Source organism: Hyalella azteca, unplaced genomic scaffold (genome assembly GCF_000764305.2).
Source record: "Hyalella azteca isolate HAZT.00-mixed unplaced genomic scaffold, Hazt_2.0.2 contig6587, whole genome shotgun sequence".
Lineage (NCBI taxonomy): Eukaryota > Metazoa > Arthropoda > Malacostraca > Amphipoda > Hyalellidae > Hyalella > Hyalella azteca.
In genome coordinates, this window is record NW_025936745.1 from 61,587 (window position 1) to 179,345 (window position 117,759).

The 117,759-nt window shown below is 37.9% G+C and overlaps 4 protein-coding genes across 6 annotated transcripts; 2 read left to right on the top strand and 2 right to left on the bottom strand.

Annotated features, from left to right (window-relative positions):
• Window positions 1–11,613: 11,613 nt before the first annotated feature.
• LOC108677183 (ligand of Numb protein X 2) lies at window positions 11,614–50,818 on the bottom strand. Its single transcript, XM_018165354.2, has 7 exons — window positions 50,136–50,818; window positions 24,797–24,936; window positions 17,388–17,497; window positions 16,301–16,544; window positions 14,930–15,753; window positions 14,023–14,145; window positions 11,614–13,846 (listed from the first exon to the last, which is right to left on the bottom strand). The coding sequence occupies exons 2-7, from the start codon at window positions 24,921–24,923 to the stop codon at window positions 13,358–13,360; spliced, it is 1,917 nt and encodes a 638-aa protein (XP_018020843.1). The 5' UTR covers window positions 24,924–24,936; window positions 50,136–50,818; the 3' UTR covers window positions 11,614–13,357.
• Window positions 50,819–60,666: 9,848 nt separating this feature from the next.
• On the bottom strand, window positions 60,667–115,213 carry LOC108677182 (ligand of Numb protein X 2). 3 transcript variants are annotated; one of them, XM_018165348.2, is made up of 11 exons: window positions 115,095–115,213; window positions 103,581–103,629; window positions 71,496–72,197; window positions 67,612–67,760; window positions 66,785–66,877; window positions 66,271–66,380; window positions 65,484–65,590; window positions 64,685–64,958; window positions 63,372–64,336; window positions 63,022–63,144; window positions 60,667–62,593 (listed from the first exon to the last, which is right to left on the bottom strand). In XM_018165348.2, exons 3-11 carry the CDS (start codon window positions 71,706–71,708, stop codon window positions 62,108–62,110), a joined length of 2,520 nt encoding a protein of 839 aa, XP_018020837.1. In that variant the 5' UTR covers window positions 71,709–72,197; window positions 103,581–103,629; window positions 115,095–115,213; the 3' UTR covers window positions 60,667–62,107. The 3 variants fall into 3 exon arrangements, with proteins under 3 accessions (XP_018020837.1, XP_018020840.1, XP_018020839.1); XM_018165351.2 differs by lacking the exon at window positions 103,581–103,629; XM_018165350.2 differs by lacking the exons at window positions 103,581–103,629; window positions 115,095–115,213 and adding an exon at window positions 81,293–81,486.
• On the top strand, window positions 74,510–80,912 carry LOC108677184. Its single transcript, XM_018165355.2, has 7 exons — window positions 74,510–74,551; window positions 75,012–77,708; window positions 77,848–77,901; window positions 78,447–78,611; window positions 79,082–79,174; window positions 79,818–79,952; window positions 80,431–80,912. The coding sequence occupies exons 2-7, from the start codon at window positions 76,974–76,976 to the stop codon at window positions 80,524–80,526; spliced, it is 1,278 nt and encodes a 425-aa protein (XP_018020844.1). The 5' UTR covers window positions 74,510–74,551; window positions 75,012–76,973; the 3' UTR covers window positions 80,527–80,912.
• Window positions 75,023–76,207, top strand: LOC108677173 (stress protein DDR48-like). The gene has a single exon (XM_018165340.1). The coding sequence runs from the start codon at window positions 75,023–75,025 to the stop codon at window positions 76,205–76,207; it is 1,185 nt and encodes a 394-aa protein (XP_018020829.1).
• Window positions 115,214–117,759: the final 2,546 nt, after the last annotated feature.

The following is a 117,759-nucleotide window of genomic DNA, read 5'->3' on the forward strand; positions in this document are numbered from 1 at the left end:
AAATTTAAATTTCAGATCAATTCAGAAATGTACGCATCAGGATCATTGAGGCGGCTCCGTTTGCGGCGATGTTTCTGATCAACTTACATCAGAAACTCAATTAAATTGATGAACGAACGTAATATTACTTGCTGGCCTATTTGGTACACTTATTTTTCTGCGGTAAATCGATTGCGTTCCAAAATTTGTTGATGAACATCTGTAACGTGAAACCAACAAGAAGTTTACGTGACCCATGATAACAGTGATACTATCATTGAACAGATTAAGTTTTAAGTTTGAAGTCGCATTGGTCGGAATTTCATGAAACAAGTCATTAAACAAAAATAAATGAGGTTCTTAATCGTTTATTTTATTCAAGACAAAATGAGAGAAAATATTCAAGTAACATTTCTGTTTCCAAATTTATTTTAATCTAATTAATAGGAAAGAGATACGATTCTCTGAAGCAGATTGTCAACTGCTGCAAATTAACGCAGTTGATCTCAGAATCAAGAAATTCAGATTTTTGTGCATAAAAATTTTTGCCTTTAACTTATACTTATTGGTGTGATCAGTGTTAAATATTTGCAGTTGAAATGAACATTTTACCGTTGATTTCATCATGAATTTCGTACTCGCTTTACTGCCTCTGCAGTAGAAAACCAGCGAAGCCTCCAACTTATCTGACTATTTCTTGTCAAATCGATGCAACTCCGAAAGGGATCAGGCGAAGAGTTCGGCGATTTTTGCCAAGACTTGAAAGGCTTTAGGGTTTCAAAATATTTTTAGAACAAGCTATAGAGTCTGAGCAAAGATATCCACTCATGTTATTTTGGACGCAGTGTGAGGCCCGTAGAGCTTCTTAGCTGAAATACACATCGCTGAATTATAGTTATTGAAATTTGATATAATTTATAAATTTCGTTGCAAGATTTGCATCAAGATCTGCTGGGGTTGTAAGAAACATCGATATATATATTCTATAATATATCGGTATATATTCATCGATATATATTCAATATGTCGATATATTGAATTTGTCTTTGATTGACATATTCCAAGCCACGCAGCAACTTGCTGCAACTTAAAAGCAGATATACACACTGCAAGTAGATCAGTTCAACATTTCCTACATTTTTACCAATTATATAACAGGAGAATCATCTTCGGTAAATTTTCATTCATTGTTTTAATTGTCACTGTCATACTGCGGTATGAAGAATAATTTTCTAAACTGTAATTAATTGTTCATGCATGCCCGTACTTTATCGATCTTTTACAGTGGATTTCAATGTACATATACTATTTTACATGATTATTCACAGTAAAGATAAATAACTGAGCGAAAATTTAGTCATTGTGAAAAAAACATCCGAGACCTTTGAGAATCCGATAATAATCGAAACATTTTAACATATCGCTTTAGAATTTAATTTCAATTCCAGGGATGATTTTAATGAGCCCCATAGCGGCAATAAAAATGCGATGCGTAGTTTTCACGGCAAATTCCATTGTACCGCCACACTTGCGACATACAAGGCCTCTCTTTGCAAGACATAGAACAACAAAGAGCCGTTCTGTTCTGTCTCTAAGTTGCCGGAGCTCTCGCGTCTCTGGTGAGAACTGCGCCAAACAAATCGGGGAATTTTATGAGCCTTTCGTCTCGTAGTATTGGATTCTGAGCTCCTCGTAGACAGCTTTGGCCCTCAAACCACACCCGCGCGATGTGCTCCATACAATGACAAATACCAAGTTCTCTCATCATTATAATATTTTATAATTTCTCCCAACATTCCGAATTCAATACTTAATACAATTAATAATTTCAATTCATACATAATTTTCCTATCAGAGACTATTCTTATTCTGTCAATGCCCACATTCTCTTTCACTGCCCAGCATGCAGTTGAAAGTCAATTTATGTAATTCTATTTGTTCCACCCTTCTTTCTCCCTCCGACTATGTGCATCCATTGATCACTTCTCTATCACCATGCAATTCTACCATTTTCTCGCTCATAGTTCGCATAGTTTTTTTTTTCATCTTTCTTCGTTGCTAAAGATAGCAAATTTACTGCGGGGTCGGACGCGCCGCTGCTTATCTGCTCGCAGCCGGCCGGGGGGCCACGGCCCCTGCACTGAATGCCAGACATGTTCTGGAGTGCAGCTTGTCCGCAAAATATTGCTATAATCCAATACAGAAAGAGGGAAAAACTCTGGAAAATAAATAGCATATTTTTCTGTTTTTAATGCCGCAGTTTGATTGAGTTTTCCAGAAGCAGGAAAATGTTTTGAAGTAAAAACAGGAAACAGGAAGTAAAAACAGGAAATCCATGTGTAATATAGGTTTCTCTAATACAACATGTGGTAGCATCACTCAATTTACATATATTATGAATCTTTTTTAAATATTATTGCTTAAGTATTTGCAAGTGAAAAGAAAATGATTGAGTACATTTCTGAGGCATTACTACAGTTATAGATATTTTGCAACGGGAACAGCTTGCAAAAACACGCACTGTTGAGAATTATCGTTATAAGAGAAATTAATGCGTATTGGATGACCTTGTACTGGTGGGAAAACACGGCAATAAATGCAATAGAGGACTCGTTACATCCATCCTTCCTCCATCGGCAATATGAGAGGCAATTTAGCTGCTGTGTTTGTCCGCTAAATGTATTTTTTAATATTATAGTCGTTATCTTCTAGTAACTGCAGATATTAGAATACCATTTTATAGTTGGGTATCGTTTAGCATTTACATTGAAAGCTTGTCATAATCGAAAGTTAACCAGGAATATAAAGCGAATAATTTGCCATATTCATCAAATTTTTGTCGAAGACGTTTCTGAGACCAGCTCCATCATCCGTTCAAGAAGACAAAAAAATTAAAGTGAAATCAAAACAGGAAAGCCGAGGTTATTTTTTGCCGCACCGAAATTTTGTTTGGTTTTGTTCGTTTTTTTCTTGTAATTTTGTGTCTGTCATTTTTTATTGCATCGCAATTCAGCAATGTTGATCGAATTCATTGCCAATTTTCTGTCTGAATTTAGTGAAGTTTAGGTTAGAAATTTGATCGTGATGGTCACTACTTACAAGGAATTGCCTATAATAAACTATTTCCCATTCATGGCTAAGTTCTTAATTTCAAACCATTTTGTCTTGTACACTTCTAATTTCTTCTTAAATTTTTTAATCTTGAAATATTTTTTTTCGTGTTTATTCGATTAACTTCAAATAAAATGTAGCAGTCAGATCTTCAATGACGTTTGGATCGCCATATTTTAAATACAACTTGTGGATTTCTTCTTATCAGACGAAAAAAATTATCATCATTAGGACATCTAACCAAGCGTATGTTTAAGCATCGGTAGTCGGGAACTTTTGCGCGCAGTTAAATCCCGCTCACTACATGAGCTGCATAAACTCGAGCTACGGCAGTCCTATCTCGCAAGCACAGTTTTGTTTTCCTCCTCAAGTTCCAACTGAAATTCGAGCCGACTTTGTGTGTCCTAAAACAATCCGCGGCTCGTGTCTTTTCAAGTAAAGGGGCTAAGCATCACTTCCTGCTTAAACGTTATCAGCTAGGAGAGCAACGAGCTCCTCAACACAAGTTAATTAAATTAATCAAATCGAACCATTCTTCAGCACCAGTGACAAAACTAAGTAATAAACCAAATATCCTCCTAGATCGAGCATATCAAAAAAATTAGTCCTCGCTACAGCCCTCGTTTAAGTTTCTTTAACTTAACAAATCCCAACACCGTTCCCAAGTTGCTCATCCCCAACTAAAGGAGTCGCAACAATTAGTCTCTCGGACAGCCAGGGATTCTTCAAGACAAAACTCACGCCGGTGAATGTCAGACGAGCTGGCAAGATGAAGAGGTTGTTCGATGACCCTTCGGTTCTCCGCAGCCTCGACGGCTCCCGACTTCAAAGAAGTTCGATTTAATGAGCAAAAAAAAACATTTTATCATCGGAATCAACAGCCAACCACAAATGACCTGCAGTGAAAATTAATCTTTAGGTAATATCTTTCAATCAAGGTCCATAACTTTGACTCTTTGACTTCTTGATTAAATTCCAATATGAAACTCCCGATGTCCCTTTTGGTCGTTAGCATATGCTTAATTGAGACTTATGCTTAAATTAAAATAGGCAATGTCTGTTAAAATCTTAGTAAAATAAGTAGATAATAATTGCTGAGCCGCTGCTGGAAACATTCCTAACGGCACACGATGACATTTTCTCTTCATATATCCACCAGCAATATGTGCAGCCGTAGAGGTGCAAGGACAGTTGTTCATTTATGCATTTTTAAATTGATTGCTAAAATGTTGAAGGATAATATCTGTAAATTTATTTGTTATGAAATATTTTTCCTCTAGCTCTTTTTTTATTTACATTTTTACTGCCAGGGTTTCAATTTAAAGAATCCATTTATTTGTATTGCCTCATGCTTCCTATTTTTCACCATTTGACAAGATCCTCCTTTTATTCCTGCTATATTTCGTCTTGTGCTTGATAACAATTGATAACAATAGACGAACGAACACGTGCGCATTGTTCATTACTGCGCTATTTTATTCAGCGCATGCAGTCTCAGTCCCGGCGGTCTCAGGGACCAACTAAAGCCTCATCCGCCGAACAAAGTCAAAAGCCGCATTTCCTAGCCCAATATCTTCCCCGGAAACTTCAATTTCCTCCATAATCTTTTTTTCGTCTTGCGCCTTAACTTCTGAGAAAACTCAGTCATAATTTACATTTGGCGGATCAGTGGCGACCAACTGCAGTGGAACTGTAACAAGAAATTGGAGCTGAGTTCGTTCCATCAGAGATAACCTTGCGATCACCTCGACCAATGGTTTGTCGGTCATGGAACTCATTGAAACTTCTGCTAATTAACAGACTTAAGGAAATTGCAGAACTTACACTAAGTATTGATAGCAAGTAGCAACGCTCTGAGAGTGGGCTGCTGGTAATTTAATCCTAAACTAAAAATTTAATCCCAGACATTAAACTCGCCATTAAATGAAGTAATTAGATTAGTGAATTACCGGTAATTGAAGTAGTGAGATTTTATTGCGCTAAAGAGCGAAACTGTGCTGACTGTTACACGGATTTCTAACTCGACCACAAAAAACCGTTATCGAAGACTTCATGCGGGATTATTTTTATTCTCTAACGTCAAATACCCGTCGAATTGAGGCAGGAACTTCACTTATATGAACGTGTGCGCATTAACTTGGGATGAACGAGCATTGAATATTCTTGTTCAAGGTTAATTAAAAATGTTTTGCTGCTGCACGACATGGATGACTGTCGGCATGACATGGCTGACAGTCTGAATTATGAAACCGTTGCTGCTCTGCACTCCAGAATCATTTCTGCCGTGTACAACAGAGGAGCAACTCTACGGGCTTTATTCCCAGTATTTAAATTACTTGAATTGGCACAAATATTTTCAGTAAATTAATAATTTAGTTTATTTGAAACAGAGCTAAACCTTCAATGATCTAACACATTTTTAAACTAGATTAAAATGGGTCTAATTCGATCTTTTGTGCAAAATTAAATTTAATTCTGGTAACTTGGCATGATTACATTCAATATTAATTTTTTGTTTTGCAAAAATTTGACCTTGTTTGAACATAAACTTGTTTCAACAACAATTTTAGGTTGTTTAGTTCATTATTAACATATAGTAAAAAATATAACTCAGTACTCACTGCAGTGAGTGACAGAGAGCGCATTTTCTCGTCGACGAAAACTTGAGGTCACGGACGGACGGACAGACAGACAGACGGACATGGCGAGCCCAATAGTGCATTTTTCCATAAATGAGAAAATGCGCTAAAAAAAATGATTGAATGTGTGTATATATGGAAAACAATTCTCCAAGCGGAGAAATTTTATAATTCATAGTAGAGTAAGATCACTTTAAGATTGATGGTTCTCTAGTTAATTATTATTGAACCTGAAAAGCTCATATATATGTGAATTCAAAGCAAATTTATTCAGGGCTCAGACAAACCCCGACTGTTTGTGGGACTCAGCTGCAGTACGGAAGGGATGCAAAGCAAGATTGGGGCCGTATCGTGAGCAAGCGTCGCATGTTGACTGAATTCCGCGGTCTGAAGTGACACTTTGAATCGGTGTTTACCAGCCATCGCTGACATGTGAAGGAGGAATAGAAATCCTAGTTTGGTATAAGCGATTTCTGACTAGCATTGACATGTAGTGTGGGACGAACATACGTTTACCGCTGTATCATTGCTCGTTAAGGCTGAATGATAAGGCCTTGCTTTCGTGTGTCGTTATATATGTATATGCAAGTGTCAACACTAATCATATGTTATATTTTCTGTCTCATAATCATATGTTATGTCCGTTGCTGGGGACTTTGTATCACTGATACAACTGAACTCTGTTTCTGGAGAAGCGACTCCTTTACTCCTTTTTTACCATTCTCCTTAATTAGGGGTTAAGCTCATACAGAACAGAGTTTTCACAATTTTATTCAGTACAATGGTTGGGTACAATTACATTTTGCCCTATCATAGTCTTTATCAACTCGCATCTAAAACATGAATGACTAAAAACTGAAAAATTTTAAACCTAAAGCACGGAAATCTCTAAACGGAAGTAGAATAGTTGCTATTACTAAGATAGGATTATCAAAGATGGATTTAAAATGCACTATTCCCTAACATCGTGATAGTCAAAAAGCCAAAGTAAATGTCAAAAAGTGGATCCTCCACCATTCAGATAATGCCACAAGTGAACGTTCTTTCCGACACAGACATTCATCGAAACTGGGGTTCAATTTTCGTCAGTGCTCCTTTTGTCAGGTTGCACCTGGGGGCGACTCTTCCATTTGGTACATTGCGTCGAGTTGCTAGCATTCAAATGCTGACATTTTTGCCAGGTAAATACTTAAGCGACGAAGCCATTCGCCCCCAAATCCATTCACGGAAGCGCTGTTGATATTTAACAGCGCACCGCTGCATATCCACATTCTGGTCTAAAACGAAATCGATACATGACAATGTATGACGAGAGTGAAGCTCAGTATGGTTAATTTAATCATTTTATAAGCGATCAATATCTTGTTCGCATAAAACATTTAATGTACTTATACTAATAGTTTATACCTACTAATATTGAACGCTGAAAAGGGAGCGCAAATGCTAGAATATTTTATATACTCTTTCAATCACTAGCCTTTGAGTACGTGTCTGCGAACGCTCGTAGCCTTTAGCTTCAACAAGATGTTCTAAAATATATCGATGCAGACTAAAATAGCCAGAAAGAAAAAGATAAACAATCAGCTTTTCTCCACACTGACTGAGAGATATTGATTCCTTCTGCGCCACACCTCACATCGTGTACGGCATCTGTGTAATTTGAAGCTAGATTCCAGATTGATATTATGCCAGCGATTTTCTTTCATGATATCTGAATAATTATTTGAAATAATTTCCGAGAATAATTCTCGAATTTCCAGGTCAGTCTACACGTTCATAAATATCCTGCTGCTCTACAGAAATATTTGCTCTAAGAACTGGACCAACTTTACTGTTTATTCCAATCATTTTGTCTATAATCTAGCCGGCAAATATTTCTTCACTGTGCGTGTCTTGAGTGCCGCAGCTCTGCTCCTCAGAAACAAAATTCGCTCGCAAGTGTTACCCCAACAAACTCTCTAATTCTTGGAGGTTTCTTTTTATTTCCCTGACAGTAAACCCCCATGATGCATTTAAATTACCGTAGAGGAAAATTAAAACGATGACTGCCTTAATTTATTGTTTTCTCTCAACCCTCAAAATTCAAGTTGCTCTGGAAAAAAAAGAGTCCAGTAAAAACGCTCAGTAACCCTTGAATGCGAAGACAGCCACTTTTATATTGAAACTCTTTAAGCAGTTTAAGGATTATGATGGATGTGTTCCGGGTAAATAATATTATCTATTTAGTTGCTATACAGCTAAAAAAATTCCGTTTGGCCGGCCCAAGATTGAACAAGTTCACTTTTTACTATTTAGGTAAGTACTAATATTTTAGAAAATAAATTAGACTGAGAATTCGACTTTGTTGTTGATAAATGTGACTTAATTACAATTTCATTCATCTAATCTGAAGCACAATACGTCATTAACATGTTTGCAAAATGCCAAATTTTCATTTCAGCACTGGTACCTCGCTCAGGATACCATCCGTTCAACAATACCTGCTCATCAGGACGTTTGGTATGTAAATGAAGTTTTTTATCATTCCATTCTATTGGTATCGTATTTATCCTTCTGCCACGTTGGGAACACAGCTCACCCCAAAAATTAGATTCTAAGCGTAATGATTTAGTTTAAATTAGCTTTCTTTCGAGAGGTTATATGAATCAAACTTTTAATTTAATTCACTTCTAGAGTGAATTAAAACTTGATAATATAATCAATTGAAGGGCTCGGAATCAGCCACTAATTTCAAAAGTTTTTAATCATTATGCATTATTTTTTCAGCAATGTTGATATAATAATTGTTTATTTATGGCGTTTGTTTCGATAATTTAGCCTGTGCACATGTTTTTTCTTCCATTTTGCTTCAGATTTTTTCTTCACTGCTTACGTCGTCGGCATTCGCGTTAACAAGACGATGTAGAGACACTTGCAGGCCTCCATTTCCTAGATCTACGATGAAATTATTTTCGGGCAAATTTTTTTACTCAATTATTTTTACTCATCATTGTTTCTCATTGTTTTTTCTTCGCAGAATATCTTACGCTTAATTCTATATTTTCAGATATGTTGCCTGTACATGTCATTTTAGTTTTTTTATCAAAGTCCTGTTTTTTCCTTCCTGTTAAATTCTTTTATCAAAGTTTTGCTAGCGAGCTCCACACTTCTTCCATCAGGAAAAAGTTACCTATACCACGGCATCGATAATTCGGATTTCATTTCTCCCAGAAATGCTGTAATGGATTAATTATCTTTATTCCATTGCTAAGAGGCATTAGCTTTTGAATTTGATTGCAAATTCAATTTTCTCGCCTAGCGGCTGCGTGGCCTTTGATTCAATACTGAAAGTCATACGCCTCATTGCGCGGAACTTTAATTAAAAATATTTCCCGAATGCTCGTGTCAACGACCCTGTGTGTGCTCGCAATGGCTGCTATTAGTGTTACCTGTTTTTTGTTTGTGAGCAGCAACTTTACAATTTGCATATTCAACAAAGAGGAAACCTTTTTTAACTATTGTTCTGCGTTTAGATGGGGTTAGATTAGATAACAGAAATAGCTTACAATTTTGTAAGGGAACAAAAGAAATGATGCTTAGAATCGGGTGTAGGGCATCAGAAATCATCGCCAAGCAAAGCATTAAAAAAATGTAGCCTGCAATCCTACTGCTCTTCTAATCGAGTGACAAGATGTCATTTATTATTCCACCGAGTCTTGAAATTGATAGAATTAACCAGGATACAAAGTTGAGGTAACTAAAAAGGTTTAAATTTGATTTAATGACATTCGTCCTGTACTGGCAGTGTCATCAAAACGCTGAACATCCGCACGAATATCGTTCTACTAAAGGCTGCTCCCGCGAACATTGCGATATGAACAGACAGAGCGTCGCACTGACAGCCCTCGCAGTGGACACCGAATAGTTAAATACGATGAGTTAAGAGTCTATAGAATTTTGGTGCGAATTGCATGTGCATATACAAAGAGCTTTCTTCCTCGACATGGATGCTTGAATTAATAACGCATGACATGATTAAATTGCATAAATTTGAATATCAATAGAGCCGATAGCTTATTGAGTGATTTACTTCATTATTTACAGAGTGAACCTCCATCACGATTTTAACAGCACCCTGATACTTTCTTATAATGATCTCAAAAGTTTATAAAAAGTTTACTGAATTGTTCTCCAGCTGTTCTCGCTAAGGACTGAGGTATTTACTGTGTGGCTTTTAATTAGCAAATGCGAGTCGCCCGCCAACACAAGTTACCGGAAAAACGAAGCCTTTTACGAACTTTTCAGGATGAGCGCCGCGGCATCGAAGTTAGTGTTGACTTGTGGTTTTGTTTTGCGCTCAGAACTCAAATGCTGCTTTTTTGTTTGTGACTCTTGATTTAGATTTTTCAATTAAACTTTTAATCCAATTAAGCAATTTTTGGCTCAGTTTTTTGCACAAACCATTCACAACTTCTAAAGTTCCTTTCCATTATATGTATTTAGATATAATGTATGGAGTAAATTTGTTGGTATAGTAAGCTGATAATAGTTATTGCCATTTATTGTAATTTTTTCCCTTTCGTTTTCTCCAAAGTTTGCGATCTGGTATCTCGCATCCCGATACGGATAAGGAGATGTCCGAAATATATGTTGAACGCTTGTCCCCAAACCCAAGGCGGAGTGTTGACATTTGATAAATAATTTTGAAGACGTTGAAAGAAAGAAAGAAAATTGCTTTAGGGTAATGTTTTACAATTTTTTGTCTGTGTAAAGTATATGTAAGAAATTATTCATCACCACATGCAATTATTATTTTGGCACAATTATTTAGGCAAAGTTATTAATTCATTGGACTTCAATTTTGTCACAAATTTTTCATGAAATTGTGTGGCCTTGATATCATTTACTGCACGATAGTTGCTACTTTTTTATTGCTGGCTGTAATTGATAAAAAATTAGACCTACACAAATGGTCTTTCCATGGGGACTGTTAAGCAAATCTAACTATGATTTATCTAATGTCAAAAACTGAAACGACACGACGGCTCCCAAAGAATCCTGTTTCGCCTATTAAACGCATTTTACTGGACTTCCAACTACGTATAAAAGAATATGCCAGACTGCGGAGTTTTCCTCACTTTAAAATGATGTATTCGCTACAAAAAATATAATCACGTTAACTTTTCTGGATCACTCAACTGTGTTGTGTCTAGTAAGATTAGAGGCCAATAAATATGTAATCGATTGCCGCATCAAGTAATAACAGTTCGTAAACATTCTATGTATTGAGTGAATGTAAGTTATGAAAGCATTGAGTTCATGGACAGAATAATTCCTTAGTGTGGAATAGGTAATCTTCAGCTCTCAACAAAATTTCATTTCTCGTCGATGAAATATGAATATATGATTCATGTGCTCAAGCGAGCGACGCGAACTTCAGCTCAGTTCGCGTTCGCAATTGAATTAGAAATAAGTTTTATCGTAATGCTCTAATATTGAAACTCGCAACAGAACCGATGTATGCGCGGCGAAAATGACCTTAGTTAAGGAAATTACACAACGCAGTGAACAGGAGGAAAGCGCTCAACATGAGGGATATCATTTGACGGAGGATGTGAGAGACGCGGAAACTTATTTGATTTCAGAAAATTTTCGAATAATGAGACATCACATCTAGCGTTTATATTCAACAAAGAAAATTATTTAATAAATAATCATAAAGATAACCATCTTGGCGTTAATATTAGTAAAATAAAATGTTCTTATTGAGCCGAAACATGACAATTAAATAAGCCGAAATAATTAGTGTATTCGTTCAAAATTAAGTTAAAAATTAACTTTTCCGTGGAATTTTAAGACAGATCATTCAATATTTTAGAGAAAAGGGTAATAGAACAAGGCATTATATGTACTAATATCTAATTTTACAACTTGTTTCTGCGTGATGCATGGAAGTCATATATAATAATATGTTCTAGATCTCGCCACAATTATCTACAGTACTCGCGAACACTCTCACAGCTTAAAATTATAAGACAACTTTAACGAAGAAAAAATATGCAAAGACGAGCTCTATTTTCGTTCTGCGTGTCTTCAAGGACAACTGAAGCAATAAATATGGTAATAAAGTATTTTGTCCGAAGTTTCTCTGATATTTGAAACGGCAGTCGCGCAATATATTTCAAGAGATTTTTTTCGATTAAAATAATTGGGCGAAATTGCGCTCAAATGAGCTGAGATGTAATTTTCAAAGACCGATCCTTGATATAAGGAACTATACAAGGCTTATATTACATAGGATATAAGAACGATGTTTTTACTTTTACATTTTGGTAGAGATTCTGAATAAGATGATACGAGATTTACATCCTACGACAAATTACGGAAGCTGTCGTAAGGCCACCATGTAAAAATGTAATAATAAAAGAATAAGAAGAATTAATGATAATAAAATAACAATAAATATACATGATTTATGAGCACATTTTCTTCCTCGTTAATTGTTTAAATCTGTGCATTAACTGGCATTATATAGCAGTTAAAATATTTGCCGAAACACATTTGAAGAAAAAAATCGAAATATTGTTGAAAACTATTTAAATAAAATCGTGCAGAAAAAATTATTAACTAACCTGCCGTATCAAACTTTCAATACTTCCTACGGAGTGTAATTCTACAATGGAATTTACGTAGATCCCGCTATTCTCAGGACCATGATTGCAAAGGTTCTAAATGCCTGCCGTATAATTAGAACTCAATCCGGGAGACATGGTTGTACGGTGCAAATAGCGAAAAGGGCGTTGCTCAGAAAAGCGATTTAATTAGTGAAGAACTCAAGTTCTTTCCTCTCCAATCAAGACACTTGACGGATTAAGTTCCAGCTGCAGATTTGCTGAATTTGGCAAACCATAAATTACTTTGTCCGATTTCTGGTCGGCCGATCGAGAAGAACTTCGCACCTGGTGGGAGTATTGCCCGCTTAACGTGTTTTGAAAGTTGAAATTTCAATCAATTCTTGAATCAGTGATTTAACAGTGATTGGCGCACACTTTTAATACAAATGATTAATTGGTACAGAAAGTACGTTGCTGTAACAACCCGTAGATTGTGAGAAGGAATGCTCGCTTTGATCGTACATAATAAATAATTCATTTCGCACATTACAGAAAATTTATTATATGTATATTTAACCAAATAAACCGTCATGGAAGGCGATGGAAGGAATGCTGCGCACCAACAAATTTGAAATCCTATTATTATACACATGCGACTTAAGATGAAAGGTTTATGACACGGGTGAGTTTCTATCGGCAAGCTTACTGCTACTGGCCTTTTAAGCAAGGAGAAATTAAGTCAGTTTTCCTTGCTTTGATGTAGGCGTTTATTGCAATATGGTTGGATTAGGAACAGAATTCATGTTAGCAAAAATTCTACGACGATTTTTGAACTTCAAAATAAATTTTTACTTCGTCTGAATGGCGCGAAATCCCACAATTTTTTGGCACTCACAGGTACTAATCATAATTCATTCCTGTGTTGACACGGTGCATGCATTGCTGCTGAGTGCTTCAAGTAAAGCCGTTATCATAATACCAGTTAACTGCCCGCGTCTAGGCCACGGAGCGTCCATCAGAGTGAGGGTTTCATCGTCAGAGTTCAGTGCCGAGCCACGAGACGACCTCGAGGTGCACCCTCTGGCCCGCCTGCTTCAGCAGCCCTACGGCCGTCGCGTGCGAGACGTTCTCCAGCGAGTAATTGTCAACGGCCAAAATACGGTCACCGCAGCGCAGCTTGCCGTCCACGGCCGCTGGCGACGATGCTACCACCAGTAACACGTGGATCGGTTCTGATCCTCTGTTTGGATCTGATCCTCCTACGATGCTGAAACCCAGTGACGATCCCGGCGATCTTTGGAGGACGACACTGCGCGAGATCTGCAAGGGACGAGGCAGCTTCTGCCAGTACAGCCACGACGGCACGAAATTCGCTGTGTTACCGGCGCTGCAAGTTTCAGGGCCTTCAAGTAGGAGTAAAGTCACGGAGTTCAAGGAGGCCGTGGCTTTGAGCTGAGCTACCGCTTGACTGTGTGTTAAGCCCAGTAGACTCAGACCGTTCACCGCCAGCAATACGTCGCCTTTCTGAAATTAAATAAATAGGAAATTCACAGCGTAAATACGACAAATAAAAACAATAACTCTTAGACATTGAATTTGGTGATCAGTGAAATTAATCAAATTAATGACTAGCATCGGTGTTAAATTATGTTTTGTGGAATACGTGAAGAAGCTGGATAAAACGCGTGTGAAAATGTTACCTTCACTTTATTAGAGCGTCCGGCAGATCCATTGTTATTAATATTCGCAATATAAATAGGTGTGTCTCCTTCATTGCTTGAAACTCCGCCACCAATCCGCATGCCGAGACTTTCGTTGCACGCCTGCAGGCACCACAAGACATGTCATTACATTGGTGACTCGGGTCAACTTTATTTAGCCACGACATACCGGAGCTTAAAAATGCAGCACAGCTTTTTCGGAGTTAGGAATTTGTTTATACAATTATATCAATCTTTATCAACTATTATAATCATCTATTAGGCATAAAAAGAAGTAATTTTTAAAACTTTTTGCAAAGCTTGAGCAGTGTGTTCTAAAATGTTTATTCACCTCAAAAACGATCAACTCTTTCTAAATAATTATCTTAATAGGAAGCCGTTTAAAAACATTCGAAAATATCTGAGACAATGCTTACATTAAATTTTTAATTAACGTGACTAAATGTTTTTAATAACCACAATTTTAAAGTCATTTTGTACGCACTTCAATATTTTGTGGTACGACAGTAAATTATTAGAATCGACGCTGATATGGCTCATGAGACATATTTATAATGTCTGTAAACTCAGAAACGTTTCAAACGATTAATAACGATGGTCTAAAGCAACAATAGAAACTTTTTATCCCAGTATCAATATTTCAAGCCACGCCCAAGATTATTACTTCGAGGTTTAAAAGGCTTTCTGTGAACAATCCTATGAGTACATTAGCCCTCATCTGATGCTGGAACAACGCACTCGTCTGAGCTTCAGTAGCCAAATTGCATCCAAGGATCATTAGAAACCGAAAGCCTTAATTTAAAAATCCCCAAGAAAACAGTTTTTGAGAAAGTTCTAATAGAAATCTAAATTACAACTATCCAATTTCTAATAAAGACTTCGATACCTTTTTAATGACGGCCGTTTTTTGCGTGAGCGTGGGTTTTTGCGGCAGCGGCGGCCATCTGTGGTCGAGCCCATTATCGCAGATCCCTCTATCGCTATTCTCTAGAGCAGCCTGCCAAGTGTTATTTGGATCCTCAGGATGACTTGGACACGTTACAGCATCTTCCATAGACTGAGGAGCAGAAACAAAATGGTGGTGGCTGTCAGAATCATCGGTGTCTGTTGTGGCTGAGGATGACACGTCGCTCTGGGGGTACGCCGTTAACGGGGGCGAAGGGTGCGCTGGGGCACGACTAGAATTAAAAGAATTGGAATCACCGACCGGAGAACTGGATGAGAACTGGTCAGATAGCGGCGATGCTGGTGGCATTGCAGAAGATGATACGGAAGAGACGGAGGAAGAAGGCATGAAGATCCTAGGAGACGAAGCGCTGGACGACTGATCACTGAAAGACTCGCTGGTATTCGAACATAAACTTGCTCTGTCACCCGCAGGCGTTGTTTTGTCATTACTTAAGGTTTTATCGTTGTTGTTGTCACTAAGCTTATCATTAATATGATTGTGATTACTGCTGGTGACGCTTAGAGTGACTGAAGATCTGCATCGCTCTATCAACCTCGACGCCATGTCTATCCTAGTGAAGCGGACATCATGGCCATTGATGGCTATAATTCTATCGTGGATGTGCAGCCTTCCGTCCAAAGCAGCAACAGACCCTGGCATTATTTTGTACACGAATATGCCAGGCTTGGTTCTGTGGCCGCCCAGTTGTATGCCAAGGGAACGGCCTTCTTCCCGCCACAGCGTCACGCTGGTGTAGTCATCTGCGCCATACAAATTCCTGTACATTATTTAACGGCCAAAGAGAAGCATTTAATTGCACACAAGAATACACTAATAATTAAAGATTGCAAAGAAACAAAGTTTAATCGACGAGTTAACAATCAATATCAGAAAATAAAATCGACGAAGAATTTAAGGATCTATCTTGATCGAGATATATGTCTTTATACCATATTCGATTCGACGAATCTCAATAATTTCAGCCCCGCAAAGTCATAGAAAAATTAGTTGAATACGGGCACCATAATTCACAGAAAATCACAAGTCATTGAGAGCAGAGAATGTACCGATTACCAGCGCTTAAACATACCGTAATCCAGTTGAATTACCGAGCAATATCAGTTAAACAGAATTTTATCCAGAGAATTTATCGAGCAACAGCAATCAAATATAACGTTATCCCGTTATCCAGAGAATACATCAAGTAACATCACTTCAACAGACCGTTATCCAGAAGATGCTCCCAATAGCAGCACTTCAACTAACCGTTATTCAGAAAATGTCCCCAATAACAGCACTCGCACACACCGTTCTCCAGAGAATGCAGAGGCTGATGCGCCGAGGGAGGAGACCGGTACGCCTGTATCCTCTCCCTGTATACGCCGAGCCTGAGCGTGGGCTGCGTGAACTTCTTGAGCTCCTGACAGACGAGCGCGTGCGTAGCCGACGTCATATCCACGCCGTCAACTTCGATGATCTGATCGCCTGACTGCAGGCGACCGTCTTGTGCGATCAGCCCGTCAGGGAAGACTTCTTGCACCACCACGCACCGCTGGTAGCAATAGCATTAGGGTGGTGGTGAATGATTGCAAAAATATCCCGAGTATGATTAATGAAATACGATAATAACAAAAATAGCGACCTTCTTAGAAGACTTCTTGCACTACCACGCACCGCTGGTAGCAATAGCATTAGGGTGGTGGTTATTGATTGCAAAGAAATACTGCGCGTGATTATTAATATACGATATTAATAAAGATCCTAGATGCAAAGACTTCTTGCATCACAACGCACCGCTGGTAGCAAAAGCATGGGGCTGAAGCGAACATCTATTGAATATTGGTAACTCAACGTTGTTTAAAGTCGTTTCGGCTTAAATAAAAATTATTAAAAATGTATTCCAGAATTTTCTTGCAAATAATACTGAATAACTAAAACCACATCCTTGTTTATATATATTAAAAGGCTTAAAAATATTATAATAACTTATAACTTTTGGTAGCATTCATTGAAAATTCTACATAAAAACCAAAACACAAGCCAACACTGATTTAATTATTCTACAGCCTAAGGGTACGCACACAGTGAACGCAGGTTTGCCCGCGCGGGCAACCTGCTCCAACCTGCCATAAGAATGAACATAGGATAATAATGTAAGTGTTCACAGTGAAAACCTGTACGAATAGGCTTCTGTATTCTATGGTTTCAGGCGCCAGCCTGAGCAGGTAACCAGCACGTTGGCAACCTGCTTTCACTGTGTGCGTACCCATAGTCATTTTAGATGGTAAGTTCAAAATAAAAGAAGAGTCAATATATACTTGAACTTTACTGAAACTGAAGGAATGTGAACGTTTCTATCCCTAAAAAAGAACATCATTCGTAGTCATACACTGACCAGAGGGGTGTCAGCGCCCCCCACGATAGTGATGCCCAGGGGTGCCCCTTTAGGTCTGGGTATCTCCACATGCGAGATCTCGCCCTCGAGGATGGGAAGTCGAGTGATGCCTGCAGAGGGAAAATAAGCTCAAAGTTGATACCCTTTCACAGCTTATATTATAAAGGAGCTAATATAATTATTACAGTTACGTGAATTGTTCAGTGTTAACCCTCTTGAGCAATTAAGCTCACTTCTCAAAAATTATGGTAAATCAGGTAAATCGTTAGAAAAGAACTGAAAATTCGTCTTGAAAATTAATTAGTTTAAAAATATCGAAATAAAAAATTCTAGGATGCCTTTCGTTTCTCAGCTTTTTGGTAACACGATTTCTTTTTGGCATAAGGAATTCATGGCTTCAAAACGTAATAATGGTGAAAATCCATATCACACAACCGAAAAAAACTCTATCCCTCGCAGGAATAAAAGAAGTTTTTCATGCGAGGAACATAAGTTAGGAGAGATAAGAAAAATAATTTTATCAACTCAGGATTAAATTGCCAACGCTTCCGAGAAAAAAAAACCCTTAGAACATTCGCAAGCAGTCATCGAAACTGATAAATACTCTTGCAGTTACTAAAACTGCGCAAGGAAAAGGTGGAAAATACGTCAGAGGTAGTTTAAAAGTTCAACATTATGTATTGATATGTATTATATGAATACTAAATCTTCTCGAAATACTACATTATCTCGAAATTATTCTAAAATAATTTCGAGCTAATGTAAATCTAAACCGTTCCAAATGCCCTGCGAAGTTCTAAACCCGCCCCAACTGATGGGATTCCTCTCAAATTCTTAACGTATCACTGACGCTCAAACGCGACCTGAAGTCCACGCGGTTAGACAGCTTCATCAGGCCACCCAACGAAGGACGAACTCGAGATTGACGTTATTTTCCAGGGCAAATATTGACCACAATTTGATCTGAGGTCATCCTTAGACCGCTCAAATTTCGATGTTTACCGAACCAACATTTACTGCTGGATTAAGTTTATGGCGATGGACATTGAAGCGAGTACTTGATGTTCCACGCGATGAATGCAATCAAAATATAACGAAAGCAAGGCAATATTTGCTAGCGAGACTGACGTAAACCGAAACCACTCGCAGTCATCGGTAGGCAGATTAAGTAAACTTGAATAAAGAACTAAGTATAATTATTTTGATCAATCTTTTATTGCTGTTAAGAATTTATTGCTGTCTTCGGATTCGCGGTTAAAATCGCTGAAAATTCGCTGAAATCGCTGAAAAATTATTCTCAAAGTTAGCAAAAACACTATTATAATAAATATTATATATAACACTATAAACAATGTATAAAATAACACTACACATTTTCTTGGATATAATTCATCTAACTAGTGACTTTTCATCATAGGAGAAATCTCAAGTAATTCAACGAAAACATCAGGCTGTTTTGCAGCGTTAATGACAATTTTCCAGGCGAGGAACTTCTCTCGGGAACTCAAGACTTTGCTCGGCATTATCAGCGATTTCCCTGGAGCGGCGCTTAATGCCTCGCTAGTGGAGCTGTTGCAGAATTCATCGCCCTTCTTCTTAGGCGGTGACGCGAACGTCTGGATGCGCACGCTTGCTTCTTTAGTCGAGAACTTACACGGAGAAAATAACGAATATCTTGTGAATAGTGAATAAAGTGGATTAATTATGGATGGCCTGATCAGGACACGTGAATAATTTGACTTCTGCGATTAGAATATTTTATGTGACATAAGCTCATAAATGAATGTCGTGAGTGTTTCTGGAGATAAAAGTACCCAACGAAATCTTATATGGAGATACCTAACGAATTCTTATATAATAACATGTCTTCAATGTTGGATTGTTCAAGGAGCAACACGAAGGATCCAAGCCCCTGAAGTCTTCAATAAACTATTTAGACCATTTGATGGATTAACGTCAGCCTTTCATTCCCATTTAGATGCGGAAAACCATATGTAAATACATTCTACCAGGCATCAAAATTTCAACAATGCGCTCTAGGCCATCAGTCAACCCAATTCTCTTTTTTATTTGCGCAGCGAGACACTTCAGGCAGCCCTCCTCATAATATAAACTCTTTGCTATGTTAGATAATATTACTCCTTACTTAAAGTTCGCATAATTTAATTTTGCAATATCTTGAAGCGAGACACTCGTGACGGCCTCATTCAATGATCGCAAGTGCCATCCCTCTCACTCCGTCCACTTCACGCGAGCCGCTAACATGTGGCGCCAGACAATTTTTCAGACGTTGGTACCTCCATAACGTCAACGCTGTTAAAATGCTGAGCTCCAACGACAGTAACGCTGCCGCTGCACTCAAATTATCCTAACTCCACCGCTGCAATCGCTGTACTGTAACGGCCGCCACGTTACCATGGTAAGCGATGCAATGTAACGGCCGTAACACTGCTACCGCATTTTATGTTTGCTCGATCCATTAATTATTAACAATAATAACTCTTGCTATGCCTCCCAGTCAGTTTTGCCGGCCGTTCTACGGATCAACATCTGAATTGCAAGTCAAATTAAAAAGATATAACTTCCTCTTTGTTCAATGTTCATAGCTGGCACTGATGGATGTTATTTGAATTAATGATGGTGATACTCACTTTTAAACTCACGAGCTGGTATTGCACGAAGGGTTTGAATCATTGAGCAGGATGAGCACTCACTGCAAATTATTTTTTACATTTTTTATTATGTGGCGTTGTCTTGCATTCTTAAGAGGCATGCTTGATTAGATCTTTGTATCCTTTAGACATTTATTTTGTATTAAATGTTCTTTTTTCGCACAATGGATCAAGTAGAATTGAGGTAGTGTAAAGTCATTAATCACGGTCATTCTGAGACTCAGTACAATAGACATCAAAACTAACTACATTATTTTGAGTGCTACTTGTACTTCAATGGCCTTTGTGTAGACTGTAGAACAATCTTCAAATGAATATAACTTCTGCTGGAAAATACTCTTCTAACGAAACAATATTGGCCATTGCTCCTTTACAATCTGGGGCGGGCTGATCAGGGCTTGAGGTTACTGAATATAAAGTTACAAAGTGCTACTCAAAATATTTTAAGTAATTACCTTGGTTTATGTCGGTATGTAATTATCCGACTTGGTTTATGTCGGAATTAAATATCAGTTTCGCAAATTCTCGCTTGTTATTGTTACGCCTGTTTCTTCTTCGCATAACAGAAGTGATTAAATAAACTAATATGTAACAAATACTAACAATAGGCCAAACATAATCGCGTCCTGAGAACAGACACCCCCATTGCCGATGCTACATGGGGTGTTGATTAAAAACTATAATCAACACCCCATATAAAATATAATCAAAACTTGAGTTTTGGATTAGCCACAAAGGATTAGCCACTCTTTCCCAACAAAAATTCGACGTTGAAATAACGTTGATTAAACATTGTTTCAACGAAATCAACTTTTTTTCAAACTCGTTTCGACGTAGTTCGCCTGGAGGTTTGATATGTTTGTGTTGACAGCGCCATGACAACACCGACGCTCGAACCTCTGTCAGTTTCCTGGAAGAACGGGGCGGTGCCCCCTATGTAACGCTGGACACTGCGATGAAATGAACGGGCATGCTGTCCAAATAGTGACATATACTTTCTGTACGTACAACATATACGACCTTTAGCCTGGGAGAAACAGGGTTAGGGTGACCCACACAAGGTTAAATGTGCGTCGTGATGGGGACTAGGACTCGCAAATTTCTTTGAATGAAGGTTTGATTGAGTATCTTCTGTTGCCTCCGGGCTCTGCGATGTTGACTGGTAGGGCTTGAGTAAAATCATCATCTTATTGAATTTAAGTAAATAAGAGTAGTGTTTAGTGCCTAGAATAAAGAAACAGACATTCTAAATAAAAAATTTAATTGCAAATGAAAGCAGGAAAATGTTAGTTGATCATATCTTTAAAGAAAACATTCCAGATACCAGCTCCATCATCAGTTAGAAATAAGCTCGAGAGAAATTCATACCATTATATTAAGGCATCAAGCATCGACCAGCCAAGCAATATACTAGCTTAGATATCCCTGTCAATATTGTACGTAAAACAATAATTCGTTGAGCTCACGGCTGCGGCGTTACTGAGAAGGCGGCCTTTGGTCCAGGCTTCTGTGAAGCGTGAGTGTGCCGACCAGACCAGCTGGATCGATGGCTATTAGGCCGTCCACACGTTATTCTTACCAGCTAGTGTCAACGATTTAAAAATAATTATTCTGTCCATGATTGAACGTAAATACTCTTTCGACTTAACAGAATGAACAGATATCATTGAATGATTTTATGTTCGAGATAGAGGCAAATGTTTTCTGCCAATTACCCGTTTGAAATTATGTGATTTTTAATTGTGAGATTGAACAATTTAATATCTACGTGTTTCTGACGGTCGATAATTTTTTAACCTATATTTATCTATCGACCAAAATAATTTAATATAAAATGTTACCTGAATTCAGTAACTTAAATTAACGGGCATTCATTATTCCCGTTGATTAATTTTCTGCAGAATTTGCACTTATTGGGCGTTGTGCATGAAATTTCAAAATAATCCGTGTAATAATATTCCAGGATGTCCTACAAATATCGTCCTTATGATTGATATAACAGATTTTTTCGAATATTTCGTAAGAGCATTTCAATCACACTTCAATCCTATGTTTACATGAACCTGATTTCTCGTGTCAAGTTAATCGTAATAATTTTAATCCTAATCAGCTAATCATTTTTTTCATAAGATTATAAATGCTACATTTTCCCCTTGTTCTATGAGAGACCATGCTGCTCGTTACGTGTACAATAACTCGCTGCCGAATGGTGTAGGCAATGGTCCGCGCTTTTCTTAATGAGACGCGTTTTTTTAATGAGACTAAGAGATCTGGAGGGGACAAACGGTTGAGTCCGTCACGCAATGCATTGGTGAATTCAGCCTTTGTTACAATATTATGCGTGTACATGTAAAGCGTTTATGTTTGAGCAACACTTTACCAAATTGAATGGCGTGGAGGGAGTGGAGCATTTGTGCGTCCACGCCCTCCATTACAGCTCACGGAAGAGGCACACATTTGCACGCAGCTCTGCACACGCAAAACATTTGTGCACGAAAACTCTATCAAGGGAATTTTCTTAACTCTATCAATGATGAATCAGCTCTGCACACGCAAAACATTTGTGCACAAAAACTCTATCAAGGGAGTTTTCTGAACTCTATCAATGATCTTTTTCCATGCGGGTTTACAACGTTATAAAATTTTCAAATAATTACGTTCCTGGCAATATCGGTTATTCGGCGAGAAAGTTGCACATTGAATTACTTGCACTTAACCCTCTACCGCCTGACATGAATAACCGGAGCAATATTGTCACAAGCCCACTTCCCAGAAAGGACACGTTCTAGTGGGCGCAAAATGACTTGCACTGATGGTTGCTGCCACGTACGACAACTTTAAAATGTTCTCTGTTGCTTACAAACGTCCTCAGGCTACACTCAATAGTTTACGTATAATTTAATTTGGAAGTTATGTTCCCGGAGAGTGACATACGGCGGTAGAGGGTTGAGAGGCATGAATTAATTTGGAAGTTTCAATTCAACAATTCGTGTGATGATACCGCTAGGAACAAAATCAATGGACATCAAGCTCTTGAGTTAACTTAACACAAAGAGCATTAATTTAATTATTTTAGTTAGCGGCAAGTCATTGCTAAATAACTGGGATTATACAATAGATTCGCGAAGACATAATCCCTATAGTATGTCATGAGGGATCGTCTCGAATATGTTAAAGCTTTGCATAAGTTATTTGCGGGGAAAGGCATTGGTCGTATGAACAGGTAAAGATAAGAAGCGGTAGCGAAAGTTTATGCCACGGATTGCGATGTCAATCATACAGTGTACTAAAATAAACTTATCCCCTGTATTGTGAGGTCGGAGAAGCCCGCCTCCGTTATTAACATCCGAGGAAAAATATAGGTCGCCATCAATACCAAGACGCTTTCATCAATTCATTTATTTCATTGCCTCAACACCATTTTAGTTGAGCATGCAAAATTTGGTTTCATACGATTCACTGATTCATTTTGAAATGCTATAGCAAATTAAAAAAAAATTTTTACATCACATATTTTATGGTCTCACGTTTAGTTTAGACAAAGCAAATAATAGTGACCGATCACTCAAGATGTGTCATGACTCAATCCATCAAGCCACCATTGAACAGCTGAGGCCGTACTATCAAAGGTCCATAAGTACACGTTGCGGCCTAAATAGACGAAAACTCCAGAAAAGCCGTCAATGATTGGCTGGCGGACAACTGCACCCACCAGCCTGGGGCCATACTTTCAAAACTCGCTGAGTGAACGTAAATACTTACGACCTATTTTCTTGTCAATGATTGGTGGATTTTGCTTGAAAGGCCGTCAATTATTGGCTGATAAACTTACGATCTCCTAAATTTTTTGAAAGTATGGCCCCTGATCTCTGCCAGAACTAATTTTTATAGCACGGCACCAGGAAGGTTAACACTTGCCAGCAGTTCAGCAGTCGTAGTGGCTTAAAGATCAAAAAGAGCTTCATCGACCGCATGCACAGAAGCGGTATGTGTGATCTCCCTCTGAGTGATCAACGAAATGCACGCGTGTCACGCTACACCTTTGCCGCCTAGCAGCGATCTCTGGTTGCATTGCATGCTCGCCGTGAATAATTCACACGATTTCTAGACGCCATATTGCGTGACCACTGTGACCATCTTGAAACGAACTATGGATCGCCTTGAAAACTGGCTTTCCATTCCTAAACGATCCCGGGGTTGTTGTTACTGACGATTTGGCAATTTTGATGATAAGATTATTTAAATCGTACCATGGTCCGGGGACAGCATAGACGATCTAAATCGTAGAAGGGCCTCTGGGTCGTAGTGCGCGGGTGCAATGACTGTCGCTGACTAATCTCAGTCACTGCACTCAATCTGTCGCGTTTGATATATTTTCCGAATTACTGCAAGCTTATGTAGCTTAAGCAATGATGCAACCAAAAAGTGCCAAAAGTGCCAAACTATTTATTAGTCAGAATCTGATATTCTTTTACAGTCATTATTGTTAATATTTGCATGATTACTTAACACCTTATGTACGGATACATTTAGCGTCGTCAGTTCCATTCGTCGTAAAGGACTGGGATCGAAAAGTCACGTCAGTACATAAATTTTAAATGAACTTGAAGGAAATTTGCAAGGATATAAACACTCAGTCTTAATGTTATTCATGCCGACATTGATGGGAGCAAGTGGCTAATCAAGGTGACCTGTGGGGACAAGAAATGAACTAAACGCGTCCACGCTGAGCCTCACCGTCGGAGATGACATTGATGCTTATCTTCCCTTTATTCTTGTGAGGTTTGTGAGGTGTGGTGCGCCGGGGGAGGGTCTTGGGGGGCCGGCTCTCCCCCCAGCCTCCTCTGGGGCCGTCTCCAATCATCCAATCTACAGCCCTGCAACAAATTACAACAGGAAAAATTACCTTGAATTTTCCGGCTTTGGCACGATAATAAAATACGGGAATATACATTAGAGATTTACACAATTTTTGGAAAAACGTTTTATTAGTTAATTATCGTATAATTTTATCCAAGAATACTATATTCTCTAAAGAAAAAACACTCATCTAATAGATTCGTGCTGAAATTTTCAGAAGGAAACGCGCAGAATATATGATGAAGCCATTTGCATGCAAAGCTCCTACATTAAAAAATTTAAAACCATCACTAATTTCTCACATTTAATTCTAAATCTCGCATTTAGTAAGTTCCGGTCAGAAACTAGGAGCGAATAAAAAATGCCATGGCGCGAACACACGTCAAATCCAAGTGGTCCACAAAGGCAGGCGTTAACTTCAGAAGAAATTGCTTAATTACAGGGCAGAACAATTCATCACGAACGTGGCCAACACAAATTCCTGTCTCATCAGATGAGAAGAGTTTTTGCCGCCTAGTGTCGCTCGGGCAACGGACCCAAATCGTTATGCTATTCCTACGAAAGCGGTCATCATAGGACAGCGGGATCCTGTTAGATGAAGTCATTTGGATATAATTTGTCCGGTCATTTAGTCTTGTTTACAATAACATTCCTGCGGGGCCTGGCCAAAAGGCCTTTTATAATGAGTCTCTTTGAGTTTCCTGGTCTGGCTAATGCGTTTTGGCCGAGCGGCACGAGTTAGTCCAATTATATTGGACGATTTAGACCGACGATTTTTATGTCCATAAAGAATAAGTGGAGTATCAAGCTTCCTAATAAAGTTAAACTTTATATCAACATTCTATAAATCTACTCAGACTGTGTTAGTGGAATTACCATTCGGAATGAAATAAATGAATTCATGGACCACTTGTCTATAATCCTACCTGCTCACTTGCTGTCGAATCACATCTTCCTACCTGTTCGGGAACTACCGTCACCGATAACATGTGGGCGGTGAACGAAACTTTAATTGAATTTCTCCGAAACTATGATCAAAATTAAGAGCCAGCGGCTATACCCTTACCAGTTTCTCACTGTTTACAGACTAATAAATTTCATTTCATTATCTGGGATACAATGCGTTAAAAAATTGGGTTAATTTGTCTGGATGTCCAGTTGAAGGTTAACGAAAATTTTAAATTTACTGAGGTGTAATTTTCTCGACTTTATTGGCTTATCAATGGAATGTAACTAACAAGATCCGAAGCAATATTGTAAAACAATTTACTATCACCGGATAGGAAGGATCCTATGAAGAATAATTGAATTTCACCATAACAAATATCTACGCTTTAGTGATACGTTTACAAAATTAGGAATAAAAGAAGAAATTTTTTTCGTATTCCAAATAACATTTATAGCTGAATTGTGAAACAAATCAGGCATTAGGGTCTTGAGCCATTCTTCGGTATATTGCCAGCCATTTTCATAATCGAAGACTATGATCTCATGGTCGGCCAGGAGCCCCGAAATGTCCATCTTACGATATCGGGTCCTGCATAATAGCTTTATGAGCAAATTTACATAAGACCCGATACTGCGGCTGCGAGGGTCGGCTGGTGCGGGCTCCTGGGCTGGCTGGTCTGTCGCTTAGCACCACCGCCAGTTTTGTATTGGCTAGGCCGTAGCACGTCGGAAATTTATTATTCATTGTTATCGATTCATTTTTTATCATTATTGTTATAATATCACAACGGAATATTATTGTTCATTGCTATCGATTCCCTGTTTATCATATTGTTATAATATCAAGGCGGAAATTTATTGTTTATTACTATCGATTCATTGTTTATCATATTGTTACAATATCAAGGCTGAATATTATTATTCATTGCTATGGTATCATTGTTTATCGTTATTATTATAAAATTACAGCGAAATATTATTGTTCATTGCTATCGATTCAAAGTAACGTGGGTAATATTGATCGTATTAGTTGTATGGCTTGGCAACGTAATTGATAAATTAATAATTTGTTTCTGAACAATTGACCTTGCCAGTGCTAATGCAACTGCCTAAAATTTATTGTTTGGCATGACTATCCTTACAGCTCATGTGAGGCAGCCCTCACTGCTCATGTGAGGCAGCCCTCACTGCTCATGTGAGGCAGCCCTCACTGCTCATGTGAGGCAGAATATAATATAATATAATATAATGATTTTCGTCGACGTGGAAAACGAGGTGGGATGCAAGGCATAGGCTGAACATAGCATTAAATTTCATTCTCAAACTTATAAAGATAGAAAAGGTGTCGAGATTACAAAAATTCCTTTAAATTTTGAATAGCGCAAAAAATAATGTTGTTAAATAAAATTAGTTTATGAGAGGGCGAAAATTTCGTTGATTTTAATGAATAATCTTTTGACCCGTTGTTTCAAGTGCTTAATCTCTAACCGGTAAGGAAGTTGCAATTTTGTCCTGTTCATAACCGACAAACCTAAAGCGTAGCTATATAGGCCACATTTACTATATTTCTATATATTACTAATATTATATATTATAATATATATAAAATATATTCATTATATATATTAAATTACTATATATATACCTATTATAGATATTACTATAGGCCACACTAATAATATATCCTAATAATATTCTCTTTGTACATCGCTCTGACTATACGTCCTGAGATAGACCAAACAGCCTCGCGAATCTCACCAGTTTTGAGGATTCTTTCGCCACATATCACATTTCTTTCATTGTGTTAGGAAGCAATCAGTTCACTGGGATCAATCTCTGGCAATCACGATAAAGCAGCACTCGTGATCGTCAGGGCAATCTTCGAGCTGCCGGCCTGATTGCCTAAAAGTTCTTTTCTCAGTCAGTGACATGGAAACCCAATGAGCCAACGAAATAGATTTCAATTCTTCCGACGCTTTCACGAGGCTCTGCACTGGACTCCGTGCGATAGCCTCTTCCATTGCTTCGTCATCAAAATCGCTTAAAATAAAAGCTAGGGGCAGCATTCTTGCCCACCAGAGATTTGGGGTTAAAATAATGTTTATTAAACTATGTTAACGACGCTTGAAGTTTAAAATTAATACTTGATACTTGAAATTAATAGCGGTGGTCGATTGTTATACGCATTTCAAAATCATTACATTTGTTTTAATGCTTGGTAATTAGCCTGTAAGAACGACGTCCGTAGGAGCATCATAGTGCTTCAATGAAGATCGAGAATCTATTCACTATTGACAAAGCAATTAACTTTTAACTATTAAAAATTGGCTTTAGCTTATTGAGGTTGCTACCATAGCGGAGCTTTCGATTCCATAAAGTCAAAACCAGAGCACTACAGGCAAAAAGACAAAAGTAATAACCTCTTCATGCAGGCAAAGTCAATATGCAGTGACCATTGGCAGCAGTTATCGCTGGCTTCATCTATTGTCCACGGTATAATATTTGCTTTGAAAAGCATTCTATGACCTGGTAAATGCTTCATTAACGTCAGCAGACGTAGGGTTTGAGTCTAATTGTTGTGGTGCTTGTCCGTTGGAACTTTCTGCTTCGCATGTTGTTTAAAACTTCAACATGTACACAGTGGTGGGTATCAAAGTCGAGTCCGCTTGAACTTTATACAACTGAAACGCTCGCAAGTTAAATTCAAAATAATACCTATATTCTCTCAGAAGACGGACTGGCTCAATACTCTCATTTTCAGGGTAACGTGTCAACACTTGTTACTTGCATATGATTTCTCTGAAAAAAAAACAATAATGATTCGTCTTCAGATTTGAATCATCTCTTAACATTATTTCAAGACACATTTAATTCCAAGATGGATTGCAAATTTTTCTAACTAAATTCGAATCCAGTTCTAAATAAGTCGCAATTTGAATATTTCTCTGTCAACAATTTCACGTTCTTTATTCGTTGAAGTTTTACATCTTTCACGCGCTGCAATATTACTGTATTTACTCACTGTAATTCAATAGACTTTTCTACTGTAGTTTCCAGTCTACACTTGCAGCAATTTCAATATTTTTACTCACCAATCCCCAGTATCGGTTCAAAAATCCTCGCGAATTATTATCACGAAGCTCAAATTCACGAATTCTGTCTCACGAGCAGTGAGGCAGTGCAGTGAGGCAGAGCAGTGAGGCAGAGCAGTGATGCAGAGCAGTGAGGCAGAGCAGTGAGGCAGAGCAGTGATGCAGAGCAGTGAGGCAGAGCAGTGAGGCAAAGCAGTGAGGCAGAGCAGTGAGGCAGAGCAGTGAGGCAGAGCAGTGAGAGCAATGAGGCAGAGCAGTGAGGCAGAGCAGTGATGCTACAGCCCCATTACTGAGCTAATGGTGGGGATTAGCTAACCTTACCTCCCCTCCCTCGGTGGGATTTATTGGGGAGCGAATTTATCTCTCTGAGGATTTACAAGAGTGAAGATTTATCCCAGAAAAGATTAACTTAAATGAAGATTTATTACGCAAACATTTAAGAGAGTGGATAGTTATTTAATTTGATATTGAACCTTGAAAGTGTAATGCTGAGGAATTTAGGAATTTAATTCGGGAGGAAGTTTACTTTTGGGAAATATAAGTACCATTTATCCCTAGCTTGACTAACTAATAAAAGGAATTGCTATTCATGGAATTCACACTATAAGAGTTTACATTAAACGGAGAATTATTGTTATTATTATTTATTATTAATGATTAATGAATCAGTTTATCTTCAATCTCGATCTCCTTGCTCGTTTGTTGATTGAATTGGCAATTTAACACATGAACACATGAAGTTAAATTGCAACATCTTATCAGTTTAACTCATAGGTTAAGATTTTGGGAGTCGATTAATAGCTCAGTCACTCACGTGCAAATTTCTGCAATATTTCATGCCGGTGTCACTAGTGGCAATTAACACGGAGAGCGCGAGACATCCACTTGTGAGAATTAATTAAGACTCGCTTGAGAGACGCTACCGAGGCCGGCCACTCACACTGTATGGTCCCGGCCGACCCGGCCACTCACACCGTATGGTCCCAGCCACTCACGCCGTATGGTCCCGGCCACTCACGCCGTATGGTCCCAGCCACTCACGCCGTATGGTCCCAGCCACTCACGCCGTATGGTCCCTGCCACTCACGCCGTATGGACCCAGCCACTCAAGCCGTATGGTCCCAGGCACGCTAAATGCAGCCAGCGGCAGACAATGTGGCACACAACACTCCTCCAAATGTCATTAGGTTATCAGCGGCCAGCCGATGGTCTTGGTGTGGCCACCCATAACTCGAGCATAAAAGTTAATGAGGTATATCTCGAGTTAATTGGAGAGCGGCGATGCCAAAATGAGTCTGACAGAGGTGAGTAATGATTGAAGATGGCGTCATCAGTGAGAGAATAGTTAATCTAGTATTATTTACAAAGCTATGGTAAAAGTATAAATATTGTCTTGCCATGAAGGTTATGTGATTCAACATCAGAGGTAAGGTTTTAAAATGTATAGATGATGAAACTTGAATTGCTAATTTAGCAAAGGACGACAGCAGATCTAAACGAGGCAACAGCAAAGCACCGTATTTTTATATGAGGAAGGCTATCAAGCGTATAAAATATTTACAAGCATCAAATAATGCAGAAACTCTTCTAACCATGTCGAAAATAAAGCCTAATTAAAGCTCCGATAAATGGGATACTGTCACTACCCTTTGTATTGTTGCGCTGACGCTTGAAATGAGCCTTTATGACGTAAAAAACATTGATGACGGTTAATATATTCTTAGACAAGAGGTTATATCTTTGTTTTATTAGCTCTCTCTTTTGTTGCCGTGTAAAGCGTAGGGATAAAAACAAGGATATTGCGCGCCATATATGACACGGAATAAAGGCCTAGCAGCTGTTACTCCTAGGACTGATATAGACAATATCGCTCGTATGCTTCGTATCTCATTCTTCAATATGAACGGTTGACAGGCCGACAATTCTATTGGCTTTGTAATGATCCTTTCACGACGGATTGAATGAACATTTCATACGCTGTTAAATGTTGTACAGGCAGTTAAATAGCACTTGCTGTCAAAATAATTGAAATTTATACAGTTCATTGTTAAATATCAATACGTTTCATGTAAAATTTTCGAATTTTTTGCATATTTAGTTGGGTCGTAATGCGTGTAAAATGACTGCGAGAAAATTTTTCATAAGCCCTTATAACAAGCGCAGATTTCTTCTTAAAGCCGTTATATATTACATTATATGAAGAGTGAATTAATGTAAGATCATGGAGTACCGAGACTAAGTCTTGTTTCACGATATTATAATGAAACTTAGAACGAGGAATTTAGGACAGCGTTCCCCAACGGGGAGACGGTACGCGGAGGCTTTAGATCAAAGCAAATTTAGCTGCTTTATATCATGAACGCATGAGCGGATAAATCTTCAGATAACAATAATTGTATGTTATAAAGGTTGCTTACTACTTACTTAGTTACTTATGCAAGATTATTCAGTTAAGAAACAGAGATGTTTGCGCTTGTGCAATGAGATTAAAAAAATTACATAAAACAGTTTATCAAGATCCATGAAAACTCAGGATAATATTATAATAATGCCATAATAAATCCTAATACATAAAGCACAACTCATTTCGGATTTAACCTTTTTAAGTGTCAACTGCCAGGAATTTTAAAATTAAGTTTTAATGCAACGAGTAGAGTTTAGTGGAAATTCATTTTAAAAATTTTTAGTGTAGGTACAATGAAAACGCAATATATGCATTAATTTACAGTTTCTTCAAGGTAGTTCAGTGCGCTCAGAGCCTTTAATACTTTACTCGCAACAATCAGACAAATGAAAGGGTAATATATTCCAAATACTGACACACTCTCATACCCAAAGCACGAACAAAATGCGGACGTAGCATTAAAAAAAAACTTTTACTGGTCCAAATTGGGTCTCGAGACGCATCGTTGTCCGGACTAAATCTCATTCATTTATTTAAGTGTATGGTGAGACTACGTAAGCTCTGATGTTATTGTTTTGTTTCCTTGTCGCAACTCGAAGCATTCCTTGCTTCGTCTTGCTTCACCCGAGCAGTGCAAGTGTCTGCTATTTGCTGCACGCTTCATCAAACATTGGACATCCTCTTCATGCCGACAATAAAGACTTGGCCAAACAACCATCAGATGTTGTGTGGGTCGTCGTGGGGGGCGACATCAGCATTGTCCACTCGCAGAATTGAGTGGGAACTTTGTCAAAGCAGCAACGCACTATTTGCCCGGAAAATTCAGATGGCATTTAAGTTTCTTTTTCATCTTTATCAATGATTCTTTCTGTGTCAGAAGGCCTAGTAAATACAATTCATTTCGTTGTTCTATGGATAATTATCTCAAGAGCCTCATGAACTTTCTCGGGCTCCATTAACCCAAAAGTGCTATTGGATTACATCCAACACACATGCGAGTGACATCATGGATCCCAATCTATTGCATTCTACTGGTACTCCCTTCATATCCATTGAGTGGCGATTATCCTGACGTTGTTCGTCTCTAAAAGGTACCGTGACACGGCAATAATTTCTAACTAGCAGCATCGTACGCAGTTAGTTTTGAAGTTCTTTGATAGTCATTTTTTTCATTTATTAAAATTCGGCATCGGAGTTAAGACAACACTCAATTTATTTGCCCACATGGCGGGGCTCAACAGTAAAATATTTGTTTTTAAATAATAAAGTTTTTTGCGTAGCTTGTGTGCACACACTTAAAAGCTATTCCGTACTCCACGTCAACACCGGCAAACGTAATAAAAACCACACCGGAACACCAGGCTGCTCAGGCTCCAAGTGCATTCATGAAGCAGGCTGATGCAACAGCACGGATGAGGAACTTCGTGCGGAAATTGCAGGGAACGTTTCAGTGTAAATAGAGAAAAATTTTCAAATATTAATTTAATACTTCTAATATTATTGGCTAATATTTATGATTCTCAAATTAATGTTTTATTTTATTGTTTTATATTTTTTCTTCTAATATTAATGCTTAATATTGATGCATATAAACTTGCGCTTTCAATTGAAATTTATGATGAATTGGCGTTCGAAGATGACTCATGAATGACTCAACCTAATAAAAAATTAACTGCAATCATCGGCATATAATTTTTTCCTCTTCTTCCAATATGTGCCACATAATATTTAAGCTAAATCAAAGTCTCTCTAATGCGCACCACCAAAAATTGCGCTTAAAATACAAATTATAATACAAACTTCTCAACCAAAATTCCTTCTCGCACTGCAAAGGTTAATAGCAGACGTCCATCACAACTCATTTTTAGCGCATTTTCTCATTTATTGAAAAAATGCACTATTGTGCTCGCCATGTCCGTCTGTCTGTCTGTCTGTCCGTCCGTCCGTGACCTCAAGTTTTCGTCGACGAGAAAATACGCTCTCTGTCACTCAATACTCCTTCCAGTTGCCGTATTGCGCCTAGTGTGAACGGAGTCCAGAGCTGGCAGCAGTATTCAAGGATAGGTATTGTACTGAGTACTGAGTTACATTTTTTCTATTTATAAACTGCAGAGCTAGCCTCTCAGGTGTTGCTGCTTTCGACGTGTATATATATATATATGGTATTCATAACTTTTGTATTTTCGTCACGTACTCTGTCAGGGATTTCAACAAACCTGCGACATCTTCTCTTACAAACACGGGGTGCAATGAAAGCGACAGAGTTCGTAAGAACAAGTAACATCTTAGAAATTCTATATCGTCTTACGGAAACCTGAGTGGTTGCCATAAGAAAATGGAATACATCTGGAATAATCATCTATTCAATTAACACTTATAGTTAAAAAATAGGGTTTGAAAATTTTTCATACAGAAATTTTAGAGTACGCACGCTGAAAATGAATAGTTAAAAAAACTGTAATGTAAACGGTATCAAGTTTGCGATGAAAACTCCTCCAAAATAACTACTTGCCTCAGCTGAAAAAACCGTTGCTTTGTCGAAATATAATTATTCAAATTCAGGTTATTGCGATTGACTTCATTAAGTCAGAAAAATATACTCAGAATTTATTCTGCATGTAACGCTGATAATAACTATAAGCATCGTCCAATTATTCGTGATTTTTAAGCAATAATTTTGCAATTATATAGTATTTCCTTCAGAACTATAGAGCTTTTATCGTGAATTTACGTTACTATGCATTATATTTGTACCCAGGCGTATTCGTGCGCGAGTTCCAAACATGAACCTACTTCCCTTCAATGAAATTTACAACGAATTATCAACGTCCCATTCAGCACAAATTTTGTAAAGTAAGCGAAAAGGATGTTATTTCTGCGATTATGAATGGGTAACTACTCTATCTTATAAAATAAAGCTATTTAAACGTTATTTGTTCCGTAGTGATATATTTAGAAGCGTTAATTTTGCATGGCTACGATTGGAAGGAAACAATTGATCACTAAAGAAGCCCGCAAACAATTTTTTCAGCCATATTATACCAGCCCAAGTAGCCAAACTAAGCGATGTTTTTATTCTACCCTAAGGCGTTGGCGCCAAAGGTGCGAGCCTAGAGAGATATTTTGGACGAGTTTTCCAAGAAAGGTCTCGCCTCAACACAGAGCTCAGGTGAATGATGCCCAGGGGGGAAAATCGTTCAGAGCCTAACTTGCAAAGAAGATACATGGGCGCTGGATTTTTCAACGTACCCCGGTCTAAGGGTTGTTTTATTTAACTAGTCCCTGTATTTTTTCACATTAAAAAAATGTTGAATGTACTTTTTTTAATGTGCGTGAAAAATGACGTTTTGTTAAAGTATCCATACAGAATCTAAAATAAAGAGATAGTAAATTAATGTAAATAATATAAATAATAACCCACGGTTCATATACTCAACTTAAGCATTACTTTTGTACCTTTGATTTTTCATGTATCAGAGTAAAGATTTAAATCCTGTTATAGAGTGGTTTTGATAGTAATCATTTGTTACTTACACGTTAACAGTAAAGCAGTTTCGATTTTCCTCTGTACTCTAGCAGTGCACACGCTCATTAAAATAGCGCCATATTTGTTATTTAATAACGACATACGGAGTTTAGCCTTAAGATTTTTAATGACTTTCAATTCTTCCTGCCCGTTTCCACACTTTTAAATGGCGACAATTTTAGCTGCGAGATTATCAAGTTTTAAATGAAGTCCAAATCCCTACCGTGACTGCAGTCGACTTCAAGATGGAGCCGAAAAACTTGAAATTCGAACTCATTCGAAATTTGTTCGCAGTCGAATTTTGGGATCACGAAGAACGTAAGTCCCAGCAGGACTAGCCGTCATTAGAAGTGAGCAGAAATTTAACTTTGGGACTAAGCCTTCGTAAAGACTTGCAGCAAATCTAACTTTTGTCCAGATCCTCATTAAGAGCAAGAACGCTGTTCTTCGGAACTTTTTGCTCTCCCTTCAATGCGAGCAAATGAACTTTCGGCTTTTCTGGTCACTGAGTTACGGTTCTACCGTCAATCTTATTTCTTCGGTTCAACTCAATTGCAAACAGTAACATGTGTCAAATACAGGAACAAATCTACTTTCTATCCTATTCAGGCTACAATTTTTGACATATTCATCACCTCTGAGGAGAACCCGCCATCAGATGAAAAGTTTAACCTCAGATGTTAATGCTATCGAGAATTTCAGTTGATGGTTAAACCGCATTGTTGACATGGAGGTAATTGTGACATTATGCACATATGCAAATTTAGGGACAGCCTTTCCTGACTCGGTTCAACAATCTATTTAAAATCCTTAAATTTCAAACCTTGATGCAAATGAAATTTCAATGGTGAACTGCACCAGTTTGTGTTCAGGATATTCGATTTGTGTAGTAGGCAGTACTCACCAATTTAACAGCGCAGTAAATTCATGCTTCCGCGAGCAAAGCAGCAAACTTACCAAAAGGCTCTTATTTGCCGGACCAACTCAATAGTCAATCAGCCAGCAATAAGCTTCTTTACGGCTCACTGCTTTCATTGCGTTGCCAAAGAAACGAAATACACTGGCAGGGCAAAAGAGGAGCTGGAGCTCCCAGCCTATAGCTAAGCAGATCAGTGTTCCTGTATGGACCGGGTGCTCTAGTGTCTGTACAGCGATTGGGAACAAAAAGCCTGCTTTCTCGAGTTCACGAAAGGACGAACCCGGTAAACAAACCGGTACCGTCTAGCAAAGGCCCTAATGGACTTTCCTCTTGAAAGAAGCAATTCTCTGTGATACGTGAAATATACTGCAAGAACGCTGCTGTTTGCTCACAGCCGCTTATAACAACAACATTGCGAGTTCCAAACACAGTTAGTTTTGCAGTGCGAATTCACTGAGAGTACGAGCAGCGAGAATCCGCTTATACGCCGCGAATTTGAGAATTTAATAAACATGAATGTGTTTTCCATGAAAGTACTCAATGAATTACGTCTTCTTCAAACTAATTCTTTCATAACAATACTTTTTAAAGATGCAAATACTCCCAGACACTCTTCATATCAAAGCTATCGGTATATGTAAAAATGAAAAAAGTGTTTTGGTCACAATTCACGAAGGTAACTAATGAATGCAGCCATCTATATATCCTCTCTACGTTCACGTTTTCTATAGAACCGCAGCTCAAGACCCTTATTTCTTCATATCTTTATCGATCATATTTTCCAGGCATATTTTTCGCAGAAGAATTAATACGCAAGTGTATTACAATACGCTTCTTGGTGCGCGGACTTCTTCCGTTATTTTGATTAACTTAGTTGAATCCTGGAACCAAAATTAACGAGTAAGTGTACTTATTAAGTGAGATCAAAGTGATAACTGTGAGAGTGAGACAGTGTGATAATTGTGAGATAGAGAAGACCTAATATAATTTGCGTTCTTTCATCTTACAGACAGATTGCAATATGTTGGTGCATGTTTCTCGATTATTGACACTCGCCATTATCCAACATTTAAACTTAATGTACACAGCTAATTAATTCAGGCAGCACACACACAAGTCTGGGTTGCAGCGCCCATGCCTCTCATGAGGCCACAACAAGCCCTGCGTCGCCGGCCTAAGCTGCCAGTGCCATAATTAAAGTCGATCGAGATGGCCATAAAAGGCCCCCACGAGACAAACAAACACGTAAGTCTGCGCTCCGCTCCGTGTTCCGTGACAAATATGTGCGTGTGTTTACATCTTTCGTGCATTTATAAGCAGCCACTAGATGCTTTATTGAGATAATAGTTACGCCAATTTATTTGTACAGTAAAAACACAGTTCCTAAACGAGTAAAACATCAAAGCTTTGATAATCCCCGAGAAATCTGCCCAGCACTACTGAAAAAAAGCGGTGATCGCATAAATGCTGGGCAGCTATTGTGGTTATTTTGGAGGCGTTTTCTGTCTGCGTATTCGCTGTTTATGCCATTGCTGTCACGGAGTTCAATTCTCGTGCTGCGGAGAGGCTGATGTAAGAAATATGTTTTCTTTTCAATTTTGCTATAGCTCGATGCTGACATTAAGCGCCCACAAGGGCTCCCACGCTCCTGTTATTTCTTATATGAAAAATATCTAAGAATGAATTAATTTCATTGTAACTTATACAAATAATGTCCATAAACGAATAAATATTCAGGTTGCTTTTATAGGAAATATCAATAAATGAATAAATATACTTGTTATATATACTCCGGAGACTTGTTTGCTACACACGAAGGCACCTCAGACTGCTCGTGTAGGCGTAGCAAATATTACTCTATAGGATCTTAATTATTTTGCCTCAGTTCCTTTGAACTAGGAGAGCTTTGAAGGAAGTTGTATTTCGATTCTTTGAAATAGAGATAATAATTGGATGAAAATGTTCTCTGAAGCATCTTTTCCCATTATTTTTTTATTCATCATTCTAGAGCTTCTCACGAACAAGTTCTTTTTACAACGTACTTCGTTTTAACGTTGGTTAGAAAAAATTTGCCATAGTTACTTTCAAAAACATTTCTTATTATATTTAGCAACAGAAATACCAGGTACAAAAATATCTCAATTGAAAGGTGATAGTGAAAAATTTGCAGAACTTCAGTGATGATATTCTCTTCGAATTTAGATTTCTTTGTATTCCTTTCTGTGGGACGATGTTGAAGGTGCTGTCCTAATCGAACGCGTTTATTGAAATCATTTCAGTGAAAAAATGAAGGCTTTTGATGATGAACTTCCCATTAATTCACAAGTATTATTATATTCAATTTTCCAGATATTTACTATACCTCCTGAAAATTCTGCAAAACAAAGAATATCCTTTCGTAGAAACTGGAAAATCCACTTCAAGCTCGGCTAAGATTAAAAACAAAACAATTTTTCTACAAAAAAATTCTTTGCTGATAATTCATCACCAATTTACTGTAGTAGCCTTCCATCGTTCCTGGTTGCGATCAATAACGCGGAAAATTTAATCGCAAATTTCTCTTTTTCACCGGCATATTGTAAATTCGTTTCATAAGAATCGCGAATTTCGATTGGTAATCGATGCGTAGTTTTAAGGCCCAGAAATAGGCGCTGCGCTCACTTCACTCCCTAAGCCAGGGGCTCGGGAGGCAGGCGCTGCGCTCACTTCACTCCCTAAGCCAGGGGCTCGGGAGGCAGGCGCTGCGCTCACTTCACTCCCTAAGCCAGGGGCTCGGGCGGATTGCTAGCGAATGGTTTTTATGAAGCGCCTAACGTCCCTTGTAATGTCCCAGCCTCGGCGCTCACCCAAAGCGAGACGCGGCTACAAATTAATCTAAATAAGGAACAATAAAATCAAGTCTATTATACAGTTTTGCAAATTTATAAAGGAGGAAATTTGATTACTTTATGGGACAATGTTCAACGTCCCAATAAAATGGAAAATATTGTTCAAATTGTAAATAAAATAATCATCAAATTGTATTAAATGTATTGCCAAGCTTCAATATTAGTGCAGATTAAAAATCTTCAGACTACAGGGCGTAAACAAAGATCCGTAGAATATTATCATAGTAATAGAGCAAATTGAGAATCTCGATTAAATAGTATAAATATAAATAATAACTAAATTGTACAATATTAATTTATCTCTCGGAAACCCTTTATAGCATTTTTTAGCAGAAAGCTTTGCAATAAAGTCCAATGTATAACTCGTCGTTGCAGTCGGGCAACACTCTTTAAAAGCTCTCTTTGCTCTTGCATATAATGGCAACACAGCAATTGCCTTCATATGTCGTAATAAAACTCACACGCCCTCAGGAGCACGCGCTGTGTCGTTCAATAACGCGCTTCCTAAAGCTTCATAAAGTTCTCTATATTACTGCAGTAACGACGAAATGGTCCTCTCAATACTTGGCATCTACGAAGAAATTGTTAATATGAACTCTAAGCGCAGTAAAAATGCTACTTATGAAATACAAACAGCCGGGCACTGCATTGTATTGCCCGAGGAATTAAAACATTTCTGTGGCATCGTGCATTCATGGTCATTTCAAAATGCTGGCAACAGGAGCAGAGGTGGTGCAGCAAAATTTATCGCCTCACGAGCTTTTCGAATTCATTCTGTCGAATTTTTTTTATTGTATTGTTATATTTATTATCATTGTAGATATAAATTTGATTTTCGTAGTATTTACACGCCTTTAAATAGGCTATTAGTCTCGTGTACGAATATTAACTTAGTTATCCACAGTTTATTGGCTGAACGATAATCTAACTATACTTAAGATCCAATCCAACCCCACAAATCGATTCAACGCAACACTATTCAAACGCCACGAAATAATCAGTTCTATTTAATTCCTTTGACAATCGTGTGTGATTTTTAGTTCCTCGTAAAAGCCGAGTCACGTGTTTCGATGTCCCAATAGAATTCCCGCAATAGAGAATTTAATATTCTCTTTGCTCTTTCTATCGTTTTTTGTTCCTACAGAAATGCATGTATTAAACCAAGTCACTCAACGAAGTGATCGATCACTGGCCATAAAACGCACAAATGAAATCAAATTGGCGAATAAATCGAAAGTAAATAGCGAGAGTCTTTAAATTAAACAACTGTTTTTTTACGTAGTGGACAAGCTTTCGGAATGAAACTCATCATGCGCTACAGAGACCAAGAGAAAGTTGGCTTCTATTCCGCGTCGTTCAAGTCAGGGATACGAAAGAAGGAACGTCCTTTCGTATGTATTACTTCGCTTCATTCGAAAGTATTATTGTGAAGAATTTCTACAGAAACAGTTTAAAAAAGGTTGAAGCCCTTCGCTTCCAGGGGGACTGCTTACAATTGCAATGCAATATAGCACACGGCCACTGCTTCAAGGCGGTCTACATGGTGATTGTGCATGCCATACAATAGAGCTTGCGTTTGGTTACTATTTGCTTCAAAATATATATCGGTAACTAAATGCACGCTTACAATTTATTCGTGGCTGCCACAGCAACGGCCTGCATGCTTGTCTTCAGTGTTGCGTAGCTGTCGGCTCGATTTATGTCAGTTGCTGCCACCCTTTTCGATTAGGTAACGTTTCCTGCTATATGACATGCATCGCAATTAATTCGTCTTCAATGAATTTCAGTAACCAATATTCTTTTGCCGACTAATCAAACTGGTATAAAAATTTTACCGTCACATCCAATGTAGAGTTCGTTTTACTCTTCTGCGGGATCGGTATCAAAGAACGGCAATCAGAATTGTGATAAAGAACGTGTGTGAAGCTAGAAACTTTTAATCTTTTATCGATCGAGAAATTTTTCAGGGAAAAAACAGAATGGGTTCTTGATTTTTTTTCCTGACAGTTTCGCTCGTCTAAAGACAAGATTTAAACGTTTCTCGAAATAAAAGCAATTCGGTACTGGGGAAAGGAAGTTGTTATTTTTGCCGATTTCTTGAATAGCATATGTCGCTTATTCTGTGATGAAATAGAAATATATGGATTTCATTCCATTATACGAGGTAAAACAAATCTGAAACTGAACTGAAATGGAATCCTTTTCTCAACAATATCATCTCGCCATAATCGTTACAATGATTGTCCATCAATATATTTGAAAATATGACTTTCCAGTACATTTAAACAATCTCTACAACTATTAATCCCAAAAATTGTACCTTCTCGTCAGCGAATTCCTCGCATCGATACTCGATACTTAAAAATTATTCCTCATGCATGAAATCATCCAAAGCATGAAATTCACACAGATGGTGAACGCAAGTAATTTTAACCTCTCATTAAACTATGAGAAAATGTAAGCTAACTTGAGCAAGATTTCGTTCGCTCGCATTATCATAGCAGCAATTTGCCAAGGGATGAAATTACCTCAGTAATCAGAACATTTCGAACGATTTTCATGCAATTTTTGGGTGCGCCTGAAAGAGAACAAATTGCTGGTACAAAACATAATGAGTTGGTGTCAGAGGCATGATTGTAATGTCAGAATAACTGGCGCTTTGAAACGTGCAATTTCATTTATTTGTTGACGTTCTCGATCTTTGGCGCGAATACGCAAGCTTCCATGAATGCATAGATATGTGGTTTCAAATTTCATAAAAAGGGTTTCATGCAAAAGGATGCAAGTTTTGACGCATTTCTATGTCAGCGAAATAAGAGCCTGTCATGACAGCCTACGCTGTTTGAGAACCCCTTGCACCGAGCGCGTTTCATAACATGGCTTTGTCGGGGCAATAACCCGCTCATGTTATTCAAATTATCTCATTTGTAGAATGCAGATCTGTATTATATTGTTGCTGTATAAAGAATGCACTGCTGTGTTATTATACATCAGCCCCAGCTCATTATTTAAATTGGATAATTTGCCGTTAACACGATATAGGAATTATGTTCTTGTTCCAAACTTTAATTTCTTATCATATCTTATCAAAATAATAGAGTGAAACCTTTTATGACTCAATATTATAATTTTCAGCCTTTTTTCACGAGCAAATGGGATTTTTTGCTGAATGCTTTTTTGAAAATCTTACTCCTTGTACAGTATATTATGCCCTTGAACAGCAATACGAAGTTAAGCCCCCGGCCTAAACATTCTTAGAATTTCATAGGATAGAATTTCCGTGCCAGAGAAATCAGACTATCAAATTTTCATGCAGTGTGAGCCTCATCTGCGACTAAAATGTAAAATCCACTTAACAGACTTAGCAGTTGTTCATGGATCCTCTGGAATTCTGATTATAAAGTGGCTATTTTTTGCCATTACCGCATCGTATTTTAAAGCAGGTTTGTCAGCAGAATATAATTAACATTCAAAGCAGAAAAGCACGGCTCAATTTTCCATAAATTAGGTATTTGATTGTAAGGAAGTCAATCGAAGAAGTCTAGATGGACTTAACACAACGCATTAACAGGACAACTGTTAAGTCACAAGAGGCCTTCTCAGACCAAATTATATGTTAAAAGGGAAGCTCTTGAATTATTTGCAATAATTTTGCGCAAGAATTTGCAACAAGAATCTTTCCACCTGCATGCCATTTAATTTGTACATTATGATTCGGTTTTCTCGGTAAAGGCCATTAAAATTCTTAATATTATATATGAACATTTGCCTCGTTGTCCAGAAGTGCGATTATAAAATCCTGACAAAAACCTACTATGTACTTCATTTCAGTCACCAAGGATTTTAAAAGTTGAATAACAGCTCATGGACAGGATTAGAACATGACGATACCGCCAAATTATTTCCACTAAGTCTCTTTGATACCGCAACTTGCATTGCGGTAATGTAATTTTAAACTTATTTTCGTATCTAGATTAACATGAAGGAAGCAAATCAGAATGATATGAATTCAAGTTCGCGCTGTAAAGCACCTCTGGGTGGACGCTGCGAGCACGTGTGAGACTCGACAAGTGTGCGACATCGCAGCTGTGCGGTGACACCACCTGCAGTGTACCAGCCAGTGTACCAGCCAGTGTACCAGCCAGTGTACCAGCCAGTGTACCAGCCAGTGTACCAACCAGTGTACCAGCCAGTGTACCAACCAGTGTACCAGCAGCCAGTGTACCAACCAGTGTACCAGCAGCCAGTGTACCAGCCAGTGAACCAGCCAGTAAACCCGACCTTGGTTCAAAATAGTGTTGCTTGAAATGATTAATCTTCATAAGTCATGTATGGAGATCATGAGAATCTGCCAAAAAGTAACGCAAACGAATTGAGTGCATTGCACTAAAAAAATGCCTTAGATCGTGGATAAAATATTGAATCTTTTCCTTGCTTAGAAAAAGTACGTTCTCCTTACATGCACTAACTTCAAACTACTAGGACATTTGTACTGTTATTACGCAAAATAGTCACCGACAGAAAAACAAGCAAAACGATCAACCATCATTATTTAAATGTTTTTAAAATTATCATTACTTTCAAGATTACTTTCTTCGTGCATTGGTATTGTCTAGAAGTCTCGCTTCCAGTGGCAGGGGGAAATTCAAGGGATATCATATGTCCAAAACATTGTTGTCTAATAAACATATATCTTTCATTTTAGCCTATTATTTTACAGTAGATTTCTGGTAATGAGCAAGACATTTTGAGATATAACCAATTACTATATAAGTAATACTGTGGTTATACTGTAAAGTAATACTTTCCAGTATAAACAATTACTATATAAGTAACACTGTGAACATTGTTTTTTTTCCAAAACAAGCTAAGCCAGTGGGGATTTAAGGTCGATAAGGTGGAGCTATTTTATTTGTAATTCGAATTGATTGCGAGCTTGCCGGCGTTCAGAAGGCTTGCTCTGTCACGCGATGTTTCGATCGATGCACAAATATACTACTTAGTTTGCCAAGCTTGTGAATTGATACTTCTGATTAAATAAAGAATACGTTTGCTGATTAATCCATGCGTAAATAAATAAAAATATAACTTAAACAATATTTTCCATCAAATTGCACACATTTAAACGCTCTAAAGTTTGTGGCGATGATTAAGCATAAGGTATAGTAAAATATATTAAAAATATAATAAACAATATACCAGAAGTATACAATATTTATACACTTCATATAATTAATATTAAAATTACCAACGATCCATAATTCTTAGTGAAAGTAACATTAATGGCAAATGCTTCATTGAAGAGATAGTCACAGATGCGTCCAACTTAAGGTTTTATTTATGAAATAAATACACCTCAAATTGACGTGTATTAGGTACTAAAAATCGATTAGCACGTCCAAGGTAAACAAAGGAATGTTCTTTATCATGGATGAAAAAATTGAGCTGAAAGAACTTTGAAATTCAGACGACCTCTGCGACGACCCGTCGGGAGCCACTAAAAATTTGGCCGCAAGTTCTCTCTCGGCTTCTTTATTGAGGCCCAAGACACGGAGGGAAAAAATCTGGACGGAAACTTCTTGGAGATTTCTTTTATTTTGTCGGTCATGCAGCGCGGGCTCCTTTTGTGGCTGCCTTGGAACTACTAAAATTTCCAGTAAATTCTCGACTCTAATTTCATCAGTTCTGCTGGACAAGGAATGATCGTTGGGGTAAAACTTCGACGCGGTTGAGATCGCAATTTAACCGATGATATTTTTCAATTTATTGCATACATCATGTTAGTTTAAAATTCGATCAGGAAAATACTGAGAAGGAAAAATTGGTATAAGATATGACATTTAAAAATTTGAACAAAGATCACAAAAAATTGGGAAAATAATACGTAATAAATTCCCACATTTATTATAAATATTTGGTAAGTACCATTACCGCAATAAGCGTTTCACTTTGAACATAGTGTTCTGTTACATTCGAATTCCTGTATTTGATTCCAGAATATCGACTCATGAATATTTTCGCAGGTGAAATAGAAACATTCTTAAGCATATGAATCCCGAGGCATGGATTCGGAGAGCGGAGTAAGCGAAATTCTTCTTACATTGTCACAATTAAAGGCTAAATGATGATACGAGCGGGCATCTGAAGATAAAGCATGAGAACATTAAATTTTATTATAGTTTTGGTTTAAAATACATTTATTTAATTGAGCTAGAGAAAATAATAATACTTAATAAACTTTTTAGCAGCATGCTATTGGTGAGAGAAAATCCTCGCAGTCAAGTTATCGGACTGGAACAATAATCGTACATTATTAGTTGGTTATTGAGAAGGCAGAATAAAATATGCAATGCTTTCTGATTTACTTAATTATCTCTATTGCGAAGTCAAACATGGTTTAGCTGTGAAAAACTGCTGTCTAACGCTATAGTAGGTTGAGTTTTTTTCATTTTTCTAAGTGATCATTATGAATAGTTTTTTTCCCAACCATCCTCTTTGTGAGTATTCTTGAATTTGTATAGCATATTTTCTTTCAAATTTTAATAAGTGTTTTTAATTTTTATTTATTTTTTACGCCTAAAATTGTACAGCAATCTCTCGCATAGTTTATGTTAAAATTAAGCAACTCTGTAACGTTCATTAATCCGAGCATCTCTCGGTCATCAAAGTGCCAGCAATCAAGCTTTACGCCGGCAATATTACTTCAATAAGAAAACTTCAGCTAGAACTCAGTTAATAACGGCGATAACAAGCTTGATATGAGCGCCTCAATATCCAGCGACATTTTATCAGCCGTATAACTCGGAGGAAAATTGAGCTAAAATTTTGTTTTAATTTAAAACCTATAATTAATTTTTAATCTCATGAAAAACATCGATTTTTCCGCGGCATGGTTTTTTCGTTTAAACATCGCTACCATGATAAATTTTTCATTAGAACTCACCATGTGTCATTATATTATTTTATATCCACTCAGTTTAATACAATATCAGCGAATATTGCGTCAAGACGTGAAGGTTCATCGCGACTAATAATATAAATAGCATACACAAATAATTGTATTTGCAAGCACAAAAAAGACAACATGGGTTTAAGCGTGCGGGTTTAAGCACGCATTGAAATTAAATATTATGTCAAAAGCCATCCAGAAATCTTTTAAATTTTCAAAGACAAGTCTAAGATGCCTGGAAGTGTTCAGTCATTAAATCATTAAGTATCATGGTCATGCTGCCAGACAACCTGATTTTTTCAAAAGTCCTTTCCTCACTGACTGGCTTCAAATGGGATATAGTATGATTCTAGCTTACTCTTTAGTTTCCACTTCACCGCGTTGAGCACTCGTGACAACGCTTGATAATGAACAAATTAGTAGCGGATTGCTATCGCGTTTAAACCATCACTTTACAGATTGTAAGCTGCGTCAGCTGCTTCATAGTGCTTGCTTGTCAGAAATTTTAAGCAAATCAAATAAGATGTTTTTATCTAGCATTTGAATTGATGTAATGTGTGAAGCAAGCGACAGGTAATTGTAATCGCACTATAGCATATTCTCGGTATGCAGGTGGAGAGTGCATTGCCTTGCAACATTTGAGAAGCTCTCACATTTTTCTACGTGTCCTGCTTCTCAGGGACAATTATTCAGTTATAATTTGCACGCAATCATATTGTCGCATGTGAACGTAAAGCCAAGAGTTTATTGTTCATTTCATTAATTGTTCATTTCATTCATTAATCATTTGTTGATTGTGCAAATAGTTCACTAAATGACGTTCGATCATAGTAACAATAATATATCATTATTTTTTTCATTTTTAAAAGAAAACATATCTCTGCAAATTCGGATGCATTCACTTAAATTTTATCAAGGACATTGTGCAGCCGTTGTTGTGCAACTTGAGAGCAATTGAACATGAAAGCATTCATGCTAATAGTTTTATAGTTTCGCATCACTTTCAAAGGCTGCTGCGTCGTAACATTTTAAAATAATTTCCTCAGTTGATCTATCTCTAGCAAAATTTTTATCTTGCGTTCGTGCTTGAGAAAAACTCGAAAGCAAACTGGAGGACATAATTACGGAGCGTCGCTGCTGCACAAAAGGGTCGAAGGTCGACTTCGTTTTGCGACTTCCTTCAAAAAGCTAGCGAGGAGAAAGTATTTTTCGGTCGAGTGGAAGGACAGTTTTGGAACCTTTTGGAGGACGGGTTACATAATGGGAGCCGCTGCTGTGGTGCCGGGCAAGTGAGAGTCTTGTGCAATCTGTCGAAAGTCTTCAGTAGACTACAGCTGGCCATGCAATGGCCTTCGATTTACTGCCTATGAAGGTAAAGAGAGATAAACTGTCTTTCTTCTAACGGGTTTTACAGAGGAATCAAAGGCCTAGGGTTATTTATTATTTATAGAATTAAAAAAACTAAAACTTCAATTTTTTTGTTTTAGACGATAAAAATTTGGTGTTTGATTGATTTTTTTCTGGAAAAAAGTTTTAGTTTTATGTACCTAACGCTGCTCTACTCACTACAGTGAATCAAATCTACAGTTATTCCTCCGTTATTATACGGGTGTGAACATAACCAAAATCCTGATCAAATTCTCCTGTACTCCAAGCCACGTTAAACCATTACCACACACTGCGCAGTATTCGGTGCGTGATGTTCCACTACCAAGGCAATGTTGGCGCAGTGAATTAATGTAGCATAGCACCAGAATACGTGACTTGGGCGCTATCCGGGCTTACATTGCTACCAGAATTCTGCCGTGAATGACCGCAACTCGCAGTCTATAGGAATTTATGTGTCATGGATATTCACCACTGGAACCCCTTAAATTTATCACAAACTTACAAGGTATTTTTGAGGCTGACAATTAGTTGAATCGGAAATTTCATGAATGAGCATGAAACTTACACAAAATTTTAAACTTATCTTGGATGCAAAGCTATATTCTTTTTTCTTTGCTATTTATTGCTTTCAAAATTGCTGGCTGAAATTAGAAATGGCGGAACTACAACACGGAAGCTAAGAACTCCAAGCGCACAAGAAGATTCCAAGTTCCGTAAAGTCTTGCTAACTATACGACATGATTGCTGCTTAAAAAACTTACTAGCAACGCGGGACTCCAAAGTTAGGCTAAAAAGCTCAGCAGAAGTTGACTGCCTTACAGCAGCAACGTACAATTGACCCACGCCGAACACCCCGCACTGCTGTGCTGTCAGTTGAGTAACTCTGAAAACCTAGCGTTTGAAGGGAAAATGAATCGTGGAGTTAAATGTTGTGTGTTTGATTTGGAAACATAGAAAAATTTTCATTTTATCAGGAAGTCGGATGATGAATAATGCACTCATTCAGTAATTATCGACATCCTAAGGATAGATATACATACATCCATATATAGCTTATTAAACGTTTTAGATAATCTTGTTCTTATTTTAATACACACATAGTGGAGTAAAAGCGTCATCTTCACTCAAGCTGCAAAACTTTTTAATTTATTCTTCTCCTGCGTCGGTGGGACGAATCTCATGACAAGCTGGCACGACAGGCGTCGTAAACAATAAAGAAGAAAATTACATTGGATTAAGCATATAACACCTCTCTTTTAATAAACAATGCATTTCAGAGGCGGGATTCCGCTGGCAGTGAAAATCATTCCATGCCAAGCTGCACAAACAATCAAATTAAAAAAATAATAATTAATATTAAAGCTGAAGTATCACTCGTTCAAATAAAAAGTCTTAACGAGCCTTCGAAATAATTAGTGAAGTAAGAATAAGTCAGAGACGAATTGTCTCTGACTTATTCTTATGTCTCTCTTATCTTATGTCTCTCTTATTGTCTCTGGTCTCATCAGTAAGAGACGAATTGTCTAATTGGCGGTTATTCTAGAGAAAAAGTCTCAAATGTATTTTCAGTGCCCATCATTTTCTCCCAGAAATGCTAATTGTGCGGCATTAGCGTATTCAAAGTTTGCCGTTCTTAGGAGAAGCTTCGAAGCAATATTTGTATCTGCCAGTAAGATACTGCACTTTTCTTAGAGCATCCAGGCTCGTGATGAATAATCGTAGTTTTTAATATTGAATTGATTCTAATTCAATTTTATTTTGAGTAAAAAAATTCTTTAAATAGAGTTTGAGATGAGTTTGTGCTTGATCCATCTGCTTTTGATGTAATTGCCATAAATGGAAGTAAATGTTCCCGGCGCGATTAATTGCCTATAAACAACTTTAATTTTCGTGGAGAAATTTTCATAGCCATTATTTGATTATAAATAATGTAGTTCCGTGTTGGAAGACTACGGCTGCTCTTGCAACGGTCGAATTTAGTTTTCATTTGAACTTAACCTGGCAGCTCTTGAGTCGTTCAAAGTTAAATTATACTTTATTTTTCTGACATAAGCCTCGATCGCTTGCTGATTTCTAGGTCGCCCTCGGCGATAGAACTCAGAAAAAAAATCCTAAAACCCAGAGAAATTTGTGTTACTTTTTCCTAATGAACCTTCAATTAATGGTAGCCTGCATGCGGCGAGTCACGGAAAATTTTGTCAGCTTCTGTGACATTTGCTGCTTCAGTGTCGGTGTTTCGTCGCTGTTTAAAGACGGAACTATTATTTTAAGTTTTTTGAACGATTTACATAACTGTCTCATTCGTTCATATCTTTTTTAACGTCTCATTTCTTGCTCACCTTCGAACTTATCCGTAGTTCCAACGTTTGGAAAGCGCCCTCGAAGTTTTGGACCTGATGTCACAATAATCTCTTCGTAGAATGAATAAAATAAATAAAAAAAGAAATATATTTATGTTATAATTCATATTTGACATATTCATTTCCAGGAATTATGAAAATTTTGCTTCTGTTTACAGTAATTAGAGAACTGTGAAGGTCTGCACCAATACAGAGTTTATACTTTTGAGCACGGGAAATTTTTGAAAGGAAGGCACGACACCAAATGCATTATAAACAAAACTAGTACAATACAGACGGGTTCAACATACTACAGTACAGCGCAGTGGAGTATTGTGCAGTGCAGTGCAGTAAGCACAGTACAATATAGCGGCGTCGACACTTAACAGTAAATTAACGTTCTTCACTTGTTAACAGAAGGTCTAAAAACCGGTCCTTTGACCAGATCTATCGAAAACCAACAGCGAAGCTAAAAAGCTACTGAACTCTTAACATGTCAGAGGGCGGGATCCACATCTAGCCTGAGCATATGCTGCTACATAATCTCTACATACGTATTTTGTTTAAAAAAATGACTTTACTATCAGCGTTGTACTTATTTATAATCAATACACGATGTTCAGACATGCGATTTATCCAACGCCAACCCATGAAATGAATAACCTCAAAGATTGGAATTCAAAAATAAAAGTTCATAATTCATACAAATAATAATAATTCACACATGCAACAGACACGGGCGTTCTGAAAATGATTACTTACCTTCTACAGTACTGTTTGCTCAGCCAAGAATTTTGTTAAACGTTCTTTAAAATCTTCGAAATCGAAAAACAACTTCAAAGTTAAAAATTTCGCCAACTAACGAAACTTTCTATGATGTTTAGCTCGTTCCATGCTCACTAAAACGCTCGTTAATCCAATCAAGAACTAAATCGGCAGCAATTGAGGTGGCATTTTACCCTCCATCCCTCGCTCAACACTATTAGTATCAGCAGAGTTTCTATTTAATAACATTTATTTTGACATTAAAACACTCGGTCTTCCGGCTGTGGCCTTTCGCATAGCCAGCTTAGCATCGCATTAAGTCTGCTTCAGTTCCCTGACTTTATTATAACAGCGAAACATAAGATGTTTATAAAAAAATTCAACTTTAGGAAAACTGATTTTAACGATACAAACGGAAAATGTTTTTAAAGTGACATCGAACCTAAACACAAACTCTGTTACTAAGTCACTGGTATCTGACAGTATTTAATGAACAAGACCAAATGTATTTTAGAGTGGGTATATATGTAACTTTAAAAAGCACCCAACATATAGTCTATATTTTTCAGTTTTATAACTGAAAATTAGGAGAAACTTTAATTGAACATTAACAGAAAAACACGTTGGCTGAGCGAGAGCTAGAGGGACGTCTCGCGATCGGGAGCGTGCTATATAACCTCCCAAACTCGCGGCTCAGCGCGCACTGATAGCGTGGCTGGACGCCTTGGAATTTATATGGCCTGCTGCAAACCAAATGGAAATGCTGCACGTCAAGTATAAATGATGTAATCCACACGACATATTTGTAACTCACACGGGACTGATGCACGTCACACGGTAGGTCCAAGTTACTATTTTCTGTATCTAAAGCTGTCAACTCAAATCACATTTAGGTTTTGAACATGAATGATCAGTTGAAATTATATTGTGTTCACACTTCAAAGCAATATTTGATTAATAACGACAGGCTGCGCTTCAAATGTTGACCCGTTTCAAAACTGGACTCGAAAAATCGGAGTCCGAAATTTCGAAAATTTGGGCATTTTGGGTCGTTTGCTTGGCCTGGCCAGGCAAATTCTATAACGAGATTTGTGCGGGCAATTAACAAACTGAAAAGATTTCCTCGCTTAAAACGAAATCTAAACCTTTGGATTTAATTAAATGAATTTAAGTCACTAACTATTCAGTTACCAAAAAATCGAATGCTCCTTTCTTCCATTAAAACTCCTTTGATTCTCCGGCGAAACAGTAGGTACATGAGGTCATTGAGCGGTTAAAGGTTTTTTTTTTTTGCCAAGGAAAATTTTTTTTGTCAAAATATTTGTTTTGTCAACACGCCTCATTTTGAAGTGCAGGCAATTGAGTTTCATGGAACGGCCCTGGTGTGGTATTTATGAATTTTTTTATTTATGAGTTAAATCCGTAATAATTTGACGAATATCAAAGAAAATAGTCGCTAGAATTCTTTGGAATGTTTGTCTTCCCGAATTTCTTTTGAAGCTGTCTGATGCGAGTAGACTTGCATCAGTTATGACAAAGTTACCCCTTGATGAAACATCCGTGCAATACCTGCCTCCATCTAACTAACTAACATTGTGTTATCTGTCGTGATGCCTGATGTTCAATGGCCCGATGTCTGCACGGACCCTGTTCAGGGGCCGCCCGATGCCTACACGGACCCGTTCACTAGCTCGATGCCTACACGGGCCCTGTTCAGTAGCCCGATGCCTACACGGGCCCTGTTCAGTAGCCCGACGCTTACACGGGCTCTGTTCATTGGCCCGATGCCTACACGGGCCCTGTTCAGGAGCCCGATGCCTACACGGGCCCGATGTTCTATGGCCCGATGCCCGCATTGACCCTGTTCAAAGACCCGATGCCTAGATGGTCCCTAGCTTTTCGGTGGCTCGACGGTCATCGTTGTTCAATTAAACAATATACAAGCTACACCACAACCTCAATAAAATAAAATTAAAGCTGCACCCAAACTCAATAAAATAAAAGCTACACCATAAACTCAATAAAAATAAAGTAAAAGCTACACCACAAACTCAATAAAAAGTAAATAAAAGCTACACCACAAAATCAATAAAAAATAAATAAAAGCTGCACCCAAACTCAATAAAATAAAATAAAAGCTGCACCCAAACTCAATAAAATAAAATAAAAGCTATTTTTTATTAACTCCAAACTAATTTTCTGCATTTATCTGTGTTCTAGATTTATCGAACTGACGATGGAGCTGGTCTCCGAAACGTTTTCAAAAGAGATATGCTAAATTTTTGTGGTGTTTTCTTCGCTTTTAAATTAACAGTAGGGTTTCTTCATCGTCTGTTTCTACTCAAATAATTAGAAGCAGTAGGATCTGTTTCTACTCATTTCAAATCATTACCTCATATTCACTAGAAACGAACAATATAATCTACAGAGACGGCAGCACAATGACGCAACCAGGATTTAAATTAACCCCAAAATTTAAGCAATTTCGAGATTTCAGAAGTAAATTTTGATGTACTGCTGGATTTAATAATAGGAAAATTATGTTAAAATTAATCAAAAGCAAATTTATGGAATTTTGAAAAAATAAGAGAATAATTGCTGCATTAAATTGTTAGAGAATTCGCTCGCACATCAACGTAGAGTTGAATTTGTCACATCTATTTTAAGTGTGAAGAGTAAATTAAAAAAATTTGATGTCAAATTTCGAATTAATTGGAATAACAAATTTTAACTGCATATGTATGCGCTACCAAGTCGCAGCGTAAGCGCGAGAGAAAACAAAGCGATTCATAAGTAAAGCTCTCAATAAAAAAGTAAAGAAATGTTTCTGTTGTGCAGGACATGATATTGTTCTCCTAAATACAGGCCCGGGTAAGGCAGACACACAAAAAAAAAATAAAAAAAAAATTTAAACTCACACTCATTCCTAAACAAAAGCATATGGCACACATATTGTCTTCTCAAGCAATATCAAGAAATTATCAACTGGAAAAATCGAACGATCATAAAACTCTTCTCAAAATAACGGGTCAGTTTAAAACTTATCTTAAATTAACTGCCTCATTTTCGATCAAATTACCGCCCCTGAGGCGGTAATTTGATCGGTAATTTCCTAAGCTCGTAAACATGCTACGGCCGTCGTCCTCAGTTACATGGAAAACTCTTCTAAATTACCAGGCGAGACGTCGCACCAAGTATGCTCATAAGGTCCCGTCTCAGCTTTAATTTACGCCTAACTTGCCCGAATAATTTATTGTCAAGGAAGTTTTTTATTGGCAAACTCTTGTATTGGCCCAAAGAGTTTAAAAAATATATGGATGGCTCTCACAGTCGTGCGCTCGAGGAGTTTCATTACAGTGCGCGGCCTCATTAGGCTGGGGAGAATGATGGGAATAAAATTTAATTGAACAAACAGTTTTCTTTTCACATCCAATACAATTGGTACGACAGTTTTATTGCCGCATGCAATAACACTAGTTTTAGATGTGCAAATGAGTTCATTGGGGGCAATCAGTTTTTTAACCCTCTAATTTTACTGAGATTGTCTACTTAGTCACACACCATGTTATTGGCACTGGCTAATTCACTTGGACAATGATTGCTTTTCCACGTCCAATTTCATTTAAAGAAGAGTTTCACTGACTCGTACAATTTTAATGACATAAGCTGTTTATTGACGCTGACATTTTCATTGTTGTCAACATTGTCAACAACTATACTTGCAGGGAATAATTTAACTCTGTACTCTGCATGTCAGGAAATTTTATTATTTTTTCAATGTGTCAAGCACTAAAAGAATATCTCAATACTCAATTTTTTCTAATGTTTAATAACAATGCTTGCGATCCATTTATTTCAAATTCATTGAGAATGGTTTGCTCTAGCGACGACCATTTGTGAGGGGAGAGGGAACATTGTTTGCAGCCACGCCCTCAATGTTGGCGTAGGGAAATTAGAAGGCCGCTGTTGGGTCATTGAGATGCAAACTCGAACTAAAGAAAAGGGGCGGAATATTTAAGAGGAAGCTGACAAGACAAAGTTCTCATGACTTACAAAACTCTCATTCTTGTCTCGGGCAAAGTCAGGCAAGTCTCGGCACAGTTAATCGCGCTTGCCACTTTTTGGATTCTTTGTGAGAGATTTGCCCGTCTCTGAAGATGGATTTCATTTTCTTAGAATTTTAGACTTTGAAAATATAACCAATGTCAAATAAATGCCTTAACAAACACGGATTAAATAAGATCAAATCAGTTTTATATTATTGATTCCGGAAAGACTTTAGATTAGAGTCGTAAAATTTACGCCTAATTTGAATATCATTAAAATCTTGTCATTTACATTTAATCTGATGAGATTTCTGTTTTGATCATGATTCAACACTTTCCAATCCTCAGAATCCAAGTTGGATTACTTATTTCTTCGGCGTCATGAAGAGGTCTAATAGTGTAATTAATACTTACTCAATTAGAACGAATATACCCGTACAAAAATAAAAAAACTGACTGTATCGTTGATGCCTGAACCTGAAATGGAGTATCACAATAAAAAATTCTTTTTTATAAAATCCTCGTATTCTACTAATTCTAATTACACAATCGCCCCAAAAAAATAAATCATCACTCGTAAAACCGTAGACTTTTCAGCTAAAATGCTCCACGCAGCATCGCCGTGCGTCCATGAGTAGGTGTGACTGAACATTTTTATATTCATTCTGGTCCTATTCTTTGATGAGCATTTTTACTGTAAGAGCGCTAATGTCGATGACTAGGCTTCTGAATTGATTTCTTACGGAATTTGGTATCCTTTCCAGTGTGTGACGCACACCAGTTTGGGGAAAAGAAAAACAAGTTTGAACGCATTATCTTTCCCAAACCCGTTCTACATTGTTTTGACTTTTTAAAGAGACTTTTTACTTATTCTATTAATCCACCGCTACTCATTAAGAGCCATGAAATTCTTTTCAGCAACGGATCCATCCGTGTTTTAGTACTATTTTCAGGTCAAAAAGTAACTGGTAGCAAGATTCGCTAATATTAATGAAGGCTTCAGTAAAGTACATAAGTGTAGGTTCACTATATTCAAAAATATTTATTCAGAAACATATGTGTTCTAATGAGAATGTTGTCTAGAGTTGCTGTATATTGAGGTGAGTCATTTGCAATGCATGATACTTATTTTAATGAGTAGTAGTTGAACCTTAAATTTGACCTGCTGCCTATTAGAAGATTTGTTGCCTCTTCTCACCTAAAGTCCGTTACCATGTCGAGACAATTTATAATATTCGTTCATAATGTCAAATGTTCGTTCACGATTTGTTCATTGTATATATGCCTGGCGTTAGTCGTACCGGGATATAAAAGTTACGCATGCGAAAGTAATTCATAAGACTGTTCTTATTGAATCCTGGCCATCCATGGGGGAATGTGGTGAATAGCATAATGTGCACACGATTATTAATTATACAAGCGAGACGATTATTTAAATTTAATGTAGCTAAATACGATGCACATGAAACAAAATTACTATATTCAAGAAATCGAAATTCGAAATTTAAATCCAAAAGTTCGCGTATCGGCCAGCTGTAACTTATTCTAAATTAGTGCGTGACGTCATGATGACGTCATAGAGTGCAGCGGCTGTGATTGGCAGGATTAATGGAAATATGTCTCCAATATTGGAAGAAACCGTGCACCAGCGACGCATAATGGAAACTTTCTGATGGAAGTCGCGAGGGTCACTTGACGTATAGTGACGTCTAATCGACGTAAAGGCGAATATTTGACAATGCAAGATACTCACGACGTATTGATTGGTTTGACGTAGTGACGAGCGTTTGACGTAGTGATATGTTTGTAATAGCAATGTGTTCACTTTAGTGATGTACGTTCGACGTAGTAAGCAATAGGTTCACTTAAGTGAGGTACGTTCGACGTAGTGATACGTTTGTAACAGCAATGTGTTCACTTTAGTTATGCACGTTCGACGTAGTGATACGTTTATAACAGCAATAGGTTCACTTAAGTGATGTACGTTCGACGTAGTGAGGATAGAACACTTACCATCGCTGGTAAGCGCCAAGACAAAATTAATTGACGGTCAAAGTTTGAACTTGCAAGGATTTTTGGCAATCGACGCTGCAAATCATCAATAAGAGTGAATTATTAGGCATGGCGCAGGCAACATTGTTAGCTCAATGCAAGTTGAATCTAGAAATATATGCTGGTTGCATTCAACGTGAGCAATCACTTGTACGCAATACAAGATCATACATAAATTTATCAAGAATTAAAAAGCAAAGAAAATAGCCACATAAGTACAAACAATTAGTATACTAAAATTACTTGTTTAAAGAATAAGTAAACTCAAATTACTTTTCAGTTAAGTAAACTAAAATTACTAATTGTTTGTACTTCTTTTTTTTAGGTTTCTAACTGACGATGGAGCTGGACTCCAGAACTTTTTCTCTTATAAAGAGAAGATGAACTTTTTAAATATTCTCTTTGCTTTTAAATTCCTGATAAATTTGTGATTTTAGCAATCAGATAATCTTACGGAAGCAGATTATCTACAACGCGAGTCGATGGTTCGTTTACGGCAGCGTGGGGGTGGATAGGAACAGCTTTCAAGTGGCGGTATCGGTTTCCGATCTTACCTTACCCGGAATACCTGCTCCTCTGCTTTGTTGTGCATCTCATGCAAAAAAATCGTAATCAGGCCCGCATTTTACATTAATTAGAATTAAAAAATATAACTCAGTACTCACTGCAGTGAGTGACAGAGAGCGCATTTTCTCGTCGACGAAAACTTGAGGTCACGGACAGACGGACGGACAGACGGACAGACGGACATGGCGAGCACAATAGTGCATTTTTTCTATAATGAGAAAATGCGCTAAAAAACAATACTATTTCTTTCTATTATTTTATACTTGGAAAGATTTCAGAAAAAAATAGCGACAGTTTCATTGAAAAAAAACGTAGGTGTGGATAAGCTCTCTTGTATGCGTAATAGAAGATCGAGCCCTGACTAAATTTTTTCGAAACTTTATGTTAAATAGAGATTGATTTTCATTTATTCGCATTTTCCGCAAGCGATCCATTTTCGTTGTTCTCAAGAACTTTATTTTACGAATAAAGAAAAATCGCTAGGATATCAGAATAATCTTCGTCTATTTTCTAAATATGATCCTTTGGTTTGGTTCTGTGCCGTGACCAGCATCAGAAAGTGACTTTGATTGTCAAGATAACATGAGCTGGCATCATAATTAATGGGGATCAGACCAGTAGTGCGAAACCCAACCCGTGTCTATATGACCAGCTTGTCAGAATTTCCAGAATTTTGAATTTTGGTAGTACGGCAAGGATCAGTTATTGCTATCCGTCTTATGCGGCAATTGCGGAGACAATTTCCGGGTCCACTTCACTGATTTCAATATTGCTAGATTTCACCCATGAAATCCAGTAATATCCTCTCAATCTGTACAGGGTAATTGAACACAGGATTTCATTGCGCATGTAACCTGCGATGCAACATTTTATTGCGCAGTTGACTTCATCCTAGTATTCTACCGAAATATTGTGCGCAACAAAGCTCGTGCTGTAGCCATATGACACCATATTCCAGTGTAATACAACAATACAACGACCCTATATCACCTCCCTGTACATGGAACACATCAATTGCGATAATTTTCACACAGTAGGCGCAACAATGTCTCGCACAATACAATTAATTTGGTGTCTAACACACGCAGTAATGTACTGCATAGTGGCAGCAAAAACATGTCGTCAACAGACGTTGTAATACCACACACATGCTTACAATGACCTTATCTCTGTGTATTTATTGTGATGCACAATACATACAAAAACCCGACGCCTGTTGCCGCCATAGTATCTTGCAAAACACACAGAATAATACCATGGCAATACTCAGTTATCAAAGCCATTTTTAGCACCGCGATCTGAATAGTAAGCGTCTGCTTTGATCCTCTGGTGGAGCGAGCTTTTAATCTTGCGAGCCCATGTAAAAAAAATTCTTCCCCGACCTGATGGATTGGACAAGTTAATTAGGAAGCTTCCAGTATTTTTCCTAACGTCGAGTCTCTGGCTTATGGTATTTTAACTGAAGCTGAAAATATTGTACTAGTCGGAATAGTAATTCTAAGGAAAATGCATCAAATTTGATTGAATGGTAACTTTCTATCGCCGAATATATCAAACTGGACGAAAATGTTTTCTCTGAAGTTTGAAGTATAACTGGGTCGAACTGTATTTTCGATTGAGCTGAATGTATTTAACTGAGCCGAGTTATTTTTACAGGCTGTTTTTGCGATGAATTTGGTTCACAATAAGACAATTTTCGATTCAGACTTTTTCTGTGCCTCATTCAGTATGCGATGAAAATCTTGTGAAGATGAAATTTATCGATTGACTATTTAGTTTGTGATTTGCTAATGCTGAGGCACTTAGTTGTCCGCAACTTGGACTTCCTAAACCTTGCTCTGAGCTCCTTACATCAACATCACGATTTCCTCTCCATTCTATCATTAAACATGTTTAATTAAATAAATCATTTAATCAGACGTAGTTCTCGTGAGAGAATATAGTTTCAACAGATCGTGGGGATTAAAGTGTTTATTCATAAGTTTTACGTCAAAAATTCAGCTGGAAATACATACTCAGAATGAGATGTGCGCAGTGCACACGCAGCTGCTACTTAATCGCAGTATTGAGTAGGAATTTCTTATGCTTAACAGTTGAACGAAACTAAAGTACAATTAAACGTCAAATCAGGGACCAACTCTTTTCGGTCACCAGCTCACTCTGCGCATTTCATTCGTATTTTTTCGTCAATTTTAATTCATTGAAATTGGCTGTATCTTGACGCGTAATTAAAAATTAGCTAGTGCTTTATAATATAGAAGACTCGATTTTTCATATTCTTCTCTTTAAATAATTCATATTATCACAAACCATGCCATGGTAACGCTACTACCGTGTCGTCCGCTATTGCGATCCTCACGCTCTGAAAATCTTTACGAGTTTTCATTACGTAGCGCCAGAGCAAATTCAAGTCTCTCCTGCAATAACAATGGCTTTAAGCACCTAGAAATCGACACTAGAAGCGCGAAAAAATAACGTTGGAATCCTTTAACTGGAAATTAGACGATGCTGGCGGCTTGAACAGAAAATGTTGGAAGAATTTGGTTCTCAGTTTAGCGCCTGCAGTAAACCGAGCTTTGTTGCCGACGCTTACTGAAGTTGAAGCAGTTGTCGGATATTTAATACTTCGAATGATCACTTCTATATTCTCAATTTCTTCTTCTTTCTCTAAAAGAAAAAAAAATTAATCTTTATTGGAAGAGAAAAAACTTGAATGCGACAGAGGAGAGTGAGATTATTGATGGGCGATATTTGTAAGTAAAATCTCTGCAGCAAGGAAACCAATCCCGGGAAATGTTTTGCTTCAAGCACGAGAGTAGCACTCCTATCAGTTTAGGTTATCTTAGCGGATATTGACTGATGCAAGACCAGTCGTGACCACTCATGTCAACAAGCCCATAACACTGCAATGTGGCACCGTATCTCCTCTGCTACTAATGTCAACAAGCCCATAACCTGTCTCTTATACACATCTAGATGTGTATAAGAGACAGNGCTGCTCCGATTTCATCAATTTCCCTCGTCAGCACCGCTGCTCCGATTTCATCAATTTCCCTCGTCAGCACCGCTGCTCCGATTTCATCAATTTCCCTCGTCAGCACCGCTGCTCCGATTTCATCAATTTCCCTCGTCAGCACCGCTGCTCCGATTTCATCAATTTCCCTCGTCAGCACCGCTGCTCCGATTTCATCAATTTCCCTCGTCAGCACCGCTGCTCCGATTTCATCAATTTCCCTCGTCAGCACCGCTGCTCAGATGCGTTCAACATCAGAAGTGAAGAGCAGCAGACAGCGAGGCTCCAATCGGCTAGTGGAGGAAGATATCCACGCTGCACACAGATTGAAAATTCAGCGCCGGAAATATTGATTGAATTGATTTTTGGCCGATGCATCGCAGCCTAGTATTACAATAGTTAAACAGTTAAACTACTGCGCATTTTTGAACCAACAGTTGACCGCAAAATTCATTTAAATCTTCACTACATGGAGTAAAGAACGATATCGCCAAATACTTACTCCATAGTTCGTTACTTTTTGAATTAAAAATTCCTTTCATATTTTACCAGCTCTCGCGGTTTGTTTTCCGTGAGAGCAAACACTTTTTAAGCGTCTCAGAGTATCGACGTCATTTTGACAGCTTGACATAGTCATTTTTTATCGATTTAGGAAGCAGCCTTCTTTCATTTATTTCTGTTTGGCCTCAGTTATACCAGGCATTGAGCACCAAGCTATCGTCATGGACAATCTCATTCCAAATATTTATTCATTGCAAAGGTCTTCCTTAACAATTTTATTTTATTAATTTTATCTTCTATCTACTATTTTATCTGTTTTTAGACTTTATTTCAGTAAAAAAAAACAATATCATTAAGTATAGTTTATTTGTAACATAAACAAAATAGAGGCTCAGGTAATCTAAAGCTGTGTCACGCTTACTAAGCGGCGGTAGCCGCCACATTCTCTCATTCGCCAGAATTTAAACGGTGAATTTATTTATTGCACGTGGTTGCCATCGGTAGAGAAATAAACCTGGGTTAATGTAAGTAAAATTATAGTAAAATTTTACTCTGTCGTGGTAAGTGATGAAATTTGATTTTTCATCTTTCCTCCATTAAAAATCATTTAAAAAACCATTGTCCATTAAAAACATACAAGCATTCGATTCATTTTTAGTGTTTAAATCTAAGATGTCAACAATCTCAGTCACTCTCAGTTAACAGAGAATGTTCGCCTAATGAACTTTTTTGGAATACGCACTAATGCTCGGTGATGAGCGACAATTCGGACCTCAGAGCTACACGTAACATTCATTATATTTACATTTAAAATAAAAATGCCACCAAAAAATCGCAGCGTTGCACCGAGATTCGACTTAAGTCACTAGTAAGCAGTACCCGAAAACTACACTCAACATAACTACCTGACACTAACGCTTGCCAAAACAAAACAATCTACCTCGCAGTTTTACAACGATCTTTCCAATCCTTAATTGAACAATCGTTAAAAACGTCAAACATATTAACCACTATTGCTTGCAAAAAGATCGGAACTTTCTTGCTTCCCAAAACAGTCAATATGATAACGAAAGGTTACAATGGCCGAAATTTGAGCGAAATCGAAATTTTTATAACCTACCTTATCAACACATCATGATTATTCACTTCCATTACGTAAATTCTTCTTAAAATTTGCACGTGATTACCAATCCACTTGCTCGTGAAGGATTCAAGACGCTCCTACGGAAAATTATTTGTCTACAAGCAAATCTATACAACACAGACACAAGCGATAATAGAATTTACATAATAATTCAAAGCAAATGCATGTGGCCCAGAAATAACTCTAGCGCCAGCTGAGCAATGACAGCAGAGAACCCATTGGGATTGATGTACGAAGTGAAGATGACAGTAGAAATGCTTTGCTGAATAAGAAATGCGTGAAGTGATGTACAAGTGGAGCACATATCATAAAGCTAGTTTATTAGGACACGAAGTTAGACTAGGAAACTATCAGAGGAACATTTGCGGATCACCCAACCGACGAAAACTGTGAGTAAATAGAGTAAATATTGTATAAAACCCTTTATTTCTAAACCTATAGAGAAGCACCGACTTGTGATATACGTATGCACTATTTCTTCAGAAATACGCATTTGAATAAAATTTAGTCAATAATCATAGCCCACGACACATCTCAAAGAAATGCTGAAGTACCCCAAAACTGCATTATGTTAGTAACCAGAAAACCAGCTATATTGACAGTCAAGTGTCTCGCCAAAGTTTCAGATAAAAAGTGATAATTTTTCTCAGAGTTCAGTGCCGAGCCACGAAACGACCTCGAGGTGCACCCTCTGTCCCGCCTGCTTCAGCAGCCCTACGGCCGTCGCGTGTGAGACGTTCTCCAGCGAGTAATTGTCAACGGCCAAAATACGGTCACCGCAGCGCAGCTTGCCGTCCACGGCCGCTGGCGACGATGCTACCACCAGTAACACGTGGATCGGTTCTGATCCTCTGTTTGGATCAGATCCTCCTACGATGCTGAAACCCAGTGACGATCCAGGCGATCTTTGGAGGACGACACTGCGCGAGATCTGCAGGGGGCGAGGCAGCTTCTGCCAGTACAGCCACGACGGCACGAAATTCGCCGATGAGGAGTTTGAGGTCTCGGGACCATCGAGCAGGGATAAGGTGACACCCGCCAGCTCCGCCGTGGCTTTGAGCAGAGCCACCGCCTGGCCGTGCGTCAGGCCGAGAAGCGATTGTCCGTTCACGGAGAGCAGCACGTCACCTTTCTGTCAGCCAGAATTAATGTGAACATAATTATTCACTCGTTACTTTCTTGGATATATATTCAAGACGTAAAATAATTTTCTCTATAATAGATGTGTATTTTTTAAATTCATGCTATTTGTTACAGGAAAACATGTCTACAATTAAAAACATGAATGCAACAAATTGTCCATATAGAGAGACACTTTCTTGCCCAAAGCGCAAGAAGAGAGAACAGTTGCACTGACACACTTTTTTGCCCTCCAAAAACTAGGTCAGAATAATCAAAATTATAACAAAAAGTTGACCGCTATTTAGACCATGACCCTATCATTTGTAAGACAGGGTCGGTCATAGAAATTCATTTCAGTCAGTGTTGTGGAGGCAACAGCGCAGTATTCAAGGCATCTAATATATTCTCCAATAAATAGTTTCACGAGGTGAAACATACCTTGACGTTGTTTGTTTTGCCCACGGGTCCGTGCGCGTTGATATTTGCGATGTAGATAGGCGTGTCGCCCTCATTGCTGGCCACCCCACCTCCTATCCGCATTCCCAGACTTTCGTTACTGGCCTGCGGAAGATTCGTAGAATAAACGGTAAATAACTGGAATGTTTAGATAAGAACAGACGAATTTGTCAGTCTAAAATAACATCAATGAACATAAATTCACGCATGAACAATATCTTTACAGGCAAAAATATGCATGGAACGTGCGGAAATATTCAACCCGTGATATAAAAACCATAAAATCAAATGAGATCATAATTATCATCGATATAAAAATAAACTATATTTACTTTTGAAATTGTGACGGTTTTCTGCTGTAGCTGCGCTCCATCCAGCTTTAGCGACCTCCTGAACCCACACGCAAGATCTGTCAAGTCACTGGAATCTTTGGACCTTCGTCCTTTGAGTCTCGATGCTACTGGGCCATCGATGACATCCTGTTGACTCCGTGGAGACTCCACCAAGTCCTCCGTCTGCGTAGGATCAGTGACCAGAGGATCGTTGGAAGGAGTTCGTCCAAGAGGCAGACGAGATCTTGGAGGAAGCGCCGGTACCGAAAGATTGTCAGGACTCGGAGCGTCGATGGGAGCAGTTGTGTTGTTACCAGAAATGCTGCCGATGCTCTTGCCCAGAGGGGAGGAAATTGAACCAAGAGAATTGAGGCTTTGGTAAGCTTGGCTTTCAACTCCTCCGATTGATCCAATAGATCCGTTATCCTGTTTATATCGTAGTTGGCCTATTGCTGGTCCATTAGAGGTTGAAGTTAAGTTGTCAGGCTGGTTGCTGAGACTCTCACAAGAGCGAGAACCATCCTCAGGTAAAGTGCAACTATTCAAACAATCACTCATGTCGTCAGTGCTCCTATTAAAATCCTTGTTCGACCGGTCAAGTCGATCGTGCATGGGCTCTGGAGCAGACTTAGTCCTGGAATGGGAGACATCCACCGAGGAATAAGGTTGCTGGAACAGATGATCGTAGTTGCTGCCAGAAGAGTTGCAGCTCAAAACCAGGGAAACCGAAGTGGTGCCACTCCGCTGGATAAGCCTGGACGCAACGTCAAGTCTGGCGTAGCGGACATCATGGCCGTTGATAGCTAGAATTCGGTCATGAGGTTTCAAGCGACCATCCAAAGCGGCGACGGAACCGTACAATATCTCAAGAATGAATATTCCAGGCTGGTTGTGTCGACCACCGAGCTTGATGCCCAACTGGCGGCCGCTCTCCCTCCACAGCGTCACCACTTGGCACGTCTCGGCTGTCAACGGATCACAATTGACTAAACAAACACAAAATTAAAAATTTATTTCAATCACTGAATTTAAATTTATGCCAACTTTGCGTCGAAGATGGCGGTGCATTATCAAGACTTAAATTGAGATTTCATTTGTGCCCGATAATCGAAAAGTAGAGGTCGCTGTTAGTACAAACTTCTAATTTACAATATAAAAGCACTGAATGAGGCTGAATGTTCCCTAAGCCGAACAATTACCCAACAAATTTTGAAACCATAGTATACCCAATACCAAATTTTTAAAAGCCAGTAACCAATTCCCTGTAATTGGTTTCTTTACTTTCCCCGGTGTTTCGAGGCCTCGGTACTCACGGGTGGAATTTAAGCTGTTGTTGCTGGTAGTGATGCCTGTAGAAGGAGGAGCAGCTGCATTGCATGAAACAGCAGGGTACGCCTGTATCCTCTCCCTGTATACGCCGAGCCTGAGCGTGGGCTGCGTGAACTTCTTGAGCTCCTGGCAGACGAGCGCGTGCGTAGCTGACGTCATATCCACGCCGTCAACTTCGATGATCTGATCGCCTGACTGCAGGCGACCGTCTTGTGCGATCAGCCCGTCAGGGAAGACTTCTTGCACCACCACGCACCGCTGGTAGCAATAGCATTAGGGTGGTGGTGAATGATAATGGAAAAAATGCACTATTGTGCTCGCCATGTCCGTCTGTCTGTCTGTCTGTCCGTCCGTGACCTCAAGAAAATGCGCTCTCTGTCACTCACTGCAGTGAGTACCGAGTTATATTTTTTGTAAGGCTTCCTGCACCATCACGCACCGCTGGTAGCAATAGCAGCAACTAAGAAGCAACCACGCACCAACAACTAAGAAGCTATAATAAAGGATCCTTAGTATAGGACAATATTGGTTCAGTGAGAAATATTATAGCATTATAGTAAGCTACTGTGCACAACTGACAACTTAAATGACTTTCACTGTCCGTCGCCTACAGCTCTAAATTGAAAAGCATTAATCACCTCTCGACAAATTTTGATAAATCAATGGCTGATGACTATGATGTGATTATGAACATAAAAATGACGGCTATAATCTTGTGATAGCTTAAACATCTATGTAGAGATAATAACAGGTCCAATGCATCAAAATAAGGTTATAACTAACCAGTGGCGTATCCGCTCCCCCGACGATTGTGATGCCCAAGGCGATTTGTGAGCGGGAAATTTCAATGTGAGAAACTTCGCCCTCCACTATTGACGATTTTTCCCGTCCTGGAACACGGAAGAATCCATATTAAATATCAGCTCACAGATACCATTTCTCGAGTAATTTTAGAGTGAAGCCGTGATTTAGCGACACGACAATTGTTGTATGGTAGACGTCGAGTTTTATTTGCCACTACAGACGACAATTCACTCGATCCCCGTGTAAATTACGAAAACAATAATACAAGTTATGACAAGACAATACCCGCTCGAAAGCAAGGTAAATATAAGTGAAGAATATTATTCTACCTTTCATCAATAACTACATATCAAGCCCAAAAACAGCTCAAAAAATAAATAGAACACTACAGCGAATCAAAAAAGTCCTTATCACTGATATTCGAGTTACGTTGTCTTAAAGAGCAGCTTAGTGATAAATTCAATCACAATTGCTCGACATGATTTTAAGGTGGGAAGACTACTAATATTATTAACACAACTGAATGAAAAAAATACAATGATTTAATATTCCACCATTTATCCACCATTATCAAAACTAGTATATCAAATAATAATAATTTTTTGAATAATCAGAAAAAAATAGATTGGCAGATACGGTCACACATGCTAACACTTGATATAATACATTAACCGTCTTAGGTCCGGTACCTAAAGTTACCTTCTGTTGACATGAATATCATTCCCCATTTAAACATAAAAAATTCACACAAGAACACGGTACTAACCGCAGTCTTTGAAGTGACACACGGGCGCATGCGCAGCGATCTTCTTCTGTGGACCTCGTACGTCGCAGCCCGCGGCGGCATGCGGACAGCATACCCAGTTTCCGGGGCATCTGTGTCACAAACATTCTAAGTACAATTTCAAATTTCAACGGTGTGAAAATTTGCCTTCTAAAACGGATAATTTACTTAATTGCCTAAACATCGTTATGGTAGAAAATAGTTTCGCTTCTTTCGTTTTTTTTTTAATTCAAGTTTTTATTTCAAATGGAGGCTGTAATCAAATACAATGATTTTTTTCGAAAAAAGTGGGGAAAATTTATGAATCCATTTGTACGATTACCGCAATGAATTTTTCGTGGTTCAACAATAGTTCATGTCAAATTTACGGACGACCACAAAAATTTCTCAGCCCAAAATGACTAAAAAGTTGGAACTAATATTGTTCAGCCATTACTCAATCATTGCTTGCTCCATTACATTTTAGAAGCATCGTACAAAACAACCTCGTGCTTACCGGTACTTGAGATGGTCCTCCAGGTCACCACGCTGCAACGTCACTTCGCAGGAGCCGGTGTTTGGGCATCGTACGATCAGTTTCTCTAGTAACCTGGAAATTAATCAACTGTAGAAGTTCACATCTCTTTCAAATCTGAATGTCTCCCCTTCCTTTCCAATTAATTAATAACAAAACAAAATAAAAACTTTTTACCATGAGATCAATGTAGCTGATAACGTTTTCCCGTGATCATTATAATCGGCAATTTTCGTCCATCATTGTAATAGACAAGTCCTTTCACCTTCTAGTTCTGCGTCCAATTCCTGCCTGCAGCAGCAGCAGCAGCAGCGATATATCATTTAATGTAGTGTCAGGCATCATTAGCATACAAATGTAGTGCTAATATGAATAATTCATTTCCTCTTTGAAAGGAAAAGGCTAGAAAGTCGACTTCGGCATCATTTCTTCACATTATAAGTTTTGGAAATTCTTGTCGATATACCTTGGTATTTATTTCTGAGACGTATTTCTGCTTTTAAAATATTTATGCATTTATGTATCACATTTCTATTATGATTATTTCAGACTCTTTCACTTAAGAGATTCGATCACGTAATAAGTTTTGAATATTTAATAACAATTAATTTTTTGAGTTGAAGACAAGTACAACTGCCTATACCTCGCTCTGAACTTTTTGCGTCACAGTACAATGAATCGCTATGAACCGTCGCACTATGATTACCTTAAACATATTTAAAACGCAAGATGACTTTTGGAAGCATATCTCTAAATATTAGCTCACATTTTAAGAATAAATTACCAGGATTTGAGATCAAAACACTGACTTCCTGAGGACGAGAGAGGATGGCGTGCAGAGCTGGTGCGACATGGGCCGGCGGTCGACAGGACAGAGCGGCTGCACCCGTAGGTACGTCAGCAGACAAGGCTTGCAGAAGGTGTGGCCGCATGGCGTGTCCACGGGCGTCACCAGCGGCTGATCACGCAATAAAACGATCATCGATCAGAATAACTTGTTAGCAGAATGGTGAAGAATAATCAATACATCCTGTGAGCTGGGAAAATCATATGAATTCAACGATATGATGTTATGAGAAGTGGTTTAGTGCAAGCGATATGTTATCAGTCAAAAAAACTTAAATATGGAGCGAGCTTGCGGTCTCAAAAGAGTTCTTACGTCAAGCAGTTCATAAAATAAGTAGCTTTTGAAGAACGAAATCATTGGGACAATTTGCTATCACCTCACAAGTAATGATGGCAGCAATTGTTTATATTAAACTCATTCATTTCTGCAGCAAATTAAAGGCACAATTAATTAGTTTCACATAAAGTAGTGCTCATGTGTTACGTACGATCGTGTTGAAATAACGAAATGAGTTTGTAAGCGCTGTTGGTTTTGCGTAGATATCTCCAACTTTGCTCGCAAACTTTTGTTCTGCAATCAGAAGGGATTTGCCGAACCTGAGCTAAGTTTGTTCAGCTCCAGAAAGTTCACAATAACGCCTGCTCAAGTTGGGGTAGGATTTCGAGATATCCGGCATGTTGAGAAGTGGACTGAGAGGACAAAGGCCGGTAGTCTTAGTCAAACCTTGACATTGAAATTAATTTCGAAACTCAACCTCATCGTAATCTGGACGAATAAATATATTTTACTGAATTTACAAACCGCTTATCTTGTGGAAAATCGCACATAAAAGAGTAGAATTCCGCAACACTGTACACTGTAGAGTTTCAATGGGCATAGGATCCTGTAAATTTTCCAATTGTCAAAATGAAAAAAAAATTACTTAGGTCTATTTGTATTTAATACATCCTGTGGTACTAACATGTATTATATTAAAATTCACTCCCAATAAAGATATACTCGTAGTTTCAAAATAAGGCGTTATTGTAGCTACCATTCACAAGAACATTAAACTCGATAAAACTTCGAGGTGCTCAAAAACCGAAATATGAAACAACAAAAACTAAATAAAACATCAAATTAGGGGTAAAATAACGTTCTACACCAGAAAAATCATGAATAAGAGAGAAAGTTGGTCTTTAATTTGGAGCTGACAAGGTACATTTAGCTTATGTTAAAAAATTTTGTTTATTTCTCTCCAAGATTGGAAAACAAATTTGAGCCACACAGGAGGACATGCATTCCACACACCCACGCTCACTTTTTCAATTTTCGCCGTAACGGCATTTTAATTTTTCGTTCTCCACAAAATTTCTACCTGATAATGTCGGGAATTTTCCTCGAAATTCGTGAAGCGTATAATGGGTGCTTAGGTCTCTAATGGGACTAATTAAAGAACAATTCACTGGCCCAGCGAGGCAAGATTTACTGCCTAATGCCTGTTTACACGTACGCGACTGAAATAGAAGCATCTAAAATATTTAGATTTCTCTGGAGTTGGAGCGAGTGGGGCTACGGCGATGGCTTGCGCAGAGATTTGCTGCGTATTGAGGGTATTGAGGAAAAGACGGTTAATAACACGGGTATTGAGGAAAAGACGGTTAATAACACGGGTATTGAGGAAAAGACGGTTAATAAGCACGGGTATTGAGGAAAAGACGGTTAATATTCTAGCGTGCTTCAAGTAGGCATTTCAGCGTGCAAGTATGTTAAACTTATACGCTGAACGACGATCCAAGGAGATATACATACAAGTTGAATTGCGCCCGTACTTATGAACAAGCGTTGTTCAAGGGTATACAATGCCTGTTAGCAAAAACGATAACCATGAAATTATTATAAGTATTGACGCTGCCAACAAGGGAAATCACACGAAACAAATTACACGGGGATAAATGAATGGTGAGGTAAAGCTGACCAACATAAATGCATTGAGGAATTAAGAAAAGGCAACAGAAATCACTTCCTACTCAACATATCTGTACCACAACTAGGCTTAAGTGTCATGAACGATAACCCCGATTACAACTTCAATGAAGTTTATATACACAAATCCAACCCCAACTTTCTGCCCTCGGGAAAAATCGGATTATTATTTCCTATTTCATTTCTGGTTTTATATTAGCATCACATCACACTTGCTTTTAAATGACTTAGCAAACTCGTCCTCAGTGGCAGCGCAATACCCGATGGAGAATCGCTTGTAGCAATAGAAATTTCAAGCGTTCGTTCGGACGTCATCGCGAGCTTGATGATACACAGACCGCTGCTTCTACACTCACAAAAATAATTGAAACTTTACAAATAGAGATTCACTTTTTGTCCGTGTATTCCTGACCAAATTTGACCCGCTGGGAGAAATTGCGTATCAGAGCGTGGAGAGCTGCGTCCGCTCTATGCTCGCGCTGTGTGTAATCAAGGGTCACTATTCTGTCAATCCGACCCATTGATTTTATTGAGTGTAGACCCAGATCCTGCTCGTAAACAATTTAGGCCCGGTGTAAACACTAGCGACTAACGTCTGCCTCAACGATCTTGGCAAAAATTCTCTCCATAGCGAACTCGCAGCATTCAAATATTTGTGCGAAATTAGCAATAAATATAGTTTGGGATTTAGTGTGAAACATGGCACATTTCAAAGGCTCACCACAACTCTTCGTTGTTATCGTGTTTTTGTCGTATCATTTCAAGGGCATAGCTTCCACAAATTGACGATTATGTAACAACGCAGAGTTGAGAGCAGCAATGAATATGTTTGCTACAATAAACTGCTTTATGTTAAGTCTAGCAATTCATATCTTCAAATTGAAGATTGTATCTCTCCCATATTTATTCGTTCTCATTCATCTACGTTCGTTCTTTTTTTAGCAAAGCACTTGCTCCACGTACTGTCTAGAAATGTCGACTGCATCTAACAGTTTGAGGGCCAAATGAAGCTAGTCTTAATTTACATGATTTTATTATTGTAATTATTCTACGAAGAAGTTACCGTGGCGTCTGGTTCAAACGAACTTTGATGGTACGTTACATATAAGTTTAATAGGAAGCAAAAAATAAATAAATAGACACGAGAGAGGATGAGAACGGATAAACATGATTAAGTACTTGATTCATAGGCTCTACGAAATAGTTCCATCTCAATTTTATTTTAGAAAGAATGTTTATTAATTGGATTAACCACACAAAATCAAAGCCCTTCTCACGAACTTAGAGAATTTTAATTTGAACTCTTCGCCTCTCGAACTTTCCGCAGTCGAAGTTGGGTCAAGAGGTGACTTTACGATGCATGCCGGCAGCTTCGAGATGCGCGTTGTGATGGCAACTTAGGCTACCTACAACTTTGGTATCATCAATAATGCGCTACGTTAGCAGCTTACAAACTGCCTAAGTTCGAGGCTTGATCCTTTAAGAGCTTGGCAAAGTTGTCAAACTCGAGCAATAGTCCCTAAAAGCCAGACAGGTGGCTTGCATGCCGACCTGCAAATCCGACTACGGATAAAACATGCGTCTTAAAATCCAATTGCTGCGCACTCGAATACTCTGGCAACAGAATACGCTAAGTTTCAAAATTATACAAATTTTCACAAATACAACGGTAATCCAGGAGGTATAGTACATCAACAACATGATGTAGTACACTTAGGAATGACTAAACAGTAAGAATCATATGATAATATATTGTACCTGAAGGTCGATGTTGTACACTTTTTAAGGTATAATGTCAGGCTGATGTTGTACACCTGGCGGCTGATGCAGTACACTAAGGTATAAGTAAAGAGTAATAATCAAATGATAATATTATTGTACCTGGAGGCAGATATGACAGGAAACGTCCTCGTCGACCTCGTCAATGTAGTCGTAGAGATGTGGCTCGTTCGAGACGTGGAATTGTCCACACGTGCGACACACGCGACGTCGTGGCGTCTGACGTGCAGACGAGGAGCTCGGGCTGTACGGTGATGACGCAGTCGGAGATGACGATGAAGACGTCGGCGTTGCGACGTTAGATGTGTCGGTCATATTGTGCTTATTTTTTCACGCAGGCAGCAAAATCACGGGTAAGGTATTTTTTGCGTTTAAAAAAATAATTAACCCAGAAGTGAGGCGCGAATCAAAATTTGCATGCACGAGGATAAGAAGATGACTTCGTTTAGTTGGCGTCTATTATATCTGTGTTCCAATTTAAGCTTCCCTTCACTCGTCGATATCCAGAATGCAATGAAAGAGGATTTAGTACCAGCGGCAATTTATAAAACAATTGAAATTTGAATTTGACCCCGATGTTTGACGCTTATGTTGAAGTTGTAACGAAAAGCAGTGTACACTTAAAGACACTACATGGAATGGTGAAGAATGTTAATAAAACAAGTTTAGAATGAGAAGCAGCTTTTTAACTACACCAAGTGATCAAAGGGTGTATATGTGAAGGCCATGTTCATGTGTGTATAGGGGCAGAGCTCGCTGCTGTCAGAGCCCAACTGAGCGCTCATCAGGAAGCTCCCATCACTCCTGCACAAACATACAACCAAGATATCATTAGAAAAAAATTAAAACACGCAAACAAAACGTAAGATACCTGCACATGAAGTAAAAAAAATTTATAAATATTAACTGGAAATAATTCGGCTGCAGAATGCAACTTTCAATAAGATCCGTTTATAACTTTAAGGTGAAAATCTGTTGGCTATAATATACCTTCTCTGTTTAAGGATAGAGGATACAATAAAGCTTAAATTAATACATAAGTAGTTCTCTTACAAGTACAAGCATTCAATCATTAGAAGGCATTAAAAATCGTTACATTTAAAACATATTTTAGGAAAAACACATCTTTTGGAAGTAATGTACCATAATTTTTGTTATCCCGCTTAAATCTGATCACGATAAAATTCGAGACTGAAATAGAAAAGTTTAAAGAAAAGTTACTAAAATTTATGCCTGTTCGACATCATCATGAGAAAAACTGTACTCCAAGGCTAAATATAAGAGGCTTTTAAATTATTAAAGTCCTCAGCGGTGTCGCTCGATCTTTTCTGCAAGTTTGACAAGGTGATGTCGTTTGCCGCACCTTCGGGAATAAGTTCGATTCAACTTTAGCGACATTCGGCCTAAGAGCAAACAGACGATTGCTGGAGTTGGATGTTTTATTGAGGCCCATATAGCAAATTGGTTGTCAGTTATAAATGGATGCAAAAAATTTTTAATTCAAAACTTGAATTTATTTTTGCGATATATATCGTATTCCAGCCTTCAAACATTTGGGGAAACTGGTCAAAATTCATCACATTAATTTTGATGATAAAATACGTTATCACGCAGAGCTGTTCGTCTTCCGTCAATTATATTAATTTATTCAATTGATGAATGATATCACCAGTATCAGATTACTACCTAAATTTATTAATACAATTTTAATTAATTATGTGCTCGTGGCAAAATCGGCACCATTTAATTCCATCATCTTTATCCTCCGCCGGATTTTCCTATGCTTTTAAAAAACAAGAAACGAATAGCAAGGAACGAAATTAAAAATAATTCCCGAAATAGGCTTTTCAGAGGTCAAGCGTTGTGTTGCAAGAGCGCCAGGTATCCGTGATACTGAGAACTACTCCTCCCACTCAATGCGCTATAAACGGGCTTTTCGTGCTGCAGCTTGCGCAACTCTTCTCAAGAACAAGACATGAAAGAATTGTTAGAAGATTTATGTTATAAACATATTAGACACGTTCTATAACATAAACGTGTTGTTTATTGGCAAAATTTCTTATGTTGATAATTATTTCAATAATAGTCTCATCTGGTAACAGAAAGGCTGCTTTTTTAAACCAAGCTCAAAGATACGGAATGTTTTTTCATGAAAAAGTAACGCTGTAGCCGAAGGCTTTTATTAATAATAAATTACAGCTCATCGATTGGTGTACATCTCGAAAATCTGGATTCCCACCGTTTAAAATGGAGCCCCAAAAATACTCGAACCAAGCCGCTTGAAGCGCATTTACCCTTATTGTGATAGGAAAATTAAATGCAGTATTTCTTTGTTCTATTGCTCATTAGAAGTTCCACATACACGTTACAAAAAATACGGATTATACTGATGGCGAATAATCTGCGATAGCGTCGCGCTATTATAATATCATTCAGTAAAAGACCTTTTCTTCTACTCAAGTCTTGTGTAATGACATGGCGGGAATGTTAATGATTTAATTTTTAAGAAATGTAAGTAATATTAATTCAATATTAAAGTTAAGTAATAATATGTAACATCAATACTACCATATGAAAATTATTTCATCAATTCAAGTAGAAAAGTATTCCGTATTGTCCTGTAGATCAAATGCTCATCATATTGAAGTTTATTCACTGCTAAGACCTATTAAAAGACAAATGATTAGTCACTGCTCTATACCTTTTAAAAGACAAATAATTTTCTTCAATACCGACATGAATACGAAGAAGTTGAAGCCTAAATATCGCGCAGCCATCGTTGTTTTGCAACGGGCATTTCTCGGTATCAGCGACAAGACCGCGCGCAGGGATTCCCGCGTAACTAGGATACCCATCCTGCGTTTGGCTTCTCGTCTTTGTTAATGTAGAATTAATTATAATTCAGCACTTCATTCAGATGACAATAAACCCAGGCACGTCACTTTTCAAAACACGATGTATAGATAAACTTATAATATAGCGATTCTATAAATTGTGCCCAATTCCGAGATTGGGCGCGCGTATTTGGAATAACCTTTAAAAAAAACATATTTTTCAGATGCATCCTGCATCTGGCAGCCGCTGCCGATAAAAGGTTAAAAGGCTTGACAGGAGATTCAACTGCATCCCGTCTCAGTGCCACGCGCACCCTCGTTCAGGTACGTTCTTCACGCTCAGTTGGCAAAGGGACAAGTCATTATTGAATGCCGATATTACCGATCACATTCAAATAAACGAATGATTTGATTTCTCCAGTAATATATTATTACAGAACATATCTCACAGTATATTATTATAAATTATACTCAGTTTTTAAGTCGAGCTAAGAGGTTTAAATTGGACAGGATTAACCAAGCTTTTTAATAGATTTTCAATTTTTTGACAGCCGTTGTTGTGTCAATTTAATGTAATTAAATAAACGTTTTTTTAAGTTGTAGCTGAAGAAAAATCTAGAAAATTAATCAAATGCTAGTTATTATTTGAAAATTTTCAGAAATTTTCATCAGAATTCAATGCTGGGTTTCATATTAGAATAGTCTCTATGAATAAATTAATCATCTTCCTTAACCACTCATCCTTATGTTAAGGCAATAAAATTCACTGCCATTTTTCTCTTAGTTTACAGGATCATGATTAGCCGAACAGTGGCGAGGTCACTTCTTGTGGCTTTTGTGGCACAAAGTTTTCTTTGGTCACATGGCCACGCCGCTCCTGGAGTCAAAGGCGGGTACCGGCGCTACGTGCAGTCAACCACCACCACTGAAAAGCCCTACGATCACCGCCAGGAACAACAATCATCCTCGGGACAAAGCTCTCAGAATTCACTAGACTTGAAAGATGACGCGTCGGGCCAGTCGACTGTTCAGCAAACGTCTGGAGGATATCAAGGAAATTTGATCGGAAAAACTGACGAACAATCTTTCTCGCAAGGGCAGATCGAAAAGTTAACTGGTGAATCTGGATCTCCAGGACAAACGTACGCCTCACAGAGTGATATAGAAAAATTACTCGGCGTAGACAGTGAAGCGGAGTCTGGATCAGGATCTGGGCATTCTTCGAGTGGCCAAGGGTTGCACGTCGACTACGCCCTTCTAGGTGAAATCAACACTCTGGATGCAAATCACAACACGAACAGCGGTCTAGTACGTGAAGATCAACTATCACAGAGTTCCGGTCGTTTCGAAGATTCTACATTGGAAGTTCAAACTGGTCAACATAATCAGGTAACAGGTTCGCATTCACATGGTTCGCAAAGTGAGAAAGTAGCACATCATGGAACTGATCATAGTTCTCAGGGACAGATCGAAAAACATGTACAAAACCAGGCAAACTCACATGTAGCTCAAGGACAGATTGACAAGCTGGCCGTTCAAAATCAAGCTGAAGGCTACGGTTCACAGGGACAGATTGACAAGCTGGCCGTTCAAAATCAGGCTGAAGGCTACGGTTCACAGGGACAGATTGACAAGCTGGCCGTTCAAAATCAGGCGGAGAGCTACGGTTCACAAGGACAGATTGACAAACTGGCCGTTCAAAATCAGGCTGAAGGCTACGGTTCACAAGGACAGATTGAAAAATCGGCCGTTCAAAATCAGGCGGAGAGCTACGGTTCACAAGGACAGATTGACAAACTGACCGTTCAAAATCAAGCCGAAGGCTACGGTTCACAGGGACAGATTGACAAGCTGGCCGTTCAAAATCAGGCGGAAGGCTACGGTTCACAAGGACAGATTGACAAGCTTGCCGTTCAAAATCAAGCTGAAGGCTACGGTTCACAAGGACAGATTGACAAGCTCCGATCAAAATCAGGCTGAAGGCTACGGTTCACAGGGACAGATTGACAAGCTGGCCGTTCAAAATCAGGCTGAAGGCTACGGTTCACAGGGACAGATTGACAAGCTGGCCGTTCAAAATCAGGCGGAAGGCTACGGTTCACAAGGACAGATTGACAAGATAGCTGTTCAAAATCAGGCTGAAGGCTATGGTTCACAGGGACAGATTGACAAGCTGGCCGTTCAAAATCAGGCTGAAGGCTACGGTTCACAGGGACCGATTGACAAGCTGGCCGTTCAAAATCAGGCTGAAGGCTACGGTTCACAGGGACAGATTGACAAGCTAGCCGTTCAAAATCAGGCTGAAGGTTACGGTTCACGGGGTCAGATTGACAAACTGGGCGTACAAACTCAAGCTGAAGGCTACGGCTCGCAGGGAGAAATTGACAAGCTGAATGTCCAAAATCAAGCTTCTTTCGGATCGCAGGGACAAATTGGCAAATTTGGCGATGAAACAAAATTGGAGGGCAGTGAATCTCATGGTAGTTTTGGAAGCGGCATAGTTTCTGGAGGAAATGGAGGAGGAACCAGCGGTAGTGGAGGGACTAGTTCCATTGGTGGACAAGGCGGGGGATTTGTAGGAATAAATTCCTCCGGAACCCTGATTGGAATAGTCTCTGGTGCCACAAAGCCAAACTCTCATGGCTTTAGAGCTGATGGCCCAACTGATGCTCAGACGGCCAGTGGGATAAGCGGAGTTTCTTCTCAGCAATTTGGCGTTGGCTTCTCGGGATCTAATCCACCACTCATGTACTTCCCTGGCGAACAAAAGCCCAGCATTTTCAGCGGAGCTTCCCACAGTAGCTCAGCACACCAAAGTTCGTCTTCACAACAGAGCAGTAGTAGCTCATCTCAAAGCGGACACAGGTTTGTCGTGGGAGGAAATCGCTTTGGAAACTTGCACTCAGGTGGATTACTTGGGCTGTCCCAGGTGTCAAAACCCTCCTTGACATCTCTCGGAAACTTTGATAGCCTCGGAAGCGTAAGCGCAGTGCACCATAGTAGTTCATCCTCTTCTTCTTCATCGGCATCACAAAGCCATAACAGTGCATCCCATCACAGCACAAGTTATGGTTTCGGTCTTGGCAATACAAATAACAAAGACAAAAGTAAACCAGAGATTGGCCAACTCCAATTCAATCGTGAATACGTAGGGAATCCTGAATACCAACAGTCGCAAGGTGGCCTGCTCAAGTCAATCGGAAATAACAAGGAAGATGGTAAAGAGTACCAACAATCACAATTTGGTCAACTTCAATCACCGGCTGGAAGTGTTGATCAACAGCAACAATCTCAGTTTGGACAAATCGAGACAATCGGGAAACTACCATCACAGAATGCAGTTGGAATAGCCGGACACGAAGGAGGTTATCAGAATGAGGGAAGTGGGACGAACCACCACGAAAAGGCACCAAATCTGCCCGGCGGGAGCGGTCGAGATTATGGAGGAGGCGATTCGTCGTGGCGCCGAAGATGGAACTCGGTAAGTCGTCGAATTTTATTCTGATTGGGTAACAATAAACAAGTGTGCCTTCATCTCCATTGGGATCTCAAAAAATATGAAATGAAGTGGGTGATTGCCCTGCTCAGAGAATAAAATTCTTACTACTTTTTGTCCACAGTTCACGAGTTGGGGAGCAAACTTGGCCGACAAAGTCGCAGGTGGAGCCCGAGAGGTCAGTCCTACGTATTTATTAGCCAGAGTATTGTTATTATTTCATATATTATTTATTATATATTATTTATATATAAGTAGCTTCTTCAAACTATCGCCAGTCATGAAAAGATCCGGTCAAATGACACGAGTTTAGATCTATGAACAAGGCACGAAATGGAAAAGAATCGGCGACAGGCCACATCAGGCCTACACTTCAGAGCCGACATCACTATGTTATGTTATGTTATGTTATGTTATTAGATCTCTTAGAATTATTTTTAGATCAGTCCAATCCCCGCGAAAACTTGACTGCCCCAGAAGAAAACTAATTCTTAGTATTGCAGAAGATAGCATCGTCATTTACCTCTACGAATTACAAGAATATTGCAGTAATACAAAGATAAATTTTAAAACGCCGCTCAGTATCTTGTAGTTGAAGAATATACATCAAACTATGATAAATAGGTACTGTATTCAGCTGTTAATTATTGTCATAATTGATAGCTGATTTAAGCAACTTTTCTCACACTCGCCTGATATTCGCTTCGAACCTCACTGTTTTAGTTCGGAGGAGCGGTCGCCCACTCAGCGACGGGGCTGTGGAACAAGGCGGGAAACACTTTCCAAGGCGTGTGGTCGCGATTCAAGAACCTCCTCAAGGGCTTCAGCGACTCCATCCACAAAGGAGCGACGTACTGCGCGCATGTTCTTCAGGAGCGAGCGGACGATGTGAGTGCATTGTAAATGAAATGTAATAATAACACGCTCAACTACTCAGTATTTTACCAAATTACCATTGAAGTCTTTGGATCACATTTAGGAATTAAATTTTAGTAAAACCATGAAAGTTTCTGACTTTTCTTAGTAAATAATCAAAAACTATTCATCGATTAGCCTGTGTGACAGACAATAGTTCCGAACGAGCTACCAGCAGACTTTACATTAAAAATCCTGTCAATGTTTGCTTTTGACCTGCATAAGAGTGCTTTCTGGTCGTTGCAAACTGATCGTATATGGTAATGGTTTTGTTATAGTATAATTGGAGGTGCGCGCTGCCAAGGCAAGCCAACCCCAATTTTATGAAGATATAGGATCAAAGCTGAGTAAAAACAAAATTAATTCCGTTTAAGATATTCAATAGAAGTAACCACATAATGAAGTTCGTAAGCTGATTCTTAGGCTCCCAATTTTTTTAGCAGGTTCGCAGTTCGCAATTCATGCAAAAACTTGAAGACAAATTCGAGGAAGGCAACCAGCAGGTTATGGGCTTCTTCACGGTCCTTGGAGACAAGGTAAGGACGACATCTCAGTAGAAATACACTCTTTAGTAGTTAATTGTAAATTTATAATAATATTACAGTGCCGAACATAAATTAGGGTTTATGATTTAATTATAATTTACTGAGGCAAGCTTCCCCTGCTACGGCAGTAAACTGTTAGCTGACAACTAAGTTAGGGAGTTATAATTAAAAATTTGACAATTTTGTTGACCTGTGCTATTGAGAGGACATGAAGTTTCATTTTTGGCAGCTGATCAAAATAAATTTATTCATTTACAGAAAATTTGGCAGAGATAGTGAGATAACAGATTTCCAGTGCTATTAGTTCTTACTGGGAAAACAATATTACAGTCTTATTAGTGTTTTGTAAGATAACAATATGCAAGTCTCATTTGTTTACATGTATAATTATTATGCATTTTGAATTTTTTCATAATTAATAGGACGCTCTCGATGTTCAAATAATGGGACACAAATGGTGCTCCGTTTAATAATTGAACGATCCCGAGGCTCTATATAATAATTGGGCTCTCTCGGGGCTAAATGTACTGATGGGATATTTTTTTGCTCTTGATAATTGAAGGAAATGGTGCACTCTTTAATAAGGGATATTCTTTGGCTCTTAATAACGGAACGTAATTAAATGGTGCTTCAGATCAGCAAATGGAGCGACCAGCACGCCAACGAAGGCATCATCGACGACGGCTTCACTGGCGGCGATCAGCACGACGCCCGAACACAGCAACTCCAGGACCACTTCAAGCGAGAGGACTTCCCGGACTTCTTCCAAGTGAGAACTGGGCCTTGGTTTACTCATGGTTGATAATCGTCAATCACTGATATTCGCGTGCGAGTTGGTTCTTGATAAACCATTGCCAATGATATAAGTGCGAGAATTGGTCCTTGGTTAACCATTGCCAATGAAAGAAGTGCGAAAAATTGGTCCATTTTTCATTAATTGCCAATGATATTCGCACATAAAAGCCTAGTAACGGTAAACACTGAACTCTAACACCCGTAGTCTGTGATCACAATCGCCATGCTATATAAATGATAAAATGTGGGCAGTGCCTAAACATAAGCTAATCAACTGTTTATATTGAAGTCGAAGCGTGACAAGAGTGAAGACAAAAATTTAAAATAGCGAGTTGTTAAGAAGATAAAAATACCCAGAGCAGATAAGATAGAACTCGTGGCATTTTAAGATGTTCTAATGAGAGTAGAGCCGCAGGTCAACACGGAAACTAAAATGAATTTTATTTTAACAGGATTCGCAGGTACAAGGTGAAATAGAGAAGTTAGTAGACAGTGGCATCATCCAGCAAGAAGAAGCCGATCTTCTCGTCAAGAAGGGGCGACCATAATTAATTAAATCACTAATTCATCACCTCGTCAATTTGATTGAAATAAATGAAAACGAAAGTTCGGAACATCAAGGACATGTCAACGCGTTAGATTTGATTTTGATTCCGTCTTTTGAGAGCAGGTTAAAATCGTAATTTCTTAGACAAAATTTCACTTGAAACTAAATTATTTTATTTTATCTTATTAAAAAGTATGAATTTGGTGGAAAAAGAAGTTAATGCCTAACACAATTGATAAAAATTAATTAAAATTCTAAAATAGGATATTTCATCTACGTTAACATCAGAGCATACAAATGGTACAAACATATTACCAACGCACGGGAAGTCGTGAAAATTTTGTCTACTCAACTCAATCGTCTAATACAATTACAATTGATACTTGCTCCGGATTACTTACTCACCTAATAGTGCTCATATGATTATGCGGTTTATATTTTAATATAAAGTTCTTCATCTATAGTAAAATTGCAATCATTTTTAAGCTAATTTTAAAATTAACGACACCATAAAAATGTTAGCATTTGGAGGTAATATTTACATTCATGGGAGTAGAAGCAGTCTCCTGACATTGAATACATAAGATCTTGTGAAGAAATTCAAAACGTTGTCTTAAATATTTTAGTGATGAACCTAGGACTACTAAATGGTGAAATTCATCTAGATCAGCGTGACATCTGTTTTGTTCTACCACTGCTGCGGCGATATATAATAGATAATAAGATAATATAACCTTGACATGCATTACATGGCCTCGGTTATTCACCTTGGTTAGTGCGCGACCATCATGCCGTTGTAGAGCACCCAGAGGATGAGCAAGAGTACGATGAGTATAGCGTAGGTCACCACGATGGTGTGCTGCTCCGTGCCTTTCTGTATCATCGCTGAAGGATTGGCGAGGCTGAACCTTCGCTCCATTAAATTATTGAATATTGTTCGCGCCTAGAGTTACGCCTTAAATCTATGAGGTCATTTAAAAGTAATAATGACAAGTTACAGTTCATTTTTTCATTATATTTTAATGACAATGAATTGGGGATTTAGAGATTAATATTATTTTAGTGTCATTTTACAGTAACGACATGAAAATATGAATATGTTAATTGAACTAGTTCAAAATTAGGATCATTTTATGTTTATTCAAAATAACGTTTTTCGACTTAAAATCATTGGTCAATACTTTCGAGTGATTTCGCTCTCATTCATTAAATAATCGTGGTATATCAGTGACAGTAAATGTAAACGGGAAAATTCCATTACACGAAAAAAATATTTCCCAAAATTACTCATTTGTGCTACGATCGAAGTACTGAAATATTGAATTCAAGTTTTTTTTTGTCAGACATTCAGATTACTCAAATTCTGAAGGTCAAATGTCTTACAGTTCCAGGCATTAATAAAATGGTATAACTTTCGACTTAACTGCTTCGATTATCAAGCTCTAAATTAATAGCCCGGCGGTACGAGTTTACCAATTCGCATATCAATTCACAAAACGAATAAATTATAAATAAATAAATAAATTTATAAGTTTGAAAATATTTATAAAGTTATATATTTATAAGTTTGAAAACCACATAAAAAATTAAGGTCAAGAAGAGCGTTTACTCTTCTATTACGATAATTCGCATGTTCCAGCAGCTTGAAAAATCTTCTGCAATCTTGAAAAAATCTGCGAGAACTTGAGCAAAATTCCACCCCTAAGGATGGTCATCCCTCGAATAAGTTTAGTAAACATGAGTTTGAGCCCACCACAAACACAGCTCGACCTCCAAAAAAACTAGAACGTGACAAAATCGGTTTTGAAATAAGAGGGAAAAAGGACGCACCGACACAGAGGTCGAGGGCACCAAGACTGAGGGCAACCGGCCGCAGCGGGCGGCTCACACCCACCGCCCCACCCGCACCCTCAGCGGTGTTAAAGCCGCCGTCAACGAGTGGCCAGCCATACGATCTAGGAAACCATCTTTAGAGGCTGGGCAGATTAACCATTTTCTCAACAGTCAATATTTTTCCATCAAGAAGGCTAGTCACAAAAAGTTACCGTATATAGACAAGTAGATAAATTATAACCGCCGGAAATGCTATTCGCGCTTAGACACCAGGGGTAACTAACGCAACCGTAAGCAGAAAACGGTTGGAGTACACCTAATACCTGTTACCTTGCTTCAAGCTAAGCCCCTTCGACACCACAGTATAGAGTTTCTGTCAATGAATAGCCAACTGCATGCAATACTAATACTTGAATGCATTTTGTCATTTATATTTATCATTTAAAACACACAATTCGATTCTAAGTGATTTAACTGCAAAAGATCTATTTTAACATCATATTTACCAGTAGCATAGAATATTGTTTTTTTGCTCTCGCGTTTTTCACACGTTGATATTTTTCCGAATAACGTAGAAGCTCACGAATCGTATACAAGTATATAACTCGTAGCTCACGACGAACAAGTCGATAGGTAATGCAGTCAAAAGTGAGTTATTGAACACAAAATACGGAAACAATACCACTGATTGCTATTAAAAAACATTAGAAACAAGATGAAATCTCCGCTAAATTCAAAGCTCCAACAAGATTGCCAGCAGCTGAGCTCAAGAACGACATTTTAAGAGCGAAGTCCATCATACGAAAACAAATATATTTGACTTGTTAGAAAACTCCCGTCGTCAAGTCTCTTGCTCTCTTTCCGCAACTACATTGGACATTCTTGATCCATCAAGCAAGAATTATAATAATACTAGAAAGCTTTATTAGATATAAGAATTAACATGGAGCAAATAAATTTTACGTAAAAATTAATAACAAAGGTAGTCATTGTAATTCAATACAAGCGATTTTAACCGTTTCAAGAACACGTGGATGCAGATACAAAGTCTTCTAACCTAGCATATCATTTTTGAAAAGTAGATTTTGCACTTTATCTCTCACCATAATGAAATAACGAAGCAGTTGTTATCTGTGAATTTAACGATGTTTTTCGGTGTTAAGGAACTTTCAACAATACTGCATTGACATTCAGCGCACGAAAGCAGGACGAATTTTGAGCATCGCGCTGAGTGACAGCCAATCCGCTGAGTAAATAATCAGCAGGTGGCTTGTGTTTACAGCGCCTGAGCCTGTGCGAGGTACGAGTAGGTGTTGGTGCTAAGGTGGTAGGATCAAGTACGAGTAGGTCTGTGATGGCGCTAAGGCGGGGGTGTCAAGTACGAGTAGGTCGGTGATGGTGCTAAGGTGGGGGAGTCAAGTAAGAGTAGGTCGGTGATGGTGCTAAGGTGGGGGAGTCAAGTACGAGTAGGTCGGTGATGGTGCTAAGGTGGGGATGTCAAGTACGAGTAGGTCGGTGATGGTGCTAAGGCGGGGGAGTCAAGTACGAGTAGGTCGGTGATGGTGCTAAGGCGGGGGAGTCAAGTACGAGTAGGTCGGTGATGGTGCTAAGGTGGGGGAGTCAAGTACGAGTAGGTCGGTGATGGTGCCAAGGTGGTAGGGTCAAGTACGAGTAGGTCGGTGATGGTGTTAAGGCGGGGGAGTCAAGTACGAGTAGGTCGGTGATGGTGCTAAGGCGGGGGAGTCAAGTACGAGTAGGTCTTGGCGCTCAAACAGAAAGAATGATTCTGTGTTGTAAAGCGACTACTCGCTCAAACGCTCAAGATAAACACTCAAAGAAATGAGCGAGATCTTGTCCAAATAGCGATGAACATTTTGCTCTTCTGCGGGTCATCCTGACAAGTTTGGCGCGGCAAAGAGCGTATCGGAGTTTTATGCAAGATGATATTCGAGTTACGAACAAATTTACTGAAATATTTTTTCGGCAAAATAAATACATTTCACATATATCGATCAATATTCCAGCAAATGCATGCACAGACTACGGATCAAATTTTGAGATCACAGCCTTTGAGATAAATTCAAAAACTGAAGCAAAAAATTATTACAGATCAAAAAAGTATAATGCCAGTTGTCGGACTTTTCATCACATGAAGCGTCAGGTAAAGTGTATACCAAAGCTGTAATCATTGCAGTACGTCGTGCAAGGCGCGTGTTGTGAGACGCGCATCATGCGCTTGTCTCAGATGGACAGGAGTAAACTTTTCGATGCTCGCTCGCTGAGACGCGCGCGACCACCCGCGAGTTTTGAACACTCATAATCAGATGAATTTTTCATTGTGGGGAAAAATTATCTGTATTTAATCCCGACTCAACATCAAATTCCAATAACAAACCTAGTGATACGCAGAGCGATTATTTTGTCGCTTTCGTTTTTCCAATTTTCCCTTCCCCCTTTCTACGCACCTCTTGCTTCTTCCTAAATTTACTGGCGGCAAGGCAACAAAGGAATGCAAGAACAAATAAAAGGACAAATATCGCTTCTGAGGTTATATGAAAACGAATCTTTATTTATGGCATATAATTAAAGTGAATGTAAGATAGCCGCTACATGTTACGAGGTCACTGTTTTCATTAACAATACTATCAATTCAGAAGAGAAATTCAATACAGAGCGCATTTCTTGGAATATTTAATGACATGGAAATGAAGGATACGTTTCACGACTCTTTACGTACTTTGACTATATTTTGGGCCACAAGTGTAAGCATTATTGAAAGCCAGAAAATTATTGCCCTAGGTTATCACAAAAAAATAGAAATAGGATTCTTTCATTTAAACTGATATTATTTAGGAGATGAAGTTACATTGTTTCGTTCTCATAGAAACTAAGAAAAGAATAGCCGAGCCGAACATAATATTTTTCTCTACGAAGCTCTGCAGTGTAATTTGTATAATAGAGCTATAATTTGCAGATTTGTATAATGTGCAGCTATAATAAGAAATAACTATTTTTTACCGGATTAAATTACGTTCAAATAAATCGTACTACGGCTTGGCACTCAGCTCGTAATAAGCGACCCTCGTCAATATTCCAAAAATAGATCATTTATTCAGAATTGGACATGGATTGCAATACAAACCATGTTCTTCAGATTGTAAGTTCAATAATGGCGTCGCTTTCATGACGATAACCTCGTTATTCGCAGGCGATTCCAATAATTGGCGAGCCGTCGATCATGTTTCGCTCAAAAGCCTTCAAGTGAAGAAAACAAAAGCTCGAGTCCTCCTCTCAGCTACGCGGGAATGATTTGACGCCAATATAGCGAGCGGCCGATGATGCCTTTCATCAAAATTAACCAATGATATGTGAATTGGCGATATCTGAAATATATGGGTATTAACAACACTCATTGATGTAACGTAAACGTGATCAGAATGTTTTCAATATGAAACTTGTTACATCTTTGGCATGAGCTAATAAACAATTTAAGATTGACAAATTTACCGGTTCGGAACCTTTTTAAACTAAGGGCGGGCTTTGGAAGAAGAGACGAAAAACTGTATTATTGTTCCTACAAAACTCTTACCTTTACTACAATCGATTGAACAATCCCAATAAATTAGGCGCACGAGAGAATAAAAAATAAATACGTAGAAATTATTAGGTGAATAATATTTTAAGGCATTACAGAGTACAGCGGAATTTGCTTGTATTTCTAAAAATTACTTTTCCCTCTACGGCTCGAGTAGCCGACTCGAGAACTTACTTTACCATCGTGAGGAGAGAAGCTCAAGTATAACATTGGAGTCAGAAAAAACTAATTTCAATCTTAATTTAATTTTACAACAAACCGAAACCGATTTTAACTATAATCCCAATAATAAATTCTATTATTTATTTAGAAAGTGCTACGTTTTAACGTAACCGCAACGTTCAATATAACTTTTGCCTTTGCGCTATATACCAATGCATTATATTACCACTATATTATATACCAATGCATTAAAGCGAGTAGCAAACGCAGCAAGAAAATAGAGCGTAAGTACTTACGTTAACTTAGCGAGTTTTGAAAGCATGGCCCCAGGACCGTAAATTCCACGTAACATAACACGCCGCAATGTGATGTAAACTTGCGTAGCACAAATTCCGATAAAAATAATGATAAGTTGTCCTCTAGAATACGTCAGGTCTCATTTGACAAGGCTGGTCTGCAGCGCCCGGCGCACTCAGCCTGCATTAGAGTTGTCTAGATAGTCTGATAATATCGAGAGCTCGAGCTATTTGCAGTCAACGGCAGCGATATGAGCGAGTCAGACTGGCACCACTGCGCTCCGCTTGAGAACGAGAAAAAATTTCTTTGCGACAAACTTGCATAATTAATTGTCAAAGTCACGTGAACGTAATTTTGGAAAGGTACAAATTTGCACGATGAGGCTCAGGTAATACAGCGAGACTATTAAAGTGTTAATTTAAACACATACATTCTTTCGCTGCACGTTACCTGTGCGTGTGGAAGGCGATACTGACGTTTATGTCAGGATCAATTATAGCTGAAACAAAAACAGTATCGCATTTTTATTCAGAAATCAAAGCTGCTGCACGGAAAGCGAAAAATAAAGAGAATAATTAGTAACTCAATCCATTCTCATCCTACCAAACGAATTATGCAGGGCAAAATGAGAAACTCGAGTTAAATTTTAAAAATCATTTTTTAACAAGAAAATGTAAATAGATGACTGTATAAGATGAGAGATTCTATTCAAATAAAAATTGACGATTCAGATGCATAATTATTTTCCTTGGATCTCATGATGAAACAATAGAAAGTTACGGTAAATTACGATAAAGATCTTACAGCATATTTTATACGCAACCAAATCAGAAACATTATCGATAATCACTTGCATCCATATCCCTCGTCTATCGGCGAATCTAAGTGATAAAACACCGTTGCAAAAAATACAATGTGATATGTTGCCTGTTTTTTACGTTTAAGAAAACCTCAAGCTAAACATAAGCAACATAACGTCAGTAGACCCATTGGTGAAGGGGAACTTTTGAACTAGAAAAAAGATTCATGTTCTTTAATTACTAAGGCACGACAGCACAAAGTTGAAAATTTCTCCGGTAAGAACAAGCTTTATTCGCTGTCAAAAATTTCACTTTATACTGAAGTTCATTAAGAGCGAAATTTTATCCATTCCAAGCAACTTTCAAGTATTTTGAATTCTTAAAATTCCTGCAAACTACCTTAATTTCCCCTGAAATCAACTTTTGTTACATTGGTGAACCATAGGTCATTTTATTCAGTTGATAGTGCAGTCTTTTGGACTCGAGTTGATTTCGCAGCGTCGGAAATTCAGTTCAAAAACAAATGTGTAAATTAGTGAATTTTGCTATAACTATCTTATGATACATTTCGATAACTTCGATGACCTGAACACGCTTAAAAATCTTAGTACAAGTAGGAACCGAGAAAATGGTGGATATATTCGAGAAATTTAACTTTTTGGGGCCAAGAACGAACGAAGTTTTATTCAAAAACAAAAAAAATGAAAAAAACTAACTAGAATTCAAATACATGAACTTTAACAATGAGATAAAATTAAATTAAAATTCACTTCAAAAAATATATTATACCATTGCAGAATTCTTCAAAATGTCAAAGTTTTTAATGCAGACATTATTACATAGAATGTATATACTTCATGTTCACAGTAGATGCTGACAAAAATTTATTAAACGAGTTAAAATTCAATAGAAATCAGACGCCTCTTTTTTCTTACCCTACATTCGTGATAGAAATATACATATGCACGATTCCGTGAATAGAACTCAGCTTGAGCACAAATTCAAAATTTTTACTTCGTTTCTAAGCAAAAAATTAAATGCAAAGCGTTTCAAATCGACGAAACGTCGTTTAAAGCAAAGCCAATCTTACAAAAAGAGAATGTGAAATGTTCAATTTTCAATAAAGTCCACGGACAAAGAAACTAACATTTAAGTATCTTTCACGGCTCGTCAAATTTAAGCCGAGTTAGCCGCAATTCTTCATGCCACCGTTTCAATTAAACATCGAAAATCAAAAGAAATGACATATGTAGACGTTGATAGCGCAGATTTTTGGTCTTCAATGCTTAAACTTCTCGAACAAGAAAGGTGTGTTAAAAATTGCATGTGCATCACTTTGAGCTTCCTCAACCTCATTTTCCGCTATGCAGCATTGAAAATAGCTGCCAGGAAAGGGGCGTGGTGAGCGCAGCTGTTGCCTGACGCGCTTACATCAACCAATTCTGGCATACTCCCGAAACATATTTCCTGTATATAAACTAAATAAAGCTTATGTCGTTCTCGTTTCGGAAATATAACTCAAATATCGCAGCTAAGCATTATTTTGAACCGATTCCACAATCTCCCCCCTGTGTGAATCGGATGACGCGTACCAATGAAAAAATTTTGTATGCTGTTACAAAATTTGTAAAATTCTTTGCCAATTCCGATAACAATTGTATAAATGCCCTAAATGAAGATGAAGCACCTATTATAACATAGAATTACTTATTAATAAAGAGAATATTTACAAATATCAGTGAACATAAAAAATTTTCAAAAGCCAGAATTAGCAGCAGAAAAAAATAGCTAGCTGTATTTCATCTCATAGAATCTATTAACTCGATTAAGAACTACCCAAGTACCTCTGAAGAATGATAGGACTTTATCGACGATGATGAAGGTCAGTATCAGTACAATGAGTACGATCAATGTTTTGGCGACTCGAGACGATACGATGAGCATCGTGACGATCGAAGGGCCATCTAAACCGACAGGAACTTTCTTTTGCTCTTTATATGGACGCGGTGTGGGAGCCATGTTCGTTTAGCTGATCAGCGACGATGCACACAAATATACTTCAATTCAGAAATCCGCCCCATTAGCACAAAACATCAGTTGTGAAGAATTCGATATACTCGTTTTTTCAATTTTTTATCACTTAATTATTGAAAGATGGTTCAATCAGGAATAACTAACATCGTTATTCTCATCAACATGAATGTAATAAATTAAGTGCATTATTTTATCGCAAGACAATGAATGAAAAAAGTTAATTTCACAACCGTCGAGTCCCCTCCAGTCTTCGAATCCACTCCAGTAGTGTTTTATTAACAGGTTAAGAGGAAAACTTCATCGATTAATCTTATGAAAACACTTTTTGTTTTGGCTATAAAGCGTTCCATCGCATACAGATTTGGGATTATCCAGAGTTTCTAGAAGAGAAAGCACTAATCCACAAAGATTTTATTCAAATGATAAATTCATGGACAAAATTAATAGATTCACGATAGTACAGACGCAATTCTATTTTGGGATGAAAGTCGCAAGCTATTTTCACGCGGCGTCAATGTTCCCAAATAATCCCCTTGCTCACGCCATTTACTCATCAGAAGAAGATAAGAGTTGTTTTAGGATATCACTGGCGCAAAAAAAAAAAAAACGGTAACTTTTTCGCGTTACACCGAGTTAGCTGAACGCGTTATCACGTTCTCACTGCCGCGCACGGAGCTACATGTACACCTTTCCCATACCGCGGTATCGAACCAACAAGTTCGTAACTTGCAACTAGCTATGCTCGTTCTATGTACGAGTGAGGCCGCAAAGACTGCATGAATGTCTTGTGTACAGTTAAGCCACTAGGCGTTGAGTCCCGACATGTTTACAGCATTTACTCTGTTTACTCATAAGCTCTCGCTATGAATGATAGTCTCGTTAAGTTTATTGGACGCATTTCAGTGCAGGGGATTGGCGGCACTCTCGCTTTTACTCGCTATGCAAGGCCAGAGCATTAGAATTATTACTACAGGTTCACAATGAAATGCTGTAGGAGTATCACAGCACATATATTTACTTAATGAAATCTTGGCTAGACGCGCAAGGGAAGCATCGGTCTTGGCATGATCGTTCATGCTTGCTATTTGAGGCAAGCTTTGGTGGGTCGATCGCTGCAGTTATGAGCTAACTTCAATGCTGGGCCAGCGAGCTGAGAAGGGAAGAAAGGTGAGTGCGGATTGACAGCCGCAAACATTCTGCTAGGTTCGGCAAATGTTTATTTCAATCATTAAACTTTGCTTTATGAACGCAATTGAGATTGTTTATGGTGTATTAAAGAAAAAAATATAGGACATTACGTTGTGGTATAAAAATAAACTGCTAAGACAACGATAAGAGTTAACATAGGTTAAAATAGACTTATATAGTAATTAAAGGTCACATAAAGTGATAAGTTAGATTTTTAATAGATGAAAAACAGATATATAAATTTTAATATTAATAAGTATCATGTAAGTACAATAATTACTATCCAGTCTTAACAATCATGCCATTAATAAAGAGCGATGCTTTAATCTAATTCATTATCAAGTGTCGGCTCAACAACGAAAAAATTAAGCGACACAAATCGCTTCATGAGGAAGTGAGTAAAAATGAAATAAAAATTGATGTTAAATCTGAAAAGAAGGTAGATTATTCGAAACAATTCGAGCACCTATTATCCCTCATTATCCCTATTATCCCTCCTGCACAATCGAATCGCTTCGCCTCGTATTGTCTAGGGGCTGACGTTGTGTACTGCCGACAGCTCGTACCACATGACCCTGCAAGTGACGAGTATAACACCATCGGGCAGCGGGTACGAGCTTCCGTCTCTTTGGCTTCATGGCCTCTTTGGCCACTTCATTACCAAAGCCAAGCTCATTTGGAACTGTTTAATTATAACCTAGTATAACGTTGTAGAGGTCTTGAATTAAACTTAATAAGTTAGAATGAGGGTTAGAAGGTTTGAATTGTAGTTTTGTAAGAATGTTTTAGAGAGTACTGAAACTGTGCTGGGAAATTACGGATAGAAAAAAGCAGCCGTACGAACGTGGTCGTGGGAGCAGCATCTTGTGGTTCGTAAAGCTTGTCTCTTGGACTGAAGTTAATAGATGCCCATTTGTTGTGCTACAGTCTCGTGAGTGAAGAAAACTTTTAATGTAAATGTAATAAAGTATTTTACTGAGACCGTGATTTAAATGAACATTGAACCTGCCGCTATACGAACGACAACGTCATTAAATAGAATTGCTTTAATAATTCAGATTAGGATTAGGCATGAAGTTCAAGAGAGAAATCATAAAACATTCATGGTAAAGTCGTCTGTAGCTCATTCTTTACGCTCATTTGCCTCTTCAACGTGGGCGCTGAGTAATTGAAAAGACATATTTCGATACGTTTCAATTTAGTCACCGAACTACGACCAATATCGCTCATATAAGTTCAGCCTATCACAAAGTATTACCCAAATCGACACCCAATGGTATCAAAAAGTTTAAATAAAATATTCCCAAATGCTCATTCGGCAATCAATATTTAAAAACGAAAACTACAACTGCTAGCATCAGAGAAATGCATATCGTTAATCGTCAAGAAACCTTTCAGAGCGAGTTTAACAAAGCGCCAGAAGACCCCCGAGCTTCAGAGGGTGCTTAGATTATGACGGTACGCGTCAGAATTGTGAGTAATGGTTACCCGTTCGACTGTTTTTATTCATACGAAGCTAAGCAAATGGTCTCCTTGATGAATAATCCGCCAGGCGACCAAGGCAATAATTTTCGACTGTCTTCAACCACAAGGGTTTGATTTGAGTTGCATGAGAAAGCCATGAAACTTAACTATGCTAACTAACCTGGATATGATAAGAAATTAATGCAGAAATAATGATGTATGCCATATATAATCCGTTTCCCTGCGTCCCAAAAACTCATTTTTGCAATGAAATCTTCGATGATCTGATTGTTAACCTACTACCTACCACTAATATTTTACTTGTAGTATTAATCCATTTTATTAGAGCCAATTTGGAAAATTATCTCAATGAAATCGGAAGCAAAAGAGTAAGAAGCAACTTGATCGGAGTATTACTAATTTTATCAATCAATATTTAAAAGCGAATAAATAAGTTCATCTTTCATCACAAATTAAAAGCCAAAAATTCGGACTTTTCAGAAATTTCATTATGAAACAGCGAGCCATTGTCAGGATAATGTGGTGCGCACGCGTGCATTCTCTGTCAAGTCGCAGAATAAAATCTATGCCGAGCCCGTAAGCAAATTGACTATCCCATCCTTACGGTGTGTGCCTCGCAATTATCCTGCTGACGTTGAAGGAAATTATTACATCTTCATGGTAGGTTGAGCTCAGACTGGCGACGATAACTCGCTTTTTTCATGCATTCGAGGCAAGTTTACTTTTACTTTGACTTTGATATTCCAGTCGAACATTGATACGGCATCCATTACCTTTGTGATCAGTAGTTAAGACGACCGTTGACCAGGTTTCTATTATCATTTCTGAAAAGAAATAACTTCATTTTGAAAATCGCTAGAACATTCTGAAAGATCGGTGTTTAACTTCAGAATGAAAAAGTTTTTTTTTTTCTATAATTAAAATTTGTTTATCTCAAAAGTATGTCAAATTAATTTTCATTGCACAAGCGGCTAATTTGTCACTACGTAAATAAAGGATTCAGAAATAGATATTTCAAATGAAGACCTTAATTAATGCTGTTTATGTCGACAATTGTTAGCGCGACAACGCGCTATTCGATTTACAAATTAATGTAATACACTTGAAAAATTGTGGAGAAATATGCAATTTAAACCGCGCTGGGGATATTCACAAGATAAATTGACGCGAAACTGACAATCATTTCAGTCGTTCGCTTACAGACTCTGACAATATTTTCTGCTTGGATAACATCGATCATGTTAGAAAGAGAAATCTTTTTCAATATACTCGACGGATTATTAACTGTCTGTCATGTTAATCTCATAATCTGCGCGCAACTTTACTTTTTAAAAACGAGCTGCCAGTTATCAATTATATTCCATGGTAATGCTAACGTTCACCGTCAGTAAGAAGGGCTTTGTCAAAATAAACTCAATTGATGGTCGTAGTTTACTCTCACAGGTTCATGTATTCGGGCGAGAGAAATGTCTAGAATGGTATAGGGTTTCGAAAAGATCTAAATTAAGTATACAAAACCTGTGCAAAACAATTAGTTTTATTCTCGACATGCCCACGATATTTTTCATTTAGTGCAATCGTCAAATCGAGTTTCCTTGCTAAGGCATTATTTTCACGTGTTCCAAATGGCGTAAATTACAAAGAGCATGAAGATAAAAACAAGAGCTTCAAACTGTTCATAATTTTATTACTTCTACGTAAAGCTCTGATGGACAATAAATAAGCTATGAATACATTACAAAATAAACAATAATGTTTTCTTGCAAAGATGTCTTTTCCAAAAGACCTTCATATATTTTCCAGTCAAATACAACGTCTCACAATTTGTATAAATAAATTTTCGTTTAATTAGACATTAGAAGAGGTTACCTCGTATTTTGCTGCTACGGCATATGTAGCGGAAAAATCCATGAGCAATTCAGGAGAAATTCTTCAATCAGTGAATGAGACAATAATGCGAGTTCCTTCTTCTTAAAGAAAACGCTACATTCAATGCAAATATATGTTATTTATTGAAATTTAGATCAACCTCATGAATATTTGGTTAACAATTTTACTGTAATCAAAACTACTGCAGTATTTTAAATCTTGAATACAAGGCATTCCTTAACGATATTAAATTAAATTGTATCGACAATCATAAATGCTAGGAACACAATACTTATAACCTAAAAGCTCAATTCATTTCACTTGATAACTGAGCAAACATCCGTTGAAGCCATTCAAGTATTTAGATCCCATTCAAGTAAACCAAAAAGCCATAAGTTAACTATAATGCGCTACAATTTAACTTGTATAATCTCAACAAAGAAAGTTATAGGAACAAAAGTCAAATTTTGTCGTACATACTGTATCAATGATCAGCTATCACTGGGGGTTATAAAGAATGTTTGAAACCTTCTTGGCAGCACAAATATATAATCAAAAACTCAATGATTTGACCGTTAAATGAGTTAATATCGCCATACATGAGAATAAATCTCACACGGCGAAGTCCCCACCAGGTCTCCAAATCACAACTTTAGTGCAAAACCTACGAATTAATTTTTCTCTAATACAAATACAGGACTCTTATTTATTAATATAAATTACAACGTGCTAATTTATTATCTGATTTCTTGATAAAAATTCGATACTTGACATTCCTCTGTAGTCTCAAAATGCAGAATCATTTCGATTATTGAATCAATGTGTTTCAAACTACCCCAGCAAACACAACAAATTTTCATCTTCCAATGAACATGACAGCCAAATCATTCCCGCAGTCACATAACATTCATCTTCAACCAAGTGTTCCTGATTAATTTACAAGGTGCGGATTATCTTAGACATTTATTTCGGACACTAACAGATGCTATGATTACATGTATATTTTACCAAGTTGATGAGAAATACCTTCCATGAATTCATTTCGATTCCCAATAAAAACTTCAGTGTCAGAGTACAAGTTATTTCTTAATTTAATTTCGGATACTCGTGATAAATGCGTCTTGTCAACCTATAACAAGAGACACTTTGAAAGATTCAATAAAGTTCTATATATAAACATTAAACTGCTCTGTGTTGACCTCACAAGACTGCGTGCAGCAGATCTTGCGTATGTAGTCCCGAGATTCTGGCGCATTCGTCCCCAACGGCATCCAACGCAACGGCGCTCTGGCTCGCCTCGCCGAGCAGGTAAGGCAAGCCGGGAGTTAAGAAGTCCTCGTAAGGGAGACGAGAAGTCCTCGTAAGGGAGACGAGAAGTCCTCGTAAGGGAGACGAGAAGTCCTCGTAAAGGAGTCGAGTCCTTGTAAAGGAAATGAGTATTCCGCCGTGAGAGTAGAATGGTAAGAGTAGAAAAGTGCGCATTGAGGAGAGTTAAGATGGCCGTGTTTAATGCAGCCACTCCTTCCTGCACCTCACAGCTCACACTACGCTACTCATTAGTCCACTAATCGTAACTGTCTGCAACTAAAATGCCCGTACTGGTGACGTAACTCTGCAGCTCCGACGAAGCTCCAGCTGCCCATTTATCCTCATTCTTGCTCTTTTCTACTCCTTGATCTTATTTAGTTTCTTGAATCCCAAATAATAACAGCCCTTTTCAAATAATAACAGCCCTTGTACATAAATTTTCCTCGTTGACTGTGTTTCAAACATTGCAGGTATCTGCAGCAAACTACGTATCGTGTTTTGGGTAATTACATGAAGTGGCTTGCGTAATTCAATTGACGATCAGAAGAAGAGAGTTTTGTTTGCCAAGGCATTGCCATGACAAATGTCAATAGCAATGCCATGACAATAACGTTTTATTTTTCCTTAAGGTGGCATTTGTACGGATTTCAGAATATCATCTTTTCACATGCATTTTCAGTAAACCAAGCCTTCAAGTAGCAGGTATAAAACCACGAGAAATCCCAACAGGATGGCAAAATTTTGCACAAGGCTAGCCTGTTCGACCGTTAGACCCATCATGATGTTCTTATTCACTTCAACTTACGTAGCAAAATCAATAATTATTGGACGGAAATTCAGTTAGGAGGGACAAGTGATTAAAGTGTCCACAGGTTCACAGGGATTCGGTCAAATTATACTAAAAAAATTGCAAATCGGTCACTGCCTCTGTATATTGCAACTGCGTAAATATACTCAAAAGATTGTAAAAAGGTAAATTTTATCCAGTCACTTTATCAACCAATAAACTCTAGTTTTCGCCGCTGAGATCAGCGTCCGTTACATGCGAGCCTGAGGAGCTTGAAATAAATTTTCTGAAGCTGCACTGCGCGTCTTTTTGTTTCAGAGTTCATGAGAGGCAATCGGGAAGCACGGCTCCTAATCTAGCCTGAACGCAAACTTGATTGGCTCCAATGTTTTTTAAACAGAGAAAGTGCGGGAGCAGCCTGCAAACATTCCTTCAAATTACAGCAGGTGAATTCAAGACAGGCTTCCTTTCTTGAGGCTACAGCCTGCTGGCTACTTAAATGCCTGCTATTTCCTGTGCTAAATCCCAATGGTTTAGGTTGAAGTCTTGGTAGCTGGGAAAAAATTTTCGCGGTCTGTCGTTGAGGTGTGATTTAGAACAACCAGTCTCTTAATGGGATGGTTGGGCTTATGCTTCACGTTCAGAAGTCGGTAATTGAAGTTTTTCAATACAATTACGGCGTGTTCATTCCTCACACTGTCATTTCATCACAATAGTGCCTCGTTGTCCTGGGCACCTCGGAGGCTCTGGTCACATAAACCCACCGTCGAGTGACATGGGCTGTTTAACTTTATTCTTGCCGCAGCTGATCTTTTCAGAGAAGCCCACAGAGGAAGAAAGACAGACGGTGGTTTTAAGCTCAGAATTTTCTCACAGATTTGCAGCCTCTGGATGGCATAGAAGAAGTCGCGTCACTGTTTTCAATGGTTTTTGCCTTCTCATGCACAGTTTGCTACCACAACCGACACGAGTAGTCTCTGAAAAGTCGTCGGTTTATTGTTAGAGTTTATAAAGCGACAAGGATACAGACAAGCCTTTATGTGTCTCTGGAGCAGCAGATGAAGTAGTGAGACGGTTGCTGGCATCTCACTCCTTTATATACACTCACCCACCCCTAACATCTTAATTATTGCCTCTGCTTGTCGCTTCAGTTATTAAACGAAGTCGAGGTTTTTTGCAGGAGCATCAGCGTCTCTTACATCTTGTCACTGAGATACGATATTTCTTACCACACACAGACGTCGATGTTCAAGGTTACCTTCATTTCTATGCAGAGTTGCCTTTTTGCTACTGAAATCATTCAGAAGACTTCAAAAATGATTCGTTGCTATAAATTTATGCTCAAAAATTGTAAAATCTAGAAGAGGAATAACTAAAGGAAATGTGATCACGGTAGAACTTGTAAATATTTGCGACTGCGTGAAGAAATGTACGCTAGTGTAGTCCCGATCATTGTGTGGTATGATCTTTTATTGTCATCAATAAAATATAACTTACTAAATGAGAGCATAGATTAGAAAGACTTAATGATCTGATTTAACTGAAAGTTTTAATGCAATGATTCAGTCATTGTTCCGAGTGATTTTCAAGGTTTAAATTATTTTTTTGAGCAGATTGGGCTCGACAATACAGAATTTGAACGCATAACATAGATGTTTCGTTTTGAATTATTAGATAATTAGTACAAGGAAAAGTTTGAATATCTACGCTTCAAGTTAAAAAGAAATCATATTAGCTCACACGACGCTGGTGGTTGCTGACCTCCACGCAAAGTGAGCAGTAAAAACTCACGAAGTTTATTTGGGGAGCCTGCAAAACGCAGGGAAATGCACACGCGTCGCCCCACCTGTTGCGCTGAGACACGCGCACCTGTCGCGCACTCACCAAGATACCGCCAATCACGAGTCATAATAAGAATCAATAGCATGAAAAAAGGGGATGCCGAAGTTTGGTACATTGTGGATTAAAATTTACCCAGCAAAACCAAAAGTCAACATAGGTGAGCAATAGTGATGGCTAACATTCTCTAGTACATGCCGACTTCAGTCTTATATGAGATTTCGACGTCTTAATACACCGTTTCCTCATATGCCCAATTAATGGATAATGGCACATATTAGCACATCTTATATCTGTGCACATATTAGCATTCAAAGAGGTCTGGTCAAAATATTTGTAGCTCAAAAGTTCAGTAAATTTGATACAAATGTATATATTCAAGACAGTTGATTCACATGAAAGGTAAAAAATGTCTGCGGCCATTTTGATTAAAAGCTATTAAAATTTGTCAGTTAACTGATACGAAGTAGGCGCCTCTGAAACTACGTCGAGTAAAAAAAAAATATTCGAATTTCAAGATTTTCAACAAGTACCCGTTTGACATGTACTGTCATATTGACCAGAGTCGATCAACGAATCTTATAAATACCGTCAAGATAAAAATGCACAGAAAAATTACAATTCTATACGATATGCCATCAATAAACAAAAAAAATAAATATATAAAATTCACATCACATTCATTTTTAGAAGTTTTCCTGCGTTCCACATCTACTCGCGTCCCAGTGCAAGTTCTTGTACTTAGTAAACCATCTCAAAAAGAGTTGCGTTATAGTCTTATGGAGTCACTCCGCGTTACCTTAGATGACCATCTTACCAGTCGCAAACACACTTAAATACGACTGCAACATGAGTAAAAATACTACAGTTCATATTATAATAAAACTTATATAATAGAAACTTATAATATATTGTTACGTTCTAGCATATTGCAGCGTAAAATTTCATGACACGCAAATGAGAAAAAACATAAAATTATTTGCATTATATTTTTTCAGTAAAAAGTGAAAGCGACCAAAAAGCCCAACGTACCAAGTCAGAATCACTGTACACTTCCAAGTTTTATGGGAAAATGGTATTATAATTATTGTAACGAGGGCAACAGCAAAAAATGCTGTGGGCGTAATGTGTTTCTCAAAAAATAAAAATAAAATTGTTGCTCATCAATTGTTCAAAACATCAAACTGCTAAAAAAAAGTTCGTGAAGCCTGGAATTTTCTGCTATAATTTCGCACAGAAAAATAATCTCATATATAATACAATTTTAGAATTGTATACAATTCCGCCATTGCAGCATCATATTTGTCAATCATTAAAGCTTATTGTTCAAAAGATAAGTAGAAACATGTTACACTTGTCTTTATTATATTGCATATAAATACTTTCGGTCCAACCCAAAAAAAACTAACCCTGGTTTGATGAACAGCTAGGAGATATATTAAATGCCAGAACAGTTTTCTTAGCGAACTGAGAAAGGTTAAGAAAATTCTCACCTATGCACCATAGAGGGCAAGATTCCAACTTTAAAAATAGCATCTTGATTATGTTGAGAGGGCGGAGAGAGACAAGTCATATTAGTTCAACACTCAAGACAAGCAGGGACAGACAGCAACCTCGCTCGTACGAATAACATTGAAGCAACTCGAGAATTAATAATAGACGGATTAGAATTATACGATTCCATCTCTTCGTATCAAAATGTTCTTCAAGACCGAAAGGTTAAACGATAGCGAATAATATTTGCACTAAATTGAAAAACAATATTTCAATTTGAAATAGCCGTCGTAGCAAAATATTGATAGCGCTGAAGCAGAATGATTAGGATTAGTATAACGTTTTTAGTGTAGCAATTATTACAAGCAATTATTAATATATTAAGTAAAAGTGGTATGGAAATTAGATAGCTTAAAACAAAACAAAAAATTTGTAATAAATGCTTGTAGTGGAATTTCATTGAATAATTTCGCATGATTGCAAACCAACATAATAACTAAATGCATAAGTAAAATTTAAAACAGTTGTTTGACGCTGTCACAACTCACTGCCTTGGTGAAAATTGCGACAAGGTAAGGAATGTTCAGCCAGGGAGTTATTATGTTCATGGGAGTAACAAAACAAGCAATTCACGTGTGCGACAACATAAGATGAATTACATCGTGCATGATACACACTCTGAAACAAAACGAAACAATTTAAAAGCAAAAAAAAACGCCAATGACATTCAATAAATCTTCATCGATAAAAAGTTTCGGAGATCAGGTCCATCGTAAGTATAAAAACTTATTACATAGAAACATTGAACTGATAACGGAGGTGATCTCCGTAATGTTTTCGATAACGATGATGAATTTTCGTGTTTTTTTTTTTTTTGCTTCTAATTTCTTGGTTTTCCTAATTTAATAATAAATTTCTGAATTTTCATGCAATTTAAGCAGTCTAATGATGTAAGTGCTTAACAACACAAGTAATTCCGGTGGTTGCTAAGCCAGCTTTGAAATACATCTTCGGGAAATATTTACGCTGAAAGAAAACACAAATAATTAACAAATAATTTAATTAGTACTACGATTAGTTGAGATGAATCACACCTTTTGGCATTACATACTAGAAAGAAAACAAAAGTAATTACCACATAATTAAATCAAATGGATGATAGCAGAGATATAATATTTGGTTGAGCGATAAGGCTTGCATGAGAATAACATAGTTCACCGGCACGACTCCTGACGTCGCACCAGCCACCTGTTCACACTCGTCACGCCACCACCCATTAAAATTAGCTGTCGTTCCGCAGCGACTGCTCCTCATATTAAATGCGACTTATTGAAACTTTTTAATAAAATCACGAGGCTTCGGAGATCTCTAAATAAAACTATGAGCAGCAGCTCGTATCCATGAACTATGCCGGTATGACGTCACGTGCTGAGCTATAGACGATTGCTGAATGTTAAGTAAAGATAAAAAAATTCCGTTGCATTTGTAGAATATGACCACTTTAATTTTAACCATGATCACTATAATTCATGTTCACTTTATGCAGCCCTTCGTTCAACTCTGTATTCAAGTTCTGAATCTCATTATCATAACTTAGCACTTAAAGATTACTTGTTAAGTTGTTCCAGAGCGTGTCTCGGTTATACAACACTAATTCTATATATAACTGCACTATGTCTGGCACAAACCTAGCTTGCAATAAGAACCAAAATTAAATGGCAATAGTTGAATTCTTGCATATATAAACTTACACAGAATAAAGAACGCACTCGTTATATAAAAATTAAAGGAAAAGCATTTTATTTGTATCATAACATGGCAAGGTTGCAATATTGTTAATATCAAGATTACAAGAAATATTTTGAAATTTACTGCTTCACAAGGTAAAAACAAAGAAATTACTGTTTTACAAGGTAAAAACCGATATATTGATCTACCAATAGGATAACATTAAGTTGTATTTACCCCAAACCTTTTTCAATACTTCGCAATGCACATTCCAAATCTATGAAAAGGTAAGCTTACCACCGCAAAACACTAAACTTTTTTCCATAAGCCATATCCTGGCGCGAGCAACACGCGGTCTTTGCAGCAATTCGTCACCAGCTGTCGGCGCGGAGTGTCTGTTTTTTTGCAGACGCTTTATCGGGCTTAGGCTTGAACGATGAGCAAAATACTTCGTTAATAAGCGGTGTTCAGGAGGCCCGAACAAGGCGCGGTCGTTTAACCTCTTCATCCTCAATTATTTCCATTATTCGAGCATTATTATGAACGCAGTAAAGTCTGTTCTCGAAGTCAGCAAAAGATAAGCCATGTACGGATAAGCAAGCTCACAGCTTGCGAGATTTATTCGAAAATACAGCGTCAGAAATCTCATGAAAATGTGAAACATACAAGTTATGAATTATTAAACAACATAATACAATTAAGCATTAGTTAAAATACAATAAATTAAAAAATAATATATTTATTACCTTTAATAATATTTTAATTCCAATATTTTATTTAATCCAATATTAATTTATTTGCTAGGTACCTTTTATGCAATTACTTAAGCATTTGGCCAAAAAATATTCACATTCAACTTTGGACTGAAAAAAATAGAAAGATTAAAAAAAATAATAAAAAAACTGGATTCTTAATTTTTCTCAATTCTGATTAAAGATGCACTGGGATGGTCATAACTCACAAAATGTCAGGAAAATATTCATGTGTAAATTATCCCGCCGAGCGTAAAATCACTGCAGGCAATTTCCTGTAAATATCGAGCATAGGAAGCCATAAGGCACTCATTTCCAGCCGCTGAAGGCATAACATTTTAAATAAATGCCCCAGAAAATCGCGCGGACTGAAGACTTCGTGTTTAGTGTTAGAAAGTCCCAAGAAAAATGCAACCAAAATTGCGGAATGGCAATTTAGTGTCGGGAAAAATTACATAAAAATATAACATTGCCCAATGAAAAGAGTACAATTTATGGATCGAGTTGCGTACCCTGATCAAAGGCGCTAAATTCAGCAAGGAAAAAAAACGATTCACAGCTTGAGAGGAACTCGTCAAATGTGACTCCAGTTTTTGTGCGGACGAACATTGCGATGCAATGCGACGAGCAGACGAAGCTATGGAGTGGACATTAAAAAACGGACTTATAGTGAAAGTGAACTCGTCTAATAAAATAAAATGATACGTGGGCGTCAACAGCAGTTCAAAATTTCATCAGCGCGTAAATGGTAATAACGAAGATCTTGATCTTCATAGTGAACGAGCGGTGAAGCCCAAGAAAGTTAGGAATAAATGTTATGAAATTAATACCAGCTAACGAACAAGAAAAGTTTTGAGACGGAAAGCATTTTAACTAGAGCTCTTCAGTGCAGAATTTATATCGTTTTCGCATCATTTATTTAATTAAAAATTGAATCGTCATGAATAGGGCATACTAAGTTTCATATTTCACCCGGTTCTCTTTTCTACGTCCTCCTCATACTCCATCAATTTTTCACTCAAATGTAATTTTCTCTCCGTTTATACTGGACACTCGAGAACAATGGGAAGAAGGTAGACTCGCTTTATATTCAACCCAGAGCACCGACGCATGAACGAAGCTTGCCTTTCTCCACTACGCTCTCATGACAGCCTCCGCTTTCACCCCCCGTGCTGTTACATTGACGAAAATTGTAATGTAATGCCGCTATATAATTAACTACGGGAACACACAAAATCAGCCGAGTTTCGCTTGATTTTCAGAAGTCAAGCGAATAAAAGAATAAATGAAGAATAGTGAACCCATTCCACTATCCAAGATAAATTATTCACATGCTTAGTCGTACTTGAAATTTATAGATGTAGCAGATATGAAATGATAGCATTGATACATTTAATCGTTTCAAAGAAGAAACACGAGAACATATATATACCGGTTATGACAATGATAAGTGACAATTAGACGTCAGCTAGGCTGCAGGCAAAAAAGTTGGCGTCGAACTGTATGACTAGAAATCATTCGAGCATTTCGTTAAAATATGTATCATAAATTATTTGCCGGGAATAAGATAATGAAACAAAATTCTATTCCAAGTTAGAAAATATTATGGGTTCAAAAAGTACTTTATAAAGACCGCACTTCTGAAGAGGCCGGTGTCTGCGATGTTACACATATTTAAAAAATGCATTCTATTTTATTTGATGATTCTGTCAACTGATTCATACGTTGTCTCCAACTTTGCGCCAGTGTGCAAATTTTCAGATCGATTGGACAGGTAGAAGTGTGTTAAATATCGATTATGAGATTTATAGCAGACAGGCAAACACTAAGAAGTGAAGTTAAATGGAAGTGTGGTAGAAAGAACAAAGAAATTCTTGTACTTACATTCACTGTTGGAATGGGGGTCAAAGATCCTGAACTACTGCAAGAAAACCTGAAAGAATAATGATATGTGTATGAAAAATTGGAAGTCGATGGTCCCATTAAATCCGAGCTCAAGTACAAAAATTTCAACATGTACAGCAAGTCCAGAATGTTTAGGATAAAATTAAAATTTAGAAAAAACGAAACTTGTTATTTTTCTTCAGCCTAAAAACATTCCTGCCTAATGGACAATTAATAACTAATATTCTCAGAACATCCCGCACGATGGTTGCGATGCCATTGAAAGGAGTCTAGGTTTGTACTTCAAATAGTTTTGATAATACACTGAACACACGGAATGAGAAGAGAAATTGTAATGCATGAGAACATTATAGCGGAAAACCAATTTGGCTAAACTCTGTTTAGCCAAATTGCGTTAATATGAACCAGCGGTCATAATAATATCACTAAAATTGATCAAAAAATTTAACGTACTACATTTATCTGGTCCACGGGAAACCAAGTCTACGGTTATTTCACGCAACAAACGCTCACAATTAAAACTTTAAAACGTTTAGGCCAGTCGGACCAAAAACCTGAACGCTTCACCGCATCAAATGCAGCCAGAGTAACTTTTGCGGTAAAGCCTGCCACGTTACGAGACTAGTTTGATTGTCAGCAATTATTCTCAGGTATTTTCCGAGTCATGGAAAAATAACCCCACTTCTCGACAACCCGGCCAAAAAAAAAGTTAAACGTTCGTCAAGAATTTTTTCACTAACAAATTTTCAAAACAAATTCACTATTAACGAAACGTATAGAGTTTGACAACTGGTGGTAGACATATAATTTAGACTTGGATAACATGCAGGGAGCAGGGTCCCATCAATTTAGTTCTCCAAATTATGTTTTAGAGTGTCGAAAAACGCTACAGTTTCTCAAAACATTTTTTCTGTCAATACTAGTAGCAAAATTTGACGATGCTCTGGAAATGCTAGAAAACTTTGGCAATTACGACCATTAAATTTTCACACATTCATATTCTATTATCAAAACTTCAAACTATGACAAGCAAGCATAATTCAGAAGGGATTATTTGTGCAGCAGCAGTACGGGCCACGGTCCACAGGGTGGCCAACTTATCCCAGTATATTTTTGTCCTGTGAACGGGCCATTGTGGCGTAACGACTGTCATCAGCCCGGGGAGAGAGGCTCACTGACCGCGTGGTTATACTTGCAGCTTGTCCGTATTTTTGTGAAGCATCCGCCCTGCAATCTGATACTCGTGTGTCCAGGGCTTCATGCACGGAGAACGGAACACAAACCACGTTCTTCTGCTGGATGAAACTCACGTGGGACTATATTGTGCCGATTAAAATTAAGTAAATTAATTATGATTCTAATACTGTATCGTGCGGTAGGAAATAGTTTGAATAACAGTTTACATATTATTACTAGTTACTGTGAATACAGCAGACATGGCCATAAAATTCGTGGGTTTAGTTACAAGCACAGAACATATAACCTGAGACACATTTCTCAACAATATGGAAGGAATTGTTTAAACAAAATACTCTACAATTGAATGTAATTATATTTAGTCCTGGTGGAAATACTAAGAGTTTCAGAAACACGTATAATAAGTAAAAGCTTTAGCCCGGCAGCAGCGTATTTAGCACCAACGCTGCAATTCATGCGTATGATTTACATTAAATCATCTACCTAGTACGTATGATGGCAATTGTGTCAGCTTAGATTTGTGAAAAATTATATCATGGTAAAAATTGTCTAAAAAACACATGCTACTGCATCACAGTTTTGAACGAGCAAGTCTTCCTGGAAGCAGGTGTGACCAGGATACAATTTGTGAGTAGAATCGGTGCCTACAGCTGCATTAAATATTGACAGCAAATTTTAAATTATGTGCTCAAAAACACTGCATATCATAGCGCACACTCGTTATCAGAAAAAATACGTAAGCAAATGCTTACGTATTTTTTACGTTAATGCTTACTTAAGCATTTACGTTACGTAAGTGCTTACTCAAGCATTTACGTTACGTAAATACTTACGTAACAGAAAAAATACGTAAGCAAATGCAATATCCTGGTATCAAATTTACGTGCTCGAAAAATCCTGCATTTCAGAGCGCACACTCGTGAGCAGAATAAGATGCCAGCGCGGGACCAGTTGTGTCACGAGCAGGACTCCAGTAACTCGCACGGGCTGCAGGAAGGTTGTAGAGCGTCCTTTGTTTCTCAAGGCCTCTAACTTAGGGCCTTCTGGCACAGGCTGGCCATAATTCGGTGCTTCTGAAGCATTATCACCGCTCTTTTTACCTTAATTTTGCGCCCTGTTCAATAAATAGCTATTTTTCACTCAAGAACGTTCCACTCCGCTCTCAATGGACAAATTTTCGCTGGTCGTAAATAAGGCTGTCGAGGTGCCGGCTGGCTACAGCTCGCACACCAATTTTTAGTCCATTAGTTAGTTTTATCCTTGCACCTCCATTTCCTCCGCTGGCTCAAGACTCGACACTTCCAGTGAAATTCAGTAGAATCCCTTACACGTTCTACAATTTAAAAACATTTTATTTTATGCTAATTAAAAGCAATAAAAATAATTTTACATTAGTTGGCCCGCCAACAATTACGATGTCACGACGCCTTCGAACCTCATGCAGACGGGAATTTTCTTTAACCCATTACCGGAATAAGTAAATTTTATTTTAATCAACTAACTTTTTTCAGAGCTAGTCAAATTCTTATAACATGACTTCTCAGTCTTCGTATTTTCTGTTTCTCAATCTCAAATGGAAATTTTTTATAAGAATATGTGCCAGGTTCGAGATCTAGGACGGCATCCGCTCTGAAATTGGAAGGAACCAAGGCCGGGACGCGGAATTAGTTTTGGCAAGACTAATCTACAGGCAAGCCTGGCGAGGATCAAAAGCCTGCGTAGGCGTGAGGATCTCATTCCAGATGAAGAATTACACGTTAAATTTAATAGGTAGAATTCCCTTTAGGTAGCAAGGATCATACGCGTTAAAAATTATTTCTTTACCTTTGACTAGGGATTTCGGAATGGAGGTGGAAAAATAACATTATAATTGAGTACTTTAAACTAACTGAAATACTTCAAAGATTCACGCTATAAGACTACGGTATAATAGAAGTAACATGTATTAAGATAAATTAACCAAATGTTTTAGAAAGAAATCAATTAATTATTATTTTTAAAATTAAACATTAAAAAATTAAATTCTAGCTAATGCAAATTGATATCGACAATAGACATTCATTAATACAACATTATTGGTAATTAATTTCACGAAATGAATTTTGGACGATTACATAATTTAAAAACAATTAGAGTCAAACTTCCACCAAATTTTGTTAACGCGCTTATAAAACGAATAACCGATTATTTTCTTATTTTTTCTGACGATAAATTTGTAGTAAAAGGTTCATTTGCGGGTGCAGCAACTGTCTTCGCGCCGACACAGAGCGCGTCCAGGTTTACTTTAAATGCAAATTGAAACAGCAGTCGCGTCTGCGGCGTAGGCCGCTGCTTCGGCCGATATGTTCTTCCCATGTGTCGCATTTGCGATGACAGAAACATTCCTTACCCCACATATTCTGGTCCTTTGATTTTTCTTATTAAATTCCCAGTCATAAGCATAGTGTGGTATAGAATTACTTAATTGGAGATTTGGAGGTAAATCGAATTTTTCAGTAAGTTGTTTACGTACAGCGCTTCTTAACTCATTCCATAATTTCCTCCCTATTCTGTAATATCTTGCCTGATTCTTTCAACCACGAATGTTTCAACTTGATAGCCTCGGAGCATGTCTTAGTTTTTCCTGCAGCTTTTTTTTTACTTTTTCATGATGCTCTTTAAATATACCTTATCACTATTTCGACTACAGATGTCTAATCGAACATCACAAGTAAAGCTAGTCCTTTTTCCATCGTTATCAATGTTAATGTTTCAGCGTACAAATGAACACGCATTAAGTAGCCAAGAAATATCGTACATTTATTTCGTTCCAAAATTCATTCTATTACCCTTATACAGCACTACCAGATACATTAATATGCTATTCGGACTTCATGCACGTTGATAAATGAAAGCATCTGCCTCAGAGATAAATAGTACATGCAACGTATTACAAGTACGACATTAAAATACTCCGTGAGCCAGTTTTTATTCATTACTGTGCTAATTGGCCTTGATTACAGGTGATCAAAGTAAACCCCCCGCCTATGAACAATAATTGAAGCACCTCTTGCCACCCACGCAGTTTCAGGTGAAGCCAAAACTTCGGCCCCGAGCGTCGGCTAGAAACCCTTACACGTCACGAGTTTAATTAGACGGGCTGGTTGACGGGACCAGCTATCTATCGCATACGATAATGAAGAGCCTCCTCATAAGATTTATGACGAAAGAGATGGTAAAATTCTGTCGCTAACTTTGAGGTCTCACGGTTAAGTTATGGGCAACAAAGTTCAAAACCTTGTGGTTATTGGGAAAATTCATGAAGATTTATGCACGTTGATGGAGTCATACACTGCGCCTTTGAACCTGACCGTTTTCCGACACCAAAATCCTAATTATGGCACATTAGTATAAATATTCAGATAATAAACATTTTGATGCAGTTTAAATACATTTAACATATAAGTAAATTTATCTACCTTGAAAAATGCTTCCTATTAAAATTTTTATATATTATACATGTAGGTAAATTACGTTTTCATGAAATTTCACAGTATCTTAAGAAAGCCTCTCCAAAATTGAGAAAAAAACAAACAATTTCGTTTTCTCCATGAAAGTTCAGGCAAGCGCAAGGGAATTTTAGGAGAGATGAACTCCTCTTATTCCCGAAGAGCTCGGAGCATCTGCCCATAATAATGTCGTCTTGAGATAGGGAGAAACGCGCTGCAATCTTAACGGCATTCTTCAGCTCTATATTCCCGAGGCGCTCCAGATTTGTTCCGAGCCAGAAGTGCTGCGTCAAAAACAACTCTGACCAAGAGAGATGCTGCGCCAGAATAAACATTGATATCTGGATTCCATGGCGACAGCTTTTAGTTCTGTGAAATAACAAGGCATCCAGCGAACTGGAACAGAAACTTGGTATTTTTGCTCCATTCTCGATGTAATGCATTCTGCTGAATTCTCTAGTGAATTTTAATAAATTACCTAATAGACAAATTCAGTCCAAATAACAAAATTTAAATTTTTTAACGAGGCTTCGATTATGTTACAGTATATCGTTCAGTTCTCTTTTGTTTTCTTTTTAGGTTTAGCATTAAATCTAGCAAAATTGCAATTTTAGCGACGTCATTTCTCGGATGCTTGCCCCGAAATTTTGTGCCGGCGATATGAGAGATATTGTGATTGTGAATTCTTCTTGCATACAAACACGGTCGAGTGACCTGAACAGGCGACAGGCGTTTTGCTCTTCAAACTTCAGAAGATTCGCAGAAGAAATGAAAAATTCCTTGTCGTGTGCCTTTGAACCCATAGAACGACCCCCCTTCCCTTCTCAAGAAATTTGATCGAGATTTAAAAATGAGATACACATTGCAAAAGTCAATAGATGTGACAAATTATTGAAATCTGAAATCCCGAAAATAAAATAAAAACAGTCTAGTACTCTCTCTCCCATCACATATATGGATAAAACCTCGCAATATGGATGACAAATGTTCATATACCTAATGTTTCGCAAAAATGACGGGCAATGAGCTCGGATGATGAACAGCACACGTAGTAACATTTCTCCAAAATTTTTCCGTTTTTTTTAATTTTAAATAATAAAATTTGATGATTTAAACAGTTTCGAGGACCTGTATGTTACTTCGAAGTATAAAACAATCGACCGCTGCAAATCGAAGTAATAATCGAACATGATGAAATTGTAAATAAATTTATAAAGAGTCACGAAGCGATCAATTGATCAAATAATTACATTGAATTCTCAAACTACTAGAGATCTATCTGAAGTAAACTTGATAGCCGAAATTTCCATAACGAGTTCGCTTCTGCCCCTACCGACACAAGTTCAGAGAAAATGCCGACATTAGAAATTAATATTGCCAACGAACCAAATCGTGTTAGTCCACTGACCGCCGACCGACAAAATAATCAAGATCCGTATCACGTCGGCAGAGATCTTGCTTATTCTTACCACGCGCGTATGGAGAATAAACGTAATCGAAGTACAAAGAATATTTGTCCAAAGAAACCACGCTCCAGACTCGGTACAGGAAGACGTAAATTTGAACGGTGGTATGTAGAGGTACGTACAGATGCCTGTCTTGCCACTCAAATGCCGGCAAGTCGAGAGATAAAATTAAGGCGTAAAAATTCCTTTTCCACTGAACCATTCATTACATTAAAAATGGAAATTTGTCCGAGTACTTTCCCGCCAATGTATTTGGCATGAATATATTTTTTAATCAAAACTGCGAAGTATTTGAGACAAACATTTCAGGTGTCAGGAATGGAGCCTTAAGTTGATTTCTAGACAATTTCAGTTCGTGAGGAAATGACAGAACTGTAATTTAATGAATGAAATTATTTTAAATGGTGAAAATAAAATCAACATTTTAGAAAAAAGTTTTAGAAATAAATCAAGAAAGGAAATCGCGCTGCAGGAGTAAGGTAGTCATAATAGGATACTATGTAATAATTTACTATTTACTGAAATACCTATCGACGCATAACACGAAATAATAAGAACGTCACTTTACAAATTTAGCAGATAAAGACTTAAGCGACTTGGCAACGACAGTATACCCGACCATAAAAGACTAAGGCAAAGAAGAACGGTTGTCAAAAAAAGGCCAGCTTGCGGAGCCCTGCGGCGCGTCTCGGACCGCTAATACGCGAACAAGTTTGATCTTGTGGCCACCTGAACGCGGTCTGTCTGGGTTCCTCTGGCCACATTCTCAAAAATGATGTCCATTACCGGGAGTTTTGTACATTAATACTGATTCCTCTTTTTTTCTGACCGACGAAAGTTGCCAGGAAAATAATGTGGTAACATTTATTTATAATAACGTTCACGTTTAAAATCTGATTCCTGGGTACCAGTAATGTATTGTACCGAGCTGTGGGCAACTGGATGTGTTCAAGCTAAAATGAAACTGTGACGGCCACGGGGAGGTCCCGACCATAATGATCCGTTCAGGTGGTTGCTGGAAGACATCCAGTGAACCGCCTTACCACTAAAGTCTGGTACCGGGATGACAAGAAATAACTTGTGAATAACGGCATTGTTACTGATTACGAATTGCAAAAGTTGCAAAAATAACTAAAATAAGCAGCTAAATAAGTTTTTCTCGCTAGTAGAAATACAATAAGTGTAATTATAGTTCTGAAAAAATTACTTCGTTAACAGACCAGAACAAATAATGCCCATTCTAACATGAAACAAATCAGGATGCACGACATAGTTCTAACCACTGGAGTTATTGGCGGAGAAGAAACAAATAAAAACATAAGTGTTTTTACAAGTACCGGTACACTACAAAAAACAAATGAACCGAAGTTATGACTAAGACAAAAGGAAAAAAATTAAGAAAACAAGTGTAACGAAGGTAAGAATATAAAAAATATTTCATTGAATAAAAAAAAGGTTTCTAAAAGCAGGTCGTACAACCGGAGACGCGTTGTTCTAATCTGCGTATCGGCAAACCGTGAAGTTCGACCATCAAACTTTAAGGACGGTTGACACGTGGTAAGGTTTAAAGGACCCAAACCAACCTGTAAACAGGCACAAGATGATTTTAGTTATTTACAAATTACAAGATGATATTGAATTTTTGACCGATAATAACTTTGGAGTAACAAAATAAAGTTTGAGAGCATTTCTTGTCTGTAAAAGCGTGCATCGATTAAAATGAGACATCCACGCTAACCTAGAGCAAAAAAATACGAAGTGATTTGAAAAGGATCCAGTCTAAATTTTACGATGGAAAACAAGGTTTTGGCAACAAGAGCACCAACAAGGGCTGAATTCATTGTTATATCCGCTGAGCATCCCAATGGGATTAAAAACATGATCCGTCCGTCGAGCCTAACGCGGTCGTGTTTGCTCCCATTCGCCTTCAGGAGTGAAAAGCGCCAGAAAAAGATCCTCAAGAGTAGAGAGGCTTTAGGGCTAGTCGACCGAAATTCCTATAAAAACACAGCAACCCTGAAGGATTTCCGGTCAGAATAGTGGACTGAGTCCCGCACTTGACCGCGGACACCACGGTCGACACAGCCGCTTATCAAGGGGTGATTTCTTCTCAGGTCCGCTTATTATAAATTAATGTATGGAAGTCAAGGGAAACTGCAAGTGCCATCAGAGAGGCTGCCATCATAAATGAACATTTTAAACACGCTAATCACGCAATCTCTGGTTATTTTAATACAGTTTTTTTGTTTTTCGTTATTATAGGAAGACGATTTGCTTTATTCGTATTGACGCTTTAATAACTACGTTATCGACAGAAATAGTACTCGATTTTTTGCAACTATTTAACCAGCAGCACATGGTTCAATTGAAAAGAATCAATAGTCAACTCTTGAAAGATTAGCACTTATAAAAAAACATACGAAGCTGTCCTACAAAAAGGAAACGTTGACCTTCAATTTGTTCAAATGAGAAAATCTCATTTTGCTGTGTCATAGCTCTAATTGTGGATGATGAGAAAATTTTCAAATAATTGAGTCTGTTTACCGACTGCATCAACAACTACTGGCCATTGGCCATCCATTGGCCATTCCGTCTCCTATTATTTTAAACTGGGGAGTGACAAATCATGAAGCGACTTCCAATTTTGAATCGTAATGTGACTTGTCCATTTTTTCACATGTTTGCTAGCGACTCTTATGAAAATAAAATTGAAAAATCACAATCAACAAAATTATTCAACAAAAACTGGTCTTTTATTTGCCGTTGAAATAGTAAAAATTTTTGCTTCTATAAGTTTTAGGTCGAAGAGACATATTTACAAAATTTTTATTCTACTTTTAAACTTACTAGAATTACGTTTTTCTCTTTCATTCACCAAACCAAACGCTTGCTTGACATTTAATATTCCAACTTGGAACCCATCAAATGTCAAGCATCAGTAAGAATAGGAACCCATTGCCAGCACCCGAAGTAGCTTCACTTTTCGAAATTCATCAGAGGTAGTATTTCTTCAACATTATAAGCATTATAATAAGTGGTAGCAACGGATCCATGAATGTTTGTGACCAAGTACCTATTAGCAAAACCGGCAGCAGAAATATTAAGCATAAAAAACAGCAGCCGCAGAAGCATCAGCAATCGCATTAGCAATGTCACAAACGCCCGTCGTGAAAGCAGAAGAATTTGTTACAAAAGAAAGGATTAGTTACAACTTACAACAACAGGAATATCACGAGCAGCAGTTACAACAACAAGAATACATGAACGGCAGTTGCAACAACAGAAATAGCGCGAAAATCAAATGCAACAACAAAAATAAAAGCGGTAGTTACAAGAACAGAAATATCCTGAACAGCAGTCGCAAGCGGTAGTTGCCAACAATGATGTATGATAGCCTCTGAGTGCAGTTTCAGGTCGGTGTCAGAGCCGTAAGTAAGTCGCTAATGCAGTGACCACGACAGACCATCTTTCTCGCAACCAAAATCCACCCGGAGCAAGATTAACGATCGCTTCTCTGGACGACAGACGTCCTTGGGCAACGCTTGCTCATGCAAGACAAATGTCACTGCCGCGAACTTTCAAGATACAAAGCTTCGAGAAGTGCTACGCTAGGCTTGAATTAGATCATGAAAAAGTACTTCAAATGGAACGAAATTAAACTGAGATCTAATTGATTTCTTGAGATACTCGTGAATACTTGTGTGAATACTTGTGTGAAGACAGGAACTTTCAGGTTAACTCTTATCATTTATTCGCTAAGCTTTCCTACATTTACATCAATTGGAAATCACTAATGTCGTAAAACTCCAAACATTTCATCAAAAAATATAAAATTATCTTTTAAAATAAATATAAATTGATTAAAATTTTGAACTATTTGTGCATTTTGGATTACGAAAAATATGGTGAGAAACCGGAGCAGGACAGGTTGCGATATCAGGCCGCGCGCATGCGGGGTGTCGGCGACTAGCAGCTGCTCGCAGATTCCTTTCTTGGCACAGAACATTCACCAGCACCTGCTCTGGCTTACTCGTGCTATACATGCTGCGTTCTATCACATCCATCTATACAAAAAATACATCCTACAACTAATTAAGTAAAGCACTTGATAGATATCGGTAGATTCGAATACCATTAGAGTATGTCACGAGCTGTTTATTTTCAATCAGTACTGATTATTACCTTTTGCGATTTTACCTTTCAGCAACATTTATTTCAGTGGAGCATAATTATAGAAGGCGAGTTAAAGATTGAATTGTGTAGGTGATATTATTGCAGATTAACTACATCCAAAAAAAAGGGTGTTTTTTTTTAATTATATGTTTTTTGGGGTGTAGATTACGAATCTGAAATCCATTTTTGGCGGTCGGCATCGGAAAACCGATTTTTTAAATCCGACCCTTTATATAAAGGTGAGTGGGTAACGTAAGTTACGTAACCCCCATGTTAGTAAGTCGCGAAAAAAATCGGTTTTCCGATGCCGACCGCCAAAAATGGATTTCAGATTCGTAATCTACACCCCAAAAAACATATAATTAAAAAAAAACACCCTTTTTTTGGATGTAGTTAATCTGCAATAATACCGTGTAGGTTACTCACTATTTTATACTATTTACTTCATTCGTGCAATGTGCAAAAATCTTCGAATTTAGTAGTGGGGCAGAAACACGCATTTACCAACGTATTATGTATCTCAGGCCAATCACAGCTAATAAATACCTGATTGTCGTCCAAATAAGTAATATATTGTGGGCATTTATAGTCAGACTCAAAGTCGGTGCAGACGGCTCAGACAGCCGACAGCGCAGACGGCGCAGACAATTGTTGAAAAAATCCAATAATTAAAATACCTTAAATCGGTGATGGAACACTAACTCTTGATAATTCTTTAACGAAAAATATTATTTAATTTGAAGAAAAATCTGTTGAGCTGTCATTATCTTAAAGTGAATGCACTCTGAGACCTTCACTGTGCCATGATAAGCATAAGCCTTATGGCATGTTAGGAGACCTCGACCAGTGTTCCTTCAAGTAGTAATCCACGTCAGCTTTTGTCGACCACAGGACTCTACCTATGCAGGATCCAAGCACAAGGTAAATAAAGCATCAACACCAAATGGCATAGTTCTATTAGTATGAGTGACGGGAATTAGAAGTTAGAAAAACTTAGATAGCAACAAACGAAGTGGGAGTCTGGACTCTGTAGACCAGTCACCTGATCATCGCCGTACGGTTGATTTGCATTCAGTGGTCTTTTTTATGTCTATTCATATTTCATAAACTAATAAATAAGTAATCACGTAAGTATAAATCAGCTGAAAATAATGCTGAAGTTGACTTACCGCAGATTACTGGTGAAAATACACAGATGACCGTCCTCATACAATGGAGCGAGCACACTCAATAAAGTGCGACCTAACTACGTCACATCTACACAGATACTGGAGGTTGCCACGGCTGGAACTGGAACTGAAGGGCTGCTGCTAGTTTTTTAAGGCGATGCAAGCGCCACCTGTGCGTCGACTTCATACTAAACGCTCGTACTCCTTTCAGACATTATTCCATTCAAAGTTTCAAGCTTGAGTAATTGTTTCACCATAACAAAAAAGTTCATGTATATAGCAAATGTGCCAATAAAACTGTTATCAACCCCAAAAATTTAATCCTTGGAACCATCTGACGGATTTTCTGCATAACCAGCGCACGCGCTACGTCGTTCCATGGACGTCTGCGCCAGCCAAGAATGCCTGGAATTTGTGTTGGAGTTCACCAGCGTCTGGAACGTCACGCCGGACTGAGGCTGAGAAGATCGCTCATGCGATACCGCCCACTCTTCGTTCGCTCTTTATGTTCTCACTGGAGGATTGTTCAATTTTGTACATTACCCAGCCTACCTAAAACCTATAGAAGTAACTTTGATTAGTGGCATACCCACTTCTGGTTACAACAGCGCCAAAAATATCACAGGGGAACCTGCTGAAAACATTCGAACAATTGGTTCATCTAAGAATTCAATAATGTAAATTACTGAATTTATGATAGAATTGGAAGAAATATACATCTGTTCTATCAGCACATTATTTCTCGTTTCGACGAATCAATTAAAAAATAATTTAAAATCATCACGAAACACAGAACTGAGTCGATGATGAAAAAACTGCATTTAGACCACTACATAACGAATTATACGCATTTCCACAGTAAAGTATTTTAGTTTCTCATTTATTAGAAAACCTTATTGTTCTTATTGTTTAAATAGCCTGGTCAAACATTTAGACATTTAAGACATTTTGTTAACAGCTTATAAACGCAAATGTTTTGCGTGTTGACGTCAAAAATGGATTCGTTCCAGTCCTGATGAATGTTAAAAAATATCGAAAGGTGAGATGTAGCGACAACTAATTCAATCACATGGTTCATAGTCTCATTCGAACAAACAATGACTTGCATATCATTGGGTGACTTGCAGCTGTTAAGCGCATGCCAACGATCTTCACGAGATCCGTGAAGATCGGAATAAAACTTGAAGAACATTTTCATGAATCTTTGTGAGGCTTCAAGTACGGGAGGTCAAAACATAAATTTTTTTCAAATTATTCTTCTTCTTTCTTTATTTTGAAGCAGGCATGTTGTACGAGAAATGATATAATGAATAGAATTTAATGTAGGAGAACTTTTGTTTCGCATCCGACTGAAAGTTGTTTGATTTACTAAGAAGTAAATAAATTAAAACGTAAACATGACATTGTCAATGCTCTTTAAAGAGTTTGAAAGAGTAACTCGCTCGGCTTATTCAAGCATGATGGCCAAGCTAAAGAAACAGAAAACATTTATTTTAATTTTTGTCAGTAGAATTATACTTTACAACGTGCGAGTGGAAAGGTACGACCAATCCTCCGCCTAATACAAAATTCATTACTTCAAATGCTGTTTTTATTTATTATTTTTCTCTACTAACACTGTTGCAAATGCAAATAAATGAGCCTCTAACAAAGAAGCCATGCTCTAAAATTCTCATACTGCAGCTAAAGAAACCAAAGCAGACATATATATAACCGATAATGCGTTGTTTTTTTTTGGCTATGGGAAACTTAACTTAAAGTCATTCTCATAACTTTTGAACTCCTATTGAACTCTATTTGAATGGAACATCTTGTTTACAATATGGCCTGCACATTGAAGCAGACTCAGCGAAGCGTGCGGGGGCAGCGAAGCGTTCAGTTGCTCGTCCTGGAGTTTCATCCGCCGGTCATGTAGCGCGCAACCTCATCGCTGACGTCCAACTCTTCACGGTCTTTCCCAAAAATTTCTTTTAAATTAAAATTTCCATTTAATTTCTTCTGTCCATTGTGAATTCTTAAGCTGAACATTTTTGTTCAGATAAATGCTACAAATTTTTAGGTTTATTTACAATCATTTTGCACTTGGTAAATGACCTCTACAGAGAAGTCTATTAAAAAATCGTATAAAATCTCGAACAATAATGAGATGCTCTCTATATCCTTACTTATCATAGACTTTAAATTTATATTCATGCCAACATATATCAAATTTATTAACATTTTTTGTAAAACTAAGATTTTAATAAATGAACAGAAATTTTTGAGGGGGGCTTGATAATATTTCAAGTCGACTGAAGCCCTCTGAAACGAGCTGGTGTTTCAATATGCATCTCAGTTTCAATACGCATCAAGTAGCTTAGGCATCTTGCTAGAAGTTAACATGCAATAAAAATACGTATAAAAATATTGCCCATTTCATTGCGATAGCAACCTGCTCGTCGGTTGTGGTGATCCATAATACTGGAAACGTGCAGGAATTCATTCTTTTTTCTAACCGTGGCCAACTTATTTTTCATCCGCCCAACAATACAGCCATTGCTCCGCTCTGCCAACGCTCGGGGGACTTGATTTCTTTGGTATTTTCTGCCGGCTGCAACAAGAGAGAACTTCGGGCGTAATTTTATTTACAAAAAATTCGTGATAAATTGTGAGTTCTTAACAAAAA

Coding starts and splice junctions, on each gene's coding strand:
- LOC108677184 (XM_018165355.2), top strand. CDS start 76,974: ATGTACTTCCCTGGCGAACAAAAGCCCAGCATTTTCAGCGGAGCTTCC. Junction 78,612..79,081: donor TTCAGGAGCGAGCGGACGAT/GTGAGTGCATTG, acceptor TTTTTTTAGCAG/GTTCGCAGTTCGCAATTCAT. Junction 79,953..80,430: donor ACTTCCCGGACTTCTTCCAA/GTGAGAACTGGG, acceptor TTATTTTAACAG/GATTCGCAGGTACAAGGTGA.
- LOC108677173 (XM_018165340.1), top strand. CDS start 75,023: ATGATTAGCCGAACAGTGGCGAGGTCACTTCTTGTGGCTTTTGTGGCA.
- LOC108677182 (XM_018165351.2), bottom strand. CDS start 71,708: ATGACCGACACATCTAACGTCGCAACGCCGACGTCTTCATCGTCATCT. Junction 64,337..64,684: donor CAACAGCTTAAATTCCACCC/GTGAGTACCGAG, acceptor ATCCGTTGACAG/CCGAGACGTGCCAAGTGGTG. Junction 63,145..63,371: donor AAACCGTCACAATTTCAAAA/GTAAATATAGTT, acceptor AATCTTCCGCAG/GCCAGTAACGAAAGTCTGGG.
- LOC108677183 (XM_018165354.2), bottom strand. CDS start 24,923: ATGATTGGAGACGGCCCCAGAGGAGGCTGGGGGGAGAGCCGGCCCCCC. Junction 16,545..17,387: donor GGGGCGCTGACACCCCTCTG/GTCAGTGTATGA, acceptor TATTGCTACCAG/CGGTGCGTGGTGGTGCAAGA. Junction 15,754..16,300: donor TCTGCATTCTCTGGAGAACG/GTGTGTGCGAGT, acceptor TGTATGGCGCAG/ATGACTACACCAGCGTGACG.